This window comes from Abrus precatorius, unplaced genomic scaffold (assembly GCF_003935025.1).
Source record: "Abrus precatorius isolate BTA unplaced genomic scaffold, Abrus_2018 Scaffold2, whole genome shotgun sequence".
Lineage (NCBI taxonomy): Eukaryota > Viridiplantae > Streptophyta > Magnoliopsida > Fabales > Fabaceae > Abrus > Abrus precatorius.
In genome coordinates, this window is record NW_020874362.1 from 25,078,734 (window position 1) to 25,184,914 (window position 106,181).

The 106,181-nt window shown below is 29.9% G+C and overlaps 14 protein-coding genes and 1 non-coding gene across 19 annotated transcripts; 9 read left to right on the plus strand and 6 right to left on the minus strand.

Annotated features, from left to right (window-relative positions):
- Positions 1-2,883: 2,883 nt before the first annotated feature.
- Positions 2,884-7,351, plus strand: LOC113859680 (protein TPX2). Its single transcript, XM_027492391.1, has 18 exons — positions 2,884-3,040; positions 3,737-3,819; positions 3,913-4,008; positions 4,089-4,445; positions 4,523-4,630; positions 4,733-4,827; positions 4,958-5,120; positions 5,213-5,275; positions 5,389-5,469; positions 5,545-5,703; positions 5,783-5,914; positions 6,017-6,100; positions 6,201-6,320; positions 6,414-6,580; positions 6,682-6,790; positions 6,900-6,959; positions 7,058-7,152; positions 7,234-7,351. Exons 1-18 carry the CDS (start codon positions 2,884-2,886, stop codon positions 7,349-7,351), a joined length of 2,247 nt encoding a protein of 748 aa, XP_027348192.1.
- Positions 7,352-7,720: 369 nt separating this feature from the next.
- Positions 7,721-14,844, minus strand: LOC113859137 (putative E3 ubiquitin-protein ligase RING1a). The gene is made up of 10 exons (XM_027491953.1): positions 14,575-14,844; positions 14,440-14,482; positions 13,104-13,162; positions 10,107-10,188; positions 9,820-9,940; positions 9,690-9,731; positions 8,770-9,285; positions 8,571-8,678; positions 8,112-8,336; positions 7,721-8,025 (listed from the first exon to the last, which is right to left on the minus strand). Exons 1-10 carry the CDS (start codon positions 14,702-14,704, stop codon positions 7,999-8,001), a joined length of 1,353 nt encoding a protein of 450 aa, XP_027347754.1. The 5' UTR covers positions 14,705-14,844; the 3' UTR covers positions 7,721-7,998.
- Positions 14,845-18,384: 3,540 nt separating this feature from the next.
- Positions 18,385-22,617, plus strand: LOC113859681 (mitotic checkpoint serine/threonine-protein kinase BUB1). Its single transcript, XM_027492392.1, has 14 exons — positions 18,385-18,509; positions 18,591-18,729; positions 19,062-19,219; positions 19,298-19,388; positions 19,543-19,653; positions 19,751-19,838; positions 20,257-20,360; positions 20,448-20,519; positions 20,613-20,702; positions 20,785-20,942; positions 21,436-21,490; positions 21,569-21,703; positions 21,792-21,913; positions 22,135-22,617. The coding sequence occupies exons 1-14, from the start codon at positions 18,385-18,387 to the stop codon at positions 22,322-22,324; spliced, it is 1,638 nt and encodes a 545-aa protein (XP_027348193.1). The 3' UTR covers positions 22,325-22,617.
- A 2,010-nt stretch (positions 22,618-24,627) lies between these two features.
- LOC113857775 (ADP,ATP carrier protein 3, mitochondrial-like) lies at positions 24,628-27,817 on the plus strand. The gene is made up of 4 exons (XM_027489962.1): positions 24,628-24,817; positions 25,397-25,864; positions 26,443-26,814; positions 27,219-27,817. Exons 2-4 carry the CDS (start codon positions 25,418-25,420, stop codon positions 27,516-27,518), a joined length of 1,119 nt encoding a protein of 372 aa, XP_027345763.1. The 5' UTR covers positions 24,628-24,817; positions 25,397-25,417; the 3' UTR covers positions 27,519-27,817.
- Positions 27,818-32,462: 4,645 nt separating this feature from the next.
- Positions 32,463-33,731, plus strand: LOC113859301 (leucine-rich repeat extensin-like protein 4). The gene has a single exon (XM_027492108.1). It carries the CDS (start codon positions 32,463-32,465, stop codon positions 33,729-33,731), a length of 1,269 nt encoding a protein of 422 aa, XP_027347909.1.
- Positions 33,732-36,075: 2,344 nt separating this feature from the next.
- LOC113858269 (transmembrane E3 ubiquitin-protein ligase FLY2-like) lies at positions 36,076-45,468 on the minus strand. Its single transcript, XM_027490818.1, has 15 exons — positions 44,886-45,468; positions 43,926-43,998; positions 43,136-43,263; positions 42,097-42,212; positions 41,201-41,261; positions 40,480-40,546; positions 40,300-40,377; positions 39,711-39,868; positions 39,566-39,625; positions 39,321-39,414; positions 38,368-38,535; positions 37,488-37,816; positions 37,001-37,117; positions 36,756-36,916; positions 36,076-36,243 (listed from the first exon to the last, which is right to left on the minus strand). The coding sequence occupies exons 1-14, from the start codon at positions 45,069-45,071 to the stop codon at positions 36,815-36,817; spliced, it is 1,737 nt and encodes a 578-aa protein (XP_027346619.1). The 5' UTR covers positions 45,072-45,468; the 3' UTR covers positions 36,076-36,243; positions 36,756-36,814.
- A 1,244-nt stretch (positions 45,469-46,712) lies between these two features.
- On the plus strand, positions 46,713-51,035 carry LOC113858501 (RNA polymerase II subunit 5-mediating protein homolog). Of its 2 annotated transcripts, none has more exons than XM_027491182.1 (11): positions 46,713-46,982; positions 47,067-47,126; positions 47,208-47,375; positions 47,677-47,743; positions 48,394-48,605; positions 48,702-48,806; positions 48,904-48,937; positions 49,073-49,176; positions 50,032-50,073; positions 50,173-50,250; positions 50,387-51,035. In XM_027491182.1, exons 1-11 carry the CDS (start codon positions 46,776-46,778, stop codon positions 50,441-50,443), a joined length of 1,134 nt encoding a protein of 377 aa, XP_027346983.1. In that variant the 5' UTR covers positions 46,713-46,775; the 3' UTR covers positions 50,444-51,035. The 2 variants fall into 2 exon arrangements, with proteins under 2 accessions (XP_027346983.1, XP_027346984.1); XM_027491183.1 differs by having other exon boundaries at positions 46,740-46,982; positions 48,714-48,806; positions 50,387-50,613.
- Positions 51,036-51,146: 111 nt separating this feature from the next.
- On the minus strand, positions 51,147-57,364 carry LOC113858320 (switch 2). 2 transcript variants are annotated; one of them, XM_027490907.1, is made up of 8 exons: positions 56,897-57,364; positions 56,539-56,645; positions 54,435-55,350; positions 53,321-53,568; positions 52,913-53,039; positions 52,561-52,836; positions 52,232-52,466; positions 51,147-51,825 (listed from the first exon to the last, which is right to left on the minus strand). In XM_027490907.1, exons 1-8 carry the CDS (start codon positions 57,257-57,259, stop codon positions 51,500-51,502), a joined length of 2,598 nt encoding a protein of 865 aa, XP_027346708.1. In that variant the 5' UTR covers positions 57,260-57,364; the 3' UTR covers positions 51,147-51,499. The 2 variants fall into 2 exon arrangements, with proteins under 2 accessions (XP_027346708.1, XP_027346706.1); XM_027490905.1 differs by having other exon boundaries at positions 51,365-51,825; positions 52,913-53,048; positions 56,897-57,325.
- Positions 57,365-59,939: 2,575 nt separating this feature from the next.
- Positions 59,940-61,077, plus strand: LOC113859682 (early nodulin-like protein 2). Its single transcript, XM_027492393.1, has 2 exons — positions 59,940-60,141; positions 60,689-61,077. The coding sequence occupies exons 1-2, from the start codon at positions 59,940-59,942 to the stop codon at positions 61,075-61,077; spliced, it is 591 nt and encodes a 196-aa protein (XP_027348194.1).
- A 6,995-nt stretch (positions 61,078-68,072) lies between these two features.
- On the minus strand, positions 68,073-68,713 carry LOC113857771. Its single transcript, XM_027489958.1, has 2 exons — positions 68,688-68,713; positions 68,073-68,455 (listed from the first exon to the last, which is right to left on the minus strand). Exon 2 carries the CDS (start codon positions 68,452-68,454, stop codon positions 68,179-68,181), a length of 276 nt encoding a protein of 91 aa, XP_027345759.1. The 5' UTR covers position 68,455; positions 68,688-68,713; the 3' UTR covers positions 68,073-68,178.
- Positions 68,524-68,615, minus strand: LOC113860449. The gene has a single exon (XR_003503901.1). It is a non-coding gene; the product is annotated as a small nucleolar RNA R32/R81/Z41 (small nucleolar RNA).
- Positions 68,714-73,687: 4,974 nt separating the features above from the next.
- Positions 73,688-76,657, plus strand: LOC113857770 (O-acyltransferase WSD1-like). The gene is made up of 5 exons (XM_027489957.1): positions 73,688-73,932; positions 74,154-74,726; positions 75,194-75,547; positions 75,677-75,814; positions 76,198-76,657. Exons 1-5 carry the CDS (start codon positions 73,750-73,752, stop codon positions 76,357-76,359), a joined length of 1,410 nt encoding a protein of 469 aa, XP_027345758.1. The 5' UTR covers positions 73,688-73,749; the 3' UTR covers positions 76,360-76,657.
- A 3,377-nt stretch (positions 76,658-80,034) lies between these two features.
- On the plus strand, positions 80,035-82,959 carry LOC113857769 (O-acyltransferase WSD1-like). The gene is made up of 5 exons (XM_027489956.1): positions 80,035-80,268; positions 80,446-81,015; positions 81,285-81,638; positions 82,223-82,360; positions 82,494-82,959. The coding sequence occupies exons 1-5, from the start codon at positions 80,083-80,085 to the stop codon at positions 82,656-82,658; spliced, it is 1,413 nt and encodes a 470-aa protein (XP_027345757.1). The 5' UTR covers positions 80,035-80,082; the 3' UTR covers positions 82,659-82,959.
- A 3,369-nt stretch (positions 82,960-86,328) lies between these two features.
- On the plus strand, positions 86,329-90,325 carry LOC113858942 (dihydroorotase, mitochondrial). Of its 3 annotated transcripts, none has more exons than XM_027491750.1 (8): positions 86,329-86,387; positions 87,106-87,218; positions 87,378-87,559; positions 87,825-87,961; positions 88,410-88,575; positions 88,667-88,783; positions 89,256-89,416; positions 89,805-90,325. In XM_027491750.1, the coding sequence occupies exons 2-8, from the start codon at positions 87,136-87,138 to the stop codon at positions 89,997-89,999; spliced, it is 1,041 nt and encodes a 346-aa protein (XP_027347551.1). In that variant the 5' UTR covers positions 86,329-86,387; positions 87,106-87,135; the 3' UTR covers positions 90,000-90,325. The 3 variants fall into 3 exon arrangements, with proteins under 3 accessions (XP_027347551.1, XP_027347550.1, XP_027347552.1); XM_027491749.1 differs by having other exon boundaries at positions 86,371-86,493; XM_027491751.1 differs by lacking the exon at positions 86,329-86,387 and adding an exon at positions 86,797-86,858.
- Positions 90,326-94,165: 3,840 nt separating this feature from the next.
- LOC113859683 (transcription factor bHLH162-like) lies at positions 94,166-95,388 on the minus strand. The gene is made up of 3 exons (XM_027492394.1): positions 95,260-95,388; positions 94,548-94,892; positions 94,166-94,309 (listed from the first exon to the last, which is right to left on the minus strand). The coding sequence occupies exons 1-3, from the start codon at positions 95,386-95,388 to the stop codon at positions 94,166-94,168; spliced, it is 618 nt and encodes a 205-aa protein (XP_027348195.1).
- Between the last annotated feature and the right edge of the window lie 10,793 nt (positions 95,389-106,181).

The following is a 106,181-nucleotide window of genomic DNA, read 5'->3' on the forward strand; positions in this document are numbered from 1 at the left end:
AATTTATCTTTTAAAACAATTATAAAAAAATTCAATGATTCATATTTAATTAAAGTCAGACCCAAAAGGTCTAAAGTTCATAATCAAACCTCATGGACTACCAAATCAGTTCTATGACCATTCTAACAACAACAAAAAAGGTCCTATGGCCATTATATTACAGTCACTTGTCTAACAACACATAAAATTTTGATTTTTGTGTTGAGTAAGTTTTAATTTTTGAAATAGAAGCTTTTAAATGTATATCAATTTCACCTCAAACACAATTATAATTAAAATCAGTTTTGTAAAATAGAAAATGGATTCTCTCTCTCTCTCTCTCTCTCTCTCTTGGTATTATTAAATAATAAGGACACTGCTGGTAGATTCTTTCATGTTTTATTTTGATTTAGAAATTAAGTAGACTCAATTTTAGATACAAGTCAAAACGTTTTCTCGATTTATTTAACTTTAAAGTAAACGAACACTAATCTTATCAGTGAAATCATGCCAATTAAGTGATTCCATAGTTGTGACTAACCATTGGGCAATATATGCTAAAATTTTAATATTTTTTATTAATTAAAAACTATGATCACACATCGTATGATAATTGACCTCAAGACTAAAACACTTGGTGTTGAGGGTCTTTCAAACAGTTGTTCCCTAATTGATTTGAGATACTATACGACTTAGAGCCTAGAACTTACTACTTTTGCTTCTAGACATTTTAATCACTGTGTACACATTATTTAGTATCGTACGCATTTGAAACTAGTTTTTTCCTGATGAATCATTTACCTTCTCCAATAATCAAACTTCATGTGACATAAAAATAAAATAGATTATTCAAACAAGAGATTTTTTCTTGCTTCTTAAACAATTCACTTGATCTCAAGAGGATAAAGATCTCATAAAGATAACATGCGTATTTAGATTAAATTGAACATGAATACTATTTTCTTTTCGTTGACTAGTATGCAAAGTAATAAATAGTTAAAAGAAAATAATAATTAGTTGCTTAAGAAATTAAAAAATAAAACTTTTTTTATTAAAAATTAAAATATTATACTATTTTAATAATTTTTTAAAAAACTATTTATTATTTTTAAAACTAAGTACTTTAAGATGTTTATTACCAAGACCCGTGATTAAATATTTAATCTGTTTTGCCCAAAGCTGAGTTAGTGAAATAAAGAATTATGAATCCATTGATTTCTACACCTGCAAGTTATTGCTCTAGTTAATCTATCTCACAATCAGTAGCGTACATACGAAGCTAAAAGCTCTGATCTTCAACATGCATGGGTTGTCTGAGACTTAATTTTTGACTTTGATTAAGAATACATGTTCACCATTCACTGAATCATGCAGAATGACAACTAATACCTTGTTATTTATCTGTATCTTCTTTTTCGTTGTAATAAACATATAGGCATGGAGAGAATGCACAGTTTTTGGATGTGTGTAACACTTTAGGCAGAGATAATTGATGCGACAGATATCAAGTTGAATGGCCACACCCTTTGCCATACCCTTAAATGCATTGACAAATTGCTTGTGTATCTATCTTCCTTTGAATCAATGCTGAATTCGGCTACAGATTCATAGGGGTTAGATTTCATACCCTGGTAAGCTCGATATGGCATGCTGTATATAATAGGTAACTTTATTCAATTTTTTTTATTATCCATAATAAAAATCTACATATAGTAATTTTTTTATTAAAAATCATAAAATATAATTTAATGTATTAATATTTTAAATATTATAACATTTAATAAAAATATTATTTATTTATTTCTACAATAGTATATAAATTAAAAAAAAAGGATCCTATATACAGCAAAAGTTAAATTCATTAAAAAAATACATCCTTAAACTTACACGTAAAAAACTTTAATGTATATCTAAATTATAATTAAGTTATTTCAAAAAATTTATTAAAATAAGTTTAAAAATTATAATCAAATCACAAGCTTTTTCAAATTCTTCTAAAGCCTTTTTAAGGGCTTGTTTGGTTAAATTGTGAAATCACATTTAGTAGATCAAATGCATTTTTACTTAATTTTAACAATAAAATCAATGTTTCACTATATAAAATCAATAAATTATTATTATTATTATTATTATTATTATTATTATTATTATTATTATTATTATAGGTTAACATTTTGAGCCTTAAAAAAAAATTGACTACTTTAAATTTTTTTTCACTCCTACCTAAACTAAATACAACATTAAGCTTGATATGGGTTAATTTTTAAATTTTTTTAAAGAATGAGCTAACTTATTTATATTTTTAAACAAAAATTATCTTTTGAATTCTTAATACAATTAAGTTTCTAAGAACTTAAACTTAAGATGGTTAATTAAGTTAGAACAACTCTATTTATGCTTTAGTTATTTTCACATGATATTTAACATTTAAATGCATGTTATGTTTACTTGAGGGGTAAATTAAAATTTGATATATTTATGTATGCATACAATTTATTTTTAAATTTTTTTAAAAATATATTATTTTAAATAACTAAATTTCATACGAACAAATATTTCATAAATTTAACTCTAAGCCCTTATATTAACACATTTTCTTAGTGAAAAATGCAGGTAAAGCCAAAACGACCACGTTTGAAGGCGTCCATTGTCTGCCTCGCATGAGAAATAGCCGTTAAGAACCTAAGCAGTGGAGTCGGTTCATTTGATGGTACAGTTCAAAAATTTCTGACCGTTAGCGAAGTAACCGTTACACTCGACAGAACATTTCACACAGAAACACACTCCTTTCTCTTCTTCTCAGTAGCACTGATAACACACGCTCTCTCTCCCTCTCTTATTAATCATTCATTTCCCAATTTTATTTGGAAACCATCAAATCAGAAACCCTAGTCGGAACTCTGAATGGCGGTGGCAGAGGAAACCGGTGGAGGCACTGTGATCGACGAGAGTTATGAGTTCTCGGCGCCGCGATTCTTCGATTTCAATAAAGGAGAATCCAACGAGGAAACTCTTAAGGCCGAGCTCTGGTTCGACACCGCTCTATCCTACGCTCCTTCTCGTATGTTCCTCTCTTCTCTCGCGAAACTTGTTTCTTTCTTATTCCACATTAATTGCTTTCTTTCCATTTGTAATGGTTTTTAGGGTTAGGAATTAGAATCGAACGAAAGTAGTCTTTCTTCTTTGAAAATTCTGATTTGCGTGTTATGCCTATGGTTTGGAAATTTTGGCGCAGTGGAGAAAGTTAGGTTTTGATACACGTGTCCTTGATCAATGTGAAATTGTATGAAAGTGGAGGACATTTATGATGAAGGTTCATGCTGTTAAAATGACACAATTGATGCTATTATGGCGTGAGTTAATGTATCTGTATCAGAAGTTACTACTTAAGTACTCTGTTGTACAGGATGATGGAGTTGCTTTGTTTTCAATAGCTTCTCAGCTTTAGTTGCGTGTAGTTCTATGTTATTTGCTTAAGCTGAAGTTTTTCGTACGGTGCTTGGGCTTCAGATTCAAACTCTGTAATTTGTTTTATAGGAAATTGAAATTAAACTCTTTTTACACCACTAACACGATTCAATTACGTGTGTTATGGCTGTGAATGGGAATGATTCTTGGTCTCAAATAATTAGGTTTTTTCCTCTGTATGTTATGTCAGACAGTATTCAAAGTCTCGAGCTTGAGACACGGACACGGTTCTTAGTTGTATTTGAAAGAATTACTTGGTTGATTTTTCTGGGTTTTTGAATTGTTGCAGCATTCATGCCTAAAATCAAGACTGCTAGATCTATTACCGTAGATAGCTTGTGTGATTTTAGCGAAGCTGACAAAATGCAGAAGGTCCGTTACTTAAATTTTGATTGTACATATAACACATGTACTTTAAATTTGTTTACTTCAACTGATTGCCTATTGTTTAATAACTTTAATTAGATTTTAGCTAATGCTGATGATAAGGTTGTGGAAACCAAAATGCCTCCATGCCTGACTACTGAAATAAAGGAAGATGAAGCTGACAAAATGCAAAAGGTACTGTTACTTAAATTTTGATGATAATATGTATGCAGTTTATTTTGATTCCTTTAACTGATTATCTGTTGTTTTACTAGACGTCAGAAAATGTTGATGATAAAGTTCTGGAAACCAACTTACTACAACCACAGTGCATGACAACGAAGGAAGATGATGCTCCTTGCCCTGATAAGGAAAGAAGTGAGAGTGATTGTAAAGAGGATAGAGCCTGTGCTGAAGTAGCAAAATATGCTTGCACCCCAAATCCAACATTGCAGAAAAAAGTCTTGGCATCATCCACGAATTCCAAGAAGCCACAGAATAAGAAAATAGCCACGAATACAAAAGCTCAGTTACAGTCGGGGACCAAGAAGAACATTGCGGGGACTCCTCACTTGGCCCAAGAGAATCAAGCTATTAAGAGGCAAAAATTGGAAGGAGGAAAAACTAGACAGGTAACTTTTGTCTTCACTGTTTGTTATGCTTTCAAGTCAATTGATTCATATTCATATATTTTTTTAAAACTTTCCAGATTCTGAATGTCAAACATCAAACTTTGCCTCATAATAAGTCAAAATTGGGTTTAACCACTGGCAACGTGTCTTCAAGCACTAGTAAAACTTACAAAGAGGACAGAAAGGTTTGTTTCGTCCCATAGTTTCATATATCAAATCAGATCCCTTTTGTTTCAAATCTTTAGCTGATTTTTTTATTGAATATTTATTGAACTTTTTGTATTAAGGTTTATGTTCGTGAAACACCAACAACACCAGCATCTGTACCATTTGTATCAATGGCAGAAATGATGAAAAGATTCCAGTCTAGTACGAGAGACCTGTCATTGCCCAGCACTGTTTCTCATGTAATATATTATATAGACACCATTCACTTTTTTACTCCCTCTCCATCTATCTTTTTCTATTATACATTCTTTGAATACCTTTTTACTAAATATTCATAATGGTTCCTTGATCCAGACGAAACCAAAACTCACATTGACCAGGCCTAAGGAACCTGAATTTGAGACAACTCAGCGGGTTCGCCCAGCTAGGGTGAAGAGTAGTGCTGAACTTGAGGAAGAAATGATGGCCAAAATGCCAAAATTCAAGGCTCGACCATTGAATAAGAAGGTATATTATTTCACTCTTCTCTCCTGCCTGATTGCTGTTTGATATGGGCGAAGATTTATGTTTGTTTTTTGTATTATGATTATATGATGTAGATTTTGCAAACTGCAACTTTGCCTCCCATTCCCAGAAGTACACCACAGCCACCAGATTTTAAGGTAAACCCCCGTCATTAAAAATAGAGGATTGTTATAATGAACAAAAAAAATGTATATTTACAAGTGATGAATGTGATATGTTGAATTATTGAGGTTTTTTTTATTTTTTTCAGGAATTTCATCTGGAAACCTCAGCTAGGGCCCATCCAAATGCAGATTCAGCTTCAATAGCTTCAACAGAGGTATCTCAAAAGGTATATTTTGGCAACAACAGTAGTCATTTTTATTCCCTTCGATCCATTAGTGACATTGTTTTCTTTTTGAAACAGGAAAATTCATGGAAGCTTCCTCATCTTACAGAACCTAAAACACCGGTACTCCAAACGTCACTAAGAGCCCGTCCACCCAAGGTGAAAAGCTCATTAGAATTAGAGCAAGAGGAGCTTGAAAAGATCCCTAAGTTCAAGGCAAAACCTCTAAATAAGAAGGTAGTTGTGCCAACTGAGAGATGTTTACCAAATTTTAAATTTTATTTTATCATTTAACCTACAAGTTTAATTCTTTCAGATCTTTGAAAGTAAAGGGGATATTGGAGTATTCTGCCATACCAAGAAACATGTTACCGAGCCTCAAGAATTTCACTTTGCCACAAATGAGAGGATTCCCCCACCTGCTACTGTGGCTGATTTATTTGGCAAGGTAATCTAGAATTAAATATCTGCTCATGAAAATGATTCAACAATCTAGAATATAAAAAGAAGATTGTAAATTCTGTAGTCATTGGTTTTTCTGGGTTTGCAGCTATCTTTGAAGTCTGAACCTGCACGTGACCACAACCCACTTCCAAGAAACACAATACCAAATCCATTTCATCTCCACACAGAGGTTCATTACTTTTTCCCTTTGTTGAAGGGGTTCATGCAGTGCAGTGTTTTGGTCTAGTTCTGCTATTAACAATGCCAACATTCTTAATCGTGTATGGCAGGAAAGAGGTGCTGAGAAAGAGAAGAAACTGATCATGGAACTTCTGCATAAACAGTGGGAAGAGGAAAATGCAAGGATTCCCAAGGCTAATCCATACCCTTATACCACTGATTACCCTGTGGTACACAAATTTGTCAATTTGGTGGTTTTTATTTTTGTCTCTATCTGATAATTGAAATTTTTTTTCAAGTTAGTGATATAATAATATATGCAGATTCCACCAAAACCTGAACCCAAGGAATGCACAAAACCAGAGCCATTCCAATTGGAGAGCCTAGTGAGACATGAGGAAGAAATGCAAAGGGAACTGGAAGAAAGACTTAGAATGGAAGAAGAAGAGGCTCAGATGAGAGAGTTTAAGGCTCAACCAATCTTAAAAGAGTGAGCAAAAATAAGACTCTTTTTTTAACGTAACGTGCGTGTACATTGTTAGATGAAAACCAATTCCTTTTTGTTTCCTCCGTGGATGTTATTTAATGCAGGGACCCAATCCCCGTTCCAGAAAAGGTCCGCAAACCTCTCACACAAGTTGAGGAGTTTAAGTTACACGTGAATCATCGGGCTGTGGATAGAGCTCAATTTGATGAAAGGGTAACTTAAAAAATCCACATTTTTGTTTATTTTACTGTGTAAAGAATCAGGCCATGATAGTCTGATGAAAAATCAGAAAATTATTTATCTACTCCATTTTTTTGTACAGATTAAGGAAAAAGAGATGATGTACAAGCGGTACAGAGAGGAGAGTGAAGCAGCAAGAATGGTACGATACCCTTATTTGAACATGCAATTTGATTGTGATCTGAGAATAAAATTAGTTGCATGGTTTGACAATAATAATTTGTGAACACGAACAAGCAGATAGAGGAAGAGAAAGCATTGAAACAGTTGAGAAGGACGATGGTGCCTCATGCTAGACCAGTTCCCAATTTTGATCATCCGTTTTATCCTCAAAAGTATGAGTTTACCGAATTAGACTTACTTTTATTTTATTTCTTTTTAGATGCTTATACATCTTCACATCATGTTGCATTTAGGTCTTCGAAGGACACGACGAAACCCAAGTCACCAAAGTTGCGTGTAGTCCATAGAAAGGAGAGACGAAAGGTATTCAATGGAACCGTAATCTCGAGTCCTGCCGCTAACATGAGATGAACTCAAGTTTTTCAATTCCAACTTGTGATCGGTGTTCAAGAACTCTTGAATCCTTGACATCTCCCTGGGTGTCTCTGTAGTCTGTAGTAGTTCATTATCAAATCTCAATTCTTTGATGTAAATTTTTCTAAAACAAGATAATGGCATCTGTATTGTAAGCAAAGCCATAATACAGTGTGATATCATTAATAGTGCTATTTGTTTTTTAGGTAGATCAATAGTGCTAATTTAAATATGGTACGGTGAGTTAATATTCAGTGTTATTCAGTGTTATCATCATCAATAATGCTAATGTAATTTTTTTTAACTCTTTCCGCTAAAATATCTCGAGAGAGAGAGATTTACTTGGCAAGACTGAAAAAAAATCTGGAACCGTAAAACTCAATTTTTCCGTAGAGAACAATGTTGATGCTCTCTGGGCATATATTTTTATATAGAGACTTGTAGATTTACTCTTGGAGAGAGAAAGAAATAACTGTAGTTTTTGGGATGAAACTTTTTCCTATGTACACATAGGGAGCAAGTTCTGACATCAAAACTGTCTATACCTTTTCGGGATGTTCAAACTATTAGTTTATATATAGTTTTTTAGCTGAAAATTTTCCTATACAGAAGTCTTGGCATTCATAAATTTCAAAACTGTGAGCTCATTCCTTCCGCCTGTATGCCAGAATCTGAAGCAGCAGAAAAAAGATAAAATCAAGTCATCACTTGAGCTACCCATAATAGTTTTGGGAAAAAGACACATCGTAATACTCACCAAATGCTCCTTTTTAGATATGCTTTTGGATTTAAGCCCTGCCAAAGATTCATGCCCTTGCAAAGTTTCCAGTTCATCTTTGCTAGGATCTATAACCAGCGTTGTTAGCTCATCAGAGAATGATGAAGCCTCATCAACTGACTTGTTACAAAATGTACTGTTGCATCCTTTAACTGCCAATATCTCAACTTCTTCAACTGGCAGAGGCGTCTGACTAGCAACATACTATGAGGAAAGAAAAAGGATTAATAAAAATATTAGAAAATCATCGTTAAGGCTCATCATTAAAATGTGAAGCGATCAGTCACAACAACTTAAATTTACAATGAAGCCTTCTTTGATTGCCTATATCAACAAATTCAGCTAGCAAAGGTGAAGCGATAAAGTCAGTCACAACATTAAAATCAACTTGACCACAACTTATCATTGCTAGAAACAAGTGATCAAAGAGAATCTCACTTCACAAAGGTGCTTCACAGACAATGTTGGCCGACAGATAAGGTGTGGTTTCTGCAAATTTGGTGTACTTTGTTTGTCCAAAGACAAGAGCATGAGATGGACACCAAACTGCACAGATAAATATAGCATCTATAAATGAACCGAACTGAAAACAGAATAGATTCATTATTAAAGAATCATTCAGCAGTAACCTATATACCTCATCAGCGTTTTCATCCAAGTTACGGAGATAATCAACCAACTTAGCCAAGCGACTACTGCGAGCACTTTTGCTATTGCTACCATTGCTACTGCCATGCCGTGTGTGACTTCTAAAACCGCCCCTTCCCCATGTTAGCTTTTGAGGTTTTGGCATCTGCCTAGAAGAAATTCCTTGATTTTCTCGACTTATATCCATATCACTTTCCATGCATCCACCATCAGGACTAGCAGTTGATGATGAGGGATGAGAAGGGTGACCTCTGGTCCGCCTCTTCCGCGTTCTCTGCCTGAATTCTGTGCATCGCTCCTCTGCGGAAGATGAGTCCTTTTCATTATTGTTTTCCTCCTCGTTATCTTCAGATCCTTGATTATCAATCACTTGGTTTGGTCTCCTAGAGAGAACATTTCGTTGATTGCGGCGTGATCTTGTCACAAAGGAACCTGGTGTATCTCTACGTCTCTTAACCAGTGCTTCAGATTGTCGTTCAACAACTCTTGCAATTGAAGCCTGAATCTACCAGAAAAGCTATTAAATGACAAACCAGGAACAAAAGCACTCTTGAATATGCCAAGACTTGATATTTTAGAGAATGTTGACCACCAATAAAATTTAAAATTAATGAGGATAAGTCTGAACAGTAGCAAAATATAACTTCATGGATAAGTAGGTATTTGGGGGTTTGCTATCCTTGCACGTAGTCAACAAATCAGCTTAAAAAACCAGAAAAAAATAAAAAGGTTGTCAATGGCAGAATATGAACCTTCACCATAAAGGCTATGATTAGAGCCATTGTAATCCAGGAGTGTGATACAGTCAGTCATACATTGACAATGAAATCTTCCTTATTAGTGACTATTTTACATGATACATCTGAAAGCTGAAGCATACCTAAAAATGGTTACTCAAGAAGTACTCACCAGCATATTGCGGTTCTTGTCCTCTTCACGAAACTCAAGCTCCTGCAGTGAGTGTGTGTGACTAGTTAAATATAGTGGAAGTTTATGTATACTCTGTTAAATATTAAGAAATAAACAAGTTGACTTTTACCTCTTTCTCATACTTCTCAATATCTGGATATAAAGCTGCAATTAGGGCATCATAGTTTGGATCATCTCTCAAAGAACGACGACTAGCACAGTGCGTACGACAAGCAGGGCATTCATTGTTCCTGAGATTACACATAAATGATAAATCTGACTGCATATAGACATTACAACAGTGGCTTTTCTGATAAACAAAAAAAATAGGCAAGATGAAGACTTAGTTGAAAATATTAGCAGCATATTAATTAAATAAAAGAAAGGCCTGGAATAGCTTCAAGTCATGTGACCTACCCTAGTCGCATTGACTTGTCAATGCATTCCCTGCAAAACCGGTGCAAGCATTCCATAACAGTCCGTGTTTTCTTAATAATACCTGTTTGAGTATGCATCAGAAATACTTGGTCATTTTTTCAGAGTTAAAATTCAAGCATAACATGAGTTGCAGATTTAAAAAATTTCCTTCAAAGATAAAATCCAGTACTGTCCAGTAAATCACAACTAAGATTATTGGTACCAAAAGCAATGGACAAACACCACATGTACAGTGAACAGAGTATATAAAATTGCCGATGCCAAACAAATTTGTATGCCTTTCTTATAGAAATGAGTTTCTGATTTTTGACCTATTCAGGTAATGTTGAGATCTTCAATCTTTTGGATATTTTATGTTTTAAAAGCTCAATTAAGCACAGTAATATGGATTCCAAGAGATAGGTGTAATCACTACTAACACTCTATTTGGATGGGAGGAAAGGAAGAGGGAAGGGAAGGAAAGAAGGTAAAATGGAGAAGAGGATGTGTTTGGATGTGTAAGAAATAGCAGGGAAGAAATTATTTTAATTTTTAATACAATTTATTTATTTCTTTTCATTCTCTTTTCTATTATTTCCTTCCTTTTTATTCAACTCAACCAAACATAAAAAAAATTTCATTATATTTTCACTCTATTTCTTATCTTCTTTTTTTCCCTTATATATATTTTTCTCTATTTCACCTCGCATTCAATTGAAGTTTAAAGATTCATATAATCGCTAATAAACTTGAGCTGCAGCAGCCAGCAAGGGTAATCATTCTTTTGTATTTACATGACAAATTCTAATTCCAAGATTGCTCCAATCTAAGTAGCATGGACACTTCTGAATGACAGTCCTATCATGTCATAGCCTTGTCAAATATAAATACATGATGGACACTATATGAGCCTTCAAATACTTTTAGTTGTGTTTTTATAATTTTTTTTTACTTTTATTTTTAAAAATTTTATAGCCATACTGATTGAAACACCACAATAATAGATAAATTTTAGCATTTTACCTTATTTAAAAATCAGACCAGACTGGCTGTACAACCAGTTGGACTAGGAACTGCCTAAGTCACAGGTCCGAAACACCCAGAAAACAGGTGGAGTAAAGAACCGGTTAAAAACAGATATGAACCAGTACCAAAAAATTGGTTTCAACCAGTCTTTTCCAAAAGACTGCAAAATGATTCTTTTACAATAACTTAAATTTTTTATTAAGTTTTTTCTTTTTAATTCTACACTAATTTGTCATTTTAATTTATTATATAATATAAAAAACTATTATTTAATAACCACCAGTTTGACCCCAGTTCAATCATAGTCAAACCATTAAACATTGGACCAATACTTTCACCGATTTAATTACCAGTTCAATTTTTAAACATTGCATTTTACTATGTCTATGATGACTCATGCTCATTTTTAAACATGAATTATCTCGTGTATAAAACATTGCATTTTACTATGTCTATGCACAATGGAGAAGTCAACACTATGCTAATTTTTTAACCTTTCCATTGTAGCTTCACTTTGAAGTCAACTTTCACCCTAACAGTTTAACCCACCTTTTGTCCTTTTCATTGATAATGTAACAGTCGTCAATAACATCAATCAAGTATGCTAGGAGAATTGATGACAGGTATTGGGATCTATCAAAAACTGAATTTCCACTAAAACCATTCAGATAAGTTTTACAAAATGGTTCCTCCTAACGTTTCATTAGGTCTTTTGTTACCCCCTCTTAACCCCCTTTTAATCAGATTATATGCTATTCAGTCCATTATTCTCTTTGGAGCCTGTATTGATTAATATTTCAAAAGAGACCAAACCACCTCAAGTGAATTTTCATTATCCCTTTATTTACCTTTTCTATTAAGTCATTTTCATCCAGCTCAGACTGAAGTAGGAAGAAAGTTAGGAGTTCCTGAATTACATGACCCTAGCAAACTGATTCTAACAATGAAACATGGTCCTGTCTAAATACAGATACATTTTCATCATTACATCTAACTCACTTCAAGTCATTCACATCTTGTCCAAAATGTGTGACAACGTTCCTCTGTTTATTGAGTTGTAGATTTAGGAGGTACACATAATTTATAAGTGTCACTAATGTTTAAATCAGATTGTTTAGAAACCATACTAAACAGTTGTGAACCAGACGAACCACTGCCACCAGAACAGCCAATTGGCAGGCACCACATAATTTACTTAAAAAGGAATATATATTTACCATCAAGAACCACTGCCACCAAACAGCCAATTGGCATGCACCACAGAATTTACTAAAATGGAATATATATTGACCATCAATTTGTTTCGAGTTTCAACAGCTTGAACATAATCCTTTCTAAAGTGATATATTGTGCACTTGCTTTGCTTTTTCAAGAAAAAAAATTGATGAAAAAATTTAAGAAAATTGAATACATTTGTCCCCCCCAAAAAAGTAAAAAAAAGCTGTGAGAAAAATGGTTTTTCTCAAAGCTTATCCAGACGACCCATAAAGTGACATCCATTTCTGCAACACACACACACACATGCGTGTGCTGACAGACACACTAAATAAAACTTTAAAGGAACATTGTGCAAAAAAGATAGCAATGTTGAAACCGAGAGTGTTGATAGAAATTGTTTGTTGAGGCTTGCATACTGATCTCTTATTTATAATATACAAGAAGGGTCAACTCTAAGCCTCTTTTTACCTTGGTTTGTATGTGCTTATCAAACATATCCAAGAGCAAATGCTACAGTGTAAGCTTTTATCAAATGACATAGTATTAGTGTGAGGGTTGAGAGAGAAAATAAATGATAAACTAGTTGTGGGGAAAAACTTTGAAAACACATGGTTTCCAACTAAGCAGGAGTAAAACGGAACATAGGGAATGTAAGTTTAGAAAATGCGCCAATACTAGCAAAATAAAAATCACTTATAATTTAATTGCAGAGTTAAACCATGAATCATCCAACAAGATAAAACAAACACATACCAAGGCAAATTGGACATTGGACCTCTTTACGAATTTCCAGAAGTTCTACAAACACAAATCTGTAAATAAAACAAGAGCATAAGCCTTTAATTTATAAGCTCTATAGGAAAAACACATTAAGTTGCTATATGCTTGTAGCCAGAAGGAGCCGAAATGCAGTTTTCAAACTTAAGTTGCAGTCTTGCAGATACCCATGGTATCAACTTTTTATTTGAGATATTTGATTACTTCCAATTGTAAATTATTGGTGACATTTTTACCCTTTAAAGGAAATGATGCAAGCAATCCTTTGAAGAAGAATGTTAACGATTATGAATAAAGAATTCCAGATATTGAATACACTTTTATAGTAAGTCAATGATGGGAAAAAAACTTAAAATTCAAATGAAAAATATCTTTCTCTGCTTCAAAGTTCCGACCCAAAAGAAGATGACAACAATACCGTTGTCATTATACTACAATTGTATTAGGAAAAACTGACCTCCTTGCAACTAAGAACTTCGAAATTCTGAAACTTAATTTTAGTGACAGATATTGATTCTGCCTCTCATAGATGTCATCAACCACAGCATAGCACCATTATATTGGGAATTATCACTTTCCATGCAGTATGAAGACCCACCCACATAATTTAAAATATCTAACAGCTTGTGGATCGATCTATCCGTTGATTTAATTTTTTTCCTCACTCGACTAAAAGGGGAGGGTAACAATAACAAAATCATCATGCAATTCTTTGTAGTAAAAACTAAGAGATCACGAAGGATGTGACCAAAACCATTCTAGTGATGGATCCAATAGTATTAAGTGTATAACCTGCTATAAAAACAAAAATAAACAACTCCCTCACACAAGTATAACCACTTTTTTTTTATCACAAATCCAGAACTTCATGCAAACTCACAAATGATACTTTGCTTAAGGTAGAAAAAAGAGTCCAAAAACTTATCCTATGATCCTCCACAATCCGCACTATGAAGGAGATCTTCAGTGCTAAATGATTTTCGCTTATATCGCTAAGCAAAAACACACTAAAAATGTAGGATTCATAGATAGGACCCAATAACAAAAACCCACGCCAAAAAACACAAACGAAGGTGTAACAAGCACGAAGAAGAACATGCAAACGACACATAACGAATCCAATTGGGGGAATTCAGAAAACGCAAGCCTCATAGCTCAAACGACACGAGCTACTAGCGTCGCATCGCCCTTGAAGCGAGAACAAAAACAATTCCCAGTACGACCAACACGATCAAAACGACACAGGAAACAGAACTTAATAAGTAATGCATATCATGCGATATATATAAATACACATAGAGAGAGATAGTACTCGGATTTGTCTTGAGAGGCAGAAGAAGGGGTGTGGTCAGAATCTGAGAAGAGAAAGTAAGAGAGGTGAGAAGAAGAATGAGAAAGGAGATTCTAGACGGAATAATAAGTAAAAGCGTGTAATAAGTAACCTAACCCTCTGATTTATTGTTCTCTTCTTCTTCTTCTTCTTCTTGCTGTGGTTCTTCCTCTTCCTGTTGGTGTTGCTTGGCGTGACGGTGGTGATCGTGGAGAGAGTCATTGAAGGAACGCTTCTGAGCGGGCATTGCTACTGCTGGTTCAATCACTCTCTCTCTCTCTGTGGCGGTGTTGGTGAGAAGAGCGAGAGAAGGATCAGCAATACCAAAGAGAAGGAAGAGAATGAGATTCGCGATTTTGGTGTCGATGGCTTTCGTTTTGTGGGTTGCTCGATGTGTTTGGTGATTTTTACGTGGGTTAAGTTATATAGAGGTGTTTCGTCTGAGGAAAAGGTTTTTTTTTTTTTTTTACTACAAATTGTTATTTTGTATTTAATTTGTTGTCTTGATTTTTAAAGTTTGTCTGAACAGTTAGAATAATTTTGTTTAAAAGAAAAAATTAATGTATTGTTAATATAAATATTTTTATTCTTAATTAATTAAAATATTATTCATTTGGGAAATTTAGGGGATAAAATAAGAACATATAATAGGAAAACATTTTCAATTCTATTTAAATATCAAGTGCTTTTTTTTATGAAAAATATCTAATATTTGTTAATCAACATGATATCATAACAAGTCTGTAAGATTGAGTTATTATATCCTTTCCTTTAGTTATTTTAATTAATTTAAGTTGATTGTCAAGATAAAATGACAACATATAATAATAGTTTATTATAATTTATTTAATTTTCAATTTTTGTTAATTAATAGGTTGTGATAAGTCTATATCAATGACTTATTATACTATTTTTTTAAGTTCAAATTCTTATTTTGACAAAAGTGACAATTTTTTAAAAATTAATTTTATTACTTTTGAAAAACAAAATAGTTTACAAATCTTATTTGTCATCAAGATTATTTTTAAAACATAATTTCATCATAAAATATATCTTAGAAAATATATTTTTTTATAATTTTTAAATAAAATTTTATATTTTATAATTTTACTTGCAATTTATTACAACAAAAATTTAATTTTACTTGTACAAAACAATTTATTTATTAAATTATACATTTTTATCACACTTAAACATGAAACATTTCTTGTATGGTGTACACGAAACGAGACAATAATAAATTTTCACTTATTTAAAATATTTCATAAATATTTTATATGATAAAAAAATTAATCTAAATGTTAATTTTAATTTAAAATTATCTAATAAAACAAATTAAATAATGTAAGAGTGTATGTAATTTTTATTAATTTAATTTAATATTTTTTTAAAATAATCAAGCGAGTATCTTTATTTGTTTATTTTAAAAACTATTTTAATTTAATAGTAGGCGTACAATAAAATAATCAAGTTAGTATATTAAATATAATTTTTCATTCTTAAACAAAACACCTTTAAAAATCATCTCAAATCAATTTTTTTAGTATTATCTTTCTGTAACTTTTACTACTTTGTTATTTCATAGTTACTTTAAATGCCTGATAATGTATACAAATTTATATTAATAAAATATAAAAAAACAAAATAATATACTTAAAATACATATAAAAACATTTTAATAAAAGTATAACAATTAATACTATTTTAAAATTTTGCATAAATAAATAATTGTATTTTTGAAATAGATAAATAAATATAAAAATAATATTAATTAACATAACATCAGCATATTGCAAAAGTAGATATAACAATTAAACTTATACTCAATGAAAGATCATAAAAATTACTGAAAATGAACAAGGCATTTTCATTAAATTATAGTTACCTACGTACAAATTTCTGGGAATATAAACGTGAATATCAACATCATAATAATTATATTACTTATATATTAAATTGTTGAAATTAATATTCATTACTACATTCATCATATTATTTTACACCTTTCTCTCTGTTTTTTTATATGTTTTTAAAATATAACAAATTTTTCAAGACACTAATTAAAAATTTGTTTTTATTAAAAAGTATAAAAATAGCCCACTTTCACAATTCTTATTACATCTCCATACATTTTTTAAATAAAATTTATTATTTATTCATTTTTTAATCAGTAATCAGCATCGATCAATAACAATTTAATTTTTTTTATTGTTAAAAGATCAAATAAAATAACTGTATAGATATTTTATTTTTTTGTTTTTGCGAACATCTATTGTGTATCTCTCTCCCTTAACGTGGCTCCAAGTCTTTCACATTAGGTCGGTAATACCATGTTTAACACTTTCTTTTTTTTTTAACTTAATGCTGTATGTTTCTAAAATTTCCTTTCAACAATATATATATATATTTTTTTGCTAATCCTTTCAACAATATATTAAAACACCAAAATGCATTTCCTATTATAAAATATAAGATAAACTAAATATAAAACATCATAATCATTAAATGTGTCAAAGATAAAGAGGTACACCAACTATTTTTACATTACAATACTTTCATGAGATTAAAGTGTTTGGATGATTTAATACTAATATATGTTTATCTGAAAATTTATACGAAACATTACTAAGTATATGTGAAATTCAGTATAAAAAAGAAATAAAAAATAATTGTAATAGTATAGTTTACAATAATATGAGGAATAATATTATTTTATATATTAAATATTAGTGAAATGTTTAATTTTATTAAATATTATTTTTTTAAATTGTTTGCAACATGATTTTTGGGAAACACGCGCGTTTAGCAACATAATATAAATTAAAAATGATGAACATTAACTTTTACTCATATTTTCAATCTTCTCTTAATGTCTTTTGTTGTAACATTGACAAACAAAAATTCTTATCAAGTATGTCAATAATTTTATCTTGTTTTATTTTGTGTCATTTCTTTATTAATCCATTGGTATATAACATTAAAGAATATTATATATTTTTTTTTATAGACTTAACAAAAATTGAAAATGAATACATCATAATTTTCATTGACAAGGAAAAGAAAATTAAATATTAGGTAAATATTTATGAATGTTAACAAAGAATTGAGACCATTAAAAATTTGTTTACTATTGGTAAATAAAAATATATTTTACATTAATATTATTGACATATGATAACACTTTTTAAATTAATTATTTATAATTGGCATTGAAAGTTGGAATTTTTTACATCAATTATATAAAAAATGTAAAAAATTTGTAAAATTTTGTTGACTTTCTAAGTTAATTGTGTCTAAACTTAAATGTTGTTTTTAACCTATGTTAAAAACAATTTTTTGTAGTAGTGATTGTACTTTTACTTTAATTGTATATATTAAATATAAATTATATGAACTAGTAATTTTTTATAATTTTTACAAGTATTATTAAATTAAAATGAATTTTAAAAATAAATAATTAAAAAATTATAACAAATTCAGATTTTAAATAAATATTAAATTACAAAAATAAATATTTAATATTAAAAATATTACTCAATGTAATAATAATAAAAAATTAATTTCAAAAAATATTTTTATTTAAACTTTTTTAAAAAATACTCTTATTTAAAAATTTATACTCTATATATATATATATATATATATATATATAATAATAATAATAATCTTCACATGAATATAAATTTAAAAATTCTTACACTCAATTAATTGTATATACATGTAAATTAGATTAATTACCTCTTGATATATATTATTAATTTTTTACATAGATATAACAAATTAAAATACCTCTTATTTTATTTTTAATAAAATGTTAATATTTTTAAAAAAAGTTATTAAATGTAAATTTAAAGGGAAGAGCATCCCAATCATGGGGCTCCAAACACAATTTTTTGAAATAAAAAACAAAGAACAGGTAGATTCAAAATGGTGCAGTTTCCGCGCTTCCCTTCTCTGTTCTCAGATTCCAACTCAATGGCCACGCTTAGCCATTCACCTACGTTCAGAATCGCCGTCGACGCTCACCACGATCCTCTCTTACCATTTCTCTGGTTCTTCTCTTTCTCTCTCACACTCTCGCTCACACACGAAGTTTCCCAATCTCATCATTTTTCCGCATTTTGTGAATTCAGGTCTATCAGAAAAGCCCTAGAAGCTTCTAACAATTCTGCTCTGAATCTCTGTAATTTACTCAGAGATTGCATCAGAAACTTCAAGAGCAATGACCGGTACCGAAACGACGTCAGATTTCTCAAGATTTGGCTCCTCTATGTAACCTTCGCTCTTACTCTTTCTACGAAAGAAAATGGTTTCATTGATGCTGAACTCATGCCCTAGGGTATGCGTATATAAAATTTTTAACAATTCGAAATGTAACAGTGGTTAATGCTGCTAATAATTACAGTAGTTTAATGCATTAATCTAACTGACATTGCAACTAACATAACAACTTGTGTTGCATGCATGTGACGACTATGTTACTAAGTATCAGACTATGTTAATTGTTTGAACGGTTTGCGAGCGATGATGTGATGTGGAATGAATGTTGTTGCTTTGAGAGACTTTGGAAGGCCTAACTTGGTTCGGTTGGTTTTTTTGTGCAGATGGGAGTTAGTGCGGATTTTGATGGTGTTTTCAAAGAAATGCTGAGCTGTAATGTATGTGCCAACAATTCTTCGCTTTATGTGTGGTCTGCAAGTTTTTTTGAGTTGAAGGGAAGATTGCGTGATGCCCTCACCATCTACAAGCTTGGCATTTCGAGGTTGGTGTTGTTGACATTGCAAGTTGAAATAATAAAAAGAATTAATTTTGATTTTATTTTTGAGTCAATGTTCGATAGGAAAGCAGAGCCAATTGAGTGGTTGAAGAAGGCGCAGACCTTGTTTCTTGATAGAATTTCTGAAATATGGAATGCTGCTTCGAGTCAGGAGGTATGCATATTGGAACATTGCCTTACAATTAAACAAATTAAGCCAAATTTTATTTACTGTTATTCTCTATGGTCTTTGTCTGTCTCTTATATCTGTTCAATCTTGATACTTCTAACCACTAATTTAAGAATTCTTATATAATTTCTGGTTTTAGGTTGATTTTAAAGAATCCACGAAATTGGAAAATAACGGCATTAATCCTTGGGACTCCACCACCATGGATAGCCTGTTGAAGAAGATATATCCTTTAATTGTGAAATTTGATGTGAGATGTTTTAAACTTTTGTTATCGACATACATGTTTTGATTTATCACACCTGACAAAGATTCAGTTCGCTTATGCTTCTTTAAACTCACTTCAGGGGTATCATTCGAGCACTAAAGCTTACACAGGAAAAGTGGCCTTATCTACTTCCAAGAATTCATCAAGGAAAAAAGTTATAGAGATAGGTTGTACACTCTTAAGTTTTAATCATATTTATTATCAGAAATCTGAGAGTAAAATACCATTTTCGTCCTTGAAAAATTTGGCATCGGTCACATTAGTCACTGTTGAAGGACATATTCATCTTTCAGGGACTAATGTATCCTACCCTGAATGTTTGGAGTTTGGAGGACAAAAATAGTGTTTCAGTCAAAATCTGAATGTAGTTGTCTGACTGATGATCTTGTTGAATGAATTCGTTACATCTCTCCAGTTTTTGTAGCTTGTCTTCTGTAATTAATCATGTTTCAGAGCAGTTTCTACGAGAATTAGGTTTATTTATTTACTTATTTCTCTATACGCTGCTTTCTTGTATGGTGGCTTCACTTTATTTTATTACTAACTGCTCTATTTCTCTTGTTTGTACTTATCATGACATTAAAGGTGGAATGAAGTACCATATCAAGGGCTGTGCTGGGCAGGGTGGTTTTGCGCAAGTATATAAGGCATATGTTAACGGTGATTCTGATGATGTGGTTGCACTAAAGGTGATGGATGATGACTGTTCAAATCATTTTTCTATAAAAGGTAAACCTATTGGCTCATTAGATTTTATTTTGAACCTTAAATGGCAGATGCAAAAGCCAGCTTTCCCATGGGAATTTTACATGTATCGTCAGCTTGATCATCACATCTCAGATAGAGAGGTATGCCACTATGCTGACATCATCAATACCAGCGACCTTCCTTTTCTATGAACATCTGCTTATTCTGAGTTCTTTGACATCATGCTTTACCAGAGGTCAAATTATGGTTTTGCTCATGGAATTCATCTCTATTCTGACTGTAGCATACTCATCTGTGACTATTTAGCTAATGGAACGCTACAGGTCAGCTATTTTATTTCCTTTGATTTTCCTTAGTATCTTCTGTATCCTTTGGTATTAATTGTCTACTGAAAATACTATGCAGGATGTCGTAAACTCATATGTTGTCATAGGAAAATCCATGGAAGAAGTGTTATGCATTTATTACACAATAGAAATGTTACGCATGGTTGAAACTTTGCACAATGTTGGCTTGATTCATGGTGATTTCAAGCCTGATAATCTGCTAATTCGCTATGCTAGGTAAATTTAAGCATTGTTGTGGTTCATGCTTTGTACAATCAGAATTATAATACTTCAAAATTTTCCCATTCTTCTCAAGTTATCCATTTTTTGCTTTCCTTTGTTTGTTTGTACCTTGTATGACTAATTGTAAAGCTGTTTCCCCATTCTTAATTTATGAGGGTATGACTAATGTATCTAAAGTAGGGATATTTTCAATCCATTAGTTGCACCTCTCTTGTTATTTTATACTTTTGAATCTAAGAATGTGGGGTTTACAAAGTTCCTCTGAAAGTACAAAAGCATCATCTGCTGGAGTGAAAGCATAATCATTTATATAAATATAACTTCCTATATTCACCAACAGAACCTGCTTGCAAATGCCTGAAAGTTTATTGCTTAATGCGCATTGCATGATGAGCAATGCTTCCTCTAATAACCATGCATTGTGTCCAGTTGCTTACATGATTTGCATTTGTGGATGGTGCTCATTACATGTCTTGCTATTTTTCAGGGGTAACCTTACAGAAGATGGGTTCTTGGACCGAAGTGGTACATGGTGCGATCAGGTAAGTTTTTATCCCAATGATACATTGAGTTATTTTTGTTGGTTTCATTATTAATCAGTACATATATTTTATCTGCAGGGTCTTTGCCTTGTTGACTGGGGAAGAGGGATTGATCTGCATCTCTTTCCAGATCAAACGCTATTTAAGGGAGATTGCAGAACTTCTGGTTTTCGCTGCATTGAGATGCAGGAGGATAAGCCATGGAAATTTCAGGCAAGTCACTTCTTAAATTACACAACAAATGCAATGAAGCTCATTATTTACCGCCTTTAAATTTCAACTTCTCTATCACTGCCAACAGGTAGACGCATACGGGCTTTGTGCTATTGTCCATATGATGTTGCATAATACCTATATGGAAATTGTCAAAAAAGAGCAATCTGATGGGAGTTATGTGTATCTTCCTAGACTACCCTTTAAACGGTATATTCCTCATTCTATTTTGTATGCAATTGTTACGTTTGTTTAGCGCTGTGATTTGTTATAAAGGATATGAAAAATTGTTCTGTTTCCAGTTTTCCAGTTACTGAAAAATCAATTTGGAAACTTTAATGCCAGAAGCCCAGAACTGAAGTGCTTTTCACCATTCCTTTTATTTTCAACTTCCTTTTTCATTCTGATATTTTGCTTGTGGAATCAAACAGTTATTGGAATGTTGAGCTCTGGAAGACTTTCTTCACTAAGATGCTAAACCAATACCCCCACGACAACGATAAAGGGTTGCTGCAGGACTTGAAGAAGCCCTTCCAGGACTATATGGGCTCCGATCCGCAGCTTATAAAGAAACTAAAGGAGTTACTGTCAAAACAAAGGGCTTCCTTGTGTTCCGCATAATGCTTTAAGATCATTACACATCCACTTTTGTTATAACAATCTTGCCGCTACTAAGTGCCTATCATATTCTTGGTTTAATGGAAGACGAGTAAACAGATGTACAATGCAAGCAATCAAAGACTGATGTAGAAGGTAAAGTATGTTTGCCTTTTGGGTTTAGGTTTCTATGCACATACTCTTCAATTAGGGAAAAGACTCCTGTAAAGTGAGTGTCTCTAAAATGTGCAAGCAAAAGTGTACTCACCCTAAAGTTTTAGTGAGTTAATATCATAATGCACTTATAATTAAATGAAGGGTGGATATACTCTTATCCACCATAGAGACTGGCTCACTTTGTGTATTAGCCTGTTAGGCTTTGCAATTCTAATATATTTTGTTTCTTGTCTTCTGTAGTTAAGGTCAGAAATTTGACGGGTATGACAGTTGTGTAGTTTTAAGTAATGGTGTACATACATGTCCAAATTAATAAGCCGTTGTATTTATATGCAACGTGTTGTAATCAGGTATGACAGTTTCATCTGCCGTTTTGTTTATTGTCTGGGGCGTGATAATGTTCAAGTCATCTTTATAGTTATGAGTTCTTTAAAATCTCTATTTGGTTGAGTTCTGTGATACTTTGTTTCGTTTTTATATGCTCTATGTTGCTAGATGGAAATTACATGATATATTACTGGACAGTTTTGAGAAGGTTCTTCAGACATAGTAATGTTACATTCATTGCCTCATCTAAAGATTACATCAGAATTCAGATTCGAATTTTCGCTCCCACTGTCAAGGGCTTTTATGGATATGGACCAATTCGACATGTCAGCGTTTCTCAATTTGGGAGATTCTGGCCTAAATTTGGTGCATGTAACTGTCAAGCTAGGTGCAATAGGTCGATAAATTATTGATACCTGATTAAAATGCGTAACCATCATAGTCAATTAAGGAAATGTCTATAACTTGATTAACTAAGTGCGTCCACTTTGGGTGCACTGAATTTATGCAAAAAAATTTCCTAACTTCAACGCAATCAATCAAATGGCCCATCACCTGATCTTAAAAATTGATATGCCTCGTCATGCGCTTAGGAGTCAAGAAAATATGGACGGGTTTATCCGCCCCCCTCAGTCAACAATATGGACGAGCCCTGTTAAGGTCACCAACGGAATATGGTAAAAATATTTGGCTCGTGTAAAGTGTAGGTTTGGGACGTGCCTAATATGTTTCATTGTAAGTTTCAGTGTTTATATGTTCGGTCGTTATGTTGCAGTTTCTCAACGATCAAGCACAATATAAGGAAAATAAATATGGTTTTTCTTTTAGATTAAAAAAATACTGAGAAAGATGGATATTAAGTGAATTTCAATATATGTGTAAATATATGAACACTAGGGACTTAAATAGTATTTGAAATTAATTTGCATTTTCCGCAGAAAGATGGAAGTGCGTGACCTTACAATCATATCAGAATTCCAGCGGACCGTGTTCTATGTATGCACATGCAATAAATGAATAATTTTTGAAAGGTTTTAATGTTAAAAAGTATCATAGTATATATGTATATATGAAAATAAACATTATTGAGTGGATTCTTTAGAGTTCCGGATATAGAAGTAAGAGGTAAATAACAGGAAAGTGGGGAAATAAGAGGATTAAAAAATTTGCAACCTTTTTCCAATTAATATAAATAAAAAACATAGGTAAAAAAAAAAAAAAACATTGTTGACAACTAAAAAACAAATCAACGGATCAAGTCATTGGTCTGGACAACCTAAAAGATTGGCGGAGTAAAAAATCAACTTAATTCAAAATTGGTTAGCAACAAAAAATTAATATGAATCGATCTTTTAGAAATGTTTTTTCTATTTTTTTAAAAATGTTTAGATAGCTAAAAACTCAAGTAAGAAAGTCCACATATAAAATATTATTATTTAACATTTTAATATTGAAAATTCATATTATAATAATATATTACGACCCTTTTATACCAATTTAAAAATCACATCTACTTTGATTTTTTATTAATTTTATATTAATTTATTACTTAGTATATCATACAATACTAAAAATATATTTAACACGAGTATACAGAATTTAAACATGATATTTATAATTATTTTTAACAATTACAACTATACAGAATGTATATTAGTTGTAATATTGATGTGTATATATAACAAACACAGTATTTTCTACTTTTTTTAGTTTGTTGGTCGGGAGGTAGTATTTTCAACTTGAATCGTTGGCTTGCTAAATGCTAAATATTTGGAGATGTAATATTTTTGGGGTGACACGACACTCATTGGGCTGCTGACAAAATATTCGGCGATTATGTCGGGCGCAGACGCTTTGGGCGAAAGAAAATGGTTGGGACAAAAAGAAAAAGCGAGGGGCAAATCCGTCATTACAGATAAAACCCTAGCGCCTTCATTCGGTGCTCCCATTTATAGTCTCACTCTCATATCCTTCCCCTCCCTCACGATCTGAACGGAGGAGGCCTCTCTTCGGGTATTCCGTTTTTCTTCTTCCATTCTTTCCTCTTTCTTTCATAGTCATTTCGCCTTCTTCATTTCCGTGTTCTATGTTCGTTTTTGTTTTGTATTCGATTTGCCTTTGCGATCTGTTTTACTATAAGGAGTTTGTGACTGGTGAGAGTGAGATCAACTGTTATAGAATTTTGTATTTCTGATTGCTTCATGCTTTGTCAGATACATACTCGCATTCTGCGACCGATTTACTTGGAGATTTTTACTGTTCTTCCTTTTAAGTAGTGATGTTGGATTCTTGCGTGCTTAGACTGGGTTTATAATGCATGCTCTCAAGTGTGTTTGAGAAAAGGGGTTGATAGTGAATTTCTTTTATCTGTATTTGCTATGTTTTCACAACATTTAATGTAGGTTTGTACATTTTGTGAATGCTTTGTGTAGTATTTTGTGTTAACGTGTTTTAATATTAAACAGAGTTGCCAAGTGTGTGTTCTAGTTGATGTGTATAAAACTGTAAATGCATTTGATTTTCTTTCAAAATGGTGTTTTCTATAGAATCTGCTGCCAATAGTGACTTATTGTTATGGTTAAATGCTTACAGGTCACCATCTAGACTGCAATCATGGCTGATGGACTGCAGCATCCATCAGTTGTTCAGAAGTTAGCTGGACAGTCTTATCTGGTGTCCAGGCTTAGCCCTAATTTTAACTCCAGGAATTACACTACAAGTGGTCCTTACTTCAATGGAGGAGTGCACCCTTCTGGGTTGGCTGTTGTATCGCCTGTATCTTCAGTCACTGCTCACGCTCCGGCTGAGAAAGGAGCAAGTGCTTTTCTAGTGGATTTCTTGATGGGTGGAGTGTCTGCTGCTGTATCCAAGACAGCTGCTGCTCCAATTGAACGAGTTAAATTACTTATCCAAAATCAGGATGAAATGATCAAGAGTGGTCGGTTATCTGAGCCATATAAGGGAATCAGAGATTGTTTTGCTCGAACCATGAAGGATGAGGGTGTAATTTCTCTTTGGAGAGGAAATACTGCTAATGTCATCAGATACTTCCCAACTCAGGTGATAATCTAACTTATGTAATGATTTTAAAGAGTTATGGCTACCTTCATTTATACTTTTGCTTCTAGAAATAATGCGTGTGATAACATTTCTTCAAAAGTAGATTCACTGTTGAAACTAGAAAATTTTGGGTTGAGTTATTTTGTTGTTTAAACATGTCACATCTGATTTAATTGTTTTAATAGTCAACCTTTTATAATATCATGGTTTTTTTACATTGCCTGTAATTCTTTGTACATCACACATGAAAATTCAGTCTCACTCCTGTTTCTGTATCATGAGATTTTTGTCTAGATCTGTGCAGTGTTGCATCAATACCGAAGTCTACATGCTATGTAACGATTATGCCTATTTGTTATCTCTTCTAGGTGCTCTTCCAATTGCATCGATCTATTTTTAGTTAGATTAGCTTGTATTTTGTAAGGGCAAGGATTTTAGATACATCTATTCATAACTTTCTTGCAATTTACAGTTATATCCCTCCATAAAAGAGAGACTTTATCTGTTTTATTTGATAGCAGGGTATTTGACTTTGCGATTTTGTTCTGTAATTTATAATTTGCTCCTTTCCCTTCCAGGCTCTGAACTTTGCTTTTAAGGATTACTTCAAGAGGCTTTTCAACTTTAAAAAGGATAGAGATGGCTATTGGAAGTGGTTTGCTGGTAATTTGGCGTCTGGTGGGGCTGCTGGGGCTTCTTCCCTCTTATTTGTCTATTCTTTGGATTATGCTCGTACTCGTTTAGCAAACGATGCAAAGGCTGCAAAAAAGGGTGGTGAGAGGCAGTTTAATGGCCTGATTGATGTTTACAAGAAAACTATTAAGTCTGACGGTGTTGCTGGCCTTTATCGTGGATTCAACATCTCATGTGTTGGGATTATAGTGTATCGTGGTCTTTATTTTGGAATGTATGATTCTCTGAAACCAGTTGTTTTGGTTGGTGGGTTGCAGGTATCTACAAAATTTGAATCCAAAATATGCTATTTTTAACTAGTATTTTGTTAGCACAACTCATCTTTGGCTCATTTCACTCTTAATTTATATTTGTTAACTGTTATTTCGTTGAATATAAATTACTAGTTTGAATATGTTAGCTTTGTTAATGTTGTTAATTGTATCCCTTCTATGGATTTAATGACACTTGTCAGCATATTAGTGCCTAGTCAGCTACTTTTAGTTGTGCCTACATAAACTTTATCTTAAATATTCTTTAATTCTGATGGATAATATCCATGATGACTTTGCCTGTACTAAATTAAATTTGTGGATTTGTTGTTCTATTTTTTTGACTCTTACCTTTTCTCCCTTGTTATCATTATACTTGTTCTTACCCAGTGAATTATTCTTGTTAACAGGATAGTTTCTTTGCTAGTTTCCTTTTGGGATGGGGAATCACAATTGGGGCTGGTTTGGCTTCTTATCCCATCGACACTGTGCGTAGAAGGATGATGATGACTTCTGGAGAAGCTGTGAAGTACAGGAGTTCTTTACATGCATTCCAAACAATCGTTGCAAATGAGGGTGCTAAGTCACTCTTCAAAGGTGCTGGTGCAAACATATTACGTGCTGTTGCAGGTGCTGGTGTGCTTGCTGGTTATGACAAGCTGCAGCTCATTTTGTTTGGAAAGAAATATGGCTCTGGCGGAGGCGGCTAAATGATGACGACAATTTCCTGGGATAACTACTTGATTCCCATATGATTTGAATAATTTTGGATGAAAAATTTCGGTATTGATGTTTTTCCTAAATTTAGGACCCTGATATTGAGATACCATAGTTCTGCGAACAAGAATTTTCATTGTTTGTTCCATGTCTTTTAGCTTATAATCTTTTGAGTTTGAGACCCCTTTTGCTCGAAATAATTAAGACGTTTTTGATTGCTCATCTGTTGTTGAAATGCGATTCTGTCGTGTGATAGTTTTATTATATTAAATTTAGATCAGTTAATGGTTATACCAATTTTTGCGTTGATGAGTTTTCCTATTCTGAGAGTGCTGTATTTCTCACATATTGGTTCATATAATTTGGGTATTTTCAATCTACGACATGACAGCAGACGAGGTATGGTGAAGGTGAGTGAGTCTTTCATCCGTTAAGGATTGGGCCTAAACTTGGACCATAGAAAAGGTACGTTTAGCTCGATAGGTCAATTTGAGTAGGCTCAATCCGTTGGTAACAGACCATTATAGGTAATATATGTCGGGTTGGGTTAGGTTAGCCTACCGATCTATTGTACGTGTTAATTTCTTTTTATGAACTAATCTATTGAAAGTTGGTCCAAGGACTTTTATTTTTTCTAAAAAATCATTTACAGATTAAAATGAAAAACTTCAGAGTCATATTAGTAATATAGTAATTAATATGTTTATAATATATATACAAAATTATCAATTTATTAGCATATTCCTGTATTAACAACTTATTATTAATGTTTATTATATTTATAACTAAAACTCAATAAAAAATGTCTTTTATTCTTAAAGTTTTTATGTTTATAATTTAACAAGAAGTTTTAATTTAATAATAAAGAAGTCCAAGTAAACAAAAGTTCTAAATAATTGTAATATGTGTTTTTTTTTAAATCTGAGTTGTGGTTGGGCTAGATTACTTGCAATCCATTTAAGCACTCGCACATTTTATTGACAGAAAAAAGTACTCATACATTTTAATATTCCTGATTTCTCAATTCTTCAAAATCTAGTCGCTTTTCCCAAATTTTATCCAAATAATAATAATAATATACACATTATTGATTTGGATAAATTAATAAAAAATGAATAGTATATAATAAAAGTTTTTTGTTTAATTATATATATATATATATATATATATATTGTAAATTTGTCTACAATAATGATATATTATATATTTATTACATTTTTTGTTAATTATTTAATAAAATATGAGGTGAGTGACTTAATTTAAACAATTAATGTGAGCAATTAAAGCTAGAAAAACTCTAATTAAATAATGCAGTAAATTATGTGGTATCCTGCAAAATTTTTTAGTATCATGCTCAAAAAATTTAGACTAATAAAAAAAGACACATATTAAGTTAAAAAAATTATTATATATAATTTATTTAAAGTTATATTATTTATATTATTTGTTACATAGTTTTATTATATATATATACATATATTTAATTTTTTATTATTTTTTTATTTTTTCAAATAAAATATAATTTTTATTTATTATAAATAAAAAATAATGATAACATAATATATTAATATAATAATTATAAAATTAAAAATATAGAGATATATTAATATAATATTATTATTTTTTAAAAATTTTAGTTAGTTTAATTTTAATTGCATCTTAGTTTTATTCAAAAATTTAATTGCTTCCCAACTTGTTTAAATATAACAAATATAATAATTTTTTATTAAATAAATTTAATATAAATTATATTTTATTTGAAATTAAAAATTTATAAAAAATATAATAATAATAATATAACTATATAACAAATAATATAACTTTAAATAGATTATATATAATAATTTTGTTTAACTTGACATGTCTCTCTTTTTTATTACTCTAAATTTTTTTAGGTACAATACTTATAATTTTTTTTTTAAAGAACTACGGCATACACCTATTTCTTTTTGTTGAGCACTCTTACTAAGTTATAAAATAAAATACTATTTTAAAAATAAAATTAATTATAAAAATAGAATTTAATTAAAAATACAACTCACTCAATTAAAAAAAATGCAAACTTATTTTAAACCTCACTTATAAAACATAAAACCAGCATTTAACTCAAATAAAGTACAACTTTATAAAACAATTAATTACAACACATTGTAATGTTTTAACATTGAAGAAACAACAAAGCAACATGAAACAGCTTATTCATAAACGTGACTACTCTATCCTCATTGTTGAATGCTTTTAAAGTTTTGTCTTCAGTATTATAAATTTATCACATTAAAATATAGCATGTTCTAAATAAACGAGTAATAGTGTCTAAATTCTTGTATATAACTAGATATAAACTCACACAAAGTGAGGGAGTTTAGCAAAAACGCGAGTATAAAAAAATTACTTGAACTTTAATATATCATGCATATGACTCAAAATTAATAACATAATCACTAAAAGTATTTCTCTTATGAAAGAAAGTTTAAATATATACTCATGCTTCACACGAACACCAATTATGAAGAATTAAAAAATAGATTCCCATTTATATAAAATATTTCTAAAATAAATAGAAGAATAGAGCTCTCCATTTTATCATTGTTAGAATCTCATAAATCATAAAGTCAAACTTGGGTGGAAATGTTAGTTGTGTGTTCTATATCAAAAAAAGAATGTCTTTGATATTATTATTTCTGATTCTCTGAACTGATTGGTCAACAGTACATATTTGTTTAATGAGAGGGTGAATAACTAATATCTTGAATTGCAGTGAATGATCAGTAACTAAATAAGTATTGCTATTGAAGGTATATGTGTTTGATGTATAATGAAAAATATTCAACTAAAAAAGATAATAATAAAAAAATGACTCATAAGTTAATTTATTAATAGGTAAAAAACATGCAATAAAATAATAAAGTGTGAACATTATACCTTACATTTCAAATTTAATATATTATAAATAGATAAATCGTTCTAAATATAATTCAATAAAAAAATTCCCAGAATATTATTTTTATAGCAAGATCGCTGATTACTTAAATTAGACTTATCTGTATTCTTTATTAAAATGATGATGTCTTTGATATAATGTTGACAGCTTATCATGTTAATTTTTCACAATTCAATTTCCAGAGGAAACAAATGAAACGAAGCTATCGTCAAATAATGCCAAAAAACTGGCTCAAGCTCTAAATACCGAGAAATATTATTAGCCTATCTATAGTTTCACCAATGATTTATGGTTGAATTTTTTGCGATTCACAAAAAAATTAATTGGCTTATATATATATATATATATATATTAAAATTTAATTTTAATCTCTATAAAATTGTTATTAGTTTTAATTTTCTTTGCTGATATAGTCTTAACAAGAAAACGATGCACAACACAGAAATTAATACGTAACAATATTTAAATTAATTATGTCATAATCTATCAGTAGCTAAGAATAAAATTAATAATTTTAAATATATATAAATTTAAAATAATTTTATAAAAAGATGTTCAATCGAATTTTATTATATGTCACACAATAATTAATCTAAATAATAAACATATATTTTGTTACCGTTCAATAATTTGTCATAAACGTGGAGGCATTCAAGAGCTTTAGGTGTAGAACTGGAGTGAGACCTAATGAAGGTTGAGACCTGAGATCAGTAATCCCCAGGGAATGACCCTGAGTAACTCCCTTTTACTCATCTATTAACAAACAGTTATCAAAACTAGAGATTAAAATTACATATTAAAATTAGTGATTCAAATTTTAAAGAGAAAATATAAGATCATAGATGGGAAATTGATGTTTTACTCCATGATAAAATAAACAAAGCAATCAATTTTTTAGTCCAAGAGTTCAACGGGCATAGATGGACAATCTTGAAGCAGGGGTAGTCGCCACATAGGACTTGGAATATTAATTAGAGGCTAATCTTCATCTACGGCAAAATTCTTTGTTATCCCTTTGGTTTAAAGGAACCCATATTCTCATTAACTCCTTCTAATAGGGAGTTTCTTCTCTATATGTCCTTCTCTAACTCCACTCAAACTACTACGAAAATTACATTGGAAGGAGATAAGTCCTTATAATGCGCATGGTCAAGTCAAGTGCAAATAGAATCAAGAGCACTGTTGACTTTTTATGTGCTATCATGCCTCCCATCTAGAAACTCATTGCTAGAGAAGGATGCTTAAAGTGAGTGAATTATTTTATTCTTTTGAATAATTTTTAATTTTTTAGTTAGTGTTTAATACTGATTAACATTTTTAATAAATAGTTACAGATTCAATCCGTCTAGAAATATATGTACTTAGAATGGTGTTCCTTTTTTTTAAGTTTTAAAGTGGTATGTAGAGGAGAAATTTTTTTAAATAAATGTTACAATGTAAAAATATATGGTGTAGGTGTCGTAGAGACACCGTGTGGTGTCCTTTGATGTAACATGTAAAGAGGGAAAAAAAAAACAATAAATAGGTGTTATAAAGTATAAATATATGATATAAGTGTTTAAACTAGCTATGCAAATAAATGAACTAAAATCCATTATTTGATCTTGTGATAGCAGCATGGAGAGGTGAGTGATGGAGAGTTCCTATAACTAGTTCTCCTACAATGCGTACAGTAAAACTGACTAATGGGAAACCCATCAAATAATTGAGAAATTCTAACAAAGGAACCTAAAACCTCAACATTGGTTCGTAGGTTTTTGTAACGGTTAACCGTCACTTTAACAAGTTGTTGTGACAAATGTTTGAACTTTGGATGCTTCATTTTCTAACCATCTTGGTTTGTGCTAATCTGAAACGTGAACAAAACAACATGATTAAACAAAAGACTACGCCTTTCTCCTTTGAAAGTGAAATGAGATAGATCTTTATTCTCTTGCATTTGCATATATAGTGATTCACTCATTACTACCATTCATTGCCATAATCTCTCAAAGCAATGGCTTCACCTTCATCTATTTCTTCTTATTCCTTTACCACTTGTTTGTTGATCCTTCTGTTTTTGCATTTGTCATGTTTCATCAACAACCTCAATGCAAAGCACAGTCACAATCGCCAGCACAAGCACCCCAACAGGCACCAACACACTCAGAACCCTGCCTTAAACACAAGACTTCACACAGCTTTTCTTGGGCTCCAAGCATGGAAGAATGTGATCTACTCTGACCCATTTAACTTCACTGCCAATTGGGTAGGTCCTTCAGTTTGCAACTACACCGGTGTGTATTGTGCTCCATCAGTTGATGACCCTAAAGTCACTGTTGTGGCTGGCATTGACCTTAACTTTGGAGACATAGCAGGGTTCCTACCCAACGAAATAGCCCTACTTTCTGACCTTTCACTCCTTCATCTCAGTAACAACCGCTTCTGTGGCATCCTTCCAATGTCCTTAACCAACCTTACTCTTCTCTATGAACTTGATCTTAGCAACAATAGGTTTGTTGGAGCTTTTCCTTTGGTTGTGCTTTCCCTTCCTATGCTCAAATACCTTGACATTCGTTACAATGAATTTGAAGGGCCATTGCCTCCTCAACTCTTCAACAAAACATTTGATGCCATTTTTATTAACAACAACCGCTTCACAAGTTCTATTCCACCAAATTTAGGCCAAAGCTCAGCTTCTGTCATTGTCTTTGCCAACAACAAATTTGGAGGGTGTCTTCCAGAAAGCATAGTAAACTTTGCTGACACTTTGGAAGAACTTGTGTTGATCAACACAAGCTTATCAGGTTGTTTGCCACAGCAAGTTGGGTTTCTCTACAAACTCAAAGTGTTGGATGTGAGTTTCAACAACATTGTTGGCCCAATACCTTATAGCCTTGCGGGGTTGTCTCATTTGGAACAGCTAAATTTGGGGCATAACATGATGAGTGGCATAGTCCCTATGGGTGTTTGCGAGTTACCAAACTTAGCAAACTTCACCTTTTCTTACAACTTCTTCTGTGAGGAAGAGGGTATTTGTCAGAACTTGACATCAAAGAAAATAGTCTTTGATGACCGCAGAAACTGTTTGCCAGAGAAGCCACTTCAGAGGAGCCAAAAGGAATGCAGTGCCAAACTTGAACACCCAGTTGATTGCTTTGAGCTTTGCTGTGTTGAAGGTGGTTTTGGAAGCAATGTTTCTTCTGGTTCAGTGGCTGTTCCACCTTCTTCTATTCATGCATCAATGCCTGTTTCTGCACCACTTCTTGCACCAAGTTACCCATAAGCAATCGTTTGTGTTGATATGAATAGGAAAAATAAAGTTCAAATTTGAGTTAGGTGATTCCTTGTACATACAAAGTGGTGTGTTGATCAACGTATCTGTATTTTCTTGTGTCATACGTTATATTCCTTGGAAAGTGTTATATTTGACAGGAAATGAGGAAGTTCATAGATATTTCTTGCTTTGTGTGAAGGTTGAAGCCATAAGGAGACTTTTCTATTCAAGATTAAAATTTTCTCTCATCCTATTTTTAGAAAATAGTGGTTCATTCATGTTTTATGACAGACTAGTTAAGGGACAAGGTTTGTTTCACACTACTTTTACTTTGCACTCTAGTTTACACTAATGAAATATTGGAAAATAAAAGAAAAGTTGTAAGTATTTCATGCATGCATTGTAGGGATATTTTTGAATTTAAGTAAAATTTAAATAATATGAAAAATAAAATTATAAGATTTATTAATTTAAACAATAAAAAAAGAAGCTTTAATTTATGAGGAAAAGAGTAAATTATTTTTAAAATAAAGAATTATGAGAGTATAAGTGACTTAAATTATACGATGAAAAAGCAAATTTCAATATAAAAAGAATAAACTAAACTAAATATATGAGGAAAAAACTAATATAAAATAAAGTTTTGAAAATAAATATTATTTTTAAAAATATAAAAATAAGTGTTAAATAATATTAAAGTTAACTTTAACAGAAAAAAGAATTTTTTGTTTGTTATTAAGTGACACGATAATTAAAAAATCTACCTTTTTTTTTTAAAATTATATGACTTTATGCACACAACGTATACATGCATATAGAAAGTGTATCAAATAATAACTTTTTTAAATGTAAAAGTGAGATAAGTAAATATTGGCCTTTAAATTTTATTATGAATGATCATGATCAGTCATGTAACTTTTAATCTAATAGTTGATTTTGATTTTAGAATAATTTTAATAATAAAAAATAATTAGTGTATAAATATTATCTGTATTATGTAATAAAATATTTAGTAATGTAAAAAATAAAATAATAAAAATAAAGAAATATTATTTTTAAAGGATAAAGGGAATTTGAAAAAATGTTTTTGATTTACAAATATTTTAATAGTATAAATATATATTTAACATTTTTTTAATTTTATTGTATGATATTATTTGTTATATATTTGTCTCTTCTCTTCTTATCTTTTAGAAGGTGTAAACTCGAATTAGAGTGTATATAAAACTTTTTTCGTTAAAAAATTATATGAAGTAATTGAGGTTAAAAAATAAATAACACTGAATTACATAACCGGTCAAAAAGCGATCACAGAAAGAAAAGTGTGAATTGAAAACTGATTTCAAAATGTTGGAACTCTTTGTTAAGAGTTGCGTTAAAATAACATTAGGGTTTAATCATGATCCAAATATAAACCTTTGGAACACTGGTAAATTATTTGACGTTTTGTGCTTATAAACAGTTTTAAAAGTTTGGTTAAATTATTGTGTAAATTCTTATTACTTTATTAAATCTACAAATTAATTCTTATATTTGAAAATTCTAATTAGAGTCCATATCTACAAATTTAAAATTTGGCTTCATCTCACTATCAGCTATAACATTTTTTAAATGACTAAGATGTATTTATAGATTAGAAAAATTTATAAAATGATTATAAATTTGTGCTATCTGTGTAATGAATTCTTATAATTTATCGAAATTTCTATACAAAAACTTTCCACCAATTAAACATATTGGACGAGGTTTTATTAAGAGATAGAAACTTATTTAAAATGTTTTAAAAATACAAACTCCATTAGAAACTTTTAAAAATCTATTTCATAATTTAGTGAAACTAAAAGACCTACAAAGTAATTTAACAACAAATCTAATATCGCTGAAATTGTAATTGTTTCCACGAATCTTTAATGCTAGAACAAAGAATTCTATGTATGCACTTGTTCTTTTAGAGAATTTAAACTTCAGTTTCGATTTTCATTTTTTTCCAATATCTCTGTAGTACTCAACGGTAAGCTAGATTTTAGGAGCCATTTAATTTTTCATTTTTATTGAAAATACAAGAGCTAAATATTTAAAAGTAGAAAGATTATTATTCAATTTTTCTCAAAAAGGTCATGGACAAAAAGAGTAATTTAATAAAAAAATTTAAACAGATATTATAGCAAATGAAAAATAGACGAATGCAAATAAAACTTTCTTTTCTTTTTTCCGATCAAATAACACTTTTTTTCTTTAACATATAGGCCACACTAACCAGCGTGAAACCAAGTTAGTAGTATGTTGAATAAAATGATAAAAAAAAGTGTGATATTAGCACTAATGGAAAATAAAGAGATGAACTAAAAGCTAAGGATTGAAGTCAAAAGATCATCATATAGAATTTCTAATGTACAACATTATTGATACATAACCAGTGAAAAAAATTTATACCAATACTGCATGATACAATTGTCAGTAGTATCGTGTTTCAGTCTTGTACTGAAGGTGCAATTACACCGAATATGCATTCTATCCCAACCTGCGAGGCAGAAGAAAATATTTTGTAACATACAAACTTAACAGATAAAAATGAAATCATGTTACTGATTTACTAAAGATAAGGCAACTAGTAGAAAACTACGAAATAATTGCTAATTACAATTTTGAACATAATCACAAAAGTACAATTATATTTTCACACACAAAAGAAAGTAAGAAAGTACATTTCATATTAAAAAATTAGTTTTGTTAACATCAGTTTTTAAAGTTGATTTAAAGCATCTATAAGAAGTATTTATTAAAAAAAATTACCCTTCTATATTTTTTATTTAATAAACATTTTAAAAAAATATAAACTTACTATTTTTAGTTGCTTAACACTTTCCAAAAAAATTATCATTTTCTTTCAGAATTATGTACTATAGTCATACACTCGTAAGTCATAGAAGCTAAATATTAAAAAGAGTAACTTGCATCAGAAAACATTAAAAGCTAAATAATCTCTACATCAGACAAAAAAATGTATATCTTGGATGCCACTAAACGCATTACCTAAATTATCAAGTTGGGCAATGGAGTTGATCCTATTGATATAAACACAGGAAATCTTTTCATGCAGGTGGAAGGGGGCGCCGGCAAGTTGGGCACTCCATCTTTATATCCATCCATCTTTGCAAACAACCAGAGTGGAAAAAATGATCACAAGGGGTCACCTGTGAAAGAGTTGGTGCATTAGACTTTGGTTATATTCATATTGTAAAGATTAATTCAAATAGACATAGGTTATATTCACATGCCATGCAATCGTTAGATCGTGGAAAAAGATCAATGGCTGTCATGCATATAACACAGTCTGTGGCATGATTTGTATCTTGAGTAAACCTCCTATAATAGCTGTATTTCTCAGGTAGAATCTGCAAACCATGAAGATAAAGTTAGACTGAGAGAGCATTGTGCAAAAAGGATAAAGGTAACATGCAGAGGCATTGTGATGCATGTTCAGTTAAGAAAAGCTAGAGGCTATTGTCAACAGCACAAGAACCCAAAACAAAGTGTTACTATCAATACTATGCTCATGATCAAACAAAATGCAACAAAGTAGCCAATAGTATGGAGCAAAATTATCAAAATAGAGAATAGTGCTGTCCTTACGTGTAAGATGTAAAGCAAATGCTTCAAACGATCAACGGAATATCAGTTATGACTTAATATAATTATAAAAAATTAACTTCAATTCAGAAAGAGTTGGATGAAGTCAAATGAGTATAAGTGGTTGGGTCCAACCTGATGAGGAATGAACCACCGGGACCCAAAATAGTGCTGAAGGAGGAGAGTTGCCGCTTGAAGTCCAACAAATACAACTAAACAAACGCACCAGCTCTGATCTGGTTCTATGCGCAAGAAGTTGTTTGGACAACCAAATATATATAATGGGATTGCTACCCGAGTAACAGTTATGCCTAAGATATAATGAGGATGCAATGGTTTGCGTGAATCACGAACAACATTAGTGATTATCTGAGGTATCCAAAAGGAGTATACAAGAAGAAGAATAAGTCTCAAATGATTATGGAATTCATACATAAGTAGAATGCCACCCAATAGGATCCCGTCTGCAAGAGAAGTTAAACAGTTAGATTAGATATGAGCATCAGTCATCACTTCTTCATACAAGGAAATCTTTGCACCAGTTGAAGCAACTGGAAACAGATAACTAGAGTTATGCGGCATGCTTGAACAATGGAACAGAATAGAAAACATTTGGATATGGACATTCTAAGAATCAAAGGTATAATAGGATAATGTATACTACAAGATGTTTCATTATGTTAATTTAACATAGTGACCATTAGCTCATGTGTGCTTTAAGTTCCTAGGTTCATATTGGCTATAAACGAATATAATCAGCAAGCATTGAAATTCAAAGATGACCAAACAGCATTTTAGCCTGCATTTTTTTTAAAGAAATTATAAAAACAAAAAAACAAAAATTTAACCCAATGTTGGTAGGCTCTAAGTAGTAGAGCGACTATCACAGATCAAAACTTAAATATATAACATGATCATGGATCCTATGGAACCAATGACTCCAGGGGAAATCCAAAATGATGGGATAACAAGATCAGATTGCAGACTGAAACTTCAATTTTAATTGAGTACTTACAGAAACGGCTGTATAGAACTGACAGCTCACGCCTCATTGTCTCCCAACCTTCACCACTGCTCAAAGGCCTATTTGCCTTCCAGATGGCAAGGAGGTATCTCATCTCAAATATTGAAAAAACCACAAACTTGAAAAATGCAGCAGTTGCAAAAGCGTTGAACAAGGATTCTGCACGGCAGGAAGTAACAACTATTCATCAGACAAGCTTACTGAAAGAGAATAACTGACCACTTGGGTAACATATATTGTGGCAATGACAACAATATACTAAAATCAATTTGAACACAAACATATTTATAATCATATCTTTTGGCTACAATGAGGGCTCAAAACTCTGAAGTTCTGAACCAATAACCTATTGGAAACTAATTTATAATCTTCTTACACTATTAAAAACCAAAAGAAATGATCAATCTCTTGACATGGCACAGATTTAAAGAACCTGTGTACTATAATTTCTGTGGTGCTCTAAGAATTAGATGTTGTAATCAACCAGAGTAAGTTTGATCTTAGTGATTGAATTACAAGAAAAAATATTAGTTTTGACGGTTCAAGGTGGTAATAAAAGCGTAGACAGGTTTCGAGCATCCAAGCATAAACACCCAATCACTATTGGGTTGAGAGTCAAGATTGATATCTGCTTTTGTGGGAGATGCACCTGTCTTTTCTGTGTGTATGCCCATGCTTATACACTGCATTCACAAGGCTTAAGATAAACTACAGTTATTGCCTGCTGGCCCTAAAACAAAGTTAAAGGTACATAAAAATATCTGATGTCCTCTTCCAAGTAAAAGGGTCCTTTGATATTTTATCTCATTCACCCCAAAACTGGTATCTCAAACTCTACAAGGATACCAAGATGTTTAGGAAGATAGATAGAGAACTATTTGTACTTTGTAAAGCAATCTCAAGTGATTATATGAAAATCCCTAGCACTTATTTGGAAAACTTACCAACTAGTATTCCTGCAGTTAAATGTATAAGGCAAAGATAAGCATCTACTATAGCTTGCTGACCAATCATTAGTATTGACACCTTAGCAGCCCCCTGCAAAGGTATATATATGAATCATATTAAATATTTATAATCATGTATCAATAAATAATAACTCATTCAAAGATTGAATATATATATTAATTAAATTCATAAAAGCTATAATGTGTGAAATTCCAAATAAAATTCTTAAGAAATTTCTTACAGATTGGGTGTTGCTATGCTCCATTTGCCTGATTAATAGAAGGACTTGCAAAAAAGAGATCTGGCATATGTACATTAAGGAGATCACATAGTAACGGACAATAACAGAGTTTTAAAGTTGCACAATATTGATGACTGAAGGATACAAAAGTAACCATCAAAGTATAGTTCACTGCTTTGTTATAGTAAACTTCAATGTTAATAGATGTCGCATTTAACTGTAAAGGTGAGAAGCAGTCCCCATCATCATCCACTGACGGACTCTCCATTAACCCTTCTAGTTGAAAAGAATCATGCTCTCCTTCTATAAGAAAGCATATAACAACTTGGTAAATGATATGAGAAAAATATAATATTTTCAACTATGACAAGAATGTACTCACTGAACTTCGGAAAAAAAAAAAAAAGAGCCCAAATTCATAGTATATTTTTTCTGCAATTAATGTTCAGTGATAATCAGCAACTGTTATATTAAATGTGATAAAAGGTTCCCTATTGAGTATTGTATATCAACTGTTATATTCATCCGTATTTCTTTGGCTGTCAGGAAAATCAAAGGCCACACACATATTGTTGTTGGAACGAAGCCTTAAGTCATGATAACCACATTTACAAACATATAAGTGAAATTTGGAGGAAAAACAAATGGAATGTAATGTTTAATATTAGTATGTATATTAAGGAAGAGAAAAACACGGAACAGAAAGTATTCATACGCTGAGAGAACTCAAGTACCATGTTTTGATGATGACAATCGTGAAACCTGAGCGGCAATTTCTACGTTGCAATGTTTCTCCATGCCATGCAATGGAGCTGCAATAATGGCAGAAATAAAAGTAGCAAGTTGATACTACAACACAAACTAACAAAAGGGGGGGGATCTCTTCGAAGTTTACTAGTAAAGGAGAATATTACAATGCTTTCTGCTCCACATCTTATTTCGTGAAGATTCTTGGAATACTTGAGATGAGAAAACTCCAAGCTGTTTACACAAAGCCATATATACAGCCATTAAGTGTTTATAATGTTCATGTAGTCCCACAAATACAAAAATATATATCATTTTTTTATCAACTACATATCTGTAATGAGAACACAGTTTTTAGGTGGGTATAAGACTTGAATCTCACATTCAGAGTATGAGATTTTAGTGTAGGCTTTATTATAATGTCTTGAGCTCTCCAACTACAAAAGCTAGCCTTTGTAGTGTGGTTCTCTCAAGGTTCTTATCAAAGTATGATTAAGCCATCAAAGCAAAGATCAATTATTTGTTTTGGAAAGTAATTAGTCAGCTGTTAACAACCAGTAGGGTGACTTTTGCTTTTTCCTTATGTAGTTTTTCTTGACTCTCTATATAAACAAGACTTGGACTGTAATTCTAATACGCATGATAAATTCCGTTCTTTACAACACGCAACCTTATGATACCAAATAAAATCAAGCCCATGAAAAGGATAATAGCAGCATCCTTATCTAAACCCTAGGACTCCATGAAGTATCAATTATACAGAATAATAAACATGTTTTTATTGATCATTAAAATAATAAAATGAAATGTGATGCTAAAAAATTATTGCATGTTATATAATCAATAACAAATGTGAACAGTCAATGACATACAAAAAAGAGGTAATACCAGATGATATGGGTTAGATAAAATATAATCTCCATCCTGACTTAACCCTCCCTCTTTTCCACTGCAATAAGAGAACATAAAAAAGAGATTTTTCAGCACATTTAACTATTATAGGCTAAGTACCACTATTTGAATTTTAAAACAAAATACAACTCAACAAACAACATAGAGCCAAAACAAAAAAACTCATTTAAGATAAAATGTCAAAATAGGATGAAAAAACAATTAAAAATTTGAACAATCATGATAACATATCTCAACTTGTCAGCTAGATTATGCCCAACTAGGTATGCTGAGAAAGTAAAACAAGGTCTGATTGAAAAAATGAGATTAAATAAAATAAAAACTACTTCATAATCTCCGGCATTAGAAAACACAGCATGCTAGTTATTAGGTTATTATTAAGTAAGACCTTTCAGGCTGTGATAGCTTTTGCACTGCAAATCAGAATGGAATTGATAGTGTATGGAAATTAAATTTAAAACTGCTGATACATAGATTAGCAAATCGAAGCATGTCTTATGTACTACTAATTAATTTCTTTTTGTCAATTACTATATCACTAAACCAAAAAAGTGTGTTTCTAGATTAATTTCATGTTCCACTGATCCACTCTTTCTTACTAGCAGCTGATCAGAATCAGTATTTTGCTAAACCAATATTCTCAAGTAATAGTGATAAAATGCAGAGTAGCAATTTATTCTCAATTAGCCTTTTCATTTTATCTGCCACATGCATATGGGTTAATCAGTGTATCTATTTCATTCTTAAATGCCAACTCCCTCTTGCTATTAACCAGTGCTGCACTAAGATCAATCTCAGTATCAATCCGTTAAGGTATCCAAATGCAATAAGATACCATATAAACTTGAGCTGCACAATGTATTTGTGTTCACCTGTTTGCTACCATTCGCAGCTGCCTATAAGGCCAAATATATACACCTTCTACTCTGATTTGAGCACCACCAACATTGTATTCATTGTCAAACACATCATGGAATATAACTACCCCCTGATAAAGAAAAGCATAAAATAGAGAAAAAAAAAAATTATAAGAATTTGACATGACTGAAAACCTGTAAATATTCATCAATACAACAACATATTATTGTTTAGTGCAATGAAAGGGTAATGTATTTGATTTTATGATCTATATGGTGTTCATCCCTGCATTAAATCACGATAAATGAATACACATACACTAGAAAAATGAAAAATGGATATTCAAAATACACTTTGGCAACACTGATTGACACTGTACAAAATATGATCCCCAACATCTCTAGGAACTGTACAGATTATCATCCTTTATAACCCTGAAATATGAACACAGATACTCATCCAAATACAAATAGAAGTTCACTATACCAATTGAATAAACTCTGATCTACTTAATGAATTAGTTTCATGCCATAACACAAATGCATTTTATCACCCTGAGTAAAGCCTATCAAATGAATTTGAAATATTGATTTCATTTACAAGAAACACCCAACTATTTCATGCATCCAATGCATCTAAGGGTTAGAATATTAAGGTTATTTATGTGCTAAGCGACTTGTTATATTAGAAGTTTTATTGGGCTGTCATAACATTAAATTGACAAATAATCTTCAACTAAATTGAGATGGAGTAATGTATTTGTTGAGGGAAAACAGAATGAAAAGAGATATTTTGCTTAATTCTTTGGCATATCAAGAGGACAAAACTGGAACTTCACTAACTTAAAAGGAACCTCTGAATCTATTGATATTTCCAATAATCATTCACAATATTAATATGAATACATAAAATTAAACACTGAAGGTAGAACTTAGAAAATTCTCTATCAGAAGCTGGTGATATTTTAAAATATATAACAGCACAAATAAAAAACTACATTGCATATGAAAGCTGACTTCCTTCTGAAACGAGCTGTATAGTTCAACATCTCACCTGCACATAATGCACACCAGTTATCTTTGTGGGTGTACTAACTAATTCAATAACAGAATTTCCATTTATTTTTCTGATGTCTGGAAATCTGGTAGAGCCATTTGCAGTATCTAAAAACTTCCAAGTCCCTGCATTCAAGGAGGACACCATACGTATATTATCAGACTGAGACAAGATTGCAAACTCATTCCAAAATAAGTTAGTGAACAAAATTTATTCTAAATATACACTCATTTATAAATGAAGCATATTTTAACGAATTGACAAAATTTCCTTTAATGTTACATGATTAGTCCAAATGCCATAGGTTTATTTAGCCATTTCATGGGTGTAAAGTCCTACTTTACACAATCAGATGCTGACCCCTTAGCCATTATATTCTCTATCCAGTGATAGTCAAGTAAGTCAACTAAGAATGCTTATTAAATTAAGCAAAAAGGTAAGAAACATGGCATCTTTTTTTCAGTAAGTGCATAGCAACATGTTTGTTCTTCAAAAAAGATAATTTGATCAATGAAAAGCATGAAACCATTCCAAAATTCAAGTGATACAGAGAAAAGACAATTTTCAAGGGATAATATTATAAAGCAGTAATTTTGTGACAGCTCAGATTTTGTTTATTATCCAATCATATATCCTCTTAACAGACATCAAACCATGCATTAAGCAGAAACTGCAGTTAGAAATACATCCAACTGCACAATTGCATCAAACATTTGCACAACAGACTCAAACTAAACATCAATGCTGTCAATCTAAACACGCACTTCTGCAAGTAAAGAATACCAACCTCTGTAAGTTCCAGTTATGTTCCATTGTGAAAATGGACCTGAGTCACTTTCATCTTTTCTTGTAAAAACCCACTGAAAGAAGCAATTTCAATACAAGTCAATGAAAGTATTTGACACAAGCATTAAAATATCAGTTTATCACTGAAAATAATGTTTTGTTTTTAATATGTCACGTTGTGTTATGGCAAAATGAAAGTCCTAGGAGGAATTCTAAAGGTCTTGCAACTAAACCACACAACAAAAATAAATGGCCCATTGCAATAAACTGAATTGTAGATGATCTAATTTGTTTCTCATTTGATGATTTGATGTGTTTCTGCTATTTCAAAATAAAAGTTCTGCAAATTGGGCAACTACAAAAATTGTAAGCAAAGAATTGTTTAAAAATGAAGCAGTCTTGTAAGAAAATGCCAATTATGAATGTTAATGGCTTGAAATTCAAATCAATGGATTTATAATAACAAATAAGCACATTAAGATAGTGATAATTGGTCACATGGTATTGGGAAATTTGTCTACCCTCAAGCACTAAAGAAAGGTGTATGTACTCTCTGATTCCCCCATCAAGGAAATTAAGAGTTAATTTGATACCACATCTAGGCATTCAAAACACATTAACTTAAAATCAACCTACGGGCCTAGAAGCAAGTTTCTTTAGCCCTCTGCTAAAGCCACATTGTTTTACTTAATTCTAACTAACCTGACATCAAACACCAAGCTTCATGTTTCCACTTTTACGATAGGCAAAAATACAAAAGAAAAAAAAAAACAGTAACAGCTCACAACTTAAAGCAAGAAAGGATCAATTTTAAGACCAAAATAAAGAAGGACAAATTATGTTCAAATTCCCAATCTGCATCCACAATTACAGTAACCAAAAAAAAAATAAAATAGTACCTAGTTCTGAAATTAATTACAGCAAAAAACGCCAAAAATTAATTACAAGTTGATATACATACCTCATCACCCCACGAACTAGTTCTGTCCCTTAAGGGTCTCAAACCTGCCACCGGACTAAGAAAGAAGAGAAACACCCACAAACCAAATGCAATTCTCAACAAAATCCCGAGTCTCACCCTCTTAACCAACCAAAGTTTCAATCTTTCGGAGTCAACCTCATCCATATCAAACCCCAAACACACCATATCTCACAAAAATTTCAACAACCCAGTTCCCAGTTCCAGCAACTGATTGCAGGGGATCAAACAGAAAAATCCAAAACCCATCATAGGAAATAGCTGAAGGGAGAGAAAGGGTTGCTTCAAAAGGAGTCAAACAAGCGAATCACCGGGTCACAACAACGAGTCACGAAGGTTGATTCAGATAATAGAGACAGTGAAAGACCAACGACTTGAAACAAAATTCCCCTCACCAGCAAGGTTTTCCACCAAATGCAGCCAACTTTGTTGCAATTAAAAATAGCAATTATGGTTAAACAAAAATATTATATTGTAACTTTGGATTAGGAACAGAAAAAAAAAATGCGGGTTTTGAAGGACAGGGACTGGGAGCAGTGGTTGACGAGGTTGGGTGTGTTCTACTATGGCAGGGAAATTATATACGCGGCTACGCGCCCCGTGGGATGTGTTCCCACATGGCAGTCTACAATTTTTACTAAAAGGAAAAAAAAATTGGTCTTACCATATAAATATTAAGAGATTAAAAAAATACATATAGTAAATAATGTCACGCGATAATAAAAGAGGGATATTTAATGAATAATAATATTATTAGAATGCTTTGTAAAACAAGATTGAGTGTTAAAAACACATTTTATTTTTTAAATAAAATATATGTAAAGTAAAAAGGTTAAAATCTATTCATTATTTATTTTAAGTTAGTTAACTTGATAATTTTTTAAACTTCAAATTAAAGGAAACTAAAGTTACATTTTATATATTATCTCAGTATCAAGGAACTCGATTTTATTTTTTGAAAATAAATTTCAAAAATTAAAAACATATTTTTATAAATAAATTTTAAAAATAAAAAATTAATAAAATATTTAATTATTACACTACTATATCATGCGCTTATTAAAACTTGTAACTTTGCAATTTAAATTTATAATAAATGCTAATTAGTGATTGAAATTAAGAAATTTAAAATTATTTTTTAATTATAAAGTATAATAATGCATTGTTATTTTATATTTTAATGTATTTTAAGAAAATATATTTATTATTATTTTACCTAAAGTCTTTAAGATATTTAGTAAAATATTATTTTAAAGAATACTAATATTGTGAATATTTTTATATTGCTGCCTAATTCTAAATTACGATAGGAGTGAAAAATATTAATTTTTGTGGTATTTTTAAAAAATAATTATATTTATTGTGTTATACTGATACTATGAAATATGTTATATTGATGACTTAGACTTTATTATTTGTATCTTTTAACTTTTTTTTTCAATGTTTTTGTTTTTGGTCATCTTGAACTTATCAAATGTGTCTCAAATGATATCTAAATGTCTTTTGAAAAAAATATTTTTAACACTCTCGTGGTGTTGGAAGGAAAAGGAAGAGATTTTTTTTCCTTTTATTTTATTTGTTATTCTAATTATATTTTTTAAATATGAAAATAAAAAAAGTTACATTAAGATAAAATAACACATAAAAAAGTTTAAATGTTTTAAGTTAATTTTTTTTAATTAATACTTTTAAATAAATTAGTACGCTTTATTTATAAAAAATATAATAGGTTAAGAAATACCAATTAAATTATTTTTAAATAATTTATATTGTTATTATAAGAATAAAATAACCCGTTTCTCGTGCATTGGAATGCCTAAACCTGGTTCATAGGCAAAGCGAGTGAGGTGTGAAGAGAGAAAGGGAGGGAAAATGGAAGACTCGAGGAAGAAAGGAACTGTGACGTCACTGGCGTCAGTGTTCCCCGTAGAGGAGTCGCAGAAGGCCGCGAAGCGCGTCGAAGACGCCATCGCCGAGAAGCAGAACGAGCTCGACCGTGTACGAGGTTTTGTCGCCGACAACGACAACCTCATCAACCTCGTCCAGAAGCTTCCAGAACAACTCTCTCACGACATCATGGTAAGCAATACCCAACTTTGACATTTCAACTTTTTCACCATCCCTTTGTAAAAAAAGTTTCTAACTTGGAAATTGGGTTCTTAGGTTCCGTTTGGGAAAGCAGCGTTCTTCCCTGGTCGATTGATTCACACCAACGAGTTCCTGGTACGCCGTTTGTTCCATTCGCTTCTTCAATTGAATGTTTTTTTTTTTTAGTTCTCAGTGGCAAGTGGTTTTGCTTGTTAGGTTCTTTTGGGAGAAGCGTATTATGCAGAGAGAACTTCAAAACAAACCGTTGAGATTTTGCAACGAAGAGGGAAGTCATTGGATTCGCAAGTTAATTCTCTTGATGCCAATATTAAGGACCTTAAAGCAGAGGCTTCGTTTTTCAATGCCACAGCTTCTGACGCAGCGGTGGGCTTCAATTCTTCTTTCTCTTAATCTCACAACTGATACCTTTGAATTTGATTTGTGTTGAGGCAGTTTTGGCATTGATAGAGATTTAGTACAAATACGATATCACGTATCAGAAGTTCACGGTTTTTGTTGAACTATCGTCCAAAATAATCTTTTACTTCATCTTCACACTGCTACATTTTATCATTTTATCATGGTCTTCTGTTTTTGTTTTTGTATGCTTTTGTTAGCATTTGTTATTAATATTTTTGAAGTTTGCATAAATCACTAATTGCTGCGGTGGCTTAATTTGGCACAGGAGGGTTTTGTGGAGATATTGGAAGATTATGTGGAGAAAGAGTCTATTGGAGAGGAATCTAAATCAGGCACGCTCTAGTCTTCTATTGCTTCCCAAGATATATAATTTATGTGAGATGGTAGTTAATATTCATCATAAATGGAAAGGAAGCTGGTAGAGAGTAGGCTGAAAAGTCTAAGGGTGTGTTTGAATAGAACTTATGTAAACCCTTATTCAGTAAGTTTTTTTACACGATGACTTATGCCATAAATTTCACACTGAAATTTATTGAGATAAGTTAAAAATAGTTTATTTTGATAGATATACCAATAAGCTTATTGAAAAAAAATCTTAAAACAGTTTATGCGAGTCATAAGCTATTTTTCATAAGTTGTACGTAAGCTTTTCCAAACAAGCTCTAAATAAAGTTAAGCCTTTTGATTAAGATTTTGAATTTATTAAAATTATTCAAATAGCAGTAATTGTCATCCTCTGTCAAATCAAATCTTAATTCTGCTGTATTTATACGACAATTCTCTAGAACACACAGTTTTGCCTACAGTTTCTTTGAGCTTAGCACTTCCAGCCATGTCTCTAGCTTTTGTATCAATTTTCTTTTCTATTCAAATTCAAACTTTGTTTCTTATGTTATGGCATCAAACAATGCACCAACCAATGATCCTACTTCTATATTTGTTGGAAATATTGATTGAAAGGGATGCTAATATCCTTTTTCAGGTCCATTGCAGCAAGATGCTTCCAATTTGGGGAATGCTACAGCTGGCAATGAGGAATATGCTAATATTCTCCGTATAATGGATGAACTCGAGAAAGAAGAAGAGCTTGCTGCAGGAATTGACAGTGACAGTGATCAAAATGATGAAACTACTGCTGATTTTGATGATATTTCATATCAGGGTCATATCAATAAAAATCTCCAAAATTCAGAAGTAACATCTTGCTTACTATGTTGAATTCTGGTTTAGAAATCTCGTTTGCAGCCTATGAGCATGATTGACTATGATTGTTTATAACTCTTTAAACAGAATTTTCATCAAGGCATTCCACTGGACCAGACTAATACTAAAATTATAGCAACTGAGTTTCCAAAAAAGCATCACCGCCAAGAAGATATAACTGATCAGTTGAATGTAAGATATTATCTTCATATTATCTTAGTTTATCTAGTATGTCAGATAATCATTCAGCTGAAGAAGCTTGTTATTGCATTCTTTTTTGAAAATGCAGTTTGCTAACCTGGCAGTGCAATCTAATATCAGAGGTTAGTCCTCAATAAGTTAATTTCATCTTCTTTGGATGTACATGTTTTGTAGTTCTGTGTTTCTTCTCTTAATGGTTATTGGTGCTGTTTGCATCCACTCTGAAATTAAATTTTTTGTTGTGTCTCAACTATCAGATGGGGGAAATTTTGCACAAAATAAATCCATTGATCCTAGTGAGAAGATTCCTGTGCTTCTGAAAGAGAAAATAGTTCAACCAACTACTGCATCCAAAACTGAGGTTTGTAAATCTTGTGAAAAAATTTCCATCACAATTATCTGCTTGTGTTGTGTGCTCTATGCTGCTCTGGAACCAAGTGGAATTACTTCCTTGCTTTGCTTTGATATGACAGTTTTTTTTTTTTTTTCTGGTTGGAAGTAACATGCAGCTTTGTTATTTTTCAGTATGCTTTGAACTGTATTGATGTTTCAATATTCTCTCTCTCTCTCTCGCTCTTAAATAATACATACTAGTATCAAACTTTGGTTCAGTTTGGACAAACATATATACAAGTACTTGTAAGAGAAGAAAATAAAGAGATAAGATGAACAAAACTTTTCTTGTAAGTTAAAATTCACTTATGCAATTAAAGTTTTTAGAGAAATTATATGACAAGACTTTTAAAAATTTAGAAGGCCATAAGTTGATTTTCACTTATGGGAAGAATTTGATTTATTTTACTTCCTTATTTTTGACTTGTATAAGTCTTATTGAGAAGTTTGTCCAAACTGGACATTTGTCAAGGTTGGACATCTCATATCATGAGGAAGAGCTTTTTATGACTGCAGCACTGCTCTGAAGGACCCAATGCTGTTATGTGATTGGAGGATGATTAGTTGTCAAGTTGAAAATTTTAAATGAGATAGCTAGAGTTGGATTTTATGAAGAATGAAATTTTGGTATTTAAAATTTAGCAAAAGTATGTTAGTGTATGGTACCGTCTGGAAACAAAAGGAGGAATTATTGATATTTACTTTTGAACAATGAGTTTAAATGTACAAAAGAACATGATCGAGAACTATTCAAGTGTTTTCCCCTTGCGGCCATGATTTCAGCAGAGTTGGTCCTTGACATGTTCAATTTTTTCATTTTCAGGTGCAACACCAAACTTCAAAACCATCGTTTGACAGTCGCAAGGTGTGCTTACACTTTTTAGTCTTTACCCTCGTTAGTTTTAATGCCCTTCAACTAAATGTGCGGTAGCAGATAATTTTCTCGAATAACTATTTTTTGCAGGCTTTTACAGGCTCTATCATAGAGCATTCTGAGAATATTCAAACAGCTTCAAGCGAACAAAATTCAACTTCATCACAGGTTGATTTAATTTACTGATTTTATATGGTATTGTCAATTAATAAAAAAATTGCTTAAAAACAAGGTTTGATACATATTATTTTGCTATTTCAGCATTGACTTTAATCTATGTTAAGCGTGAGTTTGACCTTGACAGGTTTCTGGTTCTCAATCTTCAAAACCAGTATCCAGATTCAAAATGCAGAGAAGATAGCTACAATAATATCATAAGGTTGTTTGAAATTTTTTGTATTTGGCGATCTGACAGTGTGATATCAATGATTGTTGTTAGATGTGCTGGTTAGATCAAAAGCAGAAAAAGCGCCAGTGGGATAAACGGTTATTAGTAGTGAAAATTTTGATGTCTTTTCTTGGCAGAATGAAAAAGCGTTTAGATGTTTTATAGCATTGTAATTGAAATAATTGACAATTATAGATATGGATCACAGCAAGAAGGGGGAGGTGCAAGAGGTTATTGAATGACCCTCTTGTATTATGTACAGGTAGTGAAAATTGAAACATCTTCACTGGTCTTTTTCTCCCCTTTTGGCGATACAAAGAGCCATGAAATCATTCTAGAGCTACAGCAGTGGTTACAATTAGATATTCATGTGGTTTAGACTGTTTAGTACTAAAAAGTTTCTTTGTGGTGGCTACTTACAGGCGTGTATTTTCGCACCTTACCTGTTGTAGCTACTAACATATTGTCTAGGAATATGCTGTGTCGATAATTTTTGTTTTTCTCTGGTAGTTTGGATGTTACTAATAAGGTTCTTAAAGTTATAATCTACAGAACAATAAATAATTACAAACAAGCTTTAATTAAGTTTTTGTGCTTCGTTAAGGTCGCATTTCTGTTGGTGAGTGAAATGACTTGCTCGAGATTTATAAGATTTGCTCTAAAGTTATTTTTGCTGAAGAAAAGTTTAAGTAATAATAAATATTTAGTTCTTAACATCCACCTATCCACACCTATACATTATTCCTATATCGTAACGAAAATGACCAAATATTGACAACAAAAAAACAATTGTTTGAATCCACTAAAATTCAAATGGTACAGCAAAATTCAAAATCATTTTTTATTAAATAATAACCTCATTCCATAGAGCTTGAAGTAAATTTTGGAACCAGAGCAGCATCTACCATTAAGTTGTAAAAGTGGAAAAATAAGACTATACATTCATATGTACAAAATGTAACAATCTTTCAATCATTTGGTATTGCAAGTAGTGCTACGGGTAAGGCCTTTGCCATCCATACGAATCACTCAACTGTTAGGTATTTTCTTTTTCTTCTGGTAGTCGAGAAGCACTTTCTCTCTCTCGAGTGGAGTCGCCGATAGTAACCATTTGCTAAATGTAAGTTCTCCCATGCCCATAGACTGAGCAATGAGGCTATATTGGGTTCTCTTCCTCTCATCAATCAAAGGAACACTCTGTTTTGTAGGTACACAATCTGGTTTTCTTCTTTGGTGTTCTAAAGAGATGCTTGGCTTGTTTAGGCTATCATTTGAAGGAATGTTGGCATTTATATTCCCTTGAACCCCTGGCCCGAAGTTGATTATGTCTTCATTGCGATGAGCATAAACAATGCCTAAAGACACAAAACATCAGTTGACTAAATAGAAAATCCACTTCGACATTTCCCAAATTAGAAACAATAGATAAATCTCGGAAGCTTTACTCTATCATTTCAAGTGCCACCAATTTCTTAGTATTCTTTTGTCATGACATAGTGAACGGAAAAATATAAAGTTCCTTAAAAAGCTAAGAAAACACTGCTTTACTTATGTTTATGTATATATAGACATGTCCATGAGTAAAAAAATAAAATAAAATTGACTGCCGGTAAAAATCTGTCTGCATTATCTTTTAAGGCAAAGAGAATTAAAGTTGTCATTTTACCTAACTGTTCTCTCATTCGACAATATATTTATGACAACTGACAAGAAAACATTGAAATTCATAGTGAAATGAAGTGTAGTAATTATGAAACATACCAAGGTCTTCAAGATACGGTTTACTTGTTGCAGTCCTCAGAGATTCATTACATAATCCGGTTTCTGACTCTGATACCAACGAACCTGTTTCTTCTGGAATATTTATTTTTTCCTGTTGTGTTTCATTTCCATGTTCTTTATGCAATTCAATGATCTCACTGGTAAATAGCTTATCAGATAAATCTCGAAATAAATTGGAAATCCCAAAAAGTTCTCCTCGAAATTCCTTGCAGTCCTGCAAGGAAAGTATTTACTTGAGAATTATTTTAAAGAAAATATAAGAAATAAATGAAAAGAAATACAAAACCAAAATACGTAGAATTTGATACCTGGACACCTTCAAAATACCGCTTTTCCATCTTTCCAGACACAGCAATGTTTGAGAGCTGCTGTTTGTACACCTGACGAGAGTAAACAAGTTCTTCAAGTGAACCAGCTGCAAGAAGACGGAACACCACAACGTGCCGCTTTTGTCCAAAACGAAAGGACCTGTCCTGAGCCTGTAAGTCTTGTGCAGGATTCCAGTTGGGATCAAATATTACAACTCGGTTTGCACTGACAAGGTTCAATCCAAGCCCACCAGCACGAGTTGATATCAAGAAAACCTAAAATAATAAATAAGAGCCCAATAGCAAATTGAATTGGAAAAGTGCTTAATCAACTATAAGGTTTGAAATATACTTGTTTGCTTGGACTTGAGTTGAAATCATCAACCAGAGATTGACGAAAATTAGTCGGAGTGGACCCATCAAGTCTTGAGAAGCAGTAACCCTTTCGTATGAGAAATTTCTCTAGTATGTCCAGCATCCTGGAAAGACTAGCTCAAGTTACACAGCAGAAAAGGTAATTGTTTAAAAACGAGGTATATTTGCCGATGCTAACAATGGTCAGCGCTTCAGTCATTATATGACTGAAAGCCACTAAAACCTAAAATTATGCATCTAAGTTTCAAAGCAGGAATCTACAAAAGGCATATTTCGAGTAAAATAACTTTGTGTAAAATCCAACCTAACTTAGCAGCTACATAGAAAAATTATCAACAAATCTGAAGGTTATCAACATAATCTGAAGGATATGTCACTTATTCACCTTACAGAGTAGCTAAACAAAAGAACTTTGTCACCATGTGAAATCCATGACAAGAAGAGTTTTTCAAGTGCTCTCATTTTGCCGCAGTGTTTCACATCACTTAGACCCATGAAACTTTCATTCTGTGTGTTCCCTCCCACTAAATCAATATCAGGGCCAAAGACAGCGGCAGCAAACTCTGCATCCTTACTTTGTTTGTCAGGGTCATCTTTGGGGTTTGGCTTAATCAGCTCAAGGTGATTGCTTATCTAGCATAAAGATACATAAACAAGTAACATCAAAATAATTTGAAGGAGCATCATGCATATGATCATAAATAAGTTTGTCCGTGGACAATTCTATTTGCCATTGCTGCAAGGCAACAGTGCTTCATGCTTTCCAGTAAAAAGTGTGGATTATATTTGCCATGAAACTAGTAGTTTCATGTACAACCTTAGCAAAGCTATCACAACAAAAGCATTATTGAAATGGACAATTCTAATCACAGACCCTCAGTTCAGTTACAACTTACAAGTTCTTTTTCCTAGAATATTGTCAGTACTTATTGGTAATTATCCATAGAACATGTAGATCTCATTCAACATAATTTAATGTGAAAAATGGAGAATCCTGCAAATATGCCAGATCTAGAACAGTAATCTGTTAATCATTTGTATGCAAAAGGAAAAAGAAAAGGAAATTATTTGTTTAATTCCACAATATAACACAAAACCAATACGAGGCTAGGTATGGTGACATAGAACAATGAGCAACATCCTCGACCATGCAATGAACAGTGATTGAACTTCACTTTCAAGATTTAAATTTCATGACAAACCATATCCTTTTAAAACTGAATATTCATATCCTTGTCATCATCTACTTTTATCTTTATAGATAACAAACATATATTTTCCTGTATTAAACCATTATCGTTCCTTCTCTTCACTGTTACAATTATTTGAGTTGAATCATAATAAATATTTTCCTACAATTAAAAAGCAGAAGCTCCAATAAATGAATAAAGTAGCAACAGATGTCTAGTGCAATGAACAAAGTAGCTCTTAACGATATAATTTACAATGGTAGTATAATTAAAAATAAAGGTAAAGAAATTTCAAAGGTCTCACATTACCTGTTGGAGCTTGACAAGACAAGGAAGGACAAGGCAAAAGGGGCATGAATCACAACCATCAGGGTTATCTCTGTGTAGGTAAGGCCAAATAACTCCATCTGGTACTATCCTCTTACAACATTCAACTTGAGTAAGAGGACTACCACAACCACAAGGCAGATCCTTATTTATAAGACATTGAATGTCAGGAAGCTGTAACATTCTCCTGTAAACACGTTTCTGCAAATCACTCATTGCACAGAACACAATGTTATCTTCCTTCCCCATCATAAGATGCCCAATGGTTTCTTCCTTTGTCCTTCTCAACAGATATTTATGAAGAACAACCACAAGGTGTTGTTTTCTCTTATTAGCGATTTGGACAAACCTATCAGGAGCAGTTGACCTCTGACCATGCTTAAGGGGTTCATCATAGAACTCACGAAAGTGTTCTCGGGTTCCCAGGGATCCAGGTGCAACCCAGTCAAAGAGATTGAACAATTCCATAATCTTATTTTGCATTATAGTCCCAGTAAGACCATAGCGTCTCAGCGTTTTAATTTGTAAACATGCTTTATATAGTTTTGATTTCTCATTCTTAAGTCGATGAGCCTCATCAATAATCACAATGTTCCAATTGATATCTGACAAGGAACTTCCATGAATCCTGTAAGTGTCAAAACTGGTAATAAGTATCTCCACTCCATTTGCTTCCAACTTATCATATATCAGTTCCCGGTTTGCACCATGGTAAATAGAAACACTGAAATTAGCCCACTTAGAGAATTCGCTCTCCCAGTTGTGAATAACAGAAGTTGGGCAAATTATTAATACAGGGTCTCTTTTCTCTACCCGGATTTCATTTAAAATTGACTGTCCTTCTTTACCAAAGACGGCAGCAAGAAATGCTATTGCCTGAATGGTTTTTCCAAGCCCCCTGTTTCACATTTCAATATCCAAAAAGGAACCTCAAACTGGTAACTACATAATGGAATTGTGACGAAAAGAACCCAAATTCACAAGAAACATAACAAAAGAATAAAAATAGACCAACAAATAATATAGACCAGAACAGAAGAAAAGTCCATATTAATAATTCACCAGGCTCAAATAGTATCAGAAGATGTAACCCCCCGGTTTTATAACTTTCAGAAAGAATAACTCAAAGAAAATAAAAAGATGAAGAGTAAAGACACTTGTTACTTCAGTGAAAAGGCCTGAGAAACAAAATAGAAAATTTCTCAGTATTGAGATGTCATTAAAATTTTAAAACAAAAAGCAGCTGACCCAAACCATAAAGGAAACTAAATCATCAACCTTTATACCTTTTTAAGTAAGTTGAAGCATGAAATCTTTATTGTAGCTACAACATTATTATGTATTTTGAGAAAAGTGAAGAAATGGACATTAATTCGGATAGTCTGTAAAGATATTATGAACATTGAATTCCATCAATCCATAAGTCGGAGCAGTAATATCATTACATGATCTGTAATAGTATGGGTAAAATGAACTTTTACATGCTCAAGCAATAAGTATAACCATTTCTCAACTTATTTCCCTAAATGTTTTATTTGTTAAAATCACTTAACCCCCATGTAGTTTGGTTTTCAGAGCAAGCTGCAAAGGTCACATTTCAGTTAAATGAAATCAAATGAAAGTTAACCTCAAAACACTTGAACTAAACTTAAAAGGGATTAAGGATAAGAATCAAACTCTAAGTGGTCAATTTGAGAAAGTGCTATATCTCAGGAAGGTAAAACATATTTTGCCTTAATAGTATGTACCATGGTTTGCATTACATATATATCTTTTATAATACTCAAGTTCCAAAGAGTATATCTTTTATAAGCACGCAGCTTTTAGGAAAAAATTCATCATAATTGTGTTCTATAAGATAGGTCTCATCCATTAGAAGTTTCAAAATTAGACAAAAGTCACATTGGGTTTGAGATTAAGAATTATAGAACATTCTGATTCATCACTGACACACATCAATATATATATAAAATAACCAGAGAGGATATTAAAAGCGAAAAGAATATGAATTCAAGAAGAAAGAAACACCCCACCCAACTGAGCAGGGAAAAAGAGAGAAGGGAAGAGGACATAATCTGCAACTCACATGTCATCTCCAAGTACGCCTCCATGATTATTCTTGTACAAACCAAACAAAAACTTCACCCCCTCTCTTTGATGTTCAAGCAGTCTACAGTTTATAGATGCAGGAACCTGAAACAGTGAATAGCAGCTCACAACATCTAATCTCGTTTCAAAATTCAGCGAAATTATTCAATTTACAATCTCTAAACAAACGCTATTATTGCATCGCCCTACCGACAACAACATACATTAAAACGTCATCATTTAATAAATTCGCAAACAGCATGCAATCTATTCAGTGCCATGAATAATCCAATTACTTTATACATAAAAAGCAATAATTGTGGAGAGCATAATACAGAGAAGATTAGATTAGCGACCTGAACCACAGGAAGTTCTTCGTGTGAAGACAGGACGAGAGGCTCAAAGGGTCCAGTGTGATCAAATTGAAACGGGGACAATTTGGGTGTAGAGAATTTCGCTCTCTTTATCTCTGGTTGGTCTTCTTCTTTTTTGGAGTGGATTAGAGTTTGTGGGTTGTGGAGTTGAATTGGAAGGTCTTGAAGGCGGCGAAGCTGGTGGGAAAGAGAGGATTTAGGGGGTTTTCTAGAGATTGGGATTGGGAAGAGAGACTCGGAATCACGGAGAATTGAATTGGAGTGTGTTTGGGTAATTGAGGAAGAGGCAGAAGGTTGTTGGTTTGTGCAAGGTCTCAGAGTCTCCTTCAGAGCCTGCAGTGACATGGGTTTCTTCTTCTTCCTCAAACTCTAACTTACCAATTTTCATGCCTTCTCCCCACATTGAAACTGTTAACCGCCAGACTCATTTTTGCTTTCCAATTTCTCTTTGTATTAAACAGTTAAGGAGTTTTTTTGTCCATTTCCTCCTCGGATTAAAAAGGTGGGCTCAAAGCCCAAAAGAAATAAAAACAAAAACAAGCGAAGCCCAAAAGCTTTGACCAGACACAACAGGAGTCCGATTAACCCTCTCCCTCTGAGTATGGTTGTGGTCGGAAGGTGAAGATGATGAAAGCATTTCAAAGACTTTAAATCCTTTGTAATATTCTGATTTTAGTTACTCTTGGTTGATGGTGTGTTAACATCAAAATCCTATTAGAATTGACTTATTAGCTTCAGAATTGGGATAAACTCAAATATTATATTGGAATTGAGATCGGATTCAACTTAACTTCAAAAGCTAGCTTGAATAAAATTAATTATCCAAATTACTATGTGATACTTTGTCTCTTTACTTAATTGACGTGAGATCTTGTCAAATTTAGTTTTAATTAAAGAAACTTCCTATTGCCAGGTGACTAAAAACCCCTTTATTTATCTATTGTTAAGGTTAATGGTTTGTCTTATAATGGAATAAAATATCTCTCCTCACCCAAAACTTAGGTTGAATAAAAAATATATTTTTATTTAGTAATGAATTTGTAATTTCACTACATCTTTTGTTATCAATAGTGATTTATCTTGAAATGGAAAAACTCTGTCATTAATCTAATATTTTTTAAGGTAAAATCTAAAATGGTATTTGATTTGAGTAAATATTTTCTATTTTTGCTTTCAATTATAAAAATATTAATTGCCTATATTTCCAACGGTTTGCTGTTGTATTACCTACTGATTTTTGTTGACCAAGTAGGATTTTTCATTCATGAGAGGTATTAAACACTTTAAATTTTTCACTTATAACTAGAAACAATGTCATTATGCAAACCATACAAATAAAAGAAATAAGAAAAACAATCTTATAGAAAAATAAAAATAAAAAGCAAATAATGGTTAAAAAATAACAAAATTTTTCTTAAATCATATCAAAAATGGATTGAAAATCATAATTAATACATATTTAATAAAATTTTTAATTAAAAAATTATTCTTTTAAATTTCTTAATATCAAAATTTAATTTTAATGTATTGTTATATAAAAAAAAATACATTTTCAATCAATTAAAATATATTGCAGATATTCTTTATACTAATTATTATAAAAATAAATGATTCTTACTAATATAGCAATCTATAATTAAATAATCATGTAAAGAAATCCTTATACTATTATTATATTTAAATTAAAATATTTTGATTAATATCCTTAAAGATCCGTTTAATATTATTAATTCAAATAATTATCCCTAATTTAATTAGAACATTAGTTAGCATCATTAAATAAAAAATCCTTAATTTAATTAATATCTTACTAATTAAGTGTTGATTAAAAAATAGACAAAATTAATATGTTCATCCTTTTACTTTAAGATAAGTTTGGATTTTGTCCTCCAAATTTGTTTATTTAGTTTAATCTTCTAATTTATAAAAAAGTTTCAAATGTATTTTTTGTTAAAAATTATAACTCTATTAAAAATTTTATCATTTTGTATCATGTATATTGTGTGATTATTTTCATTGTCTTTCTTTTTAAATCTTCGATCTTATCTTTTTTTTAAAAAATTTTTTCACAATATTAAGCGCATATTCCCAATTTTTAATCCGTAAATAATCTAAATTTTTAAATATAAATTTCTCATTTTGTTAATTTTATGTGCTACCATAATAATAATAAAAATATTCTTTTTCTTTCTAGAATAAGGTGTTCTTATCAACGAAGACTTCAAAAAATATGATAACACGAAGAATCAACCAAATGAGAAATGAATATTTAGACATATTAATTATTTATATATTGAAAGTTGGGAAATGTGTGCTCAGAATTAGTGAAAAGAAAATATAAGAGGAAGAGAAAGAAGAAACCTTATAAATAAGGTTTAAATTTTTTTAAAAAAATAAATAATAAATAACCTCACACACTTTACATAAGATGACAAAAATTTTAAACAAAAAATAATATATTTAAATTTTTATCACAAATTAGAAGATTAAAATGAAAAAAATTAAAACTTACTTTAAAATTTAAAAAATAAAAAAAATAATTTTGCCCAACAAAATACAATAGCAACGTTCAAGTCTAACAATTACTTATTAAAGAATAGAAATAAAAAACATGTTAAAGATCATGATTAATATGCATTCAATAATATTTTAAAATTTCTAACTAATATGTTTTAAACACCCATTGGCATTTACCATAATAAGGTAAAAAGGAAAACTCAGAAAGTATTACCGTTGAGTCTCCTGCATGTCGCCATGTGTAGAGTACTGCTTGAAATGCACAGAAACAGTCTCATTGGAAACGCCCACATTTTAAGACAGTGCTTGCAACATAATGCCAGATTGCCAGCAAATACTTAACCCATCAAAAGCATTTTTCATGCTCTAATCCTCAACGGTTGTCTCTTCTCAATCCCAACTCACCATTATATTTTATTATACCCGTTTCACCCCTCCACTCCTCACTCATATATACTTAACCTCTCTAACTCTCTCTTTCAATATCATTGTTTTTTCTACACCTCAAATGGCAGCAAGTGGTCAAATACCCCACAGGTTCCTCCCCCTTTTGGTTTCGATGATACCCATGTTCCTTCTTTGTTCATCATCGTCTCAGGTTGTCGCAAGGGAGTTTATTGTTGGTGGCAAAGATGGGTGGGTGCTCAAACCTTCCGAAGATTACAATCACTGGGCTCAAAGAAACAGATTTCAAGTCAATGACACTCTCCGTGAGTCCATTATTTCTCAACATTTCTTAAGTTTAGATAAATCTTTTATCAAATGCCTGTCTTTTTTTTAATCAAAGTAGTTTGTAATTTTAATCAGATTTCTCTTATTTTTCTAATTAAAAAACCAAAACTGGAGGCGTTTTTCTTCAAAGAAGTGTTTTTGCCAGCTACCAATCCTCTATCTCACTTCATAAAAGTGTAAAAATTATTTCTTTTTCATCTCTAAAACAAATAAGCATACTTTATTTTTACAACAAAGTTTTCAAATTAAACTAGGATAACCAAATTTATTCAACATTAAGACTCCGTTTTGTAGGATAGAAGGAAATTAAGTGAATTGAAAAATAGATGGAAGGAAAATCTCGATTTTTTCTAAAAATTTCCTTCAATGAACGATACGTATTACTCAGTGTTATTGTTTGATATGAAAATTAACAAAGATATAAGGAACTTACGTAGCTTTTGATATTAATTTTGTTATTACATAAAAATACAGTAATATATAATAGATATTCTCTTCTGGTTATTATTTTGGGGTTGCATGCAGATTTCAAGTACAAGAAAGAGAGTGATTCGGTTCTGGTGGTGAAGAAAGAGGACTATGATTCATGCAACACCAACAACGCCATACAAAAGATGGACGGTGGAGATTCAATCTTCCAACTCGACAAATCGGGTCTCTTTTTCTTCGTTAGTGGCAACGTTGATAACTGCAAAAACGGTCAAAAGCTTATTGTTCTTGTCATGGCTGTAAGACACAGTCTTCCTCAGCCTCCACCACCGGAGAGTACCTCGCCGCCGAAGGAATCTCCGGCGAAGGATTTGTCTTCTCCGGTTCCGGCTCCGTTGAATAATGTTTCGAGCTCAGCAAGGGTCGGTGTGAGTGTGGGTTTGGGGGTTGTTTTGATGTTAACTGGCTTTGCAGTGCTGGCTTAGTTTGTTTGTTGCTATCACCCTTTCAGACTTGATTATCGCACTTGCTGTGATAAAAATAATTGTGGGATTCTCTGTGATTTGAATTTTCGTATGCGAATTTCAACATTTTGTGATTTTTAAGTTGAATTTTGGTTTTATATGTTGGGGGTGGAACGATGAAGTCTAAACAAGAAAGTAAAAAACCCTAGTAAATTTTAAATCACATTGTGATACTTAAACATTTAAAAATTAGATATGTTTAAATTATTAAGTAGAATAAGAAACTCTATTAATGAAGTTAAGATATTATAAATTGTACTGATTTTTTACAAATAAAATCTCATTAGTATGTGTTAGATGAAATTATTTATCTCATGTAATAATTTAACAAATCTTAAAAAAAAACATATAAAAAAACAACTAAATGTTGTCTCCAAGAATTATTCATAACACACTTTCGTTTAATTATGATATTATAACTAAATGTTGTCCTCCCCACTGTTTTCACCTCATCAAGTGGTTTATAAACGTTGGCCATTGTTAACTTTGTTATTAAACTGGGGTTATTGTTTAGTCGCTGAGTCACTTTTAGAATTAGTTAATTATATATTAATAAAAAAATAATATAATGAACATTCAATTGTTGTGTAATAGTTAATGTTATTCTAATTAATTATTCGGTGTTAAGTTTGAATCCCATAACAAATTTTATGTTAACTTTGAAGACATAAAACAAAATAAATAATCTATAAAACTGAAATAAGATAGTAATTATGTAATTGTCGATAAAAATGCCTAAACGAAAAATAAAAGCTAGAGATAGAAATACCGCCCCTTTAATTCTAGGAATTAATTTTATATACATGTTATAATTAAAATGTATATTTAAATTAATTTTAAGTGTGTGCTGTGATATCTTAAAATTTTGTTATGAATATCATATCTAAAAAATTTATATCAATAAAAATAAAATACATGATAAGTTAAAAAATATATATTATTATATATAATTTATTTAAAATTATATTATTTACATTATTTATTATATAGTCTTATTATATATATAATATTAAATTATTTATTTATTTATTAATTTTTATTAATTTTTAGTTTTAAATAAAATATAAGTTATATTTAAGTAATTTCTATTTATTATAAATAAAAATAAATACAACATAATATGTTAGTATAATATTATTATTTAATTATTTAATTTTAATTTATTTAATTTTAATTGTGTCATGTTTAAATATTTAACTGATTTTTAGTTTATTTAAATATAATAATTTATTATTACATAAATTTATTATTTAAATATGTGTATAAATATTTTTAATTTTAAATAAAATATTTATAATAAATAAAAAATTATAATATAATATTATTATTTCATTTTTAAATTTGAGTTTTTTAAGTTTTGATCACGCCTTACCAATTTCAACTTATTTAAATATAATAAATATAATAATTTATTATTAAATAAATTTATTATTTAAACACGTATCTAAATATTATTATTGGTTAGAATTTTTTATATATGACACCTGAAAATTTTTAAAGATATTACATAATTTACTTTAATGTTAATCATAAATTTTATAACAAAACATGTTTCATAATAAAAGCTATTAATTCTAGAACTATGCTCAACAAACACGAAATTTAATGGTGAAAATTGAACAGATGAGAAATGACGTATGTGCATCAGTGCAGGTAGGCATTTTTTTTTATCAATTAGATAACATTATTTTCATAAGATTGTGATGAGTAAGTGAACCAACATATTTTGCATCAGTCTAGTATACAAAGGATTATTCAATAAAGGAGACAAACCAGATTGGTCCACATTTAAAATAATTTATTTTAAATTTTAGTAGAATTGATTTTAAGAAAAAATATTTTAAAAGTGAATCGAAAATAATTAATTTTATTTATTTAGTAAAGTAAATTTATCATTAGAGTTTAAATAAGGAATCATTTATGCATCGTGAACCTAAAATCGATTCTGCTTAACATAAAAATTTAAAAGTCTTACTTCTTCCAAAATAAATTCTACCTACTATAAAGTTAATTTCGATAATAGAAAATGTTACCAAACCAAATCAATATTGCTAAAATTGATTATTTTCGTTGGAGACCAAAACAAGCAGGCACTAAAATAATAACTGGTGATCCACGTACGGCTCACATGTTTGTGGATTCCCAGCTACCTGTTCGTTGTATTTTCACTTGTTCTTGTTTTTCTTTTGGATTTTCAGTTTTTTTTATAATTTATTTAGAATTTAGGTCCTTTGAATGACTTAGCATTTAAATGGTTTTTTAAAAATATCATTGGGCAAGAGAGGTAGTTGGAAATAAAAAAAATGGAAAAAAAATCAAATAAATGACCTGCTGGTTAATGAATTGACCAGTGGATTAGTAAGTTCATAACTCATAGCCGGTAGGTAAAAAGGACAGGACTTGGAAATTAGAGTTCAAATAAATTTGTGGGTACGATTGGAAATAGATCAATTTAGAACATAATTGTTCTTTCTAAAAATTCTTTTCAAGAGTTAAAAAAACTCTATATAAACTGTCCAAACAGTGGACAAGCGTTTCAATGTGAAGCAATATTTTCATGGTTAGTAGTTTTTTTTTAATTCTATTTTATTAAAATTAAATATTAATTATTGAGTAAACTTCTGTCCTTTGTGCAAAGCATGGTAACAATAGTCTAGTTCTCTTTCAAGTAAACAAAACTAAATACTGAAACACATACCAAATCAAATTTTTAGTTCTAACTCGTAAAGTTGAAAGTTAAAGAAGCCAAACCTATAAACCGGAGCTTGGTTATAAAACTAATTAGTTTTTATACCAAAAGTAAGTGAAGGATAGTAAGGCTATGATATGAAAGGAGATGGAAATATACTTGGAAGAAACGATAGCTTAAGATACTTTTAATCGATTTTGTAAATACAAGGTAAAAGAAAGCATTATTATATAAAAATATAATAAATATTTTTAAAAAAATATTTTTTTAGTTGCTTAAAATTAATGATAAAAATTAATGTTAATTTGTTTCAGTTTTAATTTAACAGATTTTTCATTTTTATTTTCTAAAATAACGCATCATTTTGAAAGAATGTTATTTATGTTTAAATAAGTTTATCTTTTAATCACTACCACATCTTCTTCCTCTTTTACTCATTCATCTTCGCCCTTCCCAAATTCCCTTGTCACGGATGCCCTCTCTCATGCAAGGTGTTTTTCTTCTGTTATTTAATGGTTTGTTTCACTTTTGTGTTCATGCTACAGAAAGCATAACTACATGAAGAGTATTGCTAATTTACTATATCCTCATATAAGTTCTAATCCTAATAATTTTCATATTATATTATAAAGTGTGTATTAAATAAATTTAACATTTTTTTTATTAAATCATTAGAAGGAATTATATGAAAAAAAGATTGGAAGATTTAGAATTGTTTTCGCATGAATGGTACAAAATGCAAAGAAAATCAATTTTTGTTTTCGCATGTTAAAGGTATGAAAGGTTCATGTTGTATTGAGGCTGTGTCACATTAGTCCTTGCCCTTCTCACTTATTATTTTGTGATATTTGTCTTCAGAGGATATATTGGTGACCAACGTGGTGAATGTGAGAATTGTTACAGCAAGTGTGATCATTTCAGGGTCCTCGTACACTAGTACGAGTTTGTGATGAATGCAACTACGGATCACTTCAGTGTCGATATGTAATATGTGGTGTGAATGGAGTTCTTCCGATGTGTAATATGTGTTCTGGTCCGATCAGAATCACAGGAGGTGAGCTGATACCAATGTTGACGATATAATCATATATCGGTGGTTTTGGATTTATTAAATGACCCGATGAAATTGTGACATTAAAATCCATTACTATTCCGTTTGGAATAAGGAAAATTTTCTAAGTTAAAAATCATCTTGAAAAAAACTACATTTCAACAAGTTTTGAGGATCAAGAAGGAGCAAAAAAATAGGCCTAAACATAAGGAAATATTGAAAGATTATCCAAGACTTTTAGTTTTATTAAAATGGACACATTTCGAGCTATTTTAGGAAATTTTTGTCACATTGTTAATTTTTCTCTAAGCTGCTTGAAAGACAAGAAAATATTCTAAGTCCACAAAACTAAAAGCTTTTTCGAGGAGTTTCCAAGTCACCGACATCCAAAACTGCTCGAAAAATAAGATTGACAAGAAAATATTCTAAGTTCACAAAACTAAAGGTTTTTTCGAGGAGTTTCCAAGTCACTGACACTCAAAACTACTCGAAAAACAGGACTGACAAGAAAATATTCTAAGTCCACAAAACTGATGGCTTTTCAAGGCGTTTTGAGGAGTTTCCAAGTCCCTAACACCCAAAATGGCTCGAAAATCAGGAAGTAGTCAGAAAATATTCTAAGTCCACAAACCTGGTTGAACTCCAAAGTCCCTCCAAAATTGCTCGAAAAACAGGAAGTGGTCAGAAAATATTCTAAGTCCATAAACTTGGTTGAGCTCCAGATTTCCTTCAGAATTACTCGAAAAACAAAAATGAGCAAAGAAAATATTCTAAGTCCACAAGATCAAGACAAGCTCTCAAAACTCCAAAAATTGCTCGAGAAACAGAAATGAGCAAAGAAAATATTATAAGTCCATGAGATCAAGACAAGCTCTTAAAATCCTAGAATTAGTCGAAAAGAGAAGGCAAGGAGAAATTATTCTAAGGCCATAAACTAAATGAGCTTCCTAAGACCCTCCCAGAATAACTCGAAAGAGAGAAAAAGGTTAAGTGCAAAAGCAATTATTAACAGTTACCAACACTAGGCAAATGTTCAACTATGCAAAGAAAAGATCATGGGTGATAACGGTTACTAATAGTTACCAACAGTATGATCACAAACAATCGTGGATAATGGACATAACAGTTGAAAGCAGTTACTAAGAATTGCTCGCAAAAGGAGGAGGACAGTGGTGATCTTTCTGCCTATAAATACCCCAAAACGCCATTCTACAAGGGAGCCCTTGAGGATTGACAAGGGCGAACTGCTAGTTTTCAGATACGAGATATCCATCCTAGTCATTATGGACGTATTTGTCCAATTGACACATCTAAAGGAATCAATGTTGGACTTATTGGATCCCTCACAATTCATGTGAGGATTGGTAGTTTGGGGTCTATAGAAAGTCTATTTTATGAAATCTCTGAGAGATCCAAAAGAATACGCATGTTTTATTTATCACCAAATAGAGATGAATACTATATGGCTAACCCTTATTTGGCAACTCCAGAAGCAATTGTTCATGGACATTATGAAGAAATACTTTATAAAGGAGATATATTAGTTACATTTATATATGAAAAATCGAGATCTGGTGATATAACACAAGGTCTTCCAAAAGTAGAACATGTATTAGAAGTGCGTTCAATTGATTCAATATCGATGAAGCTAGAAAAGAGAGTTGACACTTGAAACGGATATATAACAAGAATTCTCGGCATTCCTTGGGGATTCTTGATCGGTGCCGAGTTAACTATAGCGCAAAGTTGTATTTCTTTGGTTAATAAAATTCAAAATGTTTATCGATCCCTGGGAGTTCACATCCATAATAGACATATAGAAATTATTATGCATCAAATAACATCAAAAGTCTTGGTTTCAGAAAATGGAATGTCTAATGTTTTTTCACCCGGCAAACTAATTGGATTGTTGCGAGCCGAACGAGCAGGCTCTGCCTTGGAAGAAGCAACTTGCTACCGAGCTCTAGTATTGGGAATAACAAAAACATCTCTGAATACTCAAAGTTTTATATCTGAAGCAAGTTCTCAAGAAATTGCTAGAGTTTTAGCAAAAGCCGCTCTTCAGGGTTGTATAGATTAGTTGAAAGGTCTGAAAGAGAACGTTGTTTTAGGGGGAATGATACCCGTTGGTATCGGATTAAAAAGAATAATGCACCGTTCAAAGCCAAGGCAACATAACAAGATTACCTTGGAATCAAAAAAGAAAAATTTATTCGAGGACAAAATGAGAGATATTTTGTTCCACCACATAGAATTCTTTTTTTTCATTTCAAAGAATTCATGCAATACATTAGAACAATCTAAGATTTAATGATTCCTAAGAGCGGATTCATCCCCCTACCCTAAATGTGATCATTTTTGGGGGTAGTAAAAGAAAGATAATAAAAAATAATAATAATAAATAGAAAAAAATGGTCTAATCATGTATCAATGGCCAATCTCGATTATCCCAAAGCACCATTCTACAAGGAACGACTTTTTCACCGCACCTAAACTCTCTAAAACCTTGCACCGCGCCAGACATCAGCTATAAAAAGACTCACGGTGGCTGCTATTCACCGTTGTGAGAAATCGTACGTTTACACTAACTACAAAGAGATCCACGATGGCCGCTGTTCGCTGTACGTTTACATTTCAACATATTTACATTCCTACACATTTATTCTTCCATATTTTAATTTATATTCCTTATGTCTTTGTAAGCAATTTAATTCTTGTTTCTGCAATTTGTGTCTTATTTCACTTTTCTGTAAAAAATCTCTACGTTTAATTCAATTCTGCATGTTTACTGTTTTCTATTATTGCTTAATAATCTTTTTAAGCTATTAGTTTGAATATCACGTTAACAATACACTTAAAAGAACCGAATAGAACCTAATCCAGTCCACAGAAATTATCATTTTTCACCGGAAAAATATTCACACGAGAGCAAGATGAATGATCCTGAATCAGTGTTTGAGTTGTTCAGTAACAATGCGTATCACCGTCACTCTGCCAGTGATTCAAATAAAGAGACATGAATTTGGAGGAAATAAGGGGCTAAATCCCAAATATCTTGAATTGGGAAAATTATTGCTTTCTCTGAAACTTGAATGCTTCACAGGATCTTCTATAACTAAGTTACCAGTCTCGAAATTCAATCCACGTTATCTCATTATTAGAATCTTGAAATTCAATCCACATTATCTCGTTATTAGAATCTGAATTAAAATGTCATTAAAATATACAAAAAAATGGAACATATGAACACTATGTAACCATTTACTCGTTCTTTCTCCATTATCTACATCCTAGAACAAATTAATAAGATAATAATAGTAGCTTAGGTGATGTAACGAGGAGGGAGTTGCCCTTTTCTGAGAAAGGAAAGAGAGTACTCAGCAGCATCAATGAGATCAGCGATGTTGTGTAAAGAACGTTCCTCAGAACCCACCCAGAACATTGCACGCACCTCTGCCTTCTTCGCCAGCCTCGCCGCGAAGCCAAGCGGCAGCTCCGGCGAATTCAAACTCCGCAGAATTTGACGGTACAGCGACAGCACCCGTCCTCTGTTCCGCCCCAAATCCTCCGCCGTGGCCCATATGAGACCCGTTGCCATTCTGCAACACTATAAAAATGTTAACAAAATGAGGAAAAGTAAACACGTGTCAATTGAATGATGGAAGGAAGGCGAATCAGAAAGAACGTAGCGATGAAAAATTGGATCATATCAAATGTGATAATCACTCGTTTCGTATTTGGCTTTCATCATCTTCACCTTCCAAACCACACCCACACTTAAGAAGAACAGAAAAAGGAGAGAAGGCTAATATGAATTGGAAGCAGTACCACCTCAACCTCGGTCCAATTTGCGGAGTTCGACAATGGCGCTAGGTTTTAAAGTAAGCAGAAACCCTAGATCTCGTGTTGATGAAAGCTTCTGGGCTTGATTTATTCCATTTTTATGTGTTGGGCTTTCTTTAAGCCCATTTTTCATTAGCACCACTCAATAGCTTCGCGTTTTCGGAATGGACCAAAACAAAAACTAATGGACACATCGTTCACTTCGACTTGAAAGTTTGGGAATTGCATTTTTTTTTGTTTGACCAAACAAAAAAGACTTGAAAGTTTTCAAATTATTTTTTCCATTTTTTTCAAAAATATCTTTAAATATAATTTAAATTCTGATAGCCTATTTTACTTTTAGAAATTAAAATCTGGAATTATAATTTTCAAGTTTACAGAAACTTATAAATTATAATTCTAGAATTATGTTTTTGAAAATCACTTTCAAAAGTGTTCACTGCAAGTTCATTAAGTATTTATTTAATATTTTTAAAAAAATGAATTATGTTATAAATTTAATAATAGTTTTTAGATGAACTAAATATAATATATTTTAATTAATCATAAATATATTAAAATAAGCTATAGTTTATTAAAACAAACTAAAAAAGACTTATTAAAGTTATAAGTTGTGTATAGATTTTTAAAAAAAAATCTATAAAAAAAATTATATCGTAAATCTTACCATAAAATATATTCATATAACCTAAAAATTATTTTAATAAATTATATAAAGAAACTTATTAAAAAGATTATAAAAGTTGTAGATTATTTTTATAATTGTTTCAAGTTCTTCTAAATATACCATTTTAAACTGTTCTGCAATCCATTATAATCATGATCATAGAAGTTATACTCTGTCTGCTTTTAATTTTTACAGAAATAAATATTCTTTGGCAACTAACTCTTCAAATCATATATTAAAAAAAAAAACTTTCTTGAAATCATATCTCCTAGTGTATGTGTGTGTTAGTTTGATTTTATCAAATTATTAATTACAAAACTTGTATATCAATGGCTTTCAGGATCTTTCTAATCAATCTTTGAAGTGACACGTCTCTCATGCCACCTGTTTTGCTGCGGATGAGTTATATGTTGACAAATGTTTTGAAATGTTCTAAACAATTCTACAATAAAGCAAATCACCAACTTAAATCTGCCATTTTGATATTTTTCATGTAAGATAATGATAACACCAATTGACACACAACCACCAATGTGCCAAAAGGCATTCTTGTCAAATGCTTAATTAAATTATCCAATCTAAGCCTTTGATTGGTAAATAACGATAGATCACAAGATGAAGAAGCACTTTGTGAGTTGAAGAAAAACGCAGTTGACGATATTTGAGAGCTACCTCTCTACCTGTAGATAGGCATGCATGAGCTATAATCACTTAATTTTGGAGTAGTTTGGCCTTTTATGAATGATATACAATCAAAGATATTAACAAACATACATTGTCATCTTTATTATCACACTTATCTGCCTATTATTGTTGGTTGTTGGGAATTAAATGCTTTCATCACGATCACCAACATTATGCGGCTTTTGATCAAACACACGTCCAATGAAATTAAAATTTTGAACATTATTGTTTGAATATCTATCCAAGGTGCAAAATGTAGCCAAATTCCTATGCGATTTCGACTGCTGCAGAAAGTTATATGATCTTTTGTTTGATGTGTGTTTGCTTTTTCGGTACGTCGTTCTTGATTTGACAAAATAACGAAGATTATTCCTTTACACTCATATTTAGGTATAAAATAGAAATATCAGACAAATAAAAAAAAAACAGAAAAAAGATGGGTGTGAAGATACAAGAGTTCACAAAATAAATATTAATTTACTTATGTAGCTCTTTTATTTTTAAAATTAATTTTGTTTTCAAAAAATAAAAAATAAACATGCTCAAATGTCTCTTTGACATATAATGTAACCAAAATAATAATAACAATAACAATAATAATAATAATAAAACCCGGTAATTCTTCCCTCTTAAACTAATAATAATACCTCTCTTTTCTTTTACGAATTTTTTATATTAAATTTAAATATAAAAATATATTTTTATATAATAATATCTTTAATAAAAATTCAGTAATTTTAATTATTTAAAATCAACCAATGTTAGCAAAGCTGTTCCTTTTAACTATCCACTTTTTCAAAAAGTATGTTTCTATTTATTTGTATCATTAAAAATTCAAAATAATAGTATTAATTATTATCTTTCAATAATGTTTTCACACATTAAGTGAAGGAACAAATATCCAACACTATGCATGCCTTCACATATGGTGCAACATAAGTAATATATATTTAAGGAGTCAACAAATAGCATTGTTACAGTACCACAAAAATAAATACACTTAATGAGAATTGCAAAAATGGGTGAGCCACCTAAAGCAGAGGAAGCATCATGGCAACAACACCTACGTTGTCATGTTTATTTGAGACCAAGGTGGAAGAGACAGAGGAGTCTTTTTAGGGATAAACCCTAAGGAAAACATTGATTTCTTCTCAAGCTGCTCATATAATAACAAGTACAGAAGGTCACACTTTTCCCTCTAATCAAATGGAAACACAACTCACCCATCTTTCTTTCAGCTTATTTCATTAATGTATATATGCTCTACTTTTGCTTTGTAATATAACTCAGGAGTCACAACCTTGCATTAATATTTTCGGTTCTATTTGTAACTCAGTATTTTTTTATTATACAATATAAAAATTAGTTATGTACATATTATTTATAATTTTTATACTCTTATTTATTGTAAAAAATTATGTTTATCTATATAAATAAATAAATTTATTTTAATATATAAATCTTTAATTTGACCATTTAATGTTATAAATATTTTTAGAATACAATATAAATTTATAAATATATAATATTTTTTTATCAGTTGTTTATTTTTTATAAATAAAAGCAAAATCGGTAGTTTAGTAGCATTTAATTAACGAGACAAAATTGACATATTCATAAATGAGATTTAAGAAGTTGGGAAGTGTGAAACTGTCACTCTTTTTTAAAAAATATATATATGAAAAATTCCTACTATTAATATAGTTATAAAAAGAAAAATAGTTTAAATAAAAATAAATCAGAATAATAATAAAAGCTTAAGAATGACAGTAGACACGCCTAAGTCTCAATATCGAATAGGAATCCCTTAATTTAATACTACATAATAATGTAAAATAAAGCCAAATTTTAGGTTTCATTTGTATTTTAGATGGAAGACTTCAAAGCACGTTGGTGCAATCATAATTTATTTATGATAAATTATAATTTATTTTAAAATTAAGTAAGTTAAAATAATTCTGATCCACAGAAGCATATATAACTCATTATTTTAACTATTTAACACTATGATTTGTTTAAAATACAATAAAAATATATAATATATAACAAGAAAATTAATGAGACATAAGAAGTTCGGGAAGGTGAAAATGCTTATTGCTACTCTCAATAATTTACTATTATTCTTATTAAGATGGTTATAAAAGAAAAATATAAGTTAAAAAATTTATTAAATAAAAACAATAAAATATATTTAAAAACAATAATAGACAGACACTTAAAGGGAGGAATTGATTTTTAAAATGACAAGTTTAACTTTAAACTATAGTTAGAGTTTTCTTATAATTACATTTCAAAAAACAACTAAATAACAGAAAATATTAGAAATAAATAATATTTTACATACTAAGAAGTTGTTTTTATTCTATTTGTGATTGTAGATTTTTATAAATAAAACAAAAATGTTTAAGTTGAATTATAAACCTACAGTTATATAGAAGTTAAGAAATATGCAAGGAATTGTAAATTATGAGTAAAATGTATAGTTTAAAAAAATTAAGTAAGTAAATAACAATGATATTTTTTGTTAAAATACATTTAAAAATCAAATTAGGAATCCCATAATATAACACTATAGAGTAATATAAAATTAAACCAAATTTTAGGAGGATTCCTCTGTATATTAGTTTCTTATGATCAAAGTGCCCCCCACACCTTCAGTTTTAACCCACGAAATATCATATCAGATGGGAGACTTCAAAGGTGGTGCAATCATAATTAACTTATGGATAAATTAAATTAAATTGTCCCTTTATGTAGTTTTAAATTAACCGTAATATCTTCTCGTGAAAAATAAAAATTTTGTTGTTTCACTACAAACAAAGCTCTAAGTGATAATCAATTATGGATGAGTTTTACATGGATATTTCCGTTTCTCTTTTTTGTGTAATTTTCAATGACAAATAATTTAAAATGTCCTATTATTAATTTTAAGACTTTCCACTGATGTAATTTTAAACACACATAATATCAGTTTTAAAATTTCATCTAAAATTTTTATTTTAGCTTCTAAATCTCAAAGATATTTAAAGTTAATTGATGATTAAATGCAATACACAATAATTTTGTGTTCTTAATCAAGATCTTGATCTCTTAAAATTTCATAATTTTCATTATTGGTCATTCATATTTATTTTATTTTCAAATGAGATTTTTATAAAACATTTATTTATTACTAGATGGTCCCTTTAGTTTATTTTTAATTTAATTTCTTTAAATATCACTAGTTTTTATTTAATTCTTTATTTAAGAGGAATGGATCAAATGATAAATTCAAGGTATTTATGAGAATTGAATTAGAAGGACCACAAGGGAAATCAAAATCTCATAATCACACGTAGCTTCTCATAATATATAGAAAGACCAAATAAAACAAAAATTACAAAGAACCAAAAAATACAAAATATACATTTCACGAAAGACCCATGTTAAAATTTAAAATAATAGATCAAATAAAAAAACATTTTTTAAATACCAAAAGTTAAGCCTTTCTTACAGTCACAGAATACAAATTGTAAGGATAAACAAAAACATATCTAAGCATTTATACAAAGAACATCATTCAGCCCTAATTTGTACACGACGATTATCTACATCTACTATTATATAAGTGGCCATAGACGTACAAATGTTCAATCCCCAAGTAGTCCAGTCATCACAGTCCCTACTTTTCTATTTTCTAAAACTAAGTGCAACACTATAATGAACAACTTCGAAGATATTGCAGAGCCAGTAAGTCCTAGTGGACGATATTTCAACACCCAGGTGTTATGTGCATATGTTTTTGGGTTCTTAGAATCAGAAGTTCCGATTGAATTCTCTCAAGCTAAGTATTTATTCGAAGATGTCTTTCTACCCATCAATCCGCGCTTCTCCTCCATAATGGTTCTCACTCTTAATTTGCAACCATTTTTTTAAATTATTTTTCCTAGTCACTTTAATAAATTAACAATAAATCATATCATATATAAGAACATTAAGTTTAAACTATGTTATTCATATATATTTTAATTTATTATTATCCTGTTGACGTAAAATTTTTATTCTTTGACACATTCTTTGAATTTGATAATATTAACTTGTACGGATATATATATATATGCTAGGTGAGAGATGAAGGAGGAGAAATGAAATGGAAAAGAGTAGAGGTGAAGGCTGAAGATCACATAAAGGTTCCAATATTCCCCGAAAATGAGTCATTAGAATTATACGATCAGTATTATGACGAGTATGTGTCAAAGATATTAATGGAAAGAACACCACAAGATAAACCACTTTGGGAAATTCATGTGATTAAATACCCAACAAGCAATGCTGCTGGCACCTTAATATTCAAACTTCACCATGCACTTGGAGATGGTTATTCTCTTGTGGGTGCTCTTCTTTCTTGTCTTCAGAGAGCTGATGACCCTTCTCTTCCTCTTTCATTTCCTTCTCGTAAACCCTCAGCATCACCACCTTCCAAAAAAGGCTTCTTCAGGGGGTTTCCTTCAACAGTGTTTTCCTTTTTAAACTCTATCTCGGATTTTGGATGGAGCATAGTGAAAAGTTCAATGATTGAAGATGACCAAACACCCATAAGGAGTGGTGAAGAAGGTGTTGAGTTCCTGCCTTCAGTGATATCAAACATATCGTTTTCTCTGGATCATATTAAAAAGATCAAGTCCAAGCTTGGAGTGGTAAGGTTAATTAATGTATACTTTATTGGATTATGGATTTAATGAAAAAATTTGAATTTGGTCACGACTTATATTAATCATTCTTTTAAAAATGGAATGGCAAGATGGGTTTCACCGATTGAACTGAAAATTAATCAATTTATCGATTTAAGCAACTTAAAAAATCGGGAAAAAACGGTTAATAACCAGTCAAAATTAGACAAAACAAAACTAAAAATTTAGTTATTTTAAGAGGTTGCTTTTAATATTTTTAAAAACATTGAATATTTTAAAATAAATAAATACTCCCAGATAAGACTTATATACGAATTATTATTATTTAATAAATAATTATGAAAACATTAAGTTTGTATTTCTAATCTTGATTGAACAGTTGATGATATTATAACTACGTGTTGTCTTTATTTTAATTGTGGTAGGTTTTGTCAAATTGAGGTAAATTAATAATCGTTTTTGTGTAATTGTAGACAATAAATGATGTGATTACTGGGGTAATTTTCTATGGGATTCGGCTATACATGCAAGAGATTAACAATAAGGCAACGACGGCAAATTCCACAGGATTGGTGATGCTTAGTACTAGGAACATTGGAAGCTACCAATCAGTACAAGATATGATGAAGGCTGATTCTAAATCTCCTTGGGGGAATCATATTTCTTTCTTACATGTGAACATACCCAAACTCAGCCAATCCAGCTTATCCAACCCGCTTGAATTTGTTTGGAAAGCCCAGAAAATAATCAAGAGGAAGAGAAACTCTTTCACTGTTTTCCTCATTGAATGGCTTCTAGACATGGAGCTGAAATTAAGAGGACACGAGGTGGGTAGTTGCATGAGTAGGTTCAAATTTTCAATTAAATTTTGATAAAAAAAAAAAATCGTTTATTTCAAGGAACTTTCACTTGTTCTTTCTTTTAAAGGGCCTTCTTTTTATTAATTTGGGTTACAGGCAGTAGCTAAACATATCTATGGTACACTGAGGAACTCAAGTGTTGTCATATCCAATTTGATTGGACCAGTGGAACCTATGGTTTTGGCAAATCATCGTGTGAAAGGATTGTACTTCACAATGACGGGTGGACCCGAGGTAACCTTCATCTTAATTGTTATATATATAAGTTAAAAGCATGAAATTGTCATTGTAAATTAAAATGTTAACATTTGAAATTACAGTTATATATATAAAAAGGGTATCATACAATTAAAATATATTGTCAAAATAAAATTGAAGTTAAAAAATCTTAATTATTCATATATAATTATTTGAAAAGTGTAATTGTAGCATGTGATTAAGTGCGTGTTCATGAAGGTGGATGAGCTACCCCGTTGTGTAGATGTAGCTCAGCTTTTTTATGAATAAGAAAATGGTAGTTGACTTTATCTCCTTGCAAAAATTACTGATTCTTACTAGGATAAATACAATTAGATAAATGTGTTACCAGCCATGACATGCTACCTTTGTGGTTACAGAGTATAAATATTGCGGTTATAAGCTATGCAAGAACTTTAAGAATCACCTTGAAAACACAGAAAGGCTTTATTGATGAGAAGAAGTTCAAATTCTGTATGGTGGAAGCCTTTGAGGTCATAACCAAAGCAGCTATGGAGATGCCCAACAAAAGCAAGGGTTAAATTATCTTTGAAGAAAGAGATAATTAAGGGATATTTTGTTACTTTTTCTGTCAATTTGATTTCAGCAATTATAGCAGAGATAATTGCAATTTTATTTAGTGTGAAGATTGTAATTTACAAAATTGGCTATCGTATGTCGGTGTATTTTCTTTCTTTCTTTTTTCTTTTGATAAAAGTGGTCCATGTAATTTCTTTAAACAGTAATATCCCCAGAATTAAAGTATTATTGTTTTTCTTTTATGCTTTTTCTGATTTTTGTTTGCTCTTGGTTGATGACATGTAACATTAAAATTCTATTAGAATTGACAATACATTAGTATTTAGACATAACTTTAGAATTGAGATAAACCCTAACATTATAATAGAATTGAAAACAGATGCAACATTTTCCAGAATACAAGGCGCAGGTAAGTGCATAAATATATCGCGTTGAAATATTATAGAATTACGTTTATTCCGTTATAACATCTGTTGCGTAAAAAGTTTTGATATATAGTTTTTTTTATAAATTATGTTGTTTTTAAATTTATATATTTACATTAACATAGTAAATTATAATTTTTATATTGAATTTAGAAAACATAAATTTAAATTTATTATTAAATAAATTTATTCAAATTAAAGTTTGTAAATACTTGTTCAAACAATTCAACTCTATTTCGATTTATTTAAATTAAAAATGTCTTTAATATTTATTAATTACGTTAAGTTGTCGTATATATGTGCATGAATGAGAGTATTTATACAAAGCATTTTTTTTCAGTTGTCACTCAATTCGCTTATGTTAGACATTATTTAGTATTAATACACTTTTTTTTTATAAAATATTAGTTTTATTGATTATTATAATAAAATAAATTGTTTTTATAAAATATTTTTATTTAAATTATTATTATTTAAATGATAATCATTTTTATAATTATTTTAATAGTTATTATCTTTAATATTTAATAACAATACTAAAAAATTAATCATTTTTTAAATATTTTAAAATAATAAATAATTTAAGAGAAATAAAGAATATTTAAATGATATTTGATATGAGGAAAAAAAACACTTTATTATTCGTTGTAGCTGTCGTTTGGCCATCATTTTTAAAAGACAAGGATCATTCAAGTAATTAATTGACTGATACTGATGGCCACGTGTGTTCAATGTTCATCAACTTGCTCAATGAACACGGAACACAGATTCTGATAGTTTATGATTTTTATTAATTAAATTTTGTTTTAATAAAATATTTATATTTAATGTTATTATAAATTATTGAGATAAATTTTTAATTGATAAATAATATTAACTATTCAACTTAATGTGTATTTTTAAATTTGAATTTAGTAAATATACTTGTATTAAATATTCAGAAAAATATAATTAAATTTAAAAAAAATACAGATTTTACTTTATCATTTAACCACTCAGATAATTATTATATCACAATTTAATTTAAGGAAGATCATGTACAAATTATTTAAGGGATAGGATTAGGATTTTTACAACTGTAGATGATCCTCATCCGTGACGTTTTTCTATTGATTGAATGTGAAGGCCTTCTTCAACAACATCTGTCGTACAACTGCACAACATTAACTTTCAATTCCCTGCGATGTTGTTTAAAAAAGTTTATAAAAAATATTTTATGTTAATAAATTATATAATTAAATTTATAAAATAAGTGACTATTTAAAAATTATTAAATAAAATGCGTATATGCATCCAAAGTCATGTTAATTGTTAAGTGAGAACAAGCAAAATACTGAGGGAGGATAACCAAGTGGGATTGCCAGCTCCAAGCTTCACTAACTTTTTTAGGTTAGTATGAGTTTATTTTAAAATTAAGTATTTAATATGATTTTTAAATTATTTATATAATTAACATACAATTTACCTGTATTTCTTATATAAATAAATAAGTCACACATGACATGTCCAGCTATTATTAAAAATAAAATATGAGTGTAAAGAGTAATTTAACTTATTACATCTTTAGTGAAAATTAACAATATATATTAAAAGATTATTAATCACATGTACAATCCAAAAGTCTTAACATGAATCACTTTCAAGAATACTATTTAATAAAATTAAATATTTTATTAATATTTAGTACACTGTTACTAGGAATAATATTATTTCTCTAAAGTTAAATTATTTATACTACTGCAAATCACACAATTAAAATTTCATTATATTTCTTTTTTTACATCAAATTTCATACATATTCAATAATTTTTCATACAAATTTTTAAATAAATATGTATTAATATCAAATCATTCAAATATTATGTACTAATAATATTATTTTTATATATAAATAATATTATAGAACTTTTTTATACATTGTGAGATATTAATATTGTGATTGTCTTTGTTGTGTTTAGTAATTTGCAAAAATTTGAGGTTAATAAAACGTTAATTTTTAATGTCAATTTTTATATTAAAATTAAAGCAACCTCCAATTATTTATTAAAATATAGATATATATTAAAATGAGAATATAATTTTAATTATAAGATAACTCTCAAAATGTTTATATTATTTTTTAAAATTTATTGTAATTATGAAAGACAATGTTTTAAATTGAGTCTGTTTTTTTCATATTTTTTTAATAAATTTATTTATTTAAACATAATTTTTTTTAATTTATAGGAATTATTTAAGTTTCAAAATAAAAAATCCATTTAATAATACATTTTCATAAATTTTAAAGAATAACTTTTTAAAGATTATATCATAAAATGATTTTACAGTTTAAATAAATAATTTTAATTTAATTGTATTATAGTTTTAATTTACTAAATATTTTGAATTTTCATATTTTATTATTTACCTGTTTAAAAGATATTTGAAAACAAAAATGTCTTTCTCACATAACGTGCGAGATAATGGCATCATTTTGTGTGGTTGGGTATGCCGATGATCACCAGCGCATGCCTCGTGGTACTTTATAATATTTTATTTCTTTTTCTTTTATTACGAGTACATTTGACTAAATTAACTTTAAAATATTTTTGTGGTGCATGTTTAACCTGTAATACACTGTTTTTTTAATCTCACTTGTTTAACAAATTATTATCTAATTATTAAAAATATTTTAAAATTTGAAAGGGATTCAATGACCTCAAAAGTAATTTTTTTAGACTTATTTCATTTAATAACTTTATATTGAACATAAGTTAAATAACTAAATTATGATATGCTATCTCAATGATTTTAGATGGATCAAGTATTCATAGACTTTTAATTTAATAACTGATTTGATGAAATTTTAATATTTATAAAAAAATCATTAAGAAAAAGAAAGAGTGACAAAACTCATTTTTAGAATAATGGATCTATATTCTTACCTTATCGTTTCCAAAATGAGAACGTTCTTACTTTTCATTCAACTTCTTGACTTTTGTAACCAAACACTGCTTGGCTTTTTCCTTGATACATTAAATGGTCATATCCATCCATGAGAGAACGTTTTGGACGTTTCTATTATTAGAGCTAGTTTAGCTTCTCATTAATTATTGGGCGGAGCAAACTCAAAGCATATAGTTTTCATCTTCAATGTGAAAGTAAGAAATGTACAATCCTCAATTATGGATCAAACAAGGTCAAGGGTAGTTCAGCATCTTATCTTGTACAATAACGTAGAGCTATATATTCTTGATCCGGGCTTGGTTTTGCGGCCAAATATTTTCTGGTTGAAGTTTCAATCAAATACACACTAGCATAATGGATCAATTCTATGAAGAGATTGAAGAGCCAGTGAGTCCTCCAGGACAGTATTTCAACAGTTCGGTGATATGTTCATATGTTTTTGGTTTTCTTGAAGTAGCAGTTCCAATTGATGATTCACAAACTATCTCTTTGCTTAAAGATGTCTTCCTCCCAATCAACCCACGCTTCTCCTCTATCATGGTCTCTCTCTAACTCTTCCATTTATTTTTACATTTTCTCCAGGATCACTGTCAAATTTAATTATAATCCTAAGTGATATAAAATAAAATAGTACTACCCATTTCAAATTAACGCCCTCAATAAATGCGTCATGTTAGTTTAGCTTTTTGTTTTAATTTTTCAATTGGGTGACCACAGGTAAGAGATGAAGATGGTATAATGATATGGAAAAGGGTACAAGTGAGGCCTGAAGAGCATGTAAAGGTTCCAAAGTTTCCTGAAAGCAATGGTTCATCTGGATTGTATGACCAATATTTTGATGACTATGTGTCACAGATTTTAACCGAACGTACACCTCAAAACAAACCATTATGGGAACTTCATATTATTAAATACCCAACAACTAATGCTGCAGGCACATTAATTTTCAAACTTCATCAGGCACTAGGGGATGGTTATTCCCTAATGGGTGCTCTTCTTTCTTGTCTTCAAAGAGCTGATGACCCTTCTCTACCTCTAACTTTTCCTTCATCATCAAAGTCACAACATGCAAAGAAAAGCTTGTTTAAGAGGTTACCTTCAGCTACTTCCTCATTTTTCAGCTCTATATCAGATTTTGGATCAAGTATATTGAAAACAAGAGTGATTGAAGATGACAAAACTCCTATAAGGTCTGGATATGAAAGAACCGAATCTCTGCCTTTTACCTTGTCAAACATATCATTATCTCTTGATCATGTCAAAGTAATCAAGTCCAAGCTTGGAGTGGTAAGATTAGCAAGATCAATTAATTATGTCATATGGTTAAGTTATAGTTAATAATTTTTCTAACATGTTTTTAAGAATACACAATTAAAATTAATGTATAATATTTTTTATTAAAAATTATATAGTAATACCGAACTCAACATATTAATATAATATTAACTGCTACAATTTTTAGTAAAAACATATTATTTGTATTTCTTATAGTGTATCATTAACGCATTAGAAAAATCGGTAGACTAATTAATTATTATTTTTTGACATAAGTGCAGACAATAAATGATGTGCTTACTGGGATGATTTTCTATGGGATTCGGCTTTATATGCAAGAGATTGACTACATGGCTAAAACATCAAATGCTACAGCTGTGGTAATGCTCAATACAAGAAATATCAGAAGTTACCAATCAGTGAAAGAGATGCAAAAACCTGAGGTCAAAAGTCTTTGGGGGAATAAAATTTCTTTCTTACAAATAGCTATACCAAAGCTAATTCAATCCAGAATCTCTAACCCTCTTGATTTTGTTTGGAACGCCCAAAGATTAATCAAGAAGAAAAGACGCTCTTTCAGTGTTTATCTCATAGGTCTGCTCTTGGATTTGGAGATGAAGTTAAGAGGCCCCGAGGTCTGTATATGAAATAATGGTGTTTGAAAGGTCTTTCACAACTTTATTGATTTTTTAAAAAATAACATATCACTCCAATAATTTTTTAAAATTTATTTTAATATTGTAAACTTAAAATGATCATATAACAAGTTAGCACTAAATTAAATTGTTTATTAAAATAACAAAACTAATACTCTTGTTTTTTCAGTTTGATCTTTTATTTTTTAATATATTTTAATCATTTACCTCTTTATCTATTTTAATATAGTTTAATTTATTAATTATGGCTTCATGGCCAAATTAATTAAAAAAATCTCAATTTTCTTTGATAAAAAAACTGTCATAATTGACAAATAAAATATAAATTAAACAAGAAATAAATGATAATTTAAAAAAAAAGGTTAAAAGACCAGAAAACTAAAATATTAATTTTTCTTACCTAAATATACCAGTATCTATTTATTTTAGATTTTTAAAAAATAAATTTTAAACCATTCAATATAATTAAAATGCATATTTAAATAAATTTCAATCATTCCCTGTTCATGTCTTCTCTGCTTTATTATGTTCAACTTTCCTAATTTGTTATGTTGGTGTTTCAGGCAATAGCTAAAATCATCTACAATACTCTAGGAAACTCTAGTGTTGTTATCTCCAACATATTTGGGCCAATGGAACAAATGGCTTTGGCAAATCATCCTATAAGTGGTGTGTATTTCACCATGACTGGTGGGCCTGAGGTATTTATTAAATTATTATTTTTATTTATTTTCGGGAGTTTTATTATCTTAACTTTTCTTCCAAGTCACATATTTAGTGGATAAGAAAATGCATGACAAGCACTTCTCATAATCCATTTTTCTGTGGCTGCAGAATTTAAACGTAACAATTATGAGCTATGTGAAAGTAATAAGAATCACCTTGAGAACACTAAAGGGGTTCATAGATGAACAGAAGTTAAAGTTTTGCATGGAAAAAGCCTACGAAGTCATATTCAAAGCTGCTATGGAGATATCTGAGATGCCCAACAAAAGTTAAATGTGACATATACATTTGTAGATGCTGATCTTATTTGTCTTTATATAAACATGCATGTAGATTAAGATATAGATATGCAGAAGATGCAAAACAAAATATAAATTATCCAGTAAGTCACACATTCAAATAAAAAACATATAGCTGCTTATATATTGCATTTGAGTCTAGCATATGAATGCTCTTCAGGCAATGAAGACATGGAAATTCAGTGGAACTATTCAAATATTGTTACTCTCTCCTTTCAATAAGTGAAATGATATTTTTACAATAAATATGTATATTTTTTTATAAATAAAATTAGAGGAAAATAAGAAAGAAAAAAGAGAAAAAAAAAAGTATCAAGATAACATAATAGGAAGAAGTAGAGATAACTTTATTTAAACCTGATATTAGTTTTTGAAGGATACTTAATCTTTCAATCTAGTTGTCAAAATATATTAAATTTTATTAATTAACTCTTTAAATAATGATGTAACATATTTAATATAACGCGATATACTAATGTTTTTCTAACTAGATATTCAAAATTCGTTAGCATACCATATTACAATTAACGTGTAATATTATCATACATGCGAGAGCTAGTTAATAATTTTTAATAAACTATTTAAAATAAATAACAAACTACATATTTAAAATAAATTTTAATATTTTTCTTCTTTTACGTTAAATTAAAGGATTCTCTGTTTTTTTGAAAAAAAATTGTTTTAGTCACATTAATTTGTTGTTATAAAAATTTGATGTGAAATAGTATAACTTGTTCAAAAGCTTCTCACTTTATACTCATTAATTTTTGTATGAAATTATAAGAAAAAAGACATTATAAAAAAAAAAAAAACCAAATGAGATGCAAGACAAGGGGTCTTTTAATTCAGTGTGTCGAATATGAAATAGCGTTAAAGATTTTGTGAAATTTTTTTATTATATATAACATTTTATTCAACTCAATCAATATTATCTTTTATAAACAATACTTATAATTCAAAAAAAAATTTAAAAATTAATAGTATACTTCTTTCATTTTAAATTAATTATCATCGGTAAAAAATTAAAAATAAATAAATATGATTTTAGGATTTTGGTCAAATATTTATTATTTTATTCCATAGTGAATGCGTTTTTTCTTAGTTAATATGTGAATTAGATTTTTGGAAAACAAACAAAAACATTATTTTGCAAATTAAGATATTTTTTTTATTTTCTTAGTTTTTATAAAAAATCTTAAATATCAATAATTTAAAATTAAAATAATAATATTTTATTAATATTTTTAAATGATATTTACGATGGAGTGAAATTGACGTGATTTTGATTAAATGTGAAATAAGATTTATATTTAATATGAATTTTATCAAATAATAAAAATGTATTCGATAATGATATATAATAAATTATTAGTATTTAAACTATTTTCACTTTATTTATTTAATGGGCAGTGGGGCTGTTTCTGCAGGTAACGCTTTCAGCATATCTTCTAGCTCTCTCCACGCCCTTATCAAAAGTAACCACTTCATTTATTTTTCTTATCTGTATTTTTACCTTTCACATTTTATTTTAAATAGAATTTTAGTTTTTTTAATTTTAATTACCGATATTTAATTTTTAAATTAATTTTATCATCTTAAAATTTTATTTAATAATTACAAAAACTCAACTTAGACCTTAATTTATACAAATTATAAAAATGTATAAAATAATTAAATAACAAATAAACTACTTATTACATTTTGTATATTTTGATTAATATATATAAAGTAATAATATATTAACACTTCTATTATATTTATTTAATTATTAAATGAAAATTTACTCTGAAAACTTAATTTTAAAATTATTAAATAAAAATGATGAATTTTTATAAAATTATAAAGAAATTAAGAAATTTCTGATATATACTTAGATGATAAAAAATTAATAATTAATAATTTTTTATTAAAGTTATAACATTATTATCAATACATTAAATTTTATAATTTTTAATAAAATTTATAATATAAAATCTTATTATATATCCTTAAATACACATTAAAAAACTATCGTGAGATGGGGACACTAGCAAGCCATAAATAATGGAACGTTTCCTCGCAATAATTAATAATGCAAATGTGGCATCAACACATCATTACGTTTCCCTATTTGGCGAGCCACATTTATTGTGTCACTGTCTTGATAAGTTGATATTAAGGTGTGCAATATAATTAATTGGAAATTAGTCCAAAAAGTCCCTGAAATCTGAAAAATTAATTCAGCATACTTTTGATTTCAAGTCATTAACTTTTAAGATTGAATTTAAATAATTTAAATAAAAATAATATTATTAAATATTTATTTATTATTTCAAGAATATATGCATGAATCAAACCAAACAAATATTTGAAGTGGTTTTTTCGATTATTTGTTTATTTTTTATAACATAGTTTTAAAAATATTTTTATTTTTACATTAACTTCAATTTAAATCAAATCAGTGATTTAATGAGTCTGTAAAAAATGAAAAGTAAAGAGAAAAATACAAATGAAAGGAGTGAACTTGTGAAAAAACAGTAATTTTGTTAGTAGACAAATAGAAACAAAAGAAATAAGTGTACCACATATTTATGAAAAAAATAATAAAATTTTAAAAATATTTTTCATACAAAGATATAAAAAAAAAAAATAAACAATTATAGATACAATTTTAATTCAGTTGATTTATTTTTAACAATATGAATTAAAACTAAACCAAATTATAATAAAATGTTGTTGTTGTTATTATTATTGTTTTATTTTGGCATGATGTTTTTTATTTATCAATTTAAAAACAGTTCAAACGACTCTAATTTTAACATCCATTAACTCATCATTTCTCTTCATTCGTGCACTCCTTTTCTCTTATATGTATATATTTAAAAATGATACATATTTTTTTTTATAATTATTATATTTCAAATCTTAGATAGTAACGTGGAATTAAATTTAAGAAGATCTCCTAGCTTTCTTTAATAGTTAATTTTCTTAGTTTAATAAGAAAAAAAACATAGGTTCCTTCGTGAAAGTGCCATTTAGTTACTTAAAAAGTTATTCTGACTAATATTTTGTCCAAAGAAAAAACACAAGTATGACTTACATATGCGATATAAGATTTTGTTAAAAAAATATATTTTAAAAAATTTACTTATAACTTTATCTATATAAATATTTTATTTTATTTTATTAAAAAAATAAAAAAATTATTAAAAAAACAAATTTGAATAATAATAATAATATAAAAGTAAAGTTGCACAATTATTTCATCTTCCTTTATATTTGTTAACTTTGTTTAGGAGCTATTTAGAAAAAGTATTGGAAGCTGCGTAAAAGAAGCTATATATAATTTAGATAATTTGAGCTTAATGTATTAATTAGAGTTTAATTTTTTATTGTATATATACATTTCTTTTATTAAAAATAGCTATCTCATTTCAGTAATATTTTTCCGAATTTTATTATATTTTTAATAATTTTCTTATTGTTTTAATAGATATTAAATAAAAATATATATATATTTATCATCTTGAAAACATAAAAAACAACAAGTTTTAGAATTATTCCTAGAATCATTTAATAAAATATTATAAGCTTTTATTATTTTATTTAGCTCGTACTTTAAAGTTCAATCTAGGGTCGGTTCGAGTTGACCCTTATATCCATGACCCGACTTTGACTGATGGGTTCATTGTTCATCAATTCTCAGCCTCCAAACCCTATCAGTGTAAGAGTGCTCCGTCGCGTGTCCACAGCTCCGTCGTGATCCTCCGCCGTTACAGTCGTCATTTCAACTTCCAACTTTGCATTTGCTTCTAATCCTACTTGCACCGGTTTTTGTTCTTTTCTTATCTTCTCATTCATCCTCTGTTCCATCTATGATTTGTTCTTTGTTTTTCTTCTTTGTTTTTATTCGTATCCTGCAATATGTTATGTGCGTGTTTTGGGACATTTTCGTTCGGCCACTTTTGAAATCACGGGAGCATCTTAATCAGCGTTATTGTTAGGATCAGTGGAATTATTATTCTTCAAACTTAATTTTGAATCTACGAACGTTATTGAAAACACACGTGATTCGTTCAATGCAAATCTAAAATGATACACTGACATTGCAATGTTTGCAGAATTCGATCTTCTGTAAGCACTATCTATCCAAGGATGTATTTGTTGCTCAATGATTTGGTTACTTGTTTGTAACGTAAGTGTGTGATGCATTGTATCTATTGTGTTATTGTATTTGTAATATGCTTTAGGATGAATTTGAATTTTGATGTTTCTTCTTGCTGTTGGTCGTTTTTTCTTTTGGTATTTTTAAGTTTTAAATAGTCGATTTAATGGATACTTGATTGTTACTAGAGGGTGAAGTTATTGGTCATCTTTTGTTCTCTATCTGACATAGTGATTCTGCAAGTGCTTAATTTGTTTTTTTTATGCTTCTGTTTTAGGTATTAAGGTTCTAATAAGAAAAGGTTGATATGGAGCTCACTATTACACAACCTGATGATTGGCATCTTCACCTCCGTGATGGTTCCCTTCTAGAAGCTGTACTCCCTCACAGGTCATCTCACTTGTCATAAGACACAAAAAAACACTCAGTGATAGCCTACTATTTCCTAATTTTTTGAATGACATCTTTGTATAGTTTGGCATTCATATTGTTTACGGCATTCCCGCCGAACTTCATGAGAATTCTGATTCACAACTGTTGTTCCCACAGTGCAAAGCATTTTGGAAGGGCTATAGTGATGCCAAATTTGAAACCACCCATCACTACCACAGCTGCTGCTGTTACTTATCGAGAGTCCATTTTGAAAGCAATACCTAAAGATAGCAACTTTACTCCTCTCATGACACTTTACCTCACAGACATTACTACTCGAGACGAGATTAAACTTGCAAGTGAGTTAAATCAGTGGGATGCAAATTAAAAAAAAAAAAAACCTGTGAAATATGAAAGAGAAACAAGTTTTATTATATCAGTAAGGTTAAGTTGTCCATCCATTTCTATATAACTATTATTTTTCTCTTGGGCCATGATTCCAAGACATTCAGGGATCATTTATCATTTAATTAGATTACACCCTCCATGATTATTGAGTTTTGTTCCCCCCCAATTCCCTAATAATCGTAGTACACTACTTGATTATGCTACTCACATTGACAGAAAAAAGTGGGCTTGTTTATGGTGTAAAGTTGTATCCTGCTGGTGCTACAACAAACTCCCAAGATGGTGTTACAGATCTTTTTGGAAAATGTTTTTCTGTTCTTGAGGAAATGGTTGAGCAAGGTTTACCATTATTGGTAATTTATTTATTTAGTTCAGTTTTGTTTATTTCTTTACATTTTTCTCCCCTCTCCACCCCACCCCCATTGTGTGTGTGTGAGTGACTATGTTTATTGTTCTTACATTGATGTATAAGAATGTATTTCGTTCCATATTCTGCCATGCTTGCCCTGATCAAAGATTTTAATTCAAAATCAGTTTTGACTTCTGACTAGTCACATTTTTCATGAATTAATTGTTTCACCTTTGTAATATAATGTATTATTTTGGCACCAATTTTGAAACATATTCACAACGAAAACATCTACTAACACTTCAACCCTTAACTATGAGCTGAGTTTTACTTGTGGCAAGTCAAGTGTGGCCTAGTGACATGTTCCCTTCTTTATTATTGCCTTTTATTTATATGTAAGACTTAGAAGTTTACATTGTGCTTTCTTATCTGTGAATCAGTATACTTGACAGGTTCATGGAGAGGTTACTAATTCAAACGTTGATATTTTTGACCGGGAAAAGGTCTTTATTGAAACAATTTTAGAGCCTTTAGTTCAAAGGCTTCCAAAGCTGAAGGTTGTGATGGAGCATATTACTACCATGGATGCTGTTAAATTTGTCGAGTCTTGCAAAGAAGGTATTATAATAAATTTCTTGGAAGAGCGAATTTATCATTGTATTGAACTTTTAGTTGTAAAGTTAATCTCATGGATTGCTATATTTATTAGGTCATGTAGCAGCAACTGTTACACCACAGCATCTTCTTCTCAATCGTAATGCTTTATTCCAAGGTGGCTTACAGCCTCACAATTACTGTCTTCCAGTGCTCAAAAGAGAGATTCATAGTATGTAATTTTGTTTTTCTGCATGTACAATCTAGTAAATTCCAACATCTTTTTGGTGCTATATTAGAAGTTTTAGTTTACAATTTGAAACATTGATTCTGTCAAAAACAGAAAAAATAAAATAATGATTTAAAATATAAGAATCATAATTTTCTTGTGTTGTTACACTGCCTGCAGTTAATTAATCAGTTTCCTTACTGATTTGACTTTCATGGGAAAAGATAAATATGTTTTTCAGTGCATTGAGTGCCTGTGATGTTTGAACATTTTTACACTTTTATAAATATTAATTTTGCTGCAAAGGGTAGTACACCATCCCATTGAAGAGTTTCAGACTCTATACTGTAGTAATTCCTAAGTTGGGTTGAGGAAATGTCACTAGGAACATGGGTCATCATGTTGATAATTGTGCTACCAAACTGTACATGTGTTGGGCATCTTACCTTGGGTTCATTGTTTCTTTCTTTTTTAGGACAGGCTATTGTTTCGGTAGTCACTAGTGGAAGTAAACGATTTTTCCTTGGAACTGATAGTGCTCCACATGATAGGCGTAAAAAGGAATGTTCCTGTGGATGTGCCGGCATATACAACTCCCTGGTTGCTTTATCACTATATGCCAAGGTTTTTGAAGAGGTAACGCTTACATTATGATGCTTATAATATGCCGAACTTTGTATCACATCTTTTCACTAATGTGTATTTGGGTAGGTTTCAGAAGGAGGATTTATGTTCAATTGGAATATCCCAAGTTTCTCTGAGATTGATTAGTATTTAAATTTTTTAGTGATTAGAAACGAGAAATATTATTTCCAAAAGGTTTGCAAAACAAGCTAATATTATTTCTAAAATGCCCCGTGTTGGCATTTCTTAATTTACACATGCATTTCTCATCTGTGCTTTATGGTATGACAGTATGCTTAATTGCTTATGTATGTGAAGCTATGCATATTTTGCATGCTTCCTTCTGAGAGTGGGTGGCGTTTAATCTTAATTTGTTATATGAAACTGTGGCATGTTTTAGGCCGGCGCACTTGATAAGCTGGAGGCTTTTACAAGCTTTAATGGACCTGACTTCTATGGCCTCCCAAGAAACAGGTCAAAAATTAAACTGAGGAAAGCTCCTTGGAGGGTACCTGATTGTTTGTCGTTTCCATTCGGAGATATTATTCCTATGTTTGCTGGTGAAACCCTTGAATGGGAGGCATTGCCTATTTGATTTGCGTGCCCTTCTGAAATTGCTGATTGTTTGAGGTTGGAATTTATGTAGCGTTCAGACTACGATGAGGCGTTCAGATTGTTCTCATTTCCATTTTCCTGGGTCAGGTGAATTTCAGTATGAACCAGAGCAATAAATTTCTGTCTCTTGAGATGGGCATTTATGTAGCAATAAGAATTTGAATAGACATTTTTGTCGTTCTTAATTTATCAATCAGGACTGCACAAATTTTCCAGATTTTTCTTGTTTCCGTTTCTTGTTCATAGTCACAGCTGAATTTTAGTATGAAACGAAAGCACTGATAGGTCATATACGACACTGTTACTGGGACACGACAAATTTTAAAATTGAATGGCACATGTAAAATTCAAATTTTTATACCCTAAATTTTTTGAATTAATGTAGCACTAGCAAACAGCAAGGAGCTTGACGGAAAGACTGGGATTCTCTAACACATACAATCCTGAGTAATTTTTTTTATATAATGTCAAAGATTGAAGTGAATAATGCTTGCAATTTCAAGAATCAAAGTAGTGATTTACTTCGCAGTCTCGAACATCGACTTACAATGGATAAGGATACTGGTTGGCAAGATTTTATCACTTATAAGCAAGATTCTTTATACATTTTTAATGTATAAGAATTGAGCCAAAAAATTATATTATTAAGTAGAAGATGCCGTTTACCTGTAAGGTCGTGTGATTGGTCATCTTGCTTTTACTTTATGTGCTGAAGTTTCTTGGTTAATGATAGGGTTCTTTAAAATCTCAACTAATGATCACTTCAAGCCTCCGAGGTTTTGCTTAACACGGTTGATAAATGTTATTCCCTCCACAAGGCCTTATCAGATATGCACTCTCCCTTTACTATTTGAATTTCCCTTTGGTTTCGTCTTTTCTTCTTCACGTTTAGTCTTTAGATCTTTCTTCCCTTCAAACCCTTCCAACTTTCACCGACGGAATATTTTAAGCCCAAAATAGAACCTGGCCAACAATTCCATGAAACTAACTAGCACTAAAAAAATTTGACCAGTATAGCACTAAATATAATAATTATTTTTGCGATCTAATGAAATGAATCACTTCTATTTTTCTAGTTCTACAGAAGGCCTTTCAATAAGCTAAGACCTCACAAGTCAATGCTCTGATTCGTTCATTGCCGGCCCATTGAACATTGCCCTTTAAGAAATATGAATTTCATAGTCAATGTAATGTAAGTCGTTTGTGCATACAAAATCATGGATGTTGCCAGACCTAGCTAGAAAAACTCGTTTAAAAAACATAACAAGAAGCAAAATCACAAGAAGAAGAAAAACTAGTAAATAGCTATGGAATTTGAAAACCCCAAACATCCTAACTGTTGACATTATGCACTTTCATATTTTATATAAGCTCTATTGATTTAATCACAGTTAAGGATTCCGGTAATTGTGTAACATGTAGCCTGTGGCGTTTAAATATAGAGCAACAAATGGATAAAACTGATGGATCCCTATCAAAAAAATATTTAGTATAGCAATACAACTTCTAAGAATGGAGAGAATAAACAATTAGATAGGCAATTACGTTTCAGAATCCTCAAGAATCAGGTTTCCACACAAGACATACCAGAATCAACAATAAGTAAATCCCTAATTTTGATGACTATGGATATCAAGCTGTAGATTCACTGGAATTTCTCTTCTAGAGAGGGTAAAATCCAACATAAATCATGCTTAGGTTACTTTATATTGGTACTTTAGGATGAAACATTATATAACGTCACATATAATGTTTTTTAAACATATTTGAGTTTCTAAATATAAACATTATATGCGACATTGTACAATGTTATGCTTCTATCTTTTATTTTATTTTATTTTGTATACACACATCTCACAAATATATCTTAAATATAAAAAAAAACCCAAAATAAATTTAAAAAGTTTAAAAAGTTCCAACTAGCTGTGAAACTCTGTGCACGGTAATTAAGGCACTTGGTACTCATCTTTCTAAAACCAGTAAATGATACGTTCTTGTATCAAAGACATTAATTCAGGATGTCCATTTTTGATTAATCTGGCAAATGAAAGTAAGAAAGCATACTAATTCTGTCGTGTACACAAAGGACTTTGAAACACCCAAAGAGAAAAAAGAAAAAGCGGCGCAAGTCTGAAGTTGGAAACATACAGAAGGAAAGTATCAATTTGGCCAAAATAACAAATATCAATTTTCTTTTTCCAAAAGCTTTTATATGTGAATATTTTTATCCTTAACATTCTTTTGCGAAGTCTTTAATTTGGGCTTGAAGTTTGGAAAAATTGAAACCTATCTTAATTGCCTTACTAACTATGCTGTAATTATTTTAAATAATAATATAGGTGCAAAGATTAAACTCTTAACCATGTAATTGTAAAAGCCATGATGACTCCTTAACCTCTGTGGTTTTGGAAAATTAGTTTTTTTCTTTAGTTCAGAGACACTAACAATGGGATTTTTCGTCTTTTCGCTGATATTCGTATACTCTCTTCATAATATCTAACTGCTTAATTAGCAAAAATGGATGCTTATCAGGGATGAGGTTTTGCATGCTAACTGCAGCCTCGTAGCGAGTACTTCACATGAATTTCTTCCCTAATGCGATGCATAAAATGTTAGTTCTTTCTACTTTTTCCACTCTAATATTACCAACTACTAAAATAAAATAATTTATAAAACGAAAATATATTTATAGCATCAGCAGCAAAGCATAGACACGTAAACATAAGTCAATGCAATATACAAGCTTTTTTTTTTTCTGTTTATTTTCACACCCAAATCATACTCATTTATAAGATGTCAAATTTCAATTACCTGTCAATATGTATGCAGCACGTTATCAATATTTCTTTTTTGGACAATAAAATGAAAATTATACACGTTTTAATACGTTTCCTCTCTCTCTCTCTCTCTCTTAAATTCTAAACAAAATGATATTATTATCAATAACCTAACAGATTTCCACCCACCATACAGAACCCTAGATGTACACTTCTTAAGGATCTAAGCAAAAAGCATTTACAAATTTAGTTTGGCTCCTACAAACTTAAGAGTTGATGTATCTAGCTTGCATTACTCAAACCCTATGTTGAAAAAAACTGCCTTGAATTTGAACAGTTTACCTGATTTGCCTATTGTTTCTTACAAAGACAGGTACGTTGAACAACGTATGAACAAAAAAGACTGGCTTAATTTCTTAATTAGAATTGAATTTTTCTAATTAATTATGTTACTTGGTTATATTATGTTTCTAAAGTTTTAGCAAAGGCCAAAAAGCAGTGATGCGAGATGTGGACATTTTCTAATCTCAACCCGCAATAATCCAATCTTGATCATTTAAAAACAATTGGAGAATGGGAAACAATATATATTTCATAAATGAAGTTCTATTGCATCTTCTTCCGTGTACTGTCTAATCCAAAGAAGCTATATCTGTGATTATTTGCATCCATTTATCTTCTTTTGGTTCACTGTCTTTTCCAACATTTTTAATTTGCTTACTGACATCAAATAGAACCTCATATTGACAGAGTTGTTTAGAAGAAGGTTATGAAATTTGTCATTTGGATGAATTCAGTTGATGATCCGAGCATTTAATTAATATGCGTGCTTTAAGGTTTCAAAACCTGATTTTTAGCTTCAGATGTAAAGGGGACATATAGTATATAGTATGCATTTATAAGACAGTAGTAGTTGATGAAACTGACCACCGTCCACCTCTTAATTGTACTTGCTACTATCAATTTAATTTGAGGCGATGAATTTAATTTTCTGAATTAATGTTGGGAGTTGAAAATTTTAGAAAAAACAAGATAAATCATCTTATTGTTTAGTTAATTCTCAGTCAAAATTATTGGAACACAGGTAAAATAGGTGTATAATTAAGCTTGGATTCTCTCAGACATGATTTTTATCTGGTCAATATAGGTTACAAAATCTCAAAAGTTAAATTGATCTTTTCACGATAATTGAAGAGGGAAAGACTAAGGTTTTGACGTAGAGAAGATCATATTCGTTAATTTGATGTTGTTTTGTGTCACGGGATCAGAGGCCACGATTACTCTTAAAACTTAGCTAATATTAATGTTTTCTGCTTATTTTACAAAACTTTTTTGGTAAATACTAATTCTTTGCTTATCAATGTAAGATTTAGAAACTCCACATATCATCAGTACCATATTCAAAATCCCACAACTCGGGCTGAATTTCCACGTCACTGGACGATCCATTCACAAACCTTTTCAATCTCTCACTTACTTTGGTTGCTCCGAATTGAAGAAAGGATTGCGGAATCTGCATAAATCCATAAACAAACAAAGAAAATTGATTAATTCATTAGTTTCTTAAAATTAAAGCAATAATATTACGAGTTAAGAAGACCAAACACATGAAAATAAGACAAAATTTCTATATTCATCTTTAAGTATTGGTATTGTTTTATATTAATTAAAATTAGAATTTTAAATCTTCTTCAAGAATGAAAATATGAAGGTAAAATTTAAATACCAAGTATGATATAATATATACATACCTCTGCATGCACAACATGAAGCACTGAATCTCCAGCCAGTGAGGAATTGGCACTTCTAACCTCAATTTTCTCTTCATGCAGCATTCGAATGATTTCATAGAAAATGAACTGGTTATCTAACCCACACGTGAGAACAACTTCTAGAGAAGAACCCATTTCGTGAATCTCAAGTTGTGGCGATTTTGCAAAACCCGCTGCAGCAAAAGCACTACTTGAGATGTCACCACGTGATCTTTTCCTTCCCTGTAAGCTCTCTTTCTTCTCCTTCGCCATCTTCACCCTTGCTTCCAAACTCTTGATGTAGTTGATTGCCTCGTCTACTTGGTCAGGCAACGGCAACGCTTCCTGCATTGAATCACATCAACTCATTAAATATGATTTCGAATTCAAATTAAACACTGCACAGTATAATTCCAAGAAGAACAGAATTTAGATTCCAGGTGTTGTGTTATGTTTCTTTACATATATTGTGTTAATGCCACCAATTTATGTATGAACATGTTAATTATAATAAAGATATAAAAATATAAAATTAAATTTTTAATAAAATTTTGTTATTATTAATTACTTAAATTTTAAGCTCTTTGAAATTAATATCTTTTAAAAAAAGACTAGAAGGAAGATTCTTAAGAGAATTTAAAATTATTTTAATGTGACTCCATGCATGAAATATGGCTGACATGAAGAAAGAAAGAAAGAAAGAAAATAAAACCTTAGGGTTATAGCTAGGGAGAAGAGAGTAGAGTTTGGAGTAGAGGATCTTCATCTGGTTTCTTCTGTTTTTCTCAACAAGCCTTCTTTCAACCTTGGTTGAGGAGGGTTGACTTACTGGGTGATCCATGAAAATGATGTAATATTTTCAACCTGAAATTTTGAGGAGAGTTTAGGAGGTTGATGTGCATTGAACAATGGCGTGAGAGAGTATGAGTAGACATATATACAGAGAAGGGGAGAGTAATGACAACAAAACAGTGAAAGGGCTGAGTGTGATTGATGGAAGTGAGAAACTGAAAACGTCACAAGAATGACGTTCGGGTCTTGACTATGCAACATAGCATCTGAGTCATTTGCCGTCGAAGTAGAAAGTTCAAAGGTCGAATACACACGTGCTTTTTCGCACTTTCCTTGTCTTGTCTCTCCTTATTCCTTAATGGTCTGTGGCACCGCGTAACCGCATTACTGTACTTCTGGTCCCATCCTATCATCCCTATTTATCTTTTTAAAAATAAATATATGTGCTTATTATCAACAAAATTTAAAAATATTTTTTTAGTAAATAAATAATAAATTTTAAAGAAAAGAATAAAACAAAAAAACATTTTATAATTAAAACAAATTATATTAAAAAAAGGGATACTTTTGTAAAATTAAGAAGTTTGATATTTAACCAGTGAAATTTTTCAAATGAGTAATATGTATTATTACTATTGTTCAAATGACCAAATTAAACTAATCATTCAACCAAATAAGAGAGATTTGAGATGTAAGGGTTCACATCATAAGTTAATTATAAATTTGTGATTAAAAAAATATTAATTGTAAAATGATCATTTTTTCATTTGATATTTTTATCCCAATGTTAGGAGTATATCACGGTTAGTGGTACTCGTATATTAGTTTATGTGTTCTGAACTTGTAGTCCGAATTCTTAAATTTTAAAACGAGTATTAACTATTATTATTTCATATTTAAAAATATACAAAAATGATAAAAGTGTAAATATTTTTTATTAATGAAAAATTGAAATATATATAATATTTTTTACTCATATTACAATTATTTTCAAACCCTCTTTCTTATAATTATAATCCACTGTATTTTTTTATTATTAAAAGAACAAAGTACAGATTGACAGTCATGTGGTGTTATTCAATACACGAGTGTATATTACATAAACTCATGAAGTAATGTAAAAAAAAATGTTTTATGCTCACGTTGAGTGTTTAAATAAAGTCATGGATGAAAATGTTGACAATATATCTCTGTCATAGTTAATTACGTATATAAGAAGTATTAAACAAAAAATGTTGCATTATATGCCTTTAGCATATGCTACTGCAAATTAAATAAATAAAAAGGAAAAGTAAATATTATCATTCTATGATAGTTTCAAATATCAAACAAGTAGAAAAGAAAAGAAACAATATTTACAGTAAATTTAATTAGCCAAATCATCGTTGCAATCTATATATGCTCTTATTAATCTCAAATTAGGAAAATTAACGAGACTCGTATATTTAGTTGCTGACTGTAGGTAAATTTTGGAATCTAAATGGTAAATAATTGAAACAATTGAAAAACGAAACTTAATTATGAGGCTGTTCACATTGGGGAACGGTGACCAATTCAGAAAACAGATTTATAGTTTTCAAGCATATGGTTTAATGGACCCATAGAATGACCATAGAATGACAAGCCCAGGTTTTACAGTCTTTACGGCTGGTCAAGTTAGGGTTTGAAAACGTTGCATGATATTATTGTATTATGCATTTGAAGATAAATATAAAAGGGCATTAATGTAAATACCTAATATATGTACGTTAACATCTTATTTTCAAACATTATTTTTAATCTTACTATATTGTATGGATGTATGTAATATGATGGAACGTAATTTTATGTTTTTTTTTTCAACGGAGAATAAAGGTGTTATTTAAGGAAGTAAAAACAAAAATAACATATTTATTTAATTGAAAATATAAAAAAAATTAATATTTATTTTTTAAAATAGTTAAAAGTGATCAGTTTAATGTGTGTTAAATTATAACTAAGGAAAATTGCGTTGAGTAGTATTTGATTTAAGTTCTTGAATATTTTTAATTATTTTATAAATTTTATATTGAATTCATATAATATTCTTAAATATAAAAATATTTTTTAATAAGTACTTCTAAATTTATATTTCAGGACATTGATTAATAATTTTCAAGATTAACTAGTAAATATAATATTTTTAGGGACAGCCCGTGTGTGTGTATCTTAAACAAGTTTAAGATTAGGTTTTTCTAAACTGAATCAAAATTATAGTAATTCAATCTAAACTTTACTTTTTAGTTTTGAGATGAAAAGGTATTATAATTAGTTTTTTAAATTTATTTTTAACTAAAAGTAAATTTAATATATTTAATCTTTGTTGAGACATCATCAATCTAAAGTAATATTTTATTAATTTTAATTTTGAAAAATAGTTTTTCTTAAAGCAATGATTAAATTGTTGACATTATTCTATAAATAATATATGCTTTTGAAAAAGAAGACTTCTTATATGACCAAATATGTCAATTGATATATTATTTTTTCCTTGTATAATTTAATATTTTCTTTTAAAACTTTCAATTCTAAAAATAAACGAATTCATCAAATATTTCGTGTATTTTTTTTTATTAGTGCAGTTTTTTTTTCAAATTTTTAAAAATAAATTCATTCTATTTAATCATTATGTTTCAAGGAACATTCAAATTTGTTTTTTTTTTTTTTTCAAATTCACACTAGTTAATGAATTACAGAGATAAATAGTTGTTTAAAAAGTTTAACTCAACTAAGATTATTTCGCGACTGAATAAAAATATGTTTAAATCTTGGTTTCTACATTCGACGGTGTCTCACATTGAGAGAGAGTACTTCTCATCTTGTATAGTTGAACTTATTTATTTTATTGCAAAATATTTATCATTTTAAAAATAAGAAAATGTTCGTTATTTGGTATTATTATTATTATCATTTATTTATATGTCATTAACATTTAAATAGTTTTGTAAGAATAGTTATAATTCTTTTAATAACAAAATTTCAATAATATAATATATAATTTTGAAAACGTTATCTTGAAAAGAGAAAATAATGAGTAGTTGGTGTGAGTGGGGAGAAGGAAACTGGAAAATCCGAGGAGTCAAAATATGGGGTGAAGGGAACGCAGTACGGTATTGTGCGGAGATGAACGATGGTCATAGTCAAGGCTATCTCGCGCTTTATAGATGTTATCTGTACAATAAATTTGCTATATTATTATAAAAATATTTTTTAACTTAAAAATGCTTATATTATCATAAAAAAAAAAATTGTATGATAATTGATAACTATATCAGATAACAGTGTAAAGAAGAACATATTAAAATGAGAATTTATGATGTGTGGTGAAACTTCGGGGAGAGAGAGCAATGTGATTTGGGTGAGTGAGAACTGAGAAGAATGATTTGACTTGCACTGTTCCAATTTCGGTGCTACACATAACACAACACTTTCACATTCACATTCACATTCTCATTCTCATTCTCATTCTCATTCCTAATAATATCTCACAACTTCACTGCTCTTTCTTTCTTCTTTCTTCTTTCCTTCCTCTCTCATTCTTCCTGTCAGCAATTCAATTTCAACCCTCAGTCCTTCCCACTCTCCACCCACACAACATTGTACTCCTCAAGAGTAACATCTCTCACATTTTTGTTGTTCCACTCATTTTCACATTTAATAAGTGTTACATATATCCTAAAAATTATATTCATTTTTATATACATAAGAACATATTGGTCAAGTTTAATTATTTAAATTTTAATTCCTAAAAATATATCATATAGTTTAAAATGATAATTATATCGTGTGCATCTTTTATAACATATATTTATGAGATATTAAGGCTATTTTAAAAAATATATTTTATTTCTTAAAATTTATTTTAATAAAAAATATTAAATCAGTCCATTTATTATCTTATAATACTTTATATTTATTTTTAAAATACTATTTTTTAAACTTAAAATTTAATTATTTAAAAATTTGTTAAATTACATTGAAAATCATTAGAAAGATGCATTAATATTATTTTATTTTTAATTCCTTAGCTAATATCCTAATAGCATGTATTAGTATTCACTTTCAAATTAAGATTAATATTTCTATAAATTTTCTTAATTATTAAAAAAAATATATCATAAGTTGGAGTTCTATTACGTGAAATTTGTAAAATTAAACTTACGTGGATGACCCAACAAATTATGGAGTATTTTAGTTATATTTTTAGCTAACATGAAGCATCTTTAACAATGCCTGCTTTATAAAATAAGAATAAAAGTTACTAAAAAATACTAACAAAGAACATAATAATCCTCTCAAATTAAGTGTATCGCAAACTTTTCATACGTATTGATTAAATTAAATTACTGTTGCATTGCTTTTAATAACTTCATCCGTGATTCCTCCTCTTTTCCTCGAAACTGTGGCGTCTCTTTTAGGCTTGGGACTTGAAAACTAAAGTTGGAGAATATCAACATTAGTGCATAACGAAGAAGTTATCATATAATAAAGATATGCATTTAGAATCAGTATAACAAATCTTTTTCAGAATAAAAGATTGAGCTGCTGGAAAGCATCTATGATTTTTACACTATAAATGCAACCGTCCAAGTGTGTTCTTCCTAAAATAAGCAAAGACACTTTTCTAGTTCAACTTTATTGAACAGACTTCATCTTCATCAGCTTCATTGACCCATGTCTTCATTCAAAAACAACTTTAAAGACAAAATTGTTTGTCTGCTGAGATATTATCGATTCATACCATTGAGCACAAAACTATAACAACATGACTCACCTACGTCAGAAGAGTGCAGTAAATCAAAACTATGTAGAGAAAAACTCAAAATAAGTAACAATTTTATTAAATATTATAGCAGTGATGATAATAATATACATAACATGGACAATATTAATTAATATTTTATTTATTGTTTTAATTTGTATTATTGGTATTTTTCAAAAAGTAATAATATTAGAACTTTTTAAAAAAAGCATCTTCAATCTGTTATACTATTATCACTGTAAATATTTTCAACAGTCTATTTAATTTTAAATGAGATGTCATTTAATAAATTTTACGATTATTATTTCTCTTACGATGCATAAAATTTAATATAGTAAATGTGAAAGAACAGAAGCCGCCATAACAGCATATACATGTGTCAAAATATTAAACTAGGTGCCAGTACACTGTTAGTTGCATCAGATACGTTAGAATTTGATTGTTTACTTTACAAATTCTAGTTGAAATTTTAACTTTTAAATTTACGCTTAAATATTTAAAATTGGGAAATTTTAATAAAAATAATTATTATTTTAAAATTACAAAAATATAATAAATCGTTTTTAAAAAAATTATTAATTTTAAATGCTTAAATTCAAAAATTAATAAAATTAAAAATAATTGATTAAAGTTTAATTTGTATTGATGTGTTTTTGGGGTTTCTAATTATTAATGAGTAGATCAAATTAGGTGATTACGTAGATAGGAAAATCGTTTTCGAAAAACAGTTGGTTTGACTGGATTTCAAATCCATGTCGAATTTCTCATATGTATTGGTAAGGGGTGAAAGCGAGTTTAGGTACACACGTTTACTCTAAATTTGGTCTTCTCTTCATAATAATTAATTATAATATTTATCTTTTGATTCTCTTTAATTATTATTATTATAGAAAATAGAGATTAAATAAAAATATAATATTTTAAAATATTTTTTAAATTTTACATTATAATATGTTTTTTTATTTACTATTTTCTTCTCTTGATGTTGAGATTTAATTGTGTATATGCAATTTAAAATTAGTTTGACAAAATATTTATTTTAAAAAGGTGAAATTACAAAAAAGAAAACGAAAGAAAAACGATATTTTTTTTTAGGGAGGTAGAAGGATGGATTATCATCTTTAATTTAGTTAATCTATAATTGAAGTGTCATCACATCATTATACTTTTATGAAAATTTGGGTTAAAATAATAATTTATCGTTTAAAATATCAAAATATTACTTTATGAATCTTTTAAATACTAATTTATAACAAAATCAGTTCCTAAAATTCCCTTTATTCGAGCATTTTAAAAAAAAAATTTAGTTATAGTCTCAAATAATGTTTTTTATAATTTTATATGTTAAATTTTTTTGCTGTTTTTTTAATTCTCGTTACTTCATTGAAATATATTAAAAGAATCTAGATGATTATTTATTTAAACACTTATTTGATAAGTTAAAAATAACTTATTTTAATAAAAATTTATATAAAAAATTATTAAATTAAGCTAAAAATTAACTTATTAGAGACATAAACTATTTTTTAATCAATTTTCCATAAGTTATTCTATACAGACCTTGAATTTATCTTGAGTGTCACTTAATTTTCTAGTTTATTCTCCTTTAAATAATGATGCATGTTATTAATTCTTTACTTGTTTTCTTTTAAATTTTATTTAAATTCAATTCTTTTGGATTAATTATAAAAAATTTTAATTTTCATTAGATGTATATATCCCTTATAATTTTAAATTTATTATAACATTTAATTTAATTTAATTTTTTAAGATTTAAAATAATATTTTTTTATGTTGATAAACAAGTTAATTCATAAAACTGAATATTAAACTTGTTTAAGATGCGCTTTTGGCAAATCAAATTATATAAACCAATAATTAAAGGAACTATAGTTTATTTGGTCCAAACCCTCGTGAATTGAAAATTAAACCCAAATGCATACCTACCTTGACCGGTCATTTCTTAAACTTGTTATATCAAATGATATTTTTATTTTTAAATGATCTAGAATCGACTCAGGCCTAATACACGACATTATTTTATGACTCAATTTTATATTAAACTATTTTTTAACTTACAATTCAATAAACTTTATATTTGTAAATCTATCATTCCATATATGTACTCTATAAAGAAGATTATAGCTACAATAGTTATGAAAGTAATAAAATTCATAGTGATTATGCAACAATAATCTTGAATTATGTCTTTATTGATCATAAGGGTACTAAAATGTTTTATGGTTATATTACACTTTTATAACTGTAAATTTTCCTCTCATATTTATCAACCTCGCTCTCATATCACAACTATGCCCTAGCTACATTCAAGTATTATACGTCTAGCAACATTTTTACCTCAACTTTCTATTCTTGACTGTTATTTTGTTGATACAAATATTAATTTAAATTTTGAAATGTCTTCTACATGTATACTCTCATCACTACTTTGCATGTTAACTTCATTGTAATTTTTTTAATTCCCTGAATTTATTACTATTAGACTTACTAAAGATGTATCCGCCCAATAAATTATGTCTGATTAAAAGCTTTTTATATACAACTTTTAATATGTCAGAAGAAAATAGAAAATAAGAAACATGCTAGTAATTCATTTTTTAATGTACTCTTTTAAATATATTATTTGTTATTGATTACAATTTATAATTATAAAAATTATGTAAATTTTACTCTGAAAAAAATGAATTTTACTCTTTTTTTTTATATAGATTTCAACCAATTCCATATAATAAAAAAGAGTATGTTCTTAACACCCTTAATTAAATAACAAATTTGTCTTTAATCCTTAGAAGGTTTTAAGCATATAAATATAATAAATTTTTATTGAAAAAAATAACATTCATTGTGTTTTTACATTCTTAGTATAATAAATATATTTCTTTTCAATAAAACTTTACCAATTTTAGTCCTAAAATCTGACATGAACAATTTTTCATTAATTAAAGAAAAGTGCTAATTAATATCTTAAAAATACTGTTTATATATATATATATATATATATATATTACTATTTTTAGCAGAGTCTAACATGTCTTATAAAAACATTTTATTTTTCACCCGTTAGGTTGATACTTACCTACAAAGCGAACAAGATCTGAGCACCAACCATACTAAACCAATCAAACCAACAGCCGCGTAAGCTACGATTTTGTACATATGACAGTGGAAACTTACCAACACAACACTTAGATTATGTTCTTTCAAGAAGATATTTCTCACTTTCGATAAATATTATATATTATAGAGATTGTAGTTAAGATCCTCTTAGCGTTGCTTAACTAGGCTTAGACTTTCGACTCAAACGTATCTAATCAATGTTAATTATTTCCATGCTTTTTATGTACTGTGAGACTCCCAAGTCAACGTAGTGTGGTAGTTCTAAAACGAAGTCTTAAATGAATTCTTTTATCATGATTACGACAAGCAAGTTCAGTGCTTCGACATGTGTATCATTTTGGTTTGGGAAAAAATGTTTTAAAACACTAATACGATCACACACATACAATAGTCAAAAAATTCATAAGTTGTTCTAATCCTATGCGCTTATTCGTCATCGATTGCATGATGACAATTGTGGATAATGCTAAAGGGGCAATGTAAAGTAAACAAATAAAATGGTACTAAAATAGGTTTGTGTTTTCATGAAAATTTATGACTGGAGGAAGTAACTTTCCTAGAAAGAATATTGGCATGCATGCCTTCATAATAGCATAGAATTATGCCATATTATATGGATATTATATAAAAATAATGCCGTAAAGACAGATGAGTTTCACTTATTAGTCTTCAAGGAGTGTGGGCAGAATAAGAGTGGTTGATTAATTATCAGACACAGAGTTGGGCATTCATTCATTTAATATAGCCAAAGAGAAAAAATTAAAAACCATACAAATTTCTCTTATACGATAGGTTATGACTTATGAACCTTTATACTAGCGAAGTTTAATACACATGAAACTTGATTAATTGAAGACAATTTTGTTATTTAAAACAGTACACACAATTTCAGTGTCTTTGAAGTTTAATTCTTATGATTGCTGTTAATTTTCTTAATCGATCAATATTAAAATATATTTTTAATTTATAAATATCATGTCTATTGAACTTGAATATATTTTTATTTTATTTGATTATAATATATAATATATATTATTTTATGAATATAAGGTTATCATTTAAATTTGATTATATTATTTTCTTACACTAAAAGTAAGAGATATTATCTTATCGTGATTATCCTCATGTTTAATTTTATAAAAAGTGATTGAGGAATAAAAGTAAATGTAAAATAAAGAAATCACAAACAAAAATGGAAAATTTCTCTTATTTCCTTTTCTATCTAAATAACAAAAGGCTGAAGAACATGTCTCACCCTTAATTCTAGATCCACGATAGGTGAAGCCCAGTAAAAAATTAAATGTTCTCCTAGGAAGACGAGTTCAAGCCCATAAGCAGCTCAGAAAAAAAAAACCGAAGAAGCCCAAGTGAGCTCTCCTTAATCATGACAAAAAAAAAATCTGTCTGAATAAATTAGTCTTGAAATAACTTTAGAAGAAGAAAAAAAAAAAAAGCTTTATTCAAGTGAGACTAATAAATATTACATCTTTTCTTTAATCTTTAATCTAATTTATTTTTCTAACAAAAATTTACTATTTCTTTAATATTTGTAATAAGTCCTCCCTTAAGACATAACAAAATTGAATTTTTTAATAATAATAATAATAAATATCACTATTTATATTTTCTTCTCTCTCCTCCGAACAAATCATAAATATTTTGATAAAGTATTGAATTAAATCAATGGAGCTTTACTTCGTTGTACCATAATCCTTTGATGACTTCAGACTCCCTCACTATGGCTCGCCGTGATAGATGAATCAATTGTTTGATGGAACGAAGCACCCTCCAAAGTTTAATAGAATAGAAAAAACATATTCGTTTGAAGTATTTAATATAAACTCCAGTCATGTCTGCATTGAATCATTCTTCACATAAGAAACCCAAGATGTGATAATTCCAAGAAAGAATCAGACAAAAACAGATTGTATCTAAGAACTGTTGCTATTTTACACCAACAAGCAGGTCTGGTTGAACTTAACTAGATATGCAGTACCAAATTAGTGGAGGAATTAACTTCTTTGAACTTTAATATATGGTTGAGGAGCAGTGTCAAGAAGCATTTATATTAAAGTGGAAACCAATTCCTAAAACTTCACTTTCACAATTAAAAAAGTGATCTAGGTCTTTTCTTGTCAATTCCTTTCAAGCCACTTTGCATCATGCTAATAACACGAGGGGATAAAAAAAGTAAAGGTAGACAAAATATTCAATAACAGTGACTCCATCTGTGTATAATCTTGCAAATCAAACTAAGCTTGGCATAAAATTACAATTTTTTTTAAAACACAAGAAGAAACATGACTACATACAGTAATTGTTATCATGTTGGCATACACACATGGTGATGGTACGTAAATGAGAGGAATCTTATTCAATCTGTAGCTGTGTAGAATATTGATATCTTAGGAAACTCTAAAGTCAACTTATAGATAGGGGTCAAATGTCATAATTCTGTGGTGTTCTAAGGGAAAAAGATTGGTGGGGAATGGGGGATGCACAGTTATTCAATTGTCTACGGTGCAGACAGCAACTAAGCCAGGTACAAATAAGATGGCTGAGCAAGGTGGAAAGGGTTGGACAAAATTTCCATCTTTTGTTTCCTTTGTTTCAAATTATCAATTAATGCATGTAATGTATTACACGTATCATTTTAAAATTATGAATTAATGTCACAAAAATTACTTATTTTTGTAATAACTACTTTAAAAATTAGTTTTTAATTAATTTATAGCATAAAATTGTCAATCTATCAAAATTAATTTCAAAAAATAAGATCGAAATATTTTACATTTAGGATATTTTGAAAAGGAATTCCTATTTTATAAAAACTTATTCAATTAAGTAAAAATTAAAACAACAATCCAGTCCCCTGTTTAAATCGTGGGCTGTGTAATATTTAGCCCATGCACCCACCTTATGAA

Bases quoted from the DNA above. Each gene is read 5' to 3' on its own strand.
- LOC113859301 (XM_027492108.1), top strand. From the start codon at position 32,463: ATGGCTTCACCTTCATCTATTTCTTCTTATTCCTTTACCACTTGTTTG.
- LOC113859683 (XM_027492394.1), bottom strand. From the start codon at position 95,388: ATGGATCACCCAGTAAGTCAACCCTCCTCAACCAAGGTTGAAAGAAGG. The intron at 94,893-95,259 runs GTTTTATTTTCT...GATTCAATGCAG, and splicing joins TCCCTAGCTATAACCCTAAG to GAAGCGTTGCCGTTGCCTGA. The intron at 94,310-94,547 runs GTATGTATATAT...GGATTTATGCAG, and splicing joins TTCATGTTGTGCATGCAGAG to ATTCCGCAATCCTTTCTTCA.
- LOC113857775 (XM_027489962.1), top strand. From the start codon at position 25,418: ATGGCTGATGGACTGCAGCATCCATCAGTTGTTCAGAAGTTAGCTGGA. The intron at 25,865-26,442 runs GTGATAATCTAA...TTTCCCTTCCAG, and splicing joins TCAGATACTTCCCAACTCAG to GCTCTGAACTTTGCTTTTAA. The intron at 26,815-27,218 runs GTATCTACAAAA...TCTTGTTAACAG, and splicing joins TTTTGGTTGGTGGGTTGCAG to GATAGTTTCTTTGCTAGTTT.
- LOC113859681 (XM_027492392.1), top strand. From the start codon at position 18,385: ATGGTGCAGTTTCCGCGCTTCCCTTCTCTGTTCTCAGATTCCAACTCA. The intron at 21,704-21,791 runs GCAAGTCACTTC...CACTGCCAACAG, and splicing joins ATAAGCCATGGAAATTTCAG to GTAGACGCATACGGGCTTTG. The intron at 21,914-22,134 runs GTATATTCCTCA...GGAATCAAACAG, and splicing joins CCTAGACTACCCTTTAAACG to TTATTGGAATGTTGAGCTCT.
- LOC113858320 (XM_027490905.1), bottom strand. From the start codon at position 57,259: ATGTCACTGCAGGCTCTGAAGGAGACTCTGAGACCTTGCACAAACCAA. The intron at 53,569-54,434 runs GTAATGTGAGAC...TCTTTATGCTAG, and splicing joins GTCTTGTCAAGCTCCAACAG to ATAAGCAATCACCTTGAGCT. The intron at 52,837-52,912 runs GTATATTTCAAA...TTATTATTTTAG, and splicing joins ACTCAAGTCCAAGCAAACAA to GTTTTCTTGATATCAACTCG.
- LOC113858501 (XM_027491182.1), top strand. From the start codon at position 46,776: ATGGAAGACTCGAGGAAGAAAGGAACTGTGACGTCACTGGCGTCAGTG. The intron at 47,376-47,676 runs GTGGGCTTCAAT...AATTTGGCACAG, and splicing joins CCACAGCTTCTGACGCAGCG to GAGGGTTTTGTGGAGATATT. The intron at 48,938-49,072 runs GTTAGTCCTCAA...CTCAACTATCAG, and splicing joins AGTGCAATCTAATATCAGAG to ATGGGGGAAATTTTGCACAA.
- LOC113859680 (XM_027492391.1), top strand. From the start codon at position 2,884: ATGGCGGTGGCAGAGGAAACCGGTGGAGGCACTGTGATCGACGAGAGT. The intron at 4,631-4,732 runs GTTTGTTTCGTC...TTTTGTATTAAG, and splicing joins CTTACAAAGAGGACAGAAAG to GTTTATGTTCGTGAAACACC. The intron at 5,470-5,544 runs GTATATTTTGGC...TTTTTGAAACAG, and splicing joins CAACAGAGGTATCTCAAAAG to GAAAATTCATGGAAGCTTCC.
- LOC113859682 (XM_027492393.1), top strand. From the start codon at position 59,940: ATGGCAGCAAGTGGTCAAATACCCCACAGGTTCCTCCCCCTTTTGGTT. The intron at 60,142-60,688 runs GTGAGTCCATTA...GGTTGCATGCAG, and splicing joins TCAAGTCAATGACACTCTCC to ATTTCAAGTACAAGAAAGAG.
- LOC113857769 (XM_027489956.1), top strand. From the start codon at position 80,083: ATGGATCAATTCTATGAAGAGATTGAAGAGCCAGTGAGTCCTCCAGGA. The intron at 81,016-81,284 runs GTAAGATTAGCA...ACATAAGTGCAG, and splicing joins TCAAGTCCAAGCTTGGAGTG to ACAATAAATGATGTGCTTAC. The intron at 82,361-82,493 runs GTATTTATTAAA...CTGTGGCTGCAG, and splicing joins CCATGACTGGTGGGCCTGAG to AATTTAAACGTAACAATTAT.
- LOC113857771 (XM_027489958.1), bottom strand. From the start codon at position 68,454: ATGGCAACGGGTCTCATATGGGCCACGGCGGAGGATTTGGGGCGGAAC.
- LOC113857770 (XM_027489957.1), top strand. From the start codon at position 73,750: ATGAACAACTTCGAAGATATTGCAGAGCCAGTAAGTCCTAGTGGACGA. The intron at 73,933-74,153 runs GTTCTCACTCTT...TATATATGCTAG, and splicing joins CGCGCTTCTCCTCCATAATG to GTGAGAGATGAAGGAGGAGA. The intron at 74,727-75,193 runs GTAAGGTTAATT...GTGTAATTGTAG, and splicing joins TCAAGTCCAAGCTTGGAGTG to ACAATAAATGATGTGATTAC.
- LOC113858269 (XM_027490818.1), bottom strand. From the start codon at position 45,071: ATGGTGTGTTTGGGGTTTGATATGGATGAGGTTGACTCCGAAAGATTG. The intron at 42,213-43,135 runs GTGAGATGTTGA...TTTCTTTATCAG, and splicing joins CTGGTGTGCATTATGTGCAG to GGGGTAGTTATATTCCATGA. The intron at 39,869-40,299 runs GTACTTGAGTTC...GCTTTCTTATAG, and splicing joins ATTGTCATCATCAAAACATG to AAGGAGAGCATGATTCTTTT.
- LOC113859137 (XM_027491953.1), bottom strand. From the start codon at position 14,704: ATGCCCGCTCAGAAGCGTTCCTTCAATGACTCTCTCCACGATCACCAC. The intron at 9,286-9,689 runs GTGAGTACTTCT...CTTTTCTGGTAG, and splicing joins ACAAGAACCGCAATATGCTG to ATTCAGGCTTCAATTGCAAG. The intron at 8,679-8,769 runs GTATATAGGTTA...TTATCTGTGCAG, and splicing joins TGGATGAAAACGCTGATGAG to TTTGGTGTCCATCTCATGCT.
- LOC113858942 (XM_027491750.1), top strand. From the start codon at position 87,136: ATGGAGCTCACTATTACACAACCTGATGATTGGCATCTTCACCTCCGT. The intron at 87,219-87,377 runs GTCATCTCACTT...TTGTTCCCACAG, and splicing joins GAAGCTGTACTCCCTCACAG to TGCAAAGCATTTTGGAAGGG. The intron at 89,417-89,804 runs GTAACGCTTACA...GGCATGTTTTAG, and splicing joins ATGCCAAGGTTTTTGAAGAG to GCCGGCGCACTTGATAAGCT.